Source organism: Marmota flaviventris, chromosome 10 (genome assembly GCF_047511675.1).
Source record: "Marmota flaviventris isolate mMarFla1 chromosome 10, mMarFla1.hap1, whole genome shotgun sequence".
Lineage (NCBI taxonomy): Eukaryota > Metazoa > Chordata > Mammalia > Rodentia > Sciuridae > Marmota > Marmota flaviventris.
In genome coordinates this window covers 21,139,660-21,283,838 of record NC_092507.1, presented here as the reverse complement: position 1 = coordinate 21,283,838, position 144,179 = coordinate 21,139,660, and the positions used below count along the sequence as shown (strand labels likewise).

The following is a 144,179-nucleotide window of genomic DNA, read 5'->3' as shown; positions in this document are numbered from 1 at the left end:
CCTCCCCTCCAGGGCTGCTCGGACCGCCTCTCCTGTGCTGGCCCATCTTTCCTGTGAACAAACTGACCCACACCCATTTCCTGGACCTTCCAGAGAAAGAAAACAAGAACAATGTCTACAAACAAAAGCCATTAACCTCACAGCTTCTCTCCCCAGAAAATTAGTCTTTGACTCCCTGTCACCCACCATATTTGCTCTGGGCTTGCTGTGCAAAAGCAGAAGGTCACACAGGTATGTGGTCCAAAAGAAGCCATGTCCCTACCATGAGTCAGCTTAGCATGGAAAACGCTGACAATATTTAATATTTAAAATTAAATTTGCTGGGCTGGGGATGTGGCTCAAGCGGTAGCATCCTTGCCTGGCATGCGTGCAGCCAGGGTTCGATCCTCAGCACCACATACAAACAAAGATGTTGTGTACACCGAAAACTAAAAAAATAAATATTAAAAGAAATTCTCTAAAAAATATATAAATAAAAATAAATAAATAAAATAAAATTTGCTTAACATACAAGTTACCATTTCAGGAGGGACTTTTGTTGTTGTTGTTTGGTGTTTGTTTGTTTGTTTGTTTGTTTTGGTACTGGGGATTGAACCCAGGGGCACTTAACCACTGAACCACATCCCCAACTCTTTTTTTATATTTTATTTTGAGGCAGGGTCTCACTAAATTGCTGAGGTTGGCCACAAACTTGTGATCCTCCTTCCTGAGCCTCCGGAGTAACTGAGATTAAAGGCATAGGGATTATAAGCATAGAGGGCTTGCCTAGCATGTGGGCGGAGCCCTGGGTTTAATCCTCAGCACCGCAAAAAAATTGAACAAATAAGTAGAACCAGCCATTGAATACGTAATGCAACCGAGTATACACACAATACAAGGTTGTGAAATGATCCCATGAAGGGCTCAGTCAGGGCCAGTTTTTCAGGAGAGATCTATCTATCCCAGGAAGAGCCCTGGATAAGACAGAGGAGATGAGGCTTTGAGATCAGCACTGTCTCCTCCTGGCTGTGTGACTTTGGCAAGTCCCTTCCCTGCACCAAGCCTCTGCTTTCACATCCAAGGTCTCTCCAGTTAAGATTCTTTGTCAGGCTATAGGACAGGCTGGAGGAGAGGGTTCCAGAAGCAAAACTCAGCTGTGAGGAGGGGGCTGTGACTGGGGCTGGGAAGCCCAGAAGGAGCTGAGGGCAGTACAGGCAGGAAAAGGTGGCAGAGAGTTGGCACTTGTCACCCTCGTCTCATCTGCCTGGAGCTCCACCCTCGTTGCCCACTCAGTCTCTAGCACTTTGCAAACAGGCCTCAGCCCTAGAGCACCCCAAAACTGCTCCCTCTCTGGCCTCCAATGACTCAGGCACTAAAGCCCCACCTTGGTCCTCCTCTCCCTCAGTCTGTCTTTCAGGAGCAGCTGACACTGCTGCTCACGTTGTCAGATGGCCCAGGTCCAAATTCTTGTTGCATCACCCAACATCTCATGGGTACCAGATTATTTGTCTAAAAGTGCAAATAGAAACCCTCATTCCCTTGTAGAAGCCTCCGCGGATCCTTGCTGCCTCTGGGCTCGAAAGTAAAGCTGTCACAGAAGCAGGCAGAGCCCCACAGTGGAGCCTCCACCCTCCTTCCCAGCGCTTCCCTGCGGCTCCCTGGCACAGGCGGCATACCCCTCCACACCCTCGCCTCCCCTGGCTACTTCCCTGACTTTGCTCATGCAGCCATTCCCTCCGGAAACCTTTTTCCTCTGCTGGTCAATCTACTTCCTGTCTTCCAGGTCCAGGTTCGCTCTTCCTTGCTAATTGGTCCTAAAATGGACGCAGTGGTACACACCTGTAATCCCAGCAGCTTGGAGGCTGTAGAGGAGGATCGTGAGTTTAAGGCCAGTCTCAGCCACTTAGCAAGGCCTTAAGCAACTCATCAAGAGCCTGTCTCAAAATAAAAAATAAAAAGGGCTGGGAAGGGGGCTGGGGTTGTGGCTCAGTGGCAGAGTGCTTGTCTAGCACGTGTGAGGCCCGTTCGATCCCCAGCACCACATAAAAAAAAAAAAAAAAAACCACTAAATAAACAAAATAAAGGTATTGTGTCCATCTACAACTATGGATATATATATAGAGAGAGAGAAGGCTGGAGATGTAGCTCAGTGGTTAATCGCCCCTGGGTTCAATACCTGGTACCAAAAACAAAAAGCAAACAACAAACAAATAGGTCTTGGTCATTCCCAAGCTGTAAAATAGTTATGCTCCAGAAACAAAGACCCAGCCAGGTGCAGTGATGCACACCTGTAATCCCAGCAGCAAGGGAAGCTGAGGCAGGAGGATCCTGAGTTCAAAGCCAGCCTCAGCAAATGCACACTTAGCAACTCAGTGAGACCCTGTCTCAAAATATAAAAAGGTCTGGGGATGTGGCTCAGTGGCTTAGCACTCCTGGGTTCAATCCCAGATATGAAAAAAAAAAAAAAGAAAGAAAAGAAAAGAAACACAGACCCTACAATATAGGGCTTTATATAAGTCTTCCTTGATTCCTGCCTTTTTCCTGCCCTAGGTCTCCAGTTCTCCTTCTGAATCTGTGAGCTATCTGACAACCTCCTGGCATAGTCCTTCTCTTTTTAAGTTACCCAGAATCAGTTTCTGTTGCTTGCAATCAGCACCGTGCCTAATACCCCTGCCTCCCTCCTGGGGGTACACAAGTGTCTTGTGAACAGGAAAGACCAGCAGAAATGTGATTTATCATTCCCCACTGCATCCCCCTCACCCACTGCCTCCCATCATCCAGCTGCCTCCAACAGAAGAGAGCTAGCAAAACAACTCCCAATCACATTAGCCAAAGAGAATGAAGGGCCAAAAGAGCTAGCAATAAGGCCCAAAATAGAACACTCATGTTACACTTGATAATTACCTCCCTGACCATGACTTTTGCAATTATATAATCCCAAACATTTTTTTTCCTTTTTCTTTTTTTTTCCTGTTTTGCATTGTAAACAGCAAATAATCTCCAAAACCACTTACTAATGATTCCTGACTCCATTAAGGGAACTTTAAATGCTTTGTTTAGATCCTCTGTCACTGAGCCACCAAGTGAGAGCCCATTTCCCCCCTGCAGTTCCTTCTCCCACCACGAGGCCTGCTCAGTTCTCTGAAGAAGAGGCCTGCTCAGTTCTCTGAAGGGAGAAACTGCTCCCTTCTGGAAACTCCTCTGGCGTTTGTTTTTTCCTAACACAATTTACATAAGGTATAAAAAGTTTAAGTATACTATTAGATGAATATTGGGGTGGGGGGTCCTGGGGATTGAACCCAAGGGTGCTGAGCCACATCCCCACCCTTTTTATTTTTTATTTTGAAACAAGATCTCATTAAGTTGCTTAGTGCCTTAATAAATTGCTGAGGCTGGTCTCAAACTTGTGATCCTCCAGCCTCAGCCTCCCCAATTGCTGGGATTACACGTGTGCACCACTGTGCAGCACCATGCCCAGTGTGTTGGATGAATTTTTGAAATATTTTGCACATACCCAGGTGTCCACTATCAGATCAAGGCAGAGAAGGTTTCCAACAAACCCAGCAGGAATCATTCTTGTTTTGCCAGTTCTAGAATTCGATAAAAGGCATCATGCAGTGTTTACTCTTTTTTGCTTTGGGCTTCTTTAATTCAACAAGTTTTTGAGTCCTTTGGCATTTTTTTTTTTTTTTTTTTTTTTTTTTGCGGGCGCAGTCGGGGGCGGAAGGTATCAGGAATTGAACTCAGGGGCACTCGACCCACATTCCCCAACCCTATTTTGTATTTTATTTAGAGACAGGGTCTCACTGAGTTGCTTAGCGCCTCAGTTTTTGCTGAGGCTGGCTTTGAACTCGAGATCTTCCTGTCTCAGCCTCCGGAGGCACTGGGATTACAGACCTGCACAGCTGCATCCAGTGCTTTCTTTTTTTTTTTTTAATGAAAGTTTTCTTAAGCCCTTTATCACTTTGCATGTGAAATCTTCTTTACTTGTATACAAGTCTTCTCTACTGGACTTGGCAACCTGGTTCACGTTGGACCCTTCATAAATTAGAAGCTCAATAAATAGTTCCATAAAAATGAATGCACCTTGGGGCTGGGGATGTGGCTCAAGCAGTAGTGCGCTTGCCTGGCATGCGCGGCGCTGGGTTCAATCCTCAGCACCACATATAAATAAAGATGTTGTGTCCTCTGGAAACTATAAAATAGATATTTCAAAAAAATTATCTCTCTCTCTCTTAAAAAAAATGAATTCTCTTAAAAAAAATGAATTCATCTTGGGGCTAGAGATATAGCTCAGTTGGTAGAGTGCTTGCCTCGAATGCACAAGGCCCCGGGTTCAATCCCCAGCACCAAAAAAAAGTTTACCAATGAGGGTTTAAACTGCTGATTGAACTTCTCTCTCTATCCCCCTCATCATCCTTGTCACATGCTGAACACATCTATTGAGCACTTATTAAAGAACCAGGCGCTCAGGGATGAGCTTTTTCTTTCTTTTTTTTTTTTTTTAATATTTATTCTTAAGTTTTAGGTGGACACAATATCTTTATTTTACATTTATGTGGTGCTGAGGATCGAACCCAGTGCCTCATGCATGCTAGGCGAGCACTCTACCACTGAGCCACAATCCCAGCCCCGAGCTTTTTTTTTTTATACACATAAATTCCACATACTGCTTACAACAGTCCCATGATGCACATATGGTTCTGTCCTTATTCTCTCTCTCTCTCTCTTCCTTCCCCCTCTCCCTCCCTCCCTCCCTCCCCCCCTCTGTTTTCTTTTTGTACTACTGGGAATCAAACCCAAGACTCATGCATGCTAAGCAAGCATTCTACCACTTGAACTACATACCCAGCCCTTTTAAAAATATTTTTAACTTTTTGAGACAGCATCTTGCTAAGTTCCTGAGGCTGTCCTCAAACTTGAGATTCTCCTGCCTCAGGCTCCCATATTGCTGGGACTATAAGCAAGCACCACATGAACCCAGTTTTGTCCTGTTTTCTACCTGAAGAATGAGAGACTGAGAGATATTATTTCCCCAGTCAGTTTACTAAGAAGTGACAGAATCAGACCATTTCTCTCAGAACCCAAACTCCTAACCACTGACCCATACTGCCTTGCAGTTAGAAAAGAAACTAATATGAATGGCCCAAGGGTTCTTTGTAACAGAGACAGCTTACGAACTCCTCAGTGGCCCAGCAATGCATGTATTATCATGCCTGACTTCACAGGTAGAAAGGGTGAGGGTCAGAAACATTGAATGACCTGGGCCCACAACTAGGAAGTAGAAGACTGGAAACAAGACTCTCTTTCAGCTTCAAGCCCATAGTCTTAGAGTGACATACTTGGGCTTCCTTTCTGTAGGAAGAACAGAGTTCTGAAAGGGCTTTATCAGCAGATCTTCATGCAGGCTGTCTTAAATCAGGAAGATGTCATGGGTCATCGGTCTCCTTTAAAGCATGGCAGTAGATTGTGCAAGATTTTGACTAGGGTAGCTATATGTGTGCTAGCATTTAAGATGTCATCCCCAGAGGGGTGCAGTGGTACACACCTGTAATCTCAGCGACTGGGGAGGTTAAGGCAGGAGGTTTACAAGTTTGAGGCCAATCTCAGCAACTCAGCAAGGCCATAAGCAACTTACCAAGACTCTGTCTCAAAATAAAATATAAAAAGGGTTGGGGGTGTGGTTCAGTGGTTAAGCACCCCTGGGCTCAATCCCCAGTACCAAGAAGAAGAAGGAGAAGGGAAAAAAATTATATATATATATATGAATGAAATCTTCAAATGTTCTAGAAAAGCAGATCCAAGTGAAAAGGTACATGCTTTCATTCCTCATTCCACAGTATGTATTAAGTTCATGATATGAGTTGAGCAACGTTCCAGGTACCAATGACCAGAGTAGACCTGGTTTTTGGTCTTATGGAAAACTCTGGTTCAGAAAGGGATTTAGACCTGATTCATGAAGGGAGGTTGAGGAGCATGGGAATTCATGACAGAACATCCTAACTGAGCTTGAGAGGTCTGGGGGACATTTCAGAGACATTCAATTTTGACTTGCATGAGGAGCAGGAGGAGTTAGTAGATGAGGGGCATAGTGTGTATGTGTTAGAGAAGGGAGTTCAGGCAGAGGGAGCAGCAAGAAGACCCTGAGCCAGGAAGAGAGACCACTGGGGGCTCCTGGAGGACAGAGGCATTCGCTTTATTCACACCCTAGCACCTCTTACCGCACCTGGCTCATGTGAGGCACTCCTAAATACCTTGATGCCTGCATGAGCGAATGAATGAGTGAATGAATGCTTTAATAAACTTCAAGTTGGCTGAAGCAGAGGGGGAATAAAAGAGCTTGAGATGGAACCTTGAGAGGTGGGCATCACCTAGATCATGCAGTCTTGAAGCTCATGGCTAACAGCTTGGGTTTTACATAAGTGCAATGAGAGGGTATTGAAACATTACATGTTCCTATTTGCATTTTAAGTCACTTTGGCTACTGAGGCGAGAATGGCCTGCAGAGGAAGTAGCTAGAGATCACAGAAGTAGAGATGGGAGCAGTACAGTTTCAGGAGAATTTGAGGGGGTGGGCTGATCAGGACTTGAATCAAGAATGACTCACACAGGCTTCTGGCTTAAGCAACCAATTGGATGATGCTGCCATTCTCCACAATTGGAACCCTGGGGGTGAACAGGTTCTGTAGGGAAGATGAAGAGTATTTGCATGTATTGAAATTAACATGCCTTGAAAAACATCCAAATGAAAAAGTCTGGTAGGCTGTTGGGTATGTATGTGGGTTGGAGCTCAGAAAGAGGGTTATGGGGAGAGCTCTGAACTCCAAGGACTGTTGACATCCAAACAGTAACTGAAACCATGGGGCAGAATGAGATGACCCAGAGACAAGGAAAGAGTGAGCGGACGCCAGAGGCTGGAACTCAACTTGAAGGGTTACAGAGAGGAGGAAGAGAAGCTAACAAAGGAAAACAAGAAAAGAAGAGATGTGGGGCAGATTGGAGAATACGAGGTCACATACAGAGAAAGGGGAATATTTCAGGACAGAAGCAGCCCTCTTAATTAAGTAAGAATGAGAATGTCAAAGTTTACAGTGAATTTGTCAACATAGAAATGATGAGTGACATCAGTTCTTATAAAAATACAAGTGGAGACTGGGGTTGTAACTCCGTGGCAGAGAGCTTGCCTAGTATGCATGAAGCACTGGGTTCAATCCTCAGTAAAATAAAATAAATATATAAATAAAAATATATACGACACACACATATATATGACACTGGATGTGGTGGCACATGCCCAGTGACTCAGGACACTGAAGCAGGAGGATCATAAATTCAAGATCAGCCTCAGAAATTTAGCAAGGCCTTAATCAACTTGGCAAAAAAAAAAAAAAATTCTAGGGACATTAGCTCATTGGTAAAATCCCCTGGGTTCCATCTCTGCTTAAAAAATTAAATTAAAAACAACAAATATACATATATATGTATATACATATATGTTTATATATGTATATACATACATATGGTTTATGTGTATATATATATATGGATACACATGTATATATGATTACTATTGTCTCAGCAGCCTTGAGGTAGGAGACTGTGTTCTAGCAACAGGACTTGTAATAAGGCTCTGGATGCCAGGGACCTTACAGGTCATTGCAATTCTTTTCCCTTTGGGATCAAGATTTCTCAACTTTTGTAAAAAGAAATGTTGTCTGAAAAAAGGTCTCACATAGGGGTAAGAATCCTGGAAAACAAACTCTTAAAACATCAGCCAGGGCCAGGATATAGGATTTAGCAAATAAACTATCCAGTTTCATGATTCATTCATTCAACAAGTTTATTCGCCTCTACTGTCTGCCTGACACATACATCTCAATCCACTGACTATTTTTGGGGTCCCTTCTTATGCACTGCATTAATTGAACCATAAGATTTTTATTATTTTATCAAAAACGTAAATTCTCAGACTGAGAATGTAGCTCAGTGGAAGAATATTTGTCTGGTGTGTTCCAGGCTCTGAATTAAATCCTTAACACTGCAAAAAAATAAAAATAAAAATAAAAAAGTAACTCTCAGAGTGGGGGTGTATCTCAGTGATACAGCACATGCTCGGCATGCACGAGGCCCTGACTTCAATTTCCCAACACCTTAAAAAAGAAAAAAAAAAAAAAGAAAGTAAACTCTCAGGGAGCAGAACTTTTTCTCTACCCTTATATCTCCCATTAATCCCAGGATAATCCAGCCATCCTTGGAAATTTATTATATTCCTCTAATCTCCCATGAGTCCGTTCTCTCTACCTTAAACCACATAAATGCTCCTCATTTTTAGACTCAGTTCCAATGTCATCTCTTCTGTAAATTTTCCCTAAATGCCTCAAACTTAGTCCTCCATTCCCAGGGTTCCTAAGGGAACAATAGCACTTGTCTACCTCCATAGCTTTTAATTCTGTGTGGGGCTGTAGCCTTCCTGGCCCAGCTGTGTCTCTTCTGAAAATTCCTTAATACATTTGTTAAAAATCACTCCAACTCCACCCTGTCTGTTGCCTAGTCAAGATAAGATTCTCCACCTCAGACTCAAAGGCTTGGGCTGAAATACTGTATCAGAAATGCTCTAGTGTCACCTCCTGGCCATATGGAGTATGACATCTCTTGGTTCTAGAGTTTCTCTGTTCTGAAGTCCTCTCAACTCCTGTGTTTGTTCATTCCTTCACCCATCCATGTCCCCATCCATTCTTTTGTTCATTCCATGCCAAGCTCTGAGTATACTAGTTCCTATTCACAAACCCTGTTCCTGACCTCAGGGAGTTTAGAATCTGGCGCAGTCAGTCTTGAAAACACACTGTTATAATTCTGAAAGTCTTGAAGCCACAGGGAAGAGAGCTTCTTTGCCTGCTTCTGAACTATCTTACCCCAAAGCCCTAAAAGGTATGGTCTAAAACAATTATTGTCCTCTTTTGGCTACACATGCTCTCACTCGGGGTAGGAGACTATGTTCTAGCAACAGGACATCTGTGATCAGGCCTGTCCTCTACATCTACCCATCAGAATCTCACTATGTTACCCAAGCTGGCCTTGAACTCCTGGGCTCAAATGATACTCTTTCCTCAGCCTCCCAAATAGGCTGGATTACAGACATGTGCCACTATGCCTGGCTTTCTTTCTTCCTTTTTCACACTGGGGATTGAACCCAGGGATGCTTTACAACTGAGCTACATTCCCAGTCCTTTTTTTGTTTGTTTTTTAGTTGTACATTGACACAATACCTTTATTTTATTTATTTTATATGGTGTTGAGGATCAAACCCAGTGCCTCACACATGCCAGGCGAGTGCTCTACCACTGAGCCACAACCCCAGCCTCCCTTTTTATTTTTTGAGACAGGGTCTCAGTAAACTGCTGAGGCTGGCTTCAAATTTGCAATCCCTCTGTCTCGCCTCCCAAGTCTTTGGGATTACAGACATGCTCCACTGTGCCCAGCTCTTTATTTCTTATATTCTCAAAGCCCTAAAATTGGAACCACAATGTTAGAGCTGGAAGAGATCTTCATTCATTCTTTAAGTACTTATTGAGCACTAGTTAGGTGCCAGATATTGTGTTAAATGCTAAGGAATAATAGTGAACAAGAAAGGACATGGTGTATGCTCTTATGAACTTAATCATTGTCTTTAAGGAAATAGGAAACAAAGCAAGTATGCAACTTTTAAATATTTATTTTTAATAGGTGATACATTATGATTCAAAACGCAAAAGGATGTACAGTGAAAAGCTCCCCATTCCTTCTCCTAGCCACCTAGTCCCCCCTATAGAGGCAAACAATGTTACCAGTTTTCTCTGTACCCATCCAGAGATAACATTCATATACAAGCAAATATACCCCCCATTATTCAAATGGTGGTATTCTATACACTCTGTATTGTACCTTGGGTTTATTTCACAACATATTGTAGAAATTGTTCTATATCAGTACATAGATTCCTATCTTTTACAGATGTAGAGTATTCCATTACATGAGTATTGCACAGTATAAAATAATGTTACATTGCTGGGCAAGGTGGTGCATGCCTATAATCCTAGCAACTCAGGAAGACAAAGCAAGAGAATCTCAAATTTGAGGCCAGCCTTAGCAATTTAGTGAGAACCTATCTCAAAATTAAACATTTTTTTTTAAAGGACTGGGAATGTAGGTCAGTGGTAGAGTACTCCTGGGTTCAATCCTCAGTAACCAACCCCCTCCCAAAAATACATTGTGATGAATGTTATGATGCAAACAGAAAATAAGAAGCTGATTTTTACTTCTAAAAATGTATTATTAATTTTGTGGTTAGGATCAAACCCAGGGTCTCACATATACTAGGCAAGTGCTCTACAAATGAGTCACATTCCCAGCCAGGGAGCTGAATTTTAAAATAACAAGTGGACCACTTTTTTTTTTTTTTAAGATTCGATTTTAGGTAAGGTGGTCAGGAAAAGAAGGTCAATTAAGAAATGGGCTGAAGTTGAGTCCTAAAAGGAAACAGTGGATGTGGATGGCCAATGCAAGAATGAGTGTCCTGGAAGGGCTGAGAGCCCCTCACTTCCCAAGCAGACCAAAACTCAAACCCAGGTGGCAAGGGGTGCCCTAGATCAGGCTAAGGAACACAAGGGGTATTCTAAATAAAACAGGAAGCCCCTGGAGGGTTCAAGAAGGAAAGGGATAGGTGCTGATTTATATTGTAAAAAAAAAAAAAAATTCAGGCAGTTATGTGGAAGGCAAATGAAAGGAAAAAGATCAATAAGGAAGATGATGCAGTCCCCCAGGCAGGAGATGACAACAACATGGGAAGGGTGGTTGGTGGTAGCAGGGATGGAGAAACATTGACAGCGTTGGGATTTATCCTGGAAGTGGAGCTGACAGGACATGCTGATGGACTGGAGGTAGGTTCACCTGAATGATTATTTTGTCCAGGCCCCTCACTTACCAAGCAGACCAAACTCAATGACTTGTTTGTCACAGGTTACAGAGCTCCACAGAGGTAGTCCAAGCCTAGTTCCTGATTCCCATGTCAGGGTTCTTTCACCCTAGTAAAGTAGAAGGAGCTGAGATTTGAGAATAGAAACTATTTTTGAAATTCTGTGAACTAGTAATTACTGATATACACATTTTAAAAATGACAGCTTTTTGTTGGCTTTCTTGACACCAGATCTCTGAGTAAAAGAAACAGACTTGGCTAGAGTGAACAGAATTAGGTCCATCACTACCTATTGTCAGTCTGCAGCAAGGGGGACAGGCAGCGTGGGAGATAGGGGTGGAGAATATAGACAGGGAAGACCTCCCTGACAAGGTGACAATCTCTGCTGAAAAACCTAAAGGAGGCTAAGGAATGAGTGGGCACTGCAGATCTATAAGAGCATTCTAGGGAGAAGATGCAGCTGTAAGACAGATCCTCCAGGTGATCTGGTGTATCTGAAGAGTAATAGGGAGAACATGATGAGCAGAGAAGGGAACAGTGAAAGTGTGACAAGAGCAGGAATGGGGTCAGATGGCTTAAGGTCTGTGGATCATTAAAGGCTTTGGCCTCTTCTGAGATATGAGCCAGGAGGTGTGAACTGAGAAATGCTTGATCTGACGTACATCTGCATAGGTTCACTCTGTTGCAATGTGGAGGGAGGAGAGTCCAGGAGGCATATGTGGAAGTAGAGACCAGCCAAGGGGCTACTGCAATCATCTAGGTGAGTGTGTGACTTGGCCAGGGTGACACATGGCCAACTAATAAGATGATCTGAGAAAATGGCTGAGTTTATTACTGATAAGAGCACACATGGAAGGGTTTTGAGTTCGGAAGCACTGGATTGGAGGTGAGACATCCAGTGGAGAGGCTTACAGTTGAATACATAAGTTCAGGAGCTCTGATCTGTCTACATGTGAGCTGTTGGTACGAAGATGCTGTTTGTAAAGTCCCAGGATTAGATGAAATCTATGCCACCAATAGGGCAAAGAGCAGAACTGCCAATCAAGGAGACTTGAGTAGGAACAATCAGTGAAATAGGAAAATCAAGAGGAATGCTGTGCTAGAATCCAAGTGAAGGACAGAAGCATAAACATCATATGCTGCTTATAGGTCAAACAAGATGAGGACAGAGAATTGGCAATGTGGAGTAACTAGTGACCTTGAAAAAAGTGATCCCACTGAAAGGAGATGAAAACCTGATAGGAGTGGGTCCAAAAGAATGGGAAGGAGAGAAATGGCATCAATGAATAATAGCTTCTATTTGGGATTTTGTTGCAAAGAGGAATAGAGAGGTAAGCTGGGTGTGTGGGAAGTCATTAACTGAATGTAGGGGTGGGAGAGGAGGTATTGGAAACTTAAGGAAAGGGAAAGGGTATGAAATGCTTTTCTTGACATTAGGATTCAGTTGACAGGAGAAATGACTTTCCTCCTGAGGTTGATGATTATCAGTTAACAATGAGACACTGGAAGCTAGGAGTGTAGCTCTGAGTGCTAAGCATGCTCAAGGCCCTGGGTTCAATCCCTAGTGCCACCCAAAAATAATTAGACACTGGTTAAATGATTTTCTTCAGCCACTCTGAACTGCATATATGTAGGTGGGTGGAGAATGAAATGTAATTAGGATTATGGCTCAGTAGCAGGGTGCTTGCCTAGCATGTGCAAGGTCCTGGGTTCAATCCTCAGCACTGAGAGGAGGGGAGATAAAATGGTCAAGCCAAGTGATTGAGCACTTGCTTTGCATGAGTGAGGCACTGGGTTCAATGCTCAGCATATTAAAAATATATAAATAAATATAGGAAAATTTTAAAAGGGTCAAGGAGTTGAGGGTAAAGTGGAATTATGATGGAACATGAAACTTCAGCTAGGTAAGGATATAGATACCAGTGAGGGAAAATGAAATATGCTTTTTCCAAAAATGGGTGCTTTCAAGACCTTACCCAACTTGTCTTCACCTCTCTGGGCTTCTGGTAACATGGCTTTCCCTTCCTCATATTTTGTGTTACTTTTCAATATAGTATTCATTCTCATGATAAATATTTTATCTGTTCACCAGAATTGAAGTCCCACTGAAGGCAAGTCCCATTGCCATAGTCTATGCATAGAACTGTGCCTGGCATGGACTAGCCCCCAACCCTATCCAATCCTGGTCAGCTTACTCCTCAACCACACACCCCCTGACATGCCCCATACTTCTGCATCAAAATGTCTCAAATCTCAAATAACATTCCTCTAATACCTAAGTGCCTAACTCTTTAGACTGAGAGGCTTCAGGGAAGCAAAAATCCTGAAAAGTTTGGATTCTAATGCTCCAGAGCAAGTTTGGAAGCAAGATTTAAAAGGATATGCATCTGCCAAAATGCTTTTGATGACTGAGGGAGCCCCAGGCCCTAGGGGCTCCATTTATCCCAGGATCCCAAAAGGCTATCTATATTACATTGTCAGGAAAGCTCTAGGTCCTTCAATGGTGGGCCAGAACAGAAAACTCATGGAATCATAACTAAAAAGTGTTGCAGGGGATGAGGGTTGTCCTGCATATAGCTTGGCGTTATTCCATTTTTGTAAAATAAAATTGTATGTATAAATTAAAAACATATACGTGCTGTGCACACTGATCTTATGTGTAATAAAGCAAAAGGTTTTTAACGTTTAAAAGGATAATGAAACTTACACCAAAGTATGTGCTTTTTACAAAAACCTGAACTTCTATTTAAAAAGCATTGCTAGTTAATTTAAACCCCTGTAAAAAACACAAGTGGCTTAAGAAGTCATTTCCTTTTTCCAATGAAGATATATATGCATAGATTTGCACAGCACCGTACACAGTTCCTTAAGGATGAAACAGTGCCTGTGAGTGGAAACTGAAGCTGTGAAGGAGGGTAGGGGTGGAGAGGAGCCATGAAGAAAAAGCCAATTAAAAAAAGGATAGTCTGGGTGGATGCCCCTCTTGGTCTTACAGTACTATGCATAACTCCCACAACTTCAAACTGTGTGTTCAAACTGGACTCTACAATCTTTTTCTTTCTTTCCCCCAGTGGCCATCATTAGCACAGGAGCTTAGAAAATTCAGACTGAATGGCCAAAGAGATGGAAAAAGAGAGATGTTAAACTGGACAGTGCAATAAAATAGCTTCCTCAGGATGCTGCCCCTTAAAGGGGAACTCAATTCTTGCCTCGTGCTGGACATAAACAACCTCTATGGCCAGCAGGTGGTGCTAACAGCTTTCCAATTTTTAGCCAAGTCTCATATGTGAGCATTATTGAAAGGGCTGAAGAAAGCCATGAACCGGAGTAACCTGCTGGCAGAGTGGTGCAAAATCCCAACAGCCAGTTTTTTTTGCGCAACTCACAGCTCACCTGAGGTGGTGAGAGGTGAGGGGGCGGGGAGGAGGCTTTTGCGCCTGAGAGAAAGCAGAGAGAGAGAATGCAGCGACGTCAGGGGAATATGGACCGAACCAGGAGAAAGCAGGGAGAGGTTTGTCCTCTTCTAACAGCGGTGTCGTGCACACGCCATCCAGCTGCCAAGCAAGGCCTCAGGCGGAGCTCCAGAGAGGATCCCGGACACCAGGACCCACTGGCCTCAAGAGCGTGGGACCTTCTCCAATTCACTTAGCCTCACTGAGGATGCTTAATTCTGCAGCCACAGGCTTCCCACCTGCAAACCCAGCAGTTTTGTAATGCAGATTACATTTCCAAATAAAAGGGTAAGTTTTACTAGCTGCTCAGAAACCACTAGTGACAAGCAATAGTGGCATTGCTTCCCAATGCAGAAAGACTGCTTTCTGACAGGAAAAGCCCTGCACTTCTAATGAGAGGACTTCCAACGTTTGGGACCTCAGGATAAAGGTGGAAGTCAGAGCAGGATGCAACCCATGTGCACTGAGCCCCGTTGTAGGTTAAGTATTAGGCCAAGTAAAAGACTTAACTCCAGATATTTTCATATATAGTGCTATTTAAGGGATAAAATGAAGTGATTAAGTATTTTTATTAAGCCAATCCTCCATTTACACACTTTAAAAACTTATAGGTCACAGTGGCACAAGCCTATAATTCTAGTAATCCCAGCTACTGGGGAAAATGAGGCAAAAGGATCATAAAATTTTAAGGCATTCTGGGGTACTTGGTGAGACCCTGTCTCAAAAGAAATCAGGGCAGGGGATGATCACATTCGGTGGAAGAGTACTTGCTTACATGCACGGGGCCCTGGGTTCAGCTCCCAGCACTGCAAACCACCACCCAAAACTCCACCTTAACAAGACACTGCAATTTGAAGATTAAAAAAAAAAAAAAAAAAAAAAAAAGCAATGGATGGATTTTAAATATTCTCCAATAAAAGGAACCAGAGTTGCTTGGGAAAATGGGGTTAGGCAGGGGAAATGCAAAACTAGCCTGAAACATCCTGTAGTACTACAAAGAAAGAGTTCCAAAAAATGTAATGCCCAAAGCCCTGTGCAAGGAAGAAAAGAAGCCACCATGGGTCAATTGAAAATGCTCTCATGGTTAAAGCTGGGATAATCTGAGCAACAAATGATAGCACTGACATAAATCCATAGTGATATCACTGAAAAAATTGATGAGTGACATCCTCCTTACAGAATTCTAATTGATAAATGCAAAAGGAATAGAACTATTGAATTAGGCAAACACTACAGTAATATTTGCTGCAGGCAGTAGCAATTCATAGATGCCAGAATTAGTTGGTCAAAGAATTGAGTTTCAAAGTATATCCCAAGTAACTTATTAATTACAAAGGGAAAATTAATAACTTTACAGCAGAGAAATCTGGCAGACATCACTTTAATGAAGTGATTGCAATTATCAGTAATAGTTCATATCAACATGTAATCTGATATAATTCACTGAAAAGGGCACAGTACTTTTGTAAAATAACCACCTCAATCTAATAACAAGAAATCATAAAGTAAATATAGTTTGGAGGGCATTTTATAAGATAACTAACTGGCTAGTATTCTCCAAGTATCTAGTCATGAAAGATGAAGACTAAAGAATTGTCATGGATTATACTAAAGACAACTAAATGCAATGTGGAATCCTAGATTGGACTGGATGCAGAACCAGGAAAGGGGGGTGGAGGTTAGTGTGACAACTGGCACAATTCAAGTAAGATCTGTAGATCATTTAGTAGTACTGGTTTTGATGATTTTACTATGGTTATAAGGATGTTGACACTTGGGAAGCTTAGTAAAGAACTTCCCATATTATTTTTCCCATGAGAACTTCCCATGTTTTTCCCAAAAAATCTATTTCAAAGTAAGTTTTTTTTTTTAAATGGAACATATTGCGAGAAGACAGAGCCAATCAAATATAGTTAAAATAAAATTGAGTACATATAAAATTTATGTATTTTGTTCATATTAGAAGTCTTAAAATCTTTGAATTTTTGACACTGATGGTATAAGATTCAATTTCCCCTCATCTTTAACAGCTATCTTCAACGTTACAAAATTCACAAACAGCAGCAAATTCTGAACAAAGCCTTGAGAATAGTCAAAAGTTAAAAATTCCCAGTGGCAAGTCTTCAGTAAACAACTAGGTTCAACTGCATTTCGGAGCCTTCACTAAACCAACTTTGAAATCAACCTCCCAAAAGTCAAGTCTAATTTTCTTACACTACAAAAATAGAAAAGAAAAAGCCAATGTGGCTTTTGGGTTCTTTTTAATACAGAAGTCCACGATCCTGAACCCCTCACACTCAGGAGGGTGAAATGAGTGATTTTGTTAGGAGGTATAGTTCCTTTTTGTCTATTCCCAAAGCCATGAGTATTTTCTATATGTAATATGAAAATAAAGACTGGGAAGCAACTACTGAACTTTTTAACATATCAAATTACAAAAAAAGAAAAAAGTCTTGAATGTATATATCCAACTTGAATTCAACATAGGAAAATCTAAGCAAAATTGCTTTTAAATTTGCTTTTCTCTGGATTATTTTCCTGCTTGAAAGCAAAATACTAAACAAGCCTAAGGGAATCCTGTAGAAGTTCCACAAGTTAAGGCTAAAAGTGGAAATAGTGAGTGTTGCTCTCCCCTCTGCCGCCCCATTCTGAGGATTCAACACACCCAGGGACTTGGTCAGGGGCTTACCACTAAGCTACACCCTCAGCCCTTTATTTCAAGATAGTGCCTTGCTGAGTTGCTGACACTGATATCAAATCTGTGATTCCCCCTGCCTCAGCCTCCTCCCCAGTCACTGGGATTATAAGCATGCAGCACACACCCAGCCCATTTCTTACTGGGAAATCTGGCAAATTCAAACTAATGAAAAATCACAAGGATTTCCGTAATTTGGGGGCGGGGAGAAATGTTACTTCAAAAAGCTTGACAGGAATATCCAGAATATTACACTGTATCCCTGATATAAAAAGTTGTTGCCTGCTAAGTGTTAACTACAATGTTAATTAAAAATCAGCAATGACTTACTTCATTTGCACCCTTGACTTAGCAGCCTGGGCTATGCAGAAGAGGGTAAGTGAGTCACTTAAGGGCAAAAGTGTCAACAAGTATTAAGACCCATTTTCAGAGTTCTCTTAGTACAGATGTTTTTAAACAAACTACCTCTCCAAAATTAAACGTGTGTGTGTGTGTGTGTGTGTGTGTTGGGGATCAAACCCAGGGTTCAGATATGCCAGCAAGTGCTCTCCTCTTGAGCCACATTCCCAACCCCTGAATTGGGACATATTAAGAGCTAAAAAATCTTTAAGGCACAGAAGCCCTTCAAATCTAGGTGAAAAAACAAGAATGAATTAAGTGTTGTATGGTTATAAGTCACTCCAAAGACTTGGGTTCACTGGAATTTCATTTTTTTAGGACACGAATCCATGTGGAATACTGTCTAAATAAAACATACTTTGGTTGTTTTGCCCCCAGAGATGCTCTACCACTGAGTTATATCCCCAGTCCTATTCATTCATTCATTTATTTAAGTACTGGGGATTGAACTCAGGGGCACTTTACCACTAAGCTACATCTCTAGCCCTTTCAAGAAATGTCTCCATAAGTCTCTAAGACTGACTCAAACTTGAACTTGTGACCCTCCTCCTCAGAATCCCAAGTTACTGCAATTACAGGCATGCACCACCAAGCAATAACCCATATTTTAGATTAAACACTTATATCCTTGGATACTGGGTGCTACCACCTCCCCTACTATCACTGGCCAGAGTTTTGTGGAGTTAGTAGTGCCTGGCACCTAATAAACACAGTTATCTGTTGAATGAATGATTTACCAGTGGCTCTATCTTCTCTGGAAAGTATCCAGAAATAAAGCATTATGAATATTGACCCACCTTGCTTTGCAGGGGTCATGGTTATACAGCCCTAGGTACAAAGCAAATCTGAACTATTTCCTCTCAACACAAACTTTCTAAATTAGTTGCTATCTTGCCTCTTAGAACTCTTTATACTCTAAATCTTTCACAACATATAGCAGATTCAAATAATACTAAATGGTACTAAAAGTGATGCTCAACAGGATCTCACGTTTATTGAGAAGTGATTAATGGTAAAAAGAAAGGCAATGCCCTTTCCTCATTGGCTGAACAAGAAACTGAAGAAACATTCACTACACGTTTTACAATATTTTTCTCTTCCAAAATGCATTTCTGAAAACGAGTTTTTACCACTGTTCTTAGCTTTGAAATCAAATTAATCCTGACTTAATCAGTATAATGTACAAGAACAGAACATTTCTTAGGACTCCTAGTACTTTACTTTGAGTAACAAAGGGTCAGAGAAAATGAACCACCCTTAAAGACACAACCTTGGGTAACACTGTTAAATTTCTCCTAGACAAAAATTCTTCATAAAAAATGTTCTTCCAGTTCGGAAGGGAAAAATCAAATTCCCACTTTCTGGGGTGGACACCCAACCTTTGCAACTCAAGTGTTCTCCAAGTGCAAATGTCAAAATGGGAGGAGGAAAGGGTTTAAAAATTAGAGAAAACTGTATGCACTTACGGACTTAAAAATCCGAAAAACATAGTAAAAGACAAAAAAACCAAAGCATTATGCTCTGAAATCACAACTGAAGCCAAAATAAAAGGGACATTTTTCACCTAAACTACCTAGAGGAATTTTTTGTTTACTTTTTTTCTTTTTTTTCTTTTTTTTTTTTCATTTTCCAGTTAAGTCCTATGTCTTTTGTGAAATTCCAATACTTAAACTGCAAGTCTGCAATCGTCTCTGAAGTCAATGAAATTAAGAAAAAAGTCCTAATTCTCTTGAAGGTCAATTTTCCTCTTAGGATATGCAGATGCAACCGTTGCTGCAGTCTGTTCAGAACTGCTTTCTATTTTCCACGACCTTGACGTTCCTATGAAAAAAAGAATGAAATGATTAGTTAAAACTTATCTGAACATACTTTAAAGTTTAAGTTATTTATGCTAAATAGAATATTTCCACAAATAAACTGGCTTTTATTTCTTTTCTGTACAAAGAATTGAACCCAGGGCACTTAAACCACTGAGCCACATCCCCAACCCTTTTTGAGACAGGGTCTCCCTAAGTTGCCTAGGCTGTCCTTGAATTTGTGATCCTCCTGCCTCAGCCTCCAGAGATGCTGGGATTACAGGCATGTGTTACCACATCCAGCAAACTGACTTATATTTCTTCGATTTTAAACAGCTAGCAACACCCAAGCATCCCAATTAATAAAAATTACTTTTCTTTGACTTTTAAAGTCCATTTTTAAAAAATTCTTTTGTTGTTGTTGGACACAATACCTTTATTTTACTTATTTATTTTTATGTGGTGCTGAGGATTGAACCCAGGGCCTCCAAATGCTAGGCGAGCGCTCTACCACTGAGCCAAAACCCCAGCCCGTTAAAGTCCTATTTTATGACTAAACAGATTCACTTTATTATTATACTTATTTTAGGCTAATTATTAGCCTAACTTCATTCTAATGTAACTTCATCCTAATGGAAGTAACTTCAAACATACATCAGTGGTCTGAAAGGGAAGCACAAAAATGACACACAAAATTCTATGCGTACTAGAGTCAGATCAACCTACATGGAAATCCTACACTAATCCCAGGGACCTGAACATATTCATGGACTACAAATTTCTTTTCTATAATGTAAAGATAAATACCTCATAGGGTTGTGAAACACTGATGAACAGACTATAGAAAGATCTAACTCCATGGTAGGACAAGAAAACCACCCACATTCCCCCAGGGAGAGCTTAAATAAATTCACTTAGGGATGGATTATTTGCATTTTCCTTGAAAAAAAAAACTAAAGGCTTATTTTATTACTCAGTCTTTATGAGTCCTTCATAAATTTAATCTAAAAGCCATCTATTGTACACATGAAATCATAATACACTTTTTAAAAAATGAATGGGGCTGGGATTGTAGTTCAGTGGTAGAGCACTTGCCTAGCATGTGTGAGGCACTGGGTTAAAAAATAAAGGTATTGGTGTTCATCTACAACAATAGCAACAACAAAAATGAATGGGGGAAAAAAGCCCAAAAGTGGAAAATAGGAGTTCACAGACCTTAATTTATACATTTGCTCCCATTTACCCACAGGTAACTATGATTTGACTGTCAGTTGCTATTCTTTTTTGGTAGAAATCATACTATCACTTAAGTTTCCAAGATCTAGGCACTGTACATATATATTACAGCAATCTTCATAATGACCCTACTTGGACTGTTATTTTTCCTGTTTATTTTTAGCGTGTGCAGGAGCAATGCTAGGGAATAAACCCAGGAGTACCTTACCGCTGAGCTATATCCCCAGTCCTTTCCTTTTTTTGTTGTTTTGGTACTAGGAATTTAACCCAGGGGTAATCAACCACTAAACCACAACGCCAGCTGTTTTTTACGTTTTATTTTGAGGGAGGATCTCACTAAATTGCTTAGGGCCTCACTAAGTCATTAAGGCTGGCCTTGAATTTGCAATCCTCCATCCTTAGTCTCCTGAGTTGCCGGGTGGTGTGTAGGCCAACAAACCTAACACTTTTACCTTTTTTTGGGGGGTGGGGGGGGGCACGGTTGTAGATGGACGCAATACCTTAGTGGTGCTGACGATCAAACCCAGTGCTTCACATATGCTAGGCAAGCGCTCTACCACTGAGCCACAACTGCAGCCCACTTTTCATTTTTTGAGAGAGGAAGGGTCTTGCTAAAATTGATGGGGCTGATTTCAATCTTGTAATCTTCCTGCCTCACTCTTCCAAACCCTTGGGATAATAGGCCTGTGCCACCACACCCTGCTTATTTTTTATTTCAGAGACAAGAAAATCTAAAACTCAAAGAAATTACTTGCCCAAGGACAAAAAGGAACCAAAATCCATAACCAGGACTACAAGGCTACCAAATCCATGATCTTTCTACATTGTTATTACAAATATTTACACAAAAATTAACAAAGAATGAGTCTGTAATGAACTGACTACTACTCTTATTCTATGAATGTTAAAAGGGGGGAAAAAGCAAATTGCTTATTCAGAAAAAAATGTTTTTGTGATGTCCCACACTTCACATATCCAGATTTCAGAGAAACCAAGATCAGGGATATTATTTTTAAAAGAAATTGCTTTGAAAATATTAATAATTCACTCATATACTCCAGTCTGTGGGAATCAATTATCATTCAAGTAAGAAAATTAATTCAGGGGCTAGGGATGTGGCTCAAGCGGAAGGCGCTCGCCTGGCATGCGTGCGGCCCGGGTTCGATCCTCAGCACCACATACAAACAAAGATGTTGTGTCCGCCAAATACTAAAAAATAAATATTAAAATTCTCTCTCTCTCTCTCTCTCTCTCTAAAAAAGAAAATTAATTCAGTCCAACCTAAAAGAATTGAAAAGTTTTGATGTTCCTGAGCAGGAGTATTCATTTTTTCCCCCTTTCCTTCCCATATATTTCCCCCAAGTTTCAATAAAGGATATATTATTTATAATAGGAAAATCTGTTATAAAACAATCTTTGGAATTGGTCAAACTTTCAACAGCACTTTACTTAAAACAATCAAATTCATCTACCTAGTTTTATCTTTCATAAACTACAAAGACCTACCACTTACCTAGCCTCTTCTATTACTGCCAACATCTATACACCTTAGGCTTCAAGTATGTTTCTTCATTAAGTCACATCATTATATTTTATTTTGGGGGACTGGGAATTGAACCCCGGGTACTCTTAACCACTGAGCCACATCCCCAGCCCTTTTTATTTTTTGAGACAGGGTCTCACTAAGCTTAGCTTAGGGCCTTACTAAATTGCTGAGGCTGGCTTTGAACTTGCAATCCTCCTGCCTCAGCCTCCTGGGTTTACTGGCATGTGCCATCACATCCAGCTCATTCCTATTGCTTTTTAAAAATGTGGTGATAATGGCCCCATAATGGTTATGGCTCAGCGGTAGAACACTCACCTAGCATGTGCAACATCCTGGGTTCAATCCTCAGAACCACAAAAAATAAAAATAAAGCTATTGTGTCCAACTACAACTAAAAAATAAATATTAAAAAAAAATGTGGTGATACTGCAGATTGACCCCAAGGCCTTGAACATGATAGGAAAGTGCCCTAGCCTTGAATTTGTGATTCTCCTGCCTCAGCTTCCAGAGTAGCTGAGATTGCAGGCATTGAACATCTGACAATTCCTCAATTCTTACTGCTTTTATTTTCTTTAAGCAAAGACTGTCTTGCTTCTCTCCTTATGTTCTTCAAGGTAAAGTTTCAATCTCTTTTCCCTTCTTTTGAGACTTCTTTAAACACTGCAGCTTTCAACATCCTCCTAAATCTGCACCCCCAACTGAAACTGAAATTGCACTGCCATGTTTCATGGGAGGTAGCAACAACTACATCAAAAGCTCCCAGGAAGGGGCAAAGGGTTTAGTTCAGTGGTACCACTTGCCTACCATGTATAAAGTCATAAATTCAATCCTTGGCACCACAAAAAAGCCTCCTAGAAAGCAAAAACCTGGTCTACAAGAAAACCTCACTAACTACTTTTAAGTTTAGCAGAAGATTTAACTGTTAAATAAAATTGTGCCTTGTGCTAGGGGTGTGGCTCAGTGGTAAAACATTTGCCTGGCATGCATGAGGCCCTGGGTTTGATCCCTAGAATAATGAAAAACAAAATTCAGAGCAGTAACTCAGTGGCAGAGCACTTACCTATAGCATGTAAGGCCAAGTTCAATTCTTAGCACTGGCCCCCCTACACACACACACACCTTGAAGTTGTGCCTTTTTTAAATTTTTTATTGGGGTCTTTCTTCTTTATTCTTTTTGGTACCTTTATTTTTTTTTTTAATGTGGTGCTGAGGTTTGAACTCAGTGCCTCACACATGCAAGGCAAGCACTCTACCACTGAGCCACAACCCCAGTCCCGAAACTGTGCCTTCTTAATTCAATCTCAAAAATACAGATTAAATTTGCCCCAAATTTTAATGCTAAATTAGAAAACATAAAACTTTATAATACTGTCTTACCAAGTCCTAAGAAATACATTAAGTTCACCAGTATGCTTTTAATAACAGCATTTAAAATACTTAGTCTCAAGACAGGCTTATTGGCACATGTCTATAATCCCAAACTACTCTGGAGGCTGAGGAAAGAGGATCACAAATTTGAGATCACGCTAGGCAACTTAGAAAGACCATCTCAAAATAAAAAATAAAAGGGGCTGGGAATGTAGCTCAGTGATAGTCCCCTAGGTTCAATCCCCAGTACTGCAAAAATATAAAAAGCAAAGTAATTAACATTCATCTCCTTGAAGAATGTAAGGATAGTTAAACATTCACATCAAATCATCTTGAAAAGTAAATGAATTTAGAATCAGTAAAATAACTGTAAACTTTTCACAAGATATTAAGAATGAAATAAGATTTTTTATTTTTTTTTAATATTTATTTTTTAGTTTTCGGTGGATATAACATTTTTGTTTGTATGTGGTGCTGAGGATCGAACCAGGGCCGCATGCATGCCAGGCGAGCACGCTATCGCTTGAGCCACATCTCCAGCCCCAAGATTTTTTTAAATATTGTTTTGATTTTTAAGAAAACCAGATTGAGGGGCTGGGATTGTAACTCAGCTGTACAATACTTGACTAGCATGTGCAAGGCACCACAAAAAATAAATAAAATATAAACATTGTGTTCATCTACAACTAAAAAAACAATATTAAAAAAAAGCAAACTGAAAAGAGCAAGAATCAATAGGATCCTATTCGAGGGGCCTTCCACTGGCTAAATCTATAATGTAAGTAAACACTTATCACAGTATTATCTGAATCAGTCAAGAATTATCAATAAATGCTAAAACAAAAGGGTGAAACTTTAAGGAGATACAAGTATTTATACAGTCTCAAAATATTTTCCCATCTATTAAAGGAAAAAATAGTAAAAACTACAGTGGAGAGTTCTATGGATGTACACAAATGATCAAAGTTAACATTAACAATAATGACATAAACAGACATTTTGTACTTCTTAACTGATCTAAGGACAACGTCTCTTGAAGTCACTGAAGATTAAAAGACTGAAGAGACATGAAATAAAATGATTCTAAACTAAAATGTATATTACAAAAAAAAAAAAAAAAAAGGGCTGGGATTGTGGCTCAGAGGTAGAGACCTTGCCCAACACACATGAGGCACTGGGTTCAATCCTCAGCACCACATAAAAATAAAGTTATTATGTCCACCTATTCCTAAAAATGTTATTAAAAAAAAAAAAAAAAGCCAGGAGTGGTGGCGCACGTCTGTGATCCCAGTGGCTCAGTAGGCTGAGACAGGAAGATTCAAGGCCAGGTTCAGCAACACTGAGGCACTAAGCAACTCAGTGAGACCCTCTCTCTAAATAAAAATAGAAAATAGGGCTGGGGATGTGGCTCAGTGGTTGAGTACTCCCAAGTTCAATTTCTGGTACAAAAAAAAAAAAACCCTCAATAAAACTGGAAGCCATATGCCATAGTGAATTAGCATTCCAGTGAATTAGCAATCCAGCTAGTAGTTCCAGCTACTCAGGAAGCAGAGGCAGAAGGGTTGCTTGAGACCATGAGCTCCAAGCAAGACCAGCTCAAAAGAACAAAACATGCACAAACACAACACCACAACTGGAAAAAGTGTTAAGAAGCCAGTCATGAGTGTGCACGCCTGTAATCCCAGCAATTTAGGAGGCTGAGACAGGAGGATCACCAGTTCAAAGCCAGCCCCTGCAACTTAGGGAGGCCCTAAGCAACCTCATATGGTTGTCCTTTTTTTTTTTCCCTAATTTTTTCTAGTTGTAGATGAGCACAATACCTTTATTTTGTTGCTTATTTTTATATGGTGCCAGGGATGGAATCCAGTGCCTCACTCATGCTAGGCAAGGGGCCTAGTTGTCCTTTTCATGGAGAGAACATATCATACACAAAATAAAAATATCATACAACGTATCATCATCAGTCACTATGCAGAAGAGCTGTGTTAAACTTATTCCTCCAGTCTATCTGTAATTATGTATCCTTTGATCAATTTCTCTATCCAATTTTTTGGGGGGATTACTGGAGACTGAATCTAGGGGTGCTTTACCACTGAACTATATCCCCAGCCAGTTTTTTTTTGATAGAGTCTCTCCAACTCTCCTAAGTCTCAAACTTTAAATTCTCCTGCCTCAGCTTCCTGTATTGCTGGGATTACAGGCATGTGCCACCATGCCCGCCCCAATCTTTAAATAAAGATAAATTTAAAGACATTGTAGAGCGCTTGCCTAACTTAATGTGTGGCCCTAGGTTCAATCCCCAGTATCCCTAAGAGGGAGGGGCGTTTAAACAAGGAAAATACATTTCTAACTCTCAACCTCTGTGCCTATGGCTTAAATAACAATTAATGCCTACTCCTCAAACTACTCACTCCACCTCAGCCCCTTCTTATTTTAAGCCTGATCATAGGGCTGGGGATATGGTTCAATGGTGCTTGCTTAGCATACACAAGGCCTTAGGTTCAATCTTCAGCATTCCCCTGCCTTCCTACCCCAAGAAAAACAAACTTGGTCTCTAGAGAAAATACCGTAAAAACCACAAAGTGGTAATGTTACTTCAAATTTATACATATAAAAAGCTGATGCCCTTCATTCTAAGTGCATACCTTCCAAGCCCTTCAGTGGATCCCTGAAATGATAGTACTGAGCCCTGTATATAATGTATTTTTCCCTACACATACAAACCTATGAGAAAGTTTAATTTCTAAATTAGGCACAGTAATAGGCATGAAAATAACTAAAAATAATCATAATAATTCAATATAACAGAAGCTATGTGAATGTGTTCTCTCTAGGATTTTCCTTTTAATGCTTTAAGAACACAGTTGATAATTAGACAAATTAAAAAATAAAGTTAAAAAAAAAAGAGCACAGGTAAATGAACTGCAGAAAGCAGATAAGTCACAGATAAGGGAGGAACACAAGAACCTCTTAGAAATCTGAAAGCTGCCCCACCACCACCACCAAAGTACTAGGGACTGAACCCAGGGGCACTCTATCATTGAGTTCCATCACAAGCTCTTTTTTCGGAGAGACAGGGTCTTGCTAAATTGCTCAGGGTGGCCTCAAATTTACAATCCTCCTGCAGTCTTCAGAATAGCTAGAATTACAGGAATTCACCAGTGCCTGACTGAAACTTGAAAGGTTTTAATGTCAATGTATTAAGTTTATATATTTGGTTTTCCTCTATTTAGTCTAATATCCTTTCTTATTTCTCCTACAATCCCTCTTCCTCCACTTTTTCCCTTTGCAGTGCTGGAACCCAGGGCATTGAGCATGCTAGGCAAGCACTCTACCAGTAAATTATACCCCCACTCTTCCTTCCACTTTTAAATGGACAGTAAAACTGAAGCATATTAATTTATTTCATTTTCTTTTGGGGAGTACTGGGGATTGAACCCAGGATTTCCCACATGTGAGGTAGTGGGAAAAGTGCTCTGCCAATGAATTACAGCTCTAATCCTATTTACCTGCCGATCTATTTATCTATTGGTACTAGGGATTGAACCCAGGGACGCTTAGCCACTGAGGCACATCCCCAGTCTTTTTTATTTTATGGCTGGGTCTAAGTTCCTTAGGGTCTCACTACATTGTTGAGGCTGGCCTTGAAATTGCAACCCTCCTGCCTCAGCCTCCCAAATCACTGGGATTACAAGCACATGTCACTGCACCCAGCTCCCTATTCCTTTTTAAAAATACTTTTGGTTACAAGGTCTATTTTTTCATCCCCTCAGTTTTTCTAGGTGCAGACCAGACATTCTGTTGGACTTAAGTTCTTGAAACTGAAGCAGAAGCAACAGGATGATGTATACACATTAATTAATAACGTTCCCTACCATCTAATTCTTTTCCAAGATTGTTCATTCGTAGCTCAAATCCAATATACATTTCACTGAAAGGGAAATAAAGGCTGAAAATATTCAGTACCTGAATAAACCTGGCAAGTAATTTCTAAAATGAGAATAAAGGACAAGTTAGGATTTTGTTTTGTTTTGTTTTAGTATAACTAAAAACTAAGATTTGAAAACACTTATTTCCAAACCAAATGAAATTGTCTGCTAGGCTCTCCACTAAGAGCTGCATTTGAACTGAAACTAATTTCACAACAAAATAATTTCTCAAAACAGTTTGGAAATACTGACTTTGACTTGTACTATGACTGTATTAGACAATTGTTTTTAATGGTATGTCAAACCCCAACCCACCCCCAGCCCAAGGATACTCTGTAGTTGATAGGTAAATTTACAAAGAATGAAGCAATCATTAGAATATACTTTCCACATACGTGAAAATGTTTTTCACTTCAACTCCACTTCTGAATTTTTTCAATCTCACCATCCACAATAATTTCATTAATTACTTCTCAGCTGAACATCGTGAACTTTGCCACATACACTCTCTGTGCACTCTCCAGTCCTAATATTCCCAGTAGCATTATTAATATCATGTAAAAGTTATTAAAGAAACTGATGACTGGGCTGGGGCTCAGAGGTAGAGTGCTCGCCTACCATGTGTGAAGCACTGAGTTCGATCCTCAGCACCACATCAAAATAAAGATATTGCATCCACCTATAACTTAAAAAAAAGAAAAGAAACTGATGATTAATCCAAAGATGTAGAAGGGCATGTGTATGCCCAAATCCTTCATAAAAAGACCTATGTGCAAATACATCTACATTTAACCCTCCTAACAATCCAATCCTACCCACTCCACACTTTTTTTTTTTTTTTGGCGGCAGGGGTGGTGGTGGTACTGAGGATTGAACCCGGGGCACTTAATCACTGAGATACATCCCTAGTACCCCTCCCCCTTTGGAGATAATGTCTAAATTGCCAAGGCTGACCTCGAATTTTACAATCCTCCTGTTTCATTGTCCAAATCACTGGTATTACATGTGTACCACAATGCCCAGGCTATAATCTTTTTTAAAAGGACCCATCATACATAATATACTTAAAGGGTCCTCTCACCACATTCCAAAATCGACCACCTTCTTAAAGCCCCCCCGACCTTTTTTTTTTTTTTAGTACGGGAGATTGAACTCAGGGGCACTCAACCACTGAGCTATACACATTCCCAGCCCTATTTTGTATTGTACTTAGAGAGAGGGTCTCACTGAGTACCTCGATTTCGCTGAGGCTGGCTTTGAACTCACAATCCTCTTGCCTTAGCCTCTCAAACCACTGGGATTACAGGCATGCGTCACAAGGCCCACCAGGCCCAGCTAAAAGCCTTTTCCCCCCTTTTTTTCTTTTTAAAAGTACTGGGAATTGAACCCAGGGGGGCTAAGTTGCTTTAGGCCTCACTAAATGGCTGAAGCTTGCCTTAAATTTAAGATTCTTCTTGCCTCAGCCTCCAAAATTCTTGGGATTACAGGTGTGCACCACCATGCCCAGCTTAAAAATCAGCTGTTAACATAACAGTTTGAGCAATTTCAGAATGGCTAGTGACTGTTAAATCTTCTAGTTTAAAATCATCTGACAACTCTAAAAATAATTAACATGTTTAGCTGAATATTCTAGCACATACCTGTAATCCCAGCTACTCAGGAGGTTAGGGCAGGAAGTCTGAAAGTTCTAGACCATGAAGTCTGAAAGTTCTAGACCAGCCTGAACAACTTAGTGAGACACTGCTTCAAAATAATAAATAAAAAGGGTCAAGGATATAGCTCTGTGGTAGAGAACCAAACGAGTTCAATCCCCAATACTGCAGGGAAAAAAAAAAAAAGATCCTCCTGCCTCAGCCTTCTGAGGAGCAAGGACTGTAGGTGACCAGCTTTAATAATAATTGCTAATCCTATAAGAAATATGTAGGATGCTTACTAGGTAAAATGTAAAATAGTAATTTATTAACTCTTAATGTAAGGCCTGTTTTGTTTTCTTTCCATGTCAGGAATGGAATGAAGACCTCAGACACACTAGGGAAGTGCTCTACTAGTGAGTTATACCCCCAGCCTGGTATCAGTATATTTTTTTCTTTTTTTTTTTAAAAATATTTATATTTTAGTTTTAGGTGGACACAATATTTTTTTTTTTTTTAGAGAGAGAGAATTTTTTTTCATATTTATTTTTTAGTTTTCGGCAGACACAACATCTTTGTATGTGGTGCTGAGGATCGAACCCAGGCCGCACGCATGCCAGGCAAGGGTGCTACCGCTTGAGCCACATCCCCAGCCCCAATATATTTTTTTCAAACTTTACATACAGCTCAAAAGTTATCTTGAATCTCTAATATTTTTTGAAGTTAGTACTCCAAAGCTCTCCTCCAGGTCCATCCTGCTCCCTTCCTCACCACTTTCTGAGGTCCACTGACCCCCAAACAAACTAACTTTTGCCATATATCACTTTGAATTACCCAAGAACTTGTCTGGACGTCAATGCTAGCTATGCCATTAAAGGGAAGGAACCTTGCAGCTTGTGTACAAAATTGAATAAACTTTCCAATTCGATTTTATAGCCTCTCAATGTACATTATCCAGACCATTTGAATTCTTTTTTTTTTTTTAAATATTTATTTTTTAGTTCTCAGCAGACACAACATCTTTGTTTGTATGTGGCGCTGAGGATCGAACCCGGGCCGCACGCATGCCAGGCGAGCGCGCTACTGCTTGAGCCACATCCCCAGCCCCATTTGAATTCTTGACGCCTGTAATTAACCACAACCTTTAAAACTTTCAGCAAATGGTCATGGAAGTTATAAACAGTAGATCCAATTTGCTCCATTTGGATTCTTGTGATGGGAGATTAAAGTGCTTCAATAAAGGTTCAAGTTTCAATTAATTATGTTCTCATATGACCACAAAGATCAGACTGGCTTTAGATACAGAAGAACCACTGTTTTGTTTTCTTTTTTTAACCCTATCCTTTGTGATACTAGGGACTGAACCCCAAAGACACTACCACCAGGCTGTATCACCAGTCCTTTATTATTTATTTAGAGACAGGGTCTCACTAAATTGCTCATATTGGCATCAAACTCGCCATCCTCCAGCTTTAGCCTCCCAAGTAGCTGGGATTACAGGCAAATATGGCCACCATGCCTGGTTCCATTAGCTATTTTAAGTGGTAAACGTAAAGGAGCATGATAAAAGAGCAAACAGCTTTGGAGCAAAAAATTTCAACCCTACTTGCTAGGAAAGAATCATGAGAAAGTTATTCTTTTTTTAATCTCAGTTTCCTAATTAGACAATTTTTTTTCTTTTTCTTTTTCTTTTTTTTTTTGATGACATCGCAATTGAACACATACTCCAGAGCATGCTGGGCAAACATTCTACCACTGAACTATAATTTGACCTGTTTTACAGGATAATTACAAGAAAATGAAGATATACGAAAAGGGCCTTTATACTGATACCCAACAAATATCTAAATAAGGGTAAATACTTCAAGTGTAAAGAGGGAAAAGGCAAGGTAAATACTACATAAAGTATTATATATTAAAAAGACTATATCATAATCAACTGTTTAGGTAAAGATGAGATTTAAAAAAATACCAAAACAATGAGTGGTTTATCAGAAGTGTTGTGCCTTTTAATTTTTTACTTTTTATAACTGGCAATATTTTATAATGACAAATAAAATTTACAATTAATATAATCTTTATATAATAAAAGTTCTAAGGGGCCAAGTGCAGTGGTGCACATCCAAAATCTCAGCTACTCTGGAGGCTGACAGGATTATAAGTTATTGAAGATCTGCCTCAATAACAGTGAAAACCTGTCTCAAACTTAAGAATTAAAAGGGCTCTGGATGTAGCTCATTGATAGGGCATCCCCAGCACTCCAAAACAAAAGTTCTATGTGCTATCCACACCTTACCAAAAAAATTCACATAGGGTCAAAATGTTGCATTAGCATATTTTTCCTGAATAACAGGGCTAAAATCTGCATTTGCAGATGGCCCACTACTATCTCTTCAAGAAGCACCAATAATTATCTTAAATACAGCTGGCACCAGTATCAATGGAGGATTGGTTGCAGAACTCTCCACATGTAACAAAATCCAAGGATGCTCAAGTCCTTTATAGAAAATGGTGCAGTATTTGTAAACAACCTATGCAATCCTCTCATATGGTCAAGTATTATGGTGCATGCCTAGTAATCCCAGCGACTAGGAAGGCTGAGGCATGAGGAGTTCAAGTTCAAGGAAAACTTTAGCAAATTAAATTACCAAGTTCCTATCTCAAAATTAAAAATAAAAATGGGGCTAGTTCAAAGCCAGCCTTGGCAATTTAATAAAGCCCTAAGCAATTTAGGGAGACCCTGTCTCAAGTTAAAAATAAAAAGGGCTAGAGATAAGGCTCAGGGGGTCAAGTGCCCCCACGTTCAACCCCTGGTACCAAAAAATAAAAAAAAAATGGTGCTGGGGATGTGGCTCAGTAGTTAAGCACCTCTGGGTTAAATCCCCTCCAACAACAACAAAAAAAACTCACATATGGTGCCCCTGACCACAAGGCCTGGCACATGCTAGGCAAGCACTACCATTGCCCAAGCCCCCCTCCATAATACTTATTGTTTAAGAAAATGACCAAAAAAAAAAAAAAAAAAATCTAGTACGTATTTAGTACAGAAGATTTCCTTCACCCCATCTCCATTACTGGGGACTGAAACAAAGGTGAACTCCATCCCTATGGTGTTTTTTTTTTTTTTTTTTTTTTTTGAGATAGGGTCTTGCTAAGTTGCCAAAGCTAGCCTTGAACTTGTAATCCTCCTGCTTCAGCCTCCCAAGTAACTGGAATTGCAGGTGTGTGCTGGTGGGCCCAGCTCCCATATATCTCTGATCCAGAGTTGGTTAAAATTACTGAAGCAGAATCCTCAGATACAGCAAGCTTGTAAGTGTAAGTGCAAATGAGTTGGAAAGATGAGCAACTGCCTGTATTTTCCTTCATCTTTCCACTCTTTCTCTACCCATTCTTCCAGACCCAATTCAATTAAGTCTTCCATAAAAAATTCCTAATGATTGTAGCCCTAACTGGTCTTGCTATTCTCTTCTGCTCTCGGTCTCATATTATAAATTAGCACTTTAATATACATGGTTTCATTTGGTATGTCATGATTCCTTGCTATCTTCTATAACTAACTCTACTTGAATCAGTTCAACTAGCAACTATTTATTTAACAAGAATGAAAAACATTAGAGTGCTATTTGAACTAGTTTTGCTTGCACTGGAATTGTGTCCAGTAGGTGGTGGCGGTATACAAATTTAAACCGCTACCTACTTCAAAGGAGAAAGCCGGAAAAGATTATCTGAGCTGCCACACTCAACCTTTCTCCTTGCTCATTTACAAACTTACAGAATTCAATAGTGAATTTACAAAAGCAGAAAAGAGATCACCTTTGTTTGCCCTAATTCAGGAACAGAACTTTTTCTTCTATACGTGAAATTTTTCAAGAGCTACAAGAAAGTAAATTTATCGCACTGTCCCTTACACTACAGCATTCAAACTGCTGAAGCCTTTCTCTTCTTCTCTTCTAGCAGTAAATCTTCACCCCTAACACATCCTTGCCCCAACTAAACATCACAACATACCTTGAAGAGATGCTGAACTTGCAGAATCCTCACTTGATTTCAAAACAAACTCCCCACCTCTCAGATCAACTTCCAGGCACCATTCCTCCCACCCCAAACTTCATGTCATCTAGTGTTTTTTTAAACTATGCTTCATGGAGGAGATGATTCAAGAATCAAGCTGTGCATGTAAAATTCGTCCTTGTAAGTACTGTTGGGGTGGGAGAAATCCATTACTAATCCAAGACTAGAAAGTTTTAAAACTGATATGAAAATAGGCCAGGCATGGTGAACAACACTTATAATCTCAATTGGGGAGGCTGAAGCAAAAGGACCTCAAGTTCAAGCAACTTAATGAGACCCTGTATCAAAATTTTAAAAAGGGCTGGGATATATATAGCTCAGTGAGTTCAAAACCCAGTACAACAAAAACAACGCAGTACCAAAAAAAAAAGCAAAACAAAAACTGCTAACAGGAATAAAGTTACTTTTGACAAAAGTAGAATGTCTCATATCTAAGTGGTTCTTAGTTCAATGTATTCTGAGTACAGGTTAAATTATTCTAGCATTGCCAATTAGCCCTTGCCCTACAAATGTTAAGTTTAGAAAAATAGTTCTTTCTGGATCAATCTTTAGCCTTTTCAAGCTTATAATTCAGTGGTAGAACACTTGCCTAGCATTCTAAAGGTCCTGGGTTTGATCCCCAGCATTGGAAAACAAAGCAAAGGAATATATATCAGTTGTACCTGAAACATTGTTACATAGACCAAATTATGCAAATTGTCCATACTAGTGAAACAAAAAGTAGTCTTACTTCTCTCATTAAGGTTTCAAACAGATAGGTGGAAAGATCCAGCACATAGGGAAGAGTTGGAAGGATACACAAACAACAAATGCTACTGAATGAAGTGTAGAGATCAAACCTTCACATCCCTAACAGCAAAACAATCTTACTTTGGCATCTGTAACCTCTGTGTAGTCTTCTGAATACGCTGAGTATACCTCCATGTTCTTTTTTAAGTTCAGACTACTCCCTCTCATTTCTTTCATTTGTTTCCTCTTTAACCTATCCTTTGAATTTTATTTCTGGGGATTCTCTCTATCGCCTCATGGTGACTCTGGAACCATTCTATATATTTAAAACACCAACTCTGCTTTCTTTCTTCTTTTTTTCTTTCTTTTCCTTCTAGTGCTGAAGTTCAAACCTAGAGCCTCCAAAATGCCAGGCAAGCATTCTACCACTGAGCCACATCCCAGCCCTAACAGCTCTGCTTTCTGAATTTGTGCGACTTTATATCTACATGAACTATTCAGTATTGTTACTCATCATTTTCATTATCAGTTTTCTTTTTTTAGAGAAAGAGAGAGAATTTAATATTTATTTTTTAGTTTTTCAGCAGACACAAGATCTTTGTTTGTATGTGGTGCTGAGGATTGAACCCGGGCCGCACACATGCCAGGTGATCATGCTACCGCTTGAGCCACATCCCCAGCCCCCATTATCAATATTCTTGAATCATCATGGAATAAAATGTTCTATGCCTTTTCCTACACAGCCAAAAACTCCCAAATTCCCATCAGCAGATCTCTCTCTTCCAAGCTCCAGATCCCCATCCTTAATATATATATCGTTACTGTTCCTGTCCCACAGGCAACCAATACTTCTTTCAAGAAGTCAATACAAAGGCTGGGAATGGTGGCACAGCCAATAATCCCAGCAACAGGTAGCTAAGAAAAGAATTCCCAAGTTTGAGGCCAGCCTCAGCAACTTAGTAAGACCCTGTCCAAAAATAAAAAATGCAATGATTCAATCCCAGGTACCAGTAATAAAAACAAGTAAACAAACAAGGCTGGAATGTAGGTCAGTAACAAAGCATTTGTCTAGCATGTGCAAGGCCCTGGGTTCAATCCCTACTGGGGGTGGGGGGTGCCACAATATTTCCAAATCCTAACCCTAAACTGCTGCTTCTCCCATATTAAAAAAAAAAAACTAGTCAGGAAATATGTCTAATCACATTCTTCAAATCTAACTTCTCATTCCCATTATCTTGCTTCAGGTTTTTGCCTTTTTTCCTCACAGAACATCATTAATGTGTCTTAGTTACTCTGAACCACCTATTTACCTCTCTTCATTTTATGTATTATAGTAAGTTTCAACAAGCTGCTAACTTGAATTTCAACTTCCTTATCTATAAGTAAGTGATACTGCCTCCAAGGGGTGGAGGATTAAACAAAAACAATGAAAGTGCCTAGCAGGATGCCAAAGTCAATGTACAAGAAGTATTTCAATCTTCCCAGCTTCCAAACTGTCACTCCCTAATTAACTATCTCCTTTACAATCCAATTAAAACAAAAGCATATGAAAAAAATCCAAACCTTTCATATACTGGGCCTAAGAAACCTCTCCCATTTTAAATTTTAACACTTATCATTCTACGTCATATTAAACTTATCATTCCAAACATGTCACAAGTATTCATAAGACTATCTATAAGCTATTTATAAGACTATTTTTTTTTTCTTTTTTGGGTACTGATGAAACCCAGAGGTACTCTACCACTGAGCAACATTCCAAGCCACCCCCCCACCCCCACCCCCGCTTTTCTTTTGGTACCAGAGATTGAACTCAGAAGCACTGAACCACTGAACTACACATATCCCCAGCCCTATTTTGTATTTTATTTAGAGACAGGGTCTCACTGAGTTGCTTAGCACCTCGCTTTTGCTGAGGCTGGCTTTGAACTCACAATCCTCCTGCTTCAGCCTCCCCAGCTGCTGGGATTACACCATGCGCACCACCACACTCGGCTCTTAATTCAATCTTTTGAGTACCTTCTATTAAAATGGAAAATGATTTCCCAAATGCTGTAAGAGTAGTTCCCCAAATTACTATTATCATATATATATTTTTAGTACCAGGGATTAAATCTGGGACGCTTAACCACAGTGCCACATCCCCAACCATTTTTTTAAAATATATTTTTCTTAGTTATAGTTTGACAAAATACCTTTTTATTTTATTTACTATTATGTGGTGCTGAGGATCAAACCTGGCACCTCACATGGGCTAGGCTGAGGACCAAACCCAGCACCTACATGGGCTAGGCGAGGTTTCTACCACTGAGCCACAACCCCAGCCACCACCCCCCCCCTTTTTTTTTAACACTTTAGAGACAGGGTCTAAATGGCTTAGGGCCTCGCTAATCTGCTGCTGGGTCTGACTTTAAACTCTCAATCCTCCTGTCTCAGCCTCCAAAGCCACTGTGATTACAGATACACTTACACCTGACCATTACACCTGACCATTACTTTTTTTTTTTTTTTTTTTAAAGACAGGCCTTCTCAGGTATTGTGTCACACACACCCCTATAATCCCAGAAGACTGAGGTAGGAAGATCACAAATTCAAAGCCAGCCTCAGCAATTTAGCAAGACCCTATCTCAAAATTGAGGGGGGGGGGGCAAGAAGACCATGGATATAACTCTAGCTCAGTAGTAAAGCACTTGCCTAGCAAATTTTTGTTCAGAAAAAAATGTAATAATTACAGACTTAAATAATCTGCATTAATATTTTCTCCATCATGCACTCCACCTTTTTTTGGGGGGAGGGGGGGAATGTGCAGTACTGGGGATTGAACTCAAGGCCTCATAGGTAAGCACTTTACAACTGAGTTACATCCCGATATTCCCAGTCCTTTTCATTTTATTTGAGACAGGGTCTTGCAAAGCTACCCAAACTGGTCTCCAACTTGCCCTTCTCCTGCCTAAGCCTGCCTTTACTGGGATCACCCCCCACCTTGGTGAATATTTTTTCCTTTCTAATGCAATGATACTTAATTTTATGTAATTTAACTGTAAACTGAATATTACAAACTTATAATGTAATTTAACATACAGAAATGTATTAAACTCCTTTCAATACAATGTACTTAATTACAACTTATTTACTTATGACTATACTTTGAACCAGCTCCTAAGTTTTTTTTTTTTTTAAAGAGAGAGAGAGAGAGAATTTTTTTTAATATTTTTTTTTTTTTAGTTTTCGGCGGACACAACATCTTTGTATGTGGTGCTGAGGATCGAACCCGGGCCGCACGCATGCCAGGTGAGCGCGCTACCACTTGAGCCACATCCCCAGCCCTCCTAAGATTCTTGAAAGCTAAACAGCTAGCTTGCAACCATCCAATTCTAAAACATCACTGAAAACTTAGTCTAGCTAGCTATGAGATATTAAATAAATAACTTCTGATTCTCCTTCATCAGAAATCAGAGAATGATAGTATTACATAAAAAAAAAAAAAAAAAAAACTAAATTTCTGGTTCTGGTTTACTTAGTGGCAGGAATTAAATCAAGTGCCTTGTGCCATGTACTCTACCAGAACTACACCCCTAGTCCCAAAATAACTTTTGTGTGCACAATGTGCCCAGCACTGTGCTACTACCTGAGTGCTTTTTACTCTTATTATTACTTATTCTGCATGACCTCCTCTGTAAATCTTAACTTCCCCCCAAATTTATCACTCTCCTCTACAAAGTCAAAAATCTCTTCATTCTATTACAGCTCTTATGTCATATTTTATCCATTTCATTGGTCTTAATATTTGCCTGCTCCTAAGGCAAAGAGGATGCCTTGTTTATCTCTTCTATCCTAGCAATTAATACAAACACTTGTGGAAAGATGGATACAAAGGGCATGGTTCTACAAGATTCAAATTCAACATCATCTATTGTCTTGTAGTCTTTATTTAAGGAGGCTGCAGAGAAAACCATTTTATCCATCAAAAAAGAAAGATGATGAGGAAATCAAAGAATTTCCTCAACCCTTTTATCAGGGACACAAGTTTATCTACAAACCAGCAGCAGAGAGCCTCAGAATTTTACAAAAAATGCTCAGTTTACCATTCTAATTAAAACAGAAGCCCCCATAAGTATGTATAATTGCTACATATCATTTAAAAACAAAAATACAGAGCTGGGGTATGGTTCAGTGGTAGGACTCATGCTCATGTTTGATCCCTAACAATGTAAAAAACAAAAACACCAAATGAACAAACTATAAACATATGAAAAGAACAGGATGCCTACTCAATTTCTCAAGAGGCAATTTAAAACAGTGCTGGGATGTAATTCAGTGATAAAGCATTCCTGGGTTAAATCCCCAAGCACATGAATGAATGAATTAATTAATTAATTAATTAATTAATAAGACAGTGGAGGGGCTAGGAGTGGTGGCACACACCTGCAATCCTAGAATAGTTGGGAGGCCGAGGCAGGAGGATTGCAAGCTCGAGGTCAGCCTAAGCACTTAGTGAGGCCCTGTTTCAATAAATAAATAAAGGCTAAGGCTGTAGCTTAGTGGAAGAATGCCACTGGGTTCATTCCCCAGTGTTTGCAGAGAAAAAGTTTCTAGTAGAGACTAAAAAAGTTTCAATAGTTATGCTACAGAGGGGATTCATACATGAGGCAGTCCAGATCAGAAACCAAGAATGAACAAAGCTTAGCTGACTCAAGATGACAGGAAATTCATGAAGAGGAAAGGACAGTATTAAAAAGGTCTTTTTAATCTTATTTTTTTTATACCAGAGCCTAAAAACCCTGGAGCACTTAACCACTGAGCTGTGTCCCCAGGCTTTTTTTTTTTTTTTTTTTTGGTATCAAAGATTAAACTCAGGGGGCACTCAACCACTAAGCCACATCCCCAGCCCCTTTTAATATTTTATGAGAGTCTCACTGAGTTGTTTATTGCCTCATCATTGCTGAGGCTGGCTTTGAACTCGTAATCCTCCTGTCACAGCTTCCTGAGCCACTGGGATTACAGTTATGCGCCAATAGCACCCCACTGTCCCCAGGCCTTTTTGAGACAGTGTCTGAGTCCCTAAGGACCTTGCTAAATTGCTGAGGATGGCTTCAAACTTGTTATCTTCCTGCCTCAGATTTTGAGGCCTCTGGGATTACAGGCATGCGCCACCACACCAAGCTAAACAGGTCTTTTAAGAAGTTATCATTTCCACTGGGTGCAATGGCACATGCCTGTAATCCCAGTGGCTGGGAGGCTGAGGCAGGACAATCGCTTTCAAAGTCAGCCTTATCAAAAGTGAGGCGCTAAGCAACTCAGTGAAATCCTGTCTCTAAATAAAATACAAAATAGGGCTGGGGATATGGCTCAGTAGTCAAGTACCCACACCCCCCCCCCAAAAAAGTTATTGGTTCCTTTCTATAATTTCTGACCTAAGTAGGTATATTAAATATAGTAAAGAAATAAGGGCCTGAGGATTTAGTTCAAAGTTAGAGTGCTTGCCTACCATGTGTGAGGGCCTAGGGTTCAATCCCCAGCAGAACATGATGAAAGAAAAGATCAGTTGATGTCCAGTGAATTCAACTACAGATTTGGCATGTGCGTAATTTTTTAAGGCGTTCACTGTACAATTATTAATGAAAAAATGGTCATCTAAATTGCACTAAAGACTTGCTTATTAGAAAAATTTAAAGAGTAGGGTGTGGTGACCCACATACCTTAGGAGTTTGAGCTCAGTCAGTCTCCAGTGCTAGGGTGTAGCTCAGTGGTAAGAGTACGTGCCTAGTATGCAGGGGGCCCTGGGTTCAATCCCCAATATTGCAAAAACAAGTATCTATCCTATTCCCATCCTATCTTTTTTAACCAAAAACCCTGCCCTTCATAAGACATATTATTATGAGAAACAGACATTTATAAAACAATGTGGTAAGAAGTGTGTTGTGTATTCACTGAAGTTATTATTATATATTTATATATTCATGTTGGTTCACCTCTACTTCTACAAGCTTTCCTTGCCTTCCTGTAAAGGTTACATCTAGAAATTCCTCCATCCTGACTCAAATTATACTTTACTCCTGTCCTTCCCCCTCTAGTTTTTTCGTTAATTTTTTTAAAAAATATTGTTTTAGTTGGTAGTTGGACCCAATATCTTTATTTTATTTTTATGTGGTGCTGAGGATCGAACCCAGCACCCCACACGTGCTAGGTTAGCGCTCTACTGCTGAGCCACAACCCCAGCCCCATAGTTTTTTAAAAACCAACTCTGTACCTATCGACAGATTTCTGTATCAAACTAGCTGCATGAATATTTCATTCACCATCTTTTTTTCCTAATCTGACCTCCAAACTTTCCTTTGGTATACCCATTCCACAATGCCACAATTAAACTTGTTCTTAAACTATAAACTATTTTCTGTTCCAAGTATCATCTGTACACTGTTACAGATGTGGGTTGTTCTGCACCCATATTCACTCTTTACAAAACACCTGTAGCTATCAATAGTTGACACATTCTGAGGCCACTTCTAAGATTGTTCTATGACTAATTTACCTATACTCCATTCTGGGTTAGGCAACCAACCTCCTTCAAGCTTCCATACTGGCACTTCAGGTAAAATCTTAAAAAAAACAACTTTACATTTTGTACTATTATCCACCACTAATAACATAAGGTTCCCTGACAATACATTCTTCATTTCTCTGCAGTATCTAGGTCCCAGCAAAGATGTTCAAAGAAAAGTTAAATAGCTCCATCTTGTGTTTTATTAGACTGTTTAAGAATTAAATATATTTGAAATCACTCCCAAATCACCATTTTTAGGTCTTGAAAATAGGAATAATTCTAGGTCTTAAGGAAATTCTTCCATTTCCATTTAATAAAACATGACATTTTAAATACTATAAACTTCAAGCTGTTGCTGTCATAACCAAATTGCTTTTTCAGTCATTCAGAAAATAACTTACTTATATACCTAAGTCTAACGTTATGCTAGGAGGCTTTAACAGAAGTAGTCTCTACTACCTCCCTCTACTAGAGTACTTCCCTTATTCTTAACCTGTAGAGGGCTAGAAATATAAAACATAAATTAAATCAACTTCTGATGTTTCTAAAAAGCCATCACTAATGGACAGAATAAGTCTCTCTTGCTGGCAGACTATCCCAAAATTAGTCAAAAGAGCAGAGTGCGGTGGTCCACACCTATAATCCCAATGGCTTGGGAGACTAAGGCAGGAGGATTGCAAGTTCAAAGCCAGCCTCAGCAACTTAGCGAGACCCTGTCTCTAATAAAATATTTTTAAAAAAGGTCCAGGGATGTGGCTCAGTAGTTAAGCACCTCTGGGTTCAATCTCCAGTACCCAAAAAAAAAAAAAAGAATAGTCAAAAGAGAAGGTTTTGTACCAGGGATTTAAGCCAGGGGTGCTTAATCACTGAGTGACATAACCAGCCCTTTTTATTTTAAGACAGGGTCTTAACTTAGAGGTTTGCTAAATTGCTGATTGGTCTCCAAATTGTAATCCTCCTCTCTCAGCCTCCCAAATCACTGCATGACACGCAAAACATTCTTACTATTGTCTTCTGGATAATAGCTTCCCACCAATTTCCTCAACAACAACAAATTTGGTAAGAACAAAAAGACCCATATACCAATATATGACAGCCAAGACCTCCAAAAAGCATACACCCTTGGACCTAGCCTAAAAAAAAAATAATTTTAACACAGAAAGATACTCACTGTATTATTTTATCTGGAAAAGGTTATAAAGAAAAGCCCTGCACAGTGTATACCTGCAACTCCGGAAGTTGAGACAGGAGGATCAGGAGTTGAAAGCCAGCCTCAGCAATTTAGCAAGGCTCTGAACAACTTAGTGAGACCACGTATCAAAACAAAAAAAGAGCTGGTGATGCGGCTAAAGGGTTAAGTGCACCAAGGTTCAACCCCTCGTACCAAAAAAAAGTTATAAAAATTACAAAATATGAATTACTGGCATTCAACTATAGGGACTGGTAAATTACAGCAAATCTATGACAGGACACTATGAGGTCATCAAAAGTGATGTCACAAAATCATATTTAACAATTAAGAGAGGCTAGCATTGCTTAAAGTATGAGGCACTGGGTTTATTCTCAGCACAGCATATAAATAAGAGAACAAAGGTCCATCAATAACGTAAGAAAAAAAATTAGGAAAATGTTCTTTAAAAATACAGAAAAGCAGGTTACAAAACAGTTTCTGTGGTATACAATACCAAATAAATAACTATCAAAAATGTCACTGAAATTCACTGGAAATATCAAGCCACACAGATCCAATGCTTGAAGCCTCTATACCACTGAATTAGATTATATGACAAAATAAGTCAGTAATAATAGATTAAAATGGCTGTGGTTCTGACTGCTTCAGTTTGTTTTGGCAAAACACCAGTCCAATCATAGAATTAGTCCAGCCTAAGCAACTCAATCACAGAATTTTAGACAACTGTGACATCATCATCAGGATCAAGTTTAATTTCTTCACTACTTATGGTTGAGCTACTGTTCCTATTTGACATGAATACCTTTTTTGCACACTTGTAAATAATACAAAGGTGTACATACAAACACCCTATCTATGAGTTTAATGCCTCATTAAGCTAAGTTCCATTCTTATGAAATTTGTTCTTAGAAGCCTAATTAAAGAATCTAAGAACAGTTATGTAAGAATGTTAAGGATACTAGTAACCAATAAGAGAAGTAAGGCAATACTGAATGAAATGGTAACTGGGCTTAGAAGCAATCATAAGCACCTTCCTGAAACCCCAGCAGCTCTTCTTACAGAAAGTAAACTAAAATATAATCTGACATGAGTATAAAAAATTTAATTTTTTGTTTGGTGGTTTATTTACCAGCCCAAGAGCAATTGAGATATTCACTGATCAACAGTCTTTATTAAATGTTTTTGAAGAACTATTAATAACAGACCCATAAAAAAAACACCCCCAACAGTTCTTTTTTCCCCCTTGAACCCAGGCAGGGCACATGCTAAGGCAAACACTACCCCTGAACTACATCCCCAGGTCTAAGAATTAGTTATCTTTTAATAAAGACCTTAAACTTTTATTATTACAACTCTTCCAGAAAAACATTAAAAAGCTGGTCAATTCTAACATATGTCTACTTTTTGGGGGGGGGGGGGGGAGAGTGGGAGGTAAATGAAGATTGGATCCAGGAGTACTCTACTACTGAGCTTCATTCCCAGCACTTATTTTTTGAGTCAGGGTCTCACCAAGTTGCCCAGGCTGGCTTTGAACTTAGGATCCTCCTGCTTCAGCCTCCCAAACAGATGGGAACACAGGCATGTAACACTGAACTTGGTTGGCCCCATGCCTGTTTACAAAGTTCAATTATCATTCACTGAATCACTCTAGAGAATGTAATCCAAACACATCCTTATATCAACTAAGTAGACCTGACATATAGTCGATGTTTTACACCAAGAAACTGGAAATAATGTAATTTCAAGTTGAAAACAGAACTGAAATGCCTAAATACCATGATAGAATCCTATAAAAAGTTATAGCTTCAGAAGAGAAACCTGAAAGGCTCTTTTAAATATGACACCATTTATTGAATCAGGTTCCAACTTTGTTTGCAGTTCTGAAAATGACAGTTAAATAAAGTAAAATGATATTAAAATATATATATATATATCAACTAAGTAGCAAGGTCCAGCTACTCAGAAAGCTGAGGCAACCGCAAGTTTGAGGCCAGCCTGGGCAACTTAGCTGAACCATTTCAAGATAAAAAAGTGCTGGGGATGCATCTCAGTGTAGGGTTCCCCCCCAAGTTCAATCTCCAGTACCACAAAGTTAAAAAAAAAAAATATGGATTGGGGTTGCAGTTCAGTGGTAGAGTACTTGTGGTCCCTAAATCCAATTCCTAGTGCTGCAAAATTTTTAAATAAGAGTCAACATTAATTAACAGTACCCAAGTTTGTTTTTGGTGCCCCCCAAACTTCATTTTGAAACCCAGGTTTCCCCTTTGGGTCATAACACACAGAACTTACCTTTAACATCTATACTATGCATTCCTTTAAAAACAAATAAATAACACTATCCTCTTTGCCTTCCTGCTTTTAATAAGAGGTAGGACAAACCAAGCACAGTGGCACACTCCTGCATCCAGCGACTTGGGAGGCTGAGGCAGGAGTAATCATAAGTTTGAGGCCAGCCTAAGCAACTCAAGGAGACCCTGTCTCAAAATAGAAAATAAAGAGAGCTAGGGATGTAACTCAGTGGTAAAGCACCCCTGGGTTTAATCCAAAGAAGAAAAAAAAAAAAAAATAGTAAGACAGAAGTCTGCCAACAAGAAGTAAAGATTCCTAATATGAAATGGTATAATTTTCTTTTTTTTTTAATTTAATTGTTTTTTTTTTTTTTTTAAGTTTTAAGTGGATACAACCTATTTTTTTTAATATGGTGCTGAGGATCAAACCCAGTGCCTCATGCATACTAGGTGTGCACTCTACCACTGAGCCACATCCCAAGCCCCTGAAATGGTATAATTTTCAAGTGGTTAAACCAAGCATCTAAAAGGCTCTCATAGATGTTCATAATAATCTGCTATGCCACTACATGATACCTATGAAAATCATGACCTTCTATCTTCTTACCCTGTAGAAACAGGAGCCTGAGAAGATATCTTTAAAATCCTTCAGAATCAGTAAACTATCATTTTCTACAAGATTATATTTTTTTATGAGCTTTATAGTTATACATAGCAGATTTATCCTAACAAACCCATACTCGCATGGAATTCAATTTCAGTTCATGATTCCCACCTTACATTAACTTCTAAACTATTAAAACTTTGGGGTAAGAGCCAGGCACAGTAGTGCACACCTATAATCCCAGCAATTCAGGAGGCTAAAGCAGAATCTTCCAAGTTCAAGGGCAGCCTCAGCAACTCAACAAGATACTTTTTAATACTTATAGTGAGACCCTGTCTCAAAATAAAAAAACCACTTTGGGGTAAGAGAGGACTTCAAAGGACTATCAGACAATGTTTTTGCTATCAACTTTTCAATAACCTGGCACTCCATTACCAATGCTTTTAGTGTCATAACAAGTGTATCTCCATTTCTTATTCATCTGTTTATACTAGAAAGCAAGATGGCAACTATCCTTACTTTAGTTGAAAATTATGCACCTCCAAATAATATCTACCAAAGAGCCCTTCACCCATTGCTCAAGGGAATTATAATCTTGAGGCATGAGGCCTCAGATCCTATACCTTATACAAGATCCGTATGAATTCATACAAATTTAAAGAAAATACTTTTACATGAGCTTAGTAAATTTTTTTTTTAATATCTAAAGTTAACCAACCCAGGACTCTCGAAGAAAAATGTTCTCTTTTGTCCATAATCTTTTCATCTTTTTTCTTCCATTTAAGAGTATCTATGTGGGGGCTGGGATTGTGGCTTAGTGGTAGAGCACTGAGCCTAGCATGTGCAAGGCCCTGGGTTCGATCCTCAGCACCACATAAAAATAAATAAATAAAATAAAGATACTGTTTCCAACTACAACCAAAAAATAAATATTAAAAAAAAAAAAGTAATCTATGTCGGTCATGGTGGCTCACAACTGTAATCCTAGGGAATAGTGAGTCTGAGGCAGGAGGATCACAAATTCAAGGACAGCCTCAGCAATTTAGTGAGATACTGTCTCAAAAATAAATGAGAAATGGCTGGGGATACGGCTCAGTGGTTAAGTGCCCCTGGGTTCAATCCCTGATTACCACCTCCTCCCCATGCAAAAAGGCTAAGTACTAGATAATATCCAATCTGCCCAACCAGTATTTGTTTGTTTAATCATGGTCCCAAAAGTTTACATGTACTCAGTAATACCCATAAAACAAGCATTACCAACTCTCTCAAATAAACACTTCAGTTTGGATTCATTCTCTATTCTGCCCAAGATTCCCACGTTACAGAGGAATCAGTAAAAAGTGATTCTTGGGATACAAAAAAAATGTCAGAAACAGGAGATGAGATTTTTCTGAATATCTATTTACCAAGTTTTATATAACAAAAAGTAGTTTCTATGGCTGCAGACGTGGCTCAGTGGTTGAGTACTTGCCTAGCACACGAAGCCCTGGGTTTGATCCCCAGCACTCTGGAGAGCAGAGATTACACTGAAGATCACAAAGAACAGAACAAGAAAGTTCTGAAAAACACTGCCAACTGTCACAGGAAAGCCAGAAGATTTCAGGGGTTGGTAACACACCAATTCTTAAAAATAACCACAAAACCCCACCAAGCCAAAAATTAATTCCAATGGAGAACTTCCATATTTTTCTCTCCCATATTACAACCTTAATATCTTTCTCCTTTAATTTCCATCATTCTATCACTTCAATTATTCCCTTTGCATTTCACCTTTCTGCATCAAACAAGTACAATTTCTTGGCAGTTTAAGTCCATATTTGTCTCCCATGAATGTTCTCACCTTCCTTCACACTAGGATTCAAATATTAAGACCAATTATACTTCCATAAAGCCTTGAACTGTTAAGTGATGTTATTTACAGAGCTTTTATTAGCATTCACTATAATACCTCTCCCGTTCTCTCTAGTCCCTCCTCCTTCCTTAAAAATCTTAAGAATGGTAAGCTGGTTACCTTTTTAACACTTTCTTCTTCCTCTTGGCGTTTCTCATAGTGTGAGAAGTCATCGAAAATGGAAGTGGTGTGCTTGTAGCTGGCTATGATTTTCAACACCTGCTTTGCCTTTTCCAGAGGCACTTCCTGAGTGTCTCTAGAGTTGGTCACTGGTTTATTCTCGTTGTTCTCTAGACGAATGTGTCGCAGTTGACTATTGGGAACGTCCTTCACAAAAATCCATCTGACATCAAAACGACCCTTCCATTTGTCCTGGGACCACACGCCTGCACATGTGTTGTAGTCCACAGCAGATTTCATTTCTGCAACGCCACAGAAGTGTCCACTGCCGTTGACACTGAAAAGTAAGTAAACGGGGCCTTTCCCGTTCATGGAACGATAAGCAGCATCCAGTCTCTTGTTACCATGCTCTGTGCTGCACCAGATATTATACTTAATGGAACGGTGGATATCGTCCTCAGAGTAGCTTTTAATGATGAAAACCCGGCCATGTTTCAGATTCCAGTCAAAATCCTTGGGGTTATAATTATTAATGGACCGCAGCTTCTCCAACACTGGGTGAGGTTCGGAAGGAGTAGATCCAGAGCCAGTCTGAGACTGTCCTACTCCATTACCATCCACCCCATTATGACCAAACCCTGTGCCACGGTTCCGAGGTGCTACCCAGCGGGTTGGCTGAGCTGCCTGTTGCTGGACTGAGATTTGGGCAGGCTGTGGTGGAGGTGGAGGCAATGGCTGTGTCTGTTGCCCTACTGATGCCTGAGCCACTGGTGGGCTATTGTTAGCCTGCTGACCTACAGGCTGGGGAGACCCCTGGGTTGGCTGACCTATATTCTGAACCAAAGCCTGTGAGGGGGCTTTTGCCACAGGACCCTTGTTATCCCAAGTTCCAATATCCATGTTATGCTTTATTGGGGGTGGTGGAAGACTTGACCCTGCAATACCATTCTTGGTCTTCAGCTTGGGTTGTTGTTTTGCAGGCTTGCTAGCAATATCAGCCCAAGATGCTGGTTTTGGAGGAGCAATGGTAGCCGGAGGCAAACTATTGGAAGCCACGATGTTACTAGTAATTGACCCACTACCAACAGCAGAACCTACAACTTTTGGAACACTGCTTGCAACTTCTGTGCTACCCAGCTTCAGAGCTGCCATCCCTTGGTCTATAGTATTCATGCCAGGAGCCTTATTGAGGGTCTCATTGGCAAAAGCTGACTGTCCATCAATCATGGCTCCACCTAAGGAGCTAGGTGCATAAGCATAATTGCTACTATATCCAGAGCTCTGAGTAGACTGTCCCTGAGAACTGTTATTTCCCCATGCTGAGAAGTCGATCCCACTAGGAAAAAAATTAAAACCATGCTGACCAAGAAATGGAGTGCTACCTAGGGCTCCTGGCTGCCCAAACATTGCATCTGGTAGGAAGTGGGGCTCTCCGTTGCTCAGCTGTCCATAAGAAGTTAGATAGGGCATGGCTGTGTCACCCCCCGTAGACCAAGCAGCTTCACCCAAAGAATAGGAGAAGCCAATGGAGGGGCTGTAGTAACTGGGTAAGTAGGAGTCTGACATAGCAGTATATGCATTATTCTGTGGAAGAAAGAAAGAGGCAAATCAATCAAAAAAATAACAGGACATTTTCTCCCCCATTAATCAAGTATTTCAGCCAAATCTACCATTAAAAAACAGGAGAACAGCACATTCAATAATCTCTTTCTGTAAACTCACTGGTGTCCTTGTATTCTAAGGAATTTTGGTACGTTAAGTGAAATGTTTAAGCATTATGATTAAGCTGATATGTAAAATAAATATGAACCTTAACTTTAATACATTCAGGAAAAAAACACCTAGTTCATCAAAAGTATGTCTTGCTCTATGTTAATTGATTTTAATAAAAGTTTCAGTCCAACACTTATCAATTTAGAAAGAGAAAAAAAACTATCAGAGGGAGGGGAGGAGAGGAACCACTGAGGAGTAAAATAAAACAAATTATATTCCATGCATATATGATTATGTCAAAACAAACTCCTCTATTCCGTATAACTATAATGCATTAATAAGACAATTAAAAAATAATAATTATCTTTGGATTTAAGGAGTGGGACTTTTGGAAAAGCAGGAGTATTTATGTTTCCTACCAAAACCAGATTAATAGGTCCATGTGCGGGGGGTGGGGGGACTGGGAATTTTAAGATCTAACACAAGCATCAATCATAAAATTTTGTGCTACCCTCTTGGAAAACCATCTAGGAATGTCAAAAAATGCCCTATTATTATAACCTGGAAAGAAAATGTTCAGCGGCTTCCAGAGGACTTAAAATGAGAAAACTTTTATTTCACCTATAAAATCAAAGATCTGTAACTTGAGATGCACAATTTTCTATTAGAAATAGGAAAAGTATAATTAAAGACAACATACATCCACACTCCTTTAAAAAAAAATAAGTAGTCAAAATATGAATTCATGTACAATTAATCTTCATATTAGGATATAAATTTTATTACAAAAACCTCAATCACTAGATCTTTAGTTTGTGCCTAACAGAATTTTTAAATAAATCTTAAGAGCTTACAGAATACCCCTTAAGTGAAAAGCCAGAAGTATGTATACCTTGACATAGATAAAAATCACCTAACTCCAATAGTTCTGATAATTTAAGGATTCATTAACTCGTCAATTGAATCTTATAAATAAGAGTCTAAGATAAACGTATCTACCTAAGCTTGTATTACCAAGGTCAATAATACTCTTTAGCCATAAAAAACGCATCTCTTCAATATTAAAAATTTTCAGGGCTAGGGTTGTGGCTCAGTGGCAGAGCACTTGCATCGCACATATGAGACACTGGGTTTGATCCTCAGCACCACATAAAAATAAACAAAATAGGGGCTGGGGATGTGGCTCAAGTAGTAGCCATTCGCCTAGCACGCATGAGACCCTGGGTTCGATTCTCAGCACCACATAAAAATATTGTGTCCACCTAAAACTAAAAAATAAATATTTAAATAAATAAATAAACAAAATAAAGATACTGTGTCCATGTATAACTAATGTTTTTTAAAAAATTCAACTAATGGGATATGATAAAATGGCTGCATTTTCCTTGGCCAATTAAATTTGTCATTAAAGACAAAGTTAGGGGCTGGGGATGTGGCTCAAGAGGTAGCGTGCTCGCCTGGCATGCTTGCGGCCCAGGTTCGATCCTCAGCACCACATACAAACAAAGATGTTGTGTCCGCCGAAAATTAAAAAATATTTAAAAAAAAAAAGACAAAGTTAAAACTTTCCACACATTTCCTCTCAAATTTAAAAATTCTCCAAGACAGTGTTAAAATTTTAACACAGACCCAAATCCATTACGTATAAGAAACCTATACTCAGGAGGCTGAGGCAAGAGAATTCCAAGTTCAAGGCCCACCTAGGCAATTTAGCAAGACTGTCTCAAAATAAAAAATAAAAGGGGCAGGACATAAAAAATAAATAAAGTTGTAAATGAATTAACATGTATGAAGCCCTGGGTTTCAGCCCCATGCCAAAAGAAGTACACAAAATTATTCTTGATAAACTACAAAAAAAAAAAAAATCTTTCTTCATCTATTCATTCAACATTTCTATTTCTCCCCCGTTTTTTAAAAAACGGGCATTTAAGCTTTGACTTAAAGAAAACTTAAATGCACTTAATATCAGAGATTATGCCAAACTATAGCTGAATGCCTACAACTGAATTGGCAGGTTCCTATGTGCCCCTGAGCTCCAAAAATCTGAATTATGCAATGTTTTACAAGAATTACCTCAAATTATGTTTCTAAATGTTCCCACTCTCCCTGTTATAATGATTATATAAGTAAACTACTTCAATATCAGGAATCTATTAGTTCATTCCTCTACTTCCTTCCCTATTTTTCCTGATTAACTGGATGCCTTTTCTGAAATTTTTTCCAATCACTTAGGTGGTTTTATTTTGTTGCAACACTAGGGATCAAACCCAAGGTCTCATGCATGCCAGCCACTGAACCAGTTTCCTAGCCCTACTTAGGTGACTTCTATACTTCCAATGCAAAAAATCTTCGAGGAAATCTAAAAGCTTTATGTATGTAAGTATCAGGTCCAAATATGGCTCCGTACTAACACATCAAATTATTGAACACTACCAATTGCATTTCATACAGCATATGTTCAGAATTTATACAAATGTTCCATGAACTTCTTGATCTTTTACAATCTTAGAAGAGATCTTGACTTTTCTCCTTTTGATCTATTAATCTGAAGTTATATTAGCTAAAATTTTCTGAGTCCCTCTGGGACCTGAAATAGTAATACAAAAGAACTATTGAATCAAACAAGTTTCTACATGCACAGGTCATATTAACAGTATGTGAATAGACATGCAACTAATCTTCGCATTACAAGGCTTTACACTGCAAAAACTTAAATCATTTTTGGGGAATGGGGGTTGTGGTGGTACAGAGGATAATACAGGCATAATTCTATTTTTTATTTTTTTCATAGTTGTAGATGGACAGCATGCCTTTATTTTACTTGTTTATTATGTGGTGTTAGGGATCGAACTTGAGCCTCACAAATGCTAAACAAGTGCTCTGCCACTGAGCTACAGCCCCAGCCCCAGGCACAACTCTTGCACAAGCCCTCTACAACTGAGCTAGCTCTTTACTCAATCATTCTTAGTCTGACGTTAGTTTATGCTAAGCAGCACTTTATTTCATAAATCCTACAGCTCCCTTCAGTGAGAAATGAAAGGTACACCAAGTCTGTCTCTGTAGATGTTAAGTATATCTCAAAATACCAAGAATCTGCAAATGCAGCTCAGTGGTAGAGCACTCGCTGAGCATATGCAAGGCCCTGAGTTCCTCAGTACCCCATGCCCACCCCCAAAAAATAAGTATTAAAATCCAAAATAGTTCTGATAAACTAAGAGCCCATTAACTAGAACTACAGAGAAAGAAAGCAGCCAGCTCTAAATGAAGTTGAGGTGATTTTGTTAGAATTATTCCCATGGGTAGAGGCAGTAGGTACCCAAGTTCAAGGCCAGCCTCAGAAACTTGGTGAGACCCTGTCTCAAAATAAAAAGGCCAGAGAAATGTACCTCAGTAGAAAAGGGCCCCTGGGTTCAATTCCTAGTACAAAAAAAAAAAAAAAATTCTAACACCATTATTAACCCAATTTTCCTAAAACAGTTTTCTGGAATTTTTCCAGAAAATTTAGCACTGACAAGTAGTCTCATGCTTTGCACTGGAAGACCAATTACTCTAACAGGTATTGCAGTTAGTATACAGTAAAATGTTACCAAAGTACTAGTCTCAGTACATTGTTTGCTGACAATACAGAGCTAGGAAACTTACAGACTAACATTTGTAACAACTGTTTTATAACACTAATAAGTATTAAGAAAGTGACTCTCCCCTCAAAATGATTGACAGGACAGAGAAAGACCAACATTATGCTACACCCTTTGATCAAATATGTAAATGGTCAATTACTCACGGGCCTTGCCTGTGGACTCAAGTAAGGTTCAAAATCATCATCATTTAATCCATCCTTTTGATGTACAGATCCATTTTGTACTAAAGAAAAAAACTGCAAATTAACAAGTGTAGCAATTCTACAATCTCCCTCCCAAGTCAGTCAAATATATCCTAGCCAGAGAAAAACATAACTAGTTCAGACAGCAAATAAGTTTGAACTTCAAAAGGATAAAGATGAGAGGGCCGAGGCAAGATTCCTGAGTGAAAACGCCTCCCTCCACCCAGCACAAGTTGATCTAAAAAGGTCATTTTATTGGCTCTTCTAGATTACAATTCCTTCCCGCTTCCCCTCCCCCATCACGTGTGAGTTACTTCCAGAAAGTGATCCACGAGGATGAAAAACAAAGGCCTTCTAAGACCTACAGGAAACTAAGGACCTGGGGCATTTCAAAACCAAATCCACCCCCACCCTGAATGAATTACTCCTTGTTAGCGAAAAAGCTGTTCGCCAGCTGCCAGAACCCTCAGAAAGGGTCAAACACTTAAGCGGGAGGCACCTGTGAACTAAGCGGCTTCCGAGAGGTCCCCTCCCCGGGGCGCTGTCCCGAGACCCCGCCCCCACCGCGGCGTCCCCCTCCCAGCCCGGGGCCACCGGCGGAGCGGGGCTTACCTTTGTTTCCTTGACCTTTGGGTCTCTGCGGACGAAGGGGACGTCGCGGAGCAGCAAGTTGTCCGGGAAAAAAAACGGAAAGGGAAAGACAAATGAAAGCAGGGCCCGAGAAGGGAATAAAGAAGCAGGCCTGAAGGGAGGCGTCAGGAATGGTGGTGAGGGGGAGGCTGAAAGCGGGAGGCGGGGAAAAGCGCTAGGCCGGCGCGGCCGCGGGAGAAAAAGCGGGGGACGCGCCAGCTGCGACGCGAGGGAGCCAGGGCTTCAAGGAAGGGGAAGGAAACGAGGAAGGAAAACCAGGCCCGATGAGGGGAGGGAGCGCGGAGCGGCCGGTGGGTTCCGAAGCCCGGGGAGAAGCGGGAAGAGCGGGCCAGGCGCGAGACGCTGGGCGCGGCCGGCCCGAGAGGCCCGAAACCCAGTCCGCGAGAAGCGCCGGCGCGGCTGGGCCAGACCGGGGGCGGCGGGCCCGGGCCTAGTCGGGCTCCGTCTCGCCTCACACAATGGCCGAGGCATGCGGGCTGGGCCTGTACCTGCTCCAAGAGGCTGCTGGCCGACATGGCTCTCGGATCCTCACGGGTGGCGACGGCAGCGGACTCTCCTCAGGGCGGCAGCGGCGGCGGATGAGCCCTGGCGGCGGGAGCAGGCGGCGCGGCGGCGGCTTTTGTCCCCGACACTCGGGAGCCTCGGCGGACGCAGCGGAGACACAGCGCGCGGCTCGGGCTCCGGCTCCGACTCGGCGACGCTCTAGCCCGAGAATTCAACGCCCGTCTCTATGCTTTTACGCGCGCGCCCGCCCCTCACAGCCGGAATAAGGGCGCCGAGCGGCGCGAGCGCTGACTCTCACATTCACTCACCCACGCGGAAGGGCCCGGCGCGAAGCACCCCGGGAAGGAAGAGGCTGGGCCGCAGCGCCCTCTGGTGGACTGGAGGAGCGGAAGCGGCCTCCCCACCCCCACCACCTCGGGACTGGGCCTAGGAGGATGCGGGCAACCAGGGTAGTGCCACGAGGTTTTGACTAACACCTGAAGAGAGGACCTTTAGCTTGAGGAAACCCACAATGGCCGGTTTCTCAATAAAAGAGCGGCAGTTGAAGCCCTCGAGACCTTAAATAAACCCGCTTCCCAACTACAAATGAAACCCCGCCCCCATTTTGGAGGGAACCTGAGAGCCCTCCTCATTGAACGCGCCCCCCCCCCCGCCGCCGCCCCAGGGAAACTTAATGGAACCTGGCTTGGAGGGACATCAAGCACCCATCTCTCTCAGGAATATGTCATCCCCTGTTAGACTGCAAAAAAAGTACCCAAGAGAGCGATACAGCCCCCCCACACACACACACACACAAAAAGCCCTGCTCCCTCACCCCCCCCACAAAATAGAGTAGTCACATCTTGGCATTAGGGGATTCCCTTTTCAGAGAAATCGCTGACCCCAAAATCTGTTAAGTTTATTTCCAGGAAAAAATACACCTCACACATCACATTTTATAAGTACTTCCAATAAGTCCAGAGAACCTATAAATCCATGGACCTTGAGAAGGAACTCAAAGCCAGGCGAGGTGGTGCACGCCTGTAATCCCAACGGACTCAGCGGCTCGGGAGGTGGAGGCAGGAGGATCGCGAGTTCAAAGCCAACTTCAGCAATTTAGCGAGGCCCTAAGCAACTCGGAAAGACCTTGTCGCTAAATGAAATATTTAAAAGGGCTGGGGATGTGGCTCAGTGGTTAAGCACCCTTGAGTTCAATTCCCAGTTCCCCAGTACCAAAAAAAAAAAAAAAAAGAACATTCCCCCGGGTGGAGTGGGCACCGCCTGTGAATCCCAGCAACTCAACTGGCTAAGGCAGGAGGGTCCCAAGTTCCAGGCCAGCTTCAACACTTCAAGCCCAAGAAAATTTATTGAAGGGCTGGAGCGCCCCGGTGCACACCTCTCCCGCCCCCCCCCCCCCGCCCCTTTCAAAGCAAAGAACGCCTTTGACCTGGGGCAGGAAGAAAATTAACACCATGCGAACCCTACTATGGACCACACTTTGTCAGTAAAGGCTCTCAGAAACACATTAAAGCCTTTCAACAACAAAATAGCTATCAGTCTCTCCATTTTACAACTGGGAAAACAGATTAATCTGCCCAAGGTTACAAAGCTATTTAATAGACAGTGCATTTGATAAAGAAATCTTGTAATCAGGACCCAGAATCCAGAGGAGATTCGAAGAATCTAAGAAGAATCGGCAGAAGCATTTTTAGTCAGGGGAAACCCCACCTCATGCAGGGATAGTTGTTACTAGGAAGACTCAATACCTGCTTTTGTTACTGTAAATAGTAGTAAACATATAAGTAATGCACTGTTAGTTGTCAACCTAACATAATTCTCTCGCTCAATATGGAAAACTGGTGGACTAAGGAATAAAATAAATGGCATCTTGGATTTTACATTATTATTTTGCTCAAAGTGCTCAATGCATTTTCCTTCCCACAATCACACTTATGGTTGGAATGATGAGGTCAAGCACTAAAGGAGGAAGACTTTTAGTGGAGATGGTAAAATGTCAAGTCTCCAAGGTTAGATCCCACCAAGGGAATAAAATGAACCTACTAAGACTTTTTATTAAAGATAATCAGCCAGTTAACCCCATGGCCCAGATTTATATATGAACTGTGTAAGCTGTTGCCTACACTTACCCTTGGAAGCAACATGGGGTTATAAAAAGAGGATTAGACTGGGAGTCATATACTACATAGGAAGAGTCTAAACACTGGCTTCCCCACCAGATGTTCAACATTAGGAAAATTACTAAACCCTTCTCAGACTCTCACAATTAAAAAAAAAAAAAAAGAGTTAATAATACCTACCTAACAGGTTTGTTGCAAAGATAATTTTTTTTAAAAAGGCAACTGTTCATATTTTTCCTATGATCTCATTAAGAGAGAGAAGTAAAAACTCCTTACTTCCAATAACATCTTCATGATACAAGAAATTTTGATTAGTTCCTTAGGGATTGCCTTTTCTCCAGTAGTCCCCAGTTAAAATGCAAATATCCTTGGGGAAAGGGCAATCTCTAAACCTGAATTAGTTTACCACATTGGCTTTAACAGGCTCCTGTAGAAACAGAATACACAAGACTGATACATTTAATGATTAGGAAGAAGGAAGGGAAGTATGGAATGTGTGATATCATGTTATGGCTAGGAAAATATAATACTGTACTGGGAATTGGTTTATTTTCTAGTTTTGGCTTTGCCACTGGGTGGATGAAGCATTCCATATCTTTTATCCCCCCCTTGGTTCTAGGGATTGAATAAGTGTGCAAACACTAAGCATACTGCAAACATTGCTATGGAAACACTGAGCCCCAGCAACTTTGGAGGCTGAGGCAGGAGGATCACAGGTTCAAAGCCAGCCTCAGCAATATAGCGAGGCCCTAAACAATTTAGCAAGACCCTGTCTCAAAATAAAAAATAAAAAGGGCTGGGGTGTAGCCCAGAGGCTAAGCACCCTTGGTGTAACAGGGGTTCACTTGATGCTTTGATAATATCCCTTGTGACTATGCAATTTACATGTTTTTTTTTCTTTTTCCCCAATTTTCTTTCCTCTAGCCTTCTCCTTCCTGATCTCCTCCTTGATCTTCTCTCATATTCTTTTCCCTAAACTTCTCCTCCTTGATCTTCTCCTTCCTGATCTCTCCCCAATCTCATTTTCTCTGAATCACCTCTATAAAATCCCCCTGTTCCTGCTGAGGAGCAGAGTCACAGCCTTTGGGACAGGAATCCCTTGTGTACCTCCTTTGCTAGCAAAGCAATAAACCTTCCTTTTCCTTTTTCTCAAAACTGTGTCCTTCTTATTGGATTGGCATCAGGGATAAGGACCAAGCCTTCAGCAACACTGGGTTCAATATTAGTACGAAAAATATATATAAATTTAAAAAAATAAGAATTTCTGTTGGTTCTCTGTACTCCACACCATATACAAACCAAGCCACCCTTGTATATTTCTCAAGTTCAACTGCCACATCTCCCCCATTCTATGTCCCACTGAACTTGTTGCCAAATATGCATTTTTTTCTAGAGCCTATGAGTTTGTACATGCAGTTCTTTTATTTATTTATGCATTGACTTACCCATTTTGGTGCTAGAGATGGAACCCAGGGTCCCACGTATGATAGGCAGGGCTCTACCATTAAGATATACCCCCAGGCACCCCCAGCCTCTTCATACCATACACTGTTCTTTCTGCCTGGAGTGACCTTGTCATCTTTCCTACCCATCTGCTACCGGTCCTTCAATATCATGATGGACGAAGCCCATTTCTTCCTCCAAGCAAAAAGAAGATGCTCTGTTCTATTGAACCCACAAGTACTCTACCACTGAGCTACATGGAGCTTGAGGTGTAGATTGGCATATGTGAGGAGGCTCTGGGTTCCATCTTCTGCACCATCAAAAAGTGAAAACAAAGCATCTCTGTTCAGAATGAATATGTTAATTTCTTCATTGTAAAATGAAGCCAATAATACCATCTATCACATAGGATAGCTGTGAGGATCAAACATATGTTGAGATAAAAAAAAATTTTAAAACAACAACAAACACGTTGGGCCTGGGAGAATAGACCAGTGGCAGAACACTTGGCTAGCATGTGTGAAGTTCTGAGTTCCAACCATGGCACAGCACAAAAAAAAAAAGAAAGAAAGAAAGGTGTTACAGTTTAAATATGAGGTGTCTCCCAAGAGCTCATGTGTGAGGCAATGCAAAAAAAAAAGTTTAGAGGTGAAATGATTGGGTTTTGAGAGTCTTAACCTAATCAATGCATTAATCCACTTGAATGAATTAACTGATGGTGACTGTAGGCAGGTAGGACATGCCTTTAGGATTTATATTTTGTCCCTGGTAAGCGAAAGCTCTCTCTCTGCTTCCTGATTGACATGTTCTGAGCTGCTTTCCACCATGATGTTCTGCCTCGCCTTAGGCCCAGAGCAAGGGAGTTGGCAATGGAGTTGGGTCCTCTGAAACTATGAGCCCCAAATAAACTTTTCCTTCTCTACATTGTTCTTATCAGGTCTTTTGGTCACAGCAGAGAAAAAGCTCACTAAGAAAAAGCATGTGTAAAGTGCTTAGAACAATTCGTGGTACATAGTCACCTTCAATGAATACTGTCTATAATTATTATTATTTGTTTACTTTTTGCAGTGCTGGGGATCGGAACCCAGGGGCTCATGTATCCCAGGTAAGCACTCTATCATTGAACCCCATCTCTAGCCCTTAATATAATTATTCATGCATCAAATATTTATCAGGCTTCCACTACATGTCTGGCACTGTTCCAGTTGTGGAAACTACATATTTAGACAAGAAAGTTTCTTGCTCAAGGAGCTTCTATTCTAGAGGGGAGAAAATAAATGTGTCAGATAAGTAAAATAAAGAAAAAGAAAGGAGAGTAGAAGAATATAGGAAGCATAGCACAGGGGGAAATTGCCATTTTTTTATAGGGTGTATAGTTAGGAAAGTCCTCCCTGATAAGGTGGCATGTGAACAGAGGCTAGAAGGAAGTGAGGAAATAAGTTTTGTAGTTATCTGGGGGAAGGATATTCTAAGCAGCTGGGTGGGGTGTGGTGGTGCATGCCAATAATCTCAGCACCTTGGGAGGCTGAGGCAGGAGGCTTGTAAATTCAGAGCTGGCCTCAGCATCTTAGTGGTGAGGCTGTCTCAAAACTAAAAAACACAAAAGGGGCTGAGGATGTTGCTCAGTGGTTAAGCCCACCCAAGGGATTTAAATCTCTGGTACCAAAAAAAAAGACAACAACAACAACAAACACAACTATTTAAGTCAGTCAGTCAATCTGGGATTGTCATAGGGAGTTTGTGGGGTTGATGAAGAAGCCATACTGAAGATATGCCTCAGTTCCAGTCAAGAGTTATTATAAGGAAATGTGAACCAACTTTTGTAAGAAAACTACTGATGTTGTTGGGTTTGTTTTGGTTTAATAAAAACTGTATCTTGGGGCTGGGGTTGTGGCTCAATGTTAGAGCACCTAGCATGTGTAAGGCACTGGGTTCTATTCTCAGCACCGCATATAAATAAGTAAAATAAAGGCCCATTAATGACTAAAAAATATTTTAAAAGAAAAACTGTATCTTGTCTTTTTTTCATATGAACCATCCTAATGTTTGAAACTCGACATATATATGTACCTGATGTACTAGGGATTTGAACCCAGGGATGTTCTGCCACCACTGAACTATATCTCCAACCCTTTTTATTTTCATTAAGATACACTCTCCCTAAATTGCCCAGGATGGCCTTGAACTTGCAATTCTCCTGCCTCAGCCTGTAACAGGGGTTCACTTGATGCTTTGACTATATCCCTGTGGCTTTGTTCTTTTTCTCAATCTTTTTTCCCTAAATCTTCTCCTCTCTGATTTTCTTTTGCCTAAACTTCTTCCTGATCTCTCCTCTCTAATCTCATTTTCTTTGAATCACCTCTATAAAAGCCCCCTGTTCCTGCTGATGAGCAGAATCATACAGCCTTTGGGACAGGAATCCCCTGCATTTCTCCTTTGCTAGCAAAGCAATAAACCTTCTTTTTCCTTTTTCTCAAAACAGTTTCCTGATTATTGGATTGACATCCAGACAAGGACTGAGCTTTTGGCAACAAGCCTGCTGAGTTGCTGGGATTATAGGTATATGCCTCCATGACCGACTGCATATTTATATTTCTCAAAAGACACGTATAAAAAGGTTGGGGCTGGGGATATAGTCAGTAACAGAACATTTTCCCAGCATACTTAAGGCCTGGGTTCCATTCCCAGCACTGAGGGGGAAAAAAAAAAAAAAGTTCACAGAGGAATGATTTATAATCATTCCAAGGTGGAAGTTACCCAAGTGCTCATTATTGGTCAAATGCTTCAGTTCTGGCATAGCTAGTTTCTATAGAGCAATGAGAAAAAACTAACAACTTCATATAATATTATGGATGAGTGGCATAAACACAATGTTGAGTGAAAAATCCACTCACAAAAAGGTTCAAAAAGAAGCAAAAATAAACTGTGTTAGAGAACTGGAGAATAGTTACCCTTGCAGGGTGAGGTGTTGGTAATGTTTGCTTTCCTCGATCTGCATGCTGGTTTCATGGGTGTGTTCAGCTTGTCAAATTTATCAAGTTATACATCTATGATTTCCCATATGCAAATTCAATAAAACAGAAATGTGAATTGAAATAAATTTGCAGGCTGAAACATTGCTGTGAGTCTCCGGTTTGCTCTATAGTTTATAGACTTTGTTAGAGAAAACAAGTTAGAGAGAGAGAGAGAGAGAGAGAAAAGCAAATAAATACATCTACATTTTGAAATGCAAGTAAACCCTTCTAGAGAAGCCCATGGGGAACCTGTGTTTGTGAGTCCTCACCAAGCCTCACATTTTCTCTTCTTTCTTTTTTCCTGTGGTGCTGGGGATGGAACCTAGGGCTTACCATATACTAGGCAAACATCTCTATCACGGGGCTATATCCTCACTCACCATACTTTTTTTTTTTTTTTGAGGTACTGAGGATTTAAGCCAGGGGCACTTTACCACTGAGCTACATCTCCAGCCCTTTTTATTTTGAGACAGAGTCTCACTAAATTGCTCAGGCTGCCCTTGAACTTTCAATCCTCTTGCCTCATCCTCTGGAGTGGCTGGGATTACAGACATGTGCCAACATGCCCAGTCCCACATTTACTCTATTGTAAACCAAACCGACTATTTATTCATGTTCTCAAACTACAAAGGTAGATCCATATATACCAAATTCCAAGACATGACTACCAGTAGTGGTACAGAAATGGAAACCAGAGATAACATGAGGAAAGCCCAGAGCAATTTCACAATGCAGAATGCAGGGTGTGGGTTCTGTTATGTTGAAAGGCTCAGAAGACATAATACAAACTTCAGGTACTACCTAGGCAAGGTGATAGAGGCCTGTAGTCTTACTGCCTAGGAAGCATGATGCAGGAGGATCACAAGTTGGAGGGTAGCCTCAGCAACTTAATGAAACCCTGTCTTAAAATTATAATAATAATAATAATAATAATAATAAAGACCAGTAATTTGGCTCAGTGATAGAATGCCCCTGAATTCAATCCCTACTCCCAAAACCCTCCAGAAAAAAGTTGAAAATTGCAGGGTAAATTGGTGCACACCTGTAATCCAAACAACACTCAGGAGGCTGAGGCAGGAGGATTGCAAGTTCAAGCAACTTAGAGCCTGTCAAAAATAAGAATGGCTGAGAATGTAGCTCAATGGTAAAGCATCCTGGTTTAACTCCAGTATTGGGGAAAAAAAAAAAAGAGTTGAAAGTTACTGCACTGACCTGGCAGAAAGGCAGAATTAATGAAACAGAAAAAGACAAGGATGAAGGAGTGTATACAGAGGGGATTAAAAATAGAGTAAGTCAAACTGCATAACTAAGGGCAAAGGTGTTCTAGTCTTGGGAAGGAAACCTGGAAAGAACTCAAATGGTACTAAAATAGAAATTCAAGGGACAGAGTCTAAATCTGGCAGAACCAATTCCTTGGGGTCCCTGACAACCATGGATCTTATGAAAGTACATTATAGACTACCCAATAATTTCCCATGGAGAGACTGGGGATGTAGCTCAATGTTGGAGCACTTGGTTAGCTTGTGCAAACCCTTGGGTTTAATTCCCAGCACTACCAAAAAAAAAAAAAAAATTCCAGGGAGGGATCATCCTAAGTGAAAGGGATCTGTCCTACCTTCAGGGAAGTGATCAGTTGTATTAGGAAAGTTGTCTGAAATGCAGGAGCTAGGCTGGTGTCCCTTTTTTGACTGAGAGAACTATTTCCTAAGTAGTATTGTCCAAGGTGAATCATAACCTTATGTCTATTTTCAGGATTCAACCTTTTTTTTTTCCTTTCTAACTCTTGAGAGTTTTAAAACCTGGGTCAGTTAGAACTCAGTCAACTAGTAATTCCATATTTCATGCTTGAATCTTGCTATGGTTATAACTCTGTACTCACCACCATATACTCACCTCTACTGCCTTTTGACACAGGGTAAATGGCCACCATTAAAGAATATCAAAGACACCTTAACTGTTAATTTCTAACACTGAATTTACTCTGACCCTCCTTTCCTAATGTGAACATAGGTGTGTAAAAAATGCACTCTGAAGTGATTTTGAATCTTCAATATTCATGTCTATGGTCCATTTTTACTTCAGAATCACTATTTTGGGGGGCAGGTTAGATATGGAAATTAAGAAGGATATGGGAATAAGGCACGGACCAAACAGGGACATGGCCAAGACAAGACAGTTGTACAGTTGACTCAGGCCTTTGGAGAAACCACATGGCAGGGTCTGGAGCATTTCCCCTTTACCAGCTAGACTCCAGTCCTACACCAGATTCAGCCCTGGTTTCATTTGATGGAAACCTGGAGAAGCCCAGGTATACTCGTTTTTCTCCAGTGAGGCACTCTCAGGAGATTGCCCATCTACTGACTCTGCCTGCCTCTGCAGGCAGAAGCAGCAAGAGATTAAAGATTTTTTCTCTTTTATGAACCCCGCCGTGAGTTAGGAGCTTGACCCTTTGCTTTCTTATCTCCAGGCCAACAACCCTGTAGCTGCACTCACCTCCATGTTTCAGAATCTCATTGGAGGTGGCTTCTCACCTTTTTGTTTCTTTGGCACAATCCTGAAATCTATGGACCAATTCTCAGAATAATGTTTTTCAATGCATAAAATAAGATACATAGGATTACAAAAGAAACCAAACATATTGGAAGATTGTCCACAACTCCAGAGGTTTGGAGAAGTAACTCCTTGAATGTAGGCACTGTCTTCATCTTTGCACTTCTGGTGCCTAGCACAAAGCCTGGCACATAAGTGGTATTCATAAATGTTTATTTAATGAATGAATAGAAAGATAGATGGCTCCTGTCAAATCAGCCTGAGGAGATTCATTGCAGCTGCTTATGCACGTGTCAGGGGCTTGCTGATGTCTCACCCCAGTTAAAATCACCTAGACCAGGGAGTCAGGGAACTCACACAGAGCAATGGCTACCACAGCAGCTAATAATGACAGGTCATTGGAAGACCAGCAAAACAGTAAAGCTCATGTATTTCACCAGCTGGAATATTCAGAAAGTCAACAGGTTGTGTCTTCAGGAGATCTCTTGACATTGGAAGCATGATGTTCATGCTACCTTATACACTACCAACAGCTCTGATGGGGAAAAGAAAGAAACTTGAGCTAGCTCACCAAAATCTTTAGGTTCCTCTGCTATTCTGAATTGGTCCTCTCATTTCTGGGAAAGAGAAAAGTATCCCTAAAGATCACAATAGGGATGAGATGTGCCTTTCTAGATTCAAGTAGTAGCTTCAGTCTTTAGACAGAGATTTTGTTTATGTACCAGGAGAAAAACTAAAGAAGCAGATAACAGAAGCCACTTCCCTCACTAAAGATATGTAAAAGGCCAAAGATTTTTTTCTAAACTGAATGCTAAGTCTACTAAATATTTTGAAAAGAAAAATCAAACCCTAATTTTAAAGCTGAAACCACTACTTGTACAGAGTTCAGAAGTCTCACTCTTACAACTTTTAAGATTGACCCTCCCCAGTTAGAGGGCTTCTCTGGCTATATGCAGCCATCCAAGGGATGGCAGAACACAATTTTCACTGGCTTTGATACAGTTTCCAACATCTGTTGGGAAAAAACACACCTTCAGAGAAAAGCCTTCTTTAAAAAAAAAGAAGAAAGAAAAAAAGAAAGAAACTACAGGTCAAAGATTTGCTTTTAATTAAAAAAAAAAAATCCTCCCATTCCTAAAGTGTGTGCTTTTTTTTTTTTTTTTTAACCTATTTTTTCATTAAAGTTGCCTGTAGTTTCCCTATATTATCCTGGTGCAGTAAACAATGAAGTCAAAGAAACAACAAAAAAACAGGGTCTACTCTTATCCCAAACACTGAAGAGGACCAGTCAAAGAGAAGGAATCATAGCACAAAAAAAAAAAAAAAAAAAATTGCCAGCTCTAAATATACAAACAACATTTAGGAAAACAAAAACAAAACACAACATTACTATTGACATTCCTGGTACATTTCCTATAATATAATGTCACAGATAATGTTTCTTTCCCAGGGAGTCCAGCTCACTCAAGAGGAGACATTTAGTTGGTGCCTCAGGAAAGGCTGGGGGTGTTACCAGTTTTCCCTGCCAAGCCTAAGGCTTTTTTATGAGCTCAGTATCTCACAGAAACATCTGTGGTATAAATGAATCTAAAAGGAGATGAAGGCAGGCAGGCACCTGTCACTGATCTCCAAATCAGCCAAAAAGCTGAAGAGCGTGGGATCCAGAAGACAGATGCCATTAAGAATTGAGGGTAGAGGGGAGAACAAGAGGAAGCACCAGATGAGTGACTGCTTTTGGTTCCAAAGCCAAGGAGGAGGAGGGGGAAAGGCCCCATCAAAGATGGAAGCTGGTCTGAATGAGGAACTCCCCCTGTTCCTGGAGTCATGCAATAAAAATGATGGCCTTGGAGTCCCACCCACAGGCAGCCACACTCTAAAGACCAGAGCAATTTACACCACATCACACAGTTTGCAAATGAAAGAACTGATCCTAGGTTAGGAGGGTAAGTGCTTCTACAAAGTGGGGGGCAAGGAAGCTATCACCTTGAACTTTAAAGCACAGCTGTAGTGTCCCTTGATTTCTATTTCAGCAAAGCCACAGGCCACTGTTATCACTTACTCTGTGAAAATGTACACTTCCACTTATTACTGGCCTCTTTTCAAATGGTACCCCTAGTAACAACCCTCAGAGATCTTAAGTGATATCAGTTGCACCTTTGTAGGTAAGATAATTCCCTTGCCCCATCCTTGTGAAAGCATTTCCCTTTTTAAGCTGCAGCTAGCATGCTACCTTCCCCTCCAAGCAGAGTTCAACTTCTTTTTGTTTCAGAGTTTTGCACTGCCCTCTGAGAATCCTTTCCAAGATACAAATAAAAAAAAAGCATACTTCTGCATCCACATGTGAATGGGTTGCCTTCCAGTGTCAGATCTGTGTTCCAGAGTTTGGTCAATCATCTTTACAAGAATAAAACCACATGCGTACACAGATAGACTAGACTGGAAAGGGTTTCTGGTTATTTTGATGCCTCCCCTAAAAAAATAACTTTCATGGAGTAAGATGATTAAGACATTGAACGACCTACTCTCAACTGTGGAAGGGCAGTTTGTTTTGTCCATTTTTCAATGAGAGAGTGGGAGGAATCCAACATTTTCAGTTATAACAATGAAATTTTGTTCTAAAAAAAAAAAAAAAAAGGAAGGATCCTATGTGGAAATGAGTGGGACAATGATAAAAATAAACAAATAATTAAAATTCCAAACCAAAACATATCTCCTGGCCCCGAGATCCCCAGTCAATCCTCTAAGACCACAATCTCCACATTGTGGACTTGGTGCTGGTGTTCTTCCATCTCAGCCACTACTTTCTCCTCAGTCCTCAACTCTGTCTCCAAGATGACTGCTTTGCCCTCAGTGTCTTCAGCTTCAGGGTCTGGGGCTGGATCAATTTCAATGATGGTCTGCCCATCCTCTGCGGTGCTTTCAACTGCCTGGAGTGCTGAGGTCAGGCCAGACTCCATGGCTACCAGCTCCACAGGGCTCACCATGGTGGTCATGTTGCCCAGGGTGCTTCCATCCTGCATGGTAGTAGAGCTTAGCAGTGCCAAGCTAGATGAAGGGTGGATGGTCACTGTTTCTGGTGAGCTGCTCTTGGCAGAGGAGACCACTGTGGCGTATCGGAAGAGCTGAGGGCCAGAAGGCAGTGTGTGGACAGTCACAGGACTGGAGCCCTGGCTGAGGGTGGCCACTGGAATATTGCCCATGGAAAATGACTGACCCACTGGGGTGATGGTGATGGGTGAGATGACTGTGAATTGAGGTTGCTGCACAGGAGGAGAAGGGCTCAGTACGGTGGTGGAGGCTGGCCGCTGGAGCCGAGGCCTTTTTGGAGGCTTAGGAGTGCTCACAGGCATCAGTACCACATTTTGAACTGTCTGGGATTTCAGCCTATGATCCTGGGCTTGCTTCTTTTGCTCTTCCAACTGGCGTTCCAAGTCTATGGTTAAAAAACAAAAACAAAAAACTGTGTGGTGGGAAGTATAATCTTCGGAACATTAAACTGGGAATCAAGAGACATGGAATCCTGCCCTGGTTTATCCACTATGTAGCCTCAGAGAAGAGACTCCACTGTTTTCAAAATGACTAGAATGGATGATTTTAAAACCCCTCCAGTAATTACATTTCTTTGTGTAATTATAGGCAGGGTAACAGTTCAGAATTTTTTCAAGCTGTGATCCTACTTTCAATTCTAAAAGCTCCTCCAGCATTTTGTCAGCTATCACCAAAATGGAAACCAAAGAAGCCTCCAGCTGGTCTTTTTTTTCTCTTTTCCTTTTCACAAGTACAAGTTTTAAATCCAAGGCTTTAGCTGGGCATAGTAATGTATACCTGTGATCCCAACAATTTGGAAGGCTAAGACAGGAAGATTGCCAAATTTGAGGCCAGCCTGGGTAATTTAGTAAGACCATATCTCAAAATTTAAAAACAAAAATGACTGGGGATGTAGCTCAAGCTTAAAGCAGCCCTGGGTTCAATGCCCAGTGCCAATAAGATAAACCCAAGGGCTCAAGCATGCTAAGCACATGCTCTAAAACTGACCTATTTCTCCAGTCTTTTTTATTGATATGTACTAATTGTACATATTTATAGGGTCCTGGTGGTATTTCAATACATGTATATAATATGCAATGATCAGATTAAATAATTGGCATATCTATCACTTCAGAGAGATATCATTTCTTTGTGTTCGAAATATTCAAAATCCTCTCTTCAATTGGGCATGGTGGGTCACACCTGTAATCCCAGCTGCTCAGGAGGTTGAGGCAGGAGGATTGCAAGTTTAAAGGCAACCTCAGCAACTTAGTAAAGTGCTAAGCAACTTAGTGAGAACCTGTCTCTAAATAAAAATAAAGGGTTGGGGATATAGCTCAGTGGTTAAGTGCCCCCATATTCAATCCTTGGTACCTCCTGCCCCCCAAAAAATTCGTCTCTTCACTATTTTGAAATTTCAATTAATGGATTTCAACCATAATGATCCTCTGTGCCAAAGAACATTAGAAGTTATTTTCCTATCCAAGTGCACCCCTGCACCCATTAACCATGTTTTCTCCAACCCTCCTTCCCTCACACCCTTCCCAGACTCTGGCAACCACTATTCTATTCTCTACTTCTCTAAGATCATCCAATTGGTGTTCTGGCTTAAATATTCCTGCCTAGGTCTATAGATGAAATAAGAAGTATCTGCACAATACATTTGGAATCATTCTAAAAACACAATGGCTCTCAAACTGTCCTTCAAATCAAGATTACCTTGATGGAAAACTACTTTGACTGGAAAACTCCTTTGGTGGTGACCCAAATTGCCAGTCTACCATGAACCCAGAGATGTCTCAAGTGAGTTACAGAATAACTCTCTAAGAATTATAGAACTGAAAGAATTCTTATGGTGCTGGGGATTGAACCCAGGGCCTTGTGCAAGCACTCTACCAACTGAGCTATATCCCCAGTCTGAAAGAAGTCTTAACGGTTCTATCCTCCTGCCTCAGCCTCCCAAATTGCTGGGATTACAGGTGTGCACTACCATGCCCAGAAAAAGCCCACATTTCTAACAAAAACCATTCCGCTGCTGGGCATGGTGGCACACCCCTGTAAACATGGCAGCTTGGGAGGCTAAGGCAGGAGGATTGTGAGTTTAAAGCCAGTCTAAGCAACAGTGAGGTGCTAAGCAACTCAGTGAGATCCTGCCTCTAAATAAAAAAATACAAAAAAAGGGCTGGGATGTGGCTCAGTGATTGAGTGCCCCTGAGTTCAATTCCTGGTACCCAAAAAAATAAAAACCCATTCTGCTGATAGATTAAAGTTTCAAGGTAAGAGAAAGTGCCAGGCTAGTAGTAAAATGACAAGAGATCTATCTACTCTAGGCTTTTCTGTCAGATCATTTATCCTCTCAATTATCTATACAGAGTCAAGAGGGAGAATGATCATCCTAGCATTCTCAGGGGGACCAAAACTCAGTGAACTGAAGTTAAAATACAAACTAGATCTGGGTGTGGCAGCACACACTTGTAATCCCAGCAATTTTGGAGATGGAGGCAGGAGAACTGCAAGTTTGAGAACAGCCTGGGCAACTTAGTGAAAAAGGACTAGGAATGTGACTCAGTGGTAAAGGACCTCTGAGTTCTATCCCCAGTACCAAACAACAACAATGACAAATATATAAACTAGATGTAAAAAAAAAGCTTGAAACAATGTTTTGTTTTTTTTAATTTTTTTGTAGTTGTAGATGGACAGAATGCCTTTATTTTATTTGTTTATTTTCATGTGGTGCTGAGGATTGAACCCAGTGCCTCACGCATACCAGGCAAGTTCTCTGCCACTGAGCTATAGCCCCAGCTCCATTAAAACAATGTTTTTAAAACAACAGTATTTTAACATGTCAATGTTAAAATATTTTAAGCCCCAGTACCATAAAACAAAAACAAGATCTAATTTGAAAATGATCACAAAGTCTTGATTGTAAAAAGAGTTAAATTACCTAGGTGCTTGTAATTTCTGACTACCATAAATAATGGTGAAGGTGCAAAATTTATATCTACCAAAAGAAGCAGTATCAATAATGTAAAAATGAGCTTGCTTCAATAGCACATATACTAAAATTGGAATGATATAGAGATTAGCGATTAGCATGGCCCCTGCATAAGGACCACACGCAACTTTGTAAAGCATTCCATATTTTTATGAAGTTTTATTTTTATGAATGCAGTTTATTCTAAAAAAAATAATAATGTAAAATGACGAAGATTTGGGCTGGGTTGAGGCTCAGTGGTTGAACTCTTGCCTCACCTGTGTGAGGCACTGTATTCGATTCTCAGCACCACATAAAAAAATAAATTAATACTTTTGTGGTAGTTCAGCAGTAGTCTTATTTCTGGGAAAGCTTACAAACATACAAAGTTGGAAGCATAACTTAAATGGTGGTAAGACTCAAATGAGAAAAAGTAAAGAAAAAAAGAGAGGGGCGGGGGAGAGAGAGAAAGACAAAACAAAAAACAAAAAACAAACCTGTGGGAACAGCCAGGAGAGTGTAGAGGAACCATGAGAATGCCAACAATACTTAAACTCCCTTTTTTAAAAAAGGGATTTTTTTTTGGCTTAAAATATTTTACTCTAAATGAATTTATGTCAGCGGTCAATAAAAGAATGTCACTAATACACTGTGGACACCTTTTGCAATGTAAATTCATGCCCCCTCTTTTTTTTTTACATGGTGAACTTCAACCTAGCAATTATTAAAATGAAGGAAGGATCCTTCAGTTAATCTAAAATTTTGTTTTATAAAATGTCACAGATCCATTCATATTTTTGTCTTGTTCTTCCAATTGCTATATACAACTTTCAGAGCTCTTGTATTTGGAAGGCTAGAAGAGCCCAGACTTTGAAAATATTGTCTTGGTTTCACTATTTTTGTTTCCTCTCTCTTTTTTTTTTTTTTAAACTAAAGCTATATAAAGCTTATGGATTAAGCAGAATAAATTTCTAAATTTATAAATAAATAAATAGGGTTGTGGCTCAGCAGTGGCGTGCTCGCCTAGCACATGTAAGGCCCTGGATTTGATCTTTAGTACCACATAAAAATAAATAAATAAAATAAAAATATGTGTCCAACTACAACTAAAAAAATAAATATTTAAAAAAACCCAAGGGCTGGGATGGTGGCTCAGCGGTAGAGTGCTCCCCTAGCATGGACAGGACCCGGGTTCGATCCTCAGCACCACATAAAAAAATAAAGGCATTGTGTTGTGTCCATTTACACCTAAAAATAAATATTAAAAAAATAAATAAATAAAATAAAATAAAAAACCCCAAAGATATTGTGTCCATCTACAACTAGAAAAATGTTTCAAAAAATGACAAAGATTAATTTGTGTCTTCTGTCACCAACATTATTTGATTAATGAAGCAATCTAGCAGACATCTTACTCCTCCAAAAGATACAGAAGGATCATGATGTTGGCTTCCCTCTTTTTTCCTTTGTTTTAATCCACCTTCCCTCAGGTGGATTGTTTGTTTTTCAAAAAGCAAAAAGCAAAATCTGATATATAAAATTAAAAAAAAAAAAAAGTCAGTCTCAACAAACATTAACAAGGAAATGGCAAGATTCAAGGACATTAGTATATGTACTAAGGAGAGAAATACACACCTGTCAGAGTATAGAGAAATTGCTCTTCTCCTTGCTCTACTTGGTTCCTTCTGTTGTCCAAAACCTTCTTAACTGTGTCCATTAGGCCAAAGGTATGTGCCACATTGTTGAGAACAGCAGCATCTATTTAAAACAAAATACATGCCTGTAGAGTAAAAAACAAATGTTCTACCAGCTTCCTGTTGTGCTATTGATAAATATGAAACAATCCAGACATTATGAAATTTTCCTCATTGCATTTTAATAATTTCTATACAAAGATTTATCACATGTATAAATGCTTTTTGATTTAATTGTTACACCTATGTCTTTCCATATAAAGAAAGAAAGAAATCAGAAAAAAATATCCTCTGTCTGGTTATAAGTTTTTACTTTCAGTATAGAAAACACCGTGGCTTGCCAGGCATGGTGGCACATGCCTATAATCCCAGCAGCTTGGGAAGCCGAGGCAGGAGGATTGCAAATTCAAACCCAGCCTTAGCAACTTAGACCCTATCTCAAAATAAAATACAAAAAAAGGTCTGGAGATACGGCTCAGTGGCTAAGTGCCCTGTGGTTCAATCCAAAGAAAGAAAAGAGAAGAGAAAACAAAAGAAAAGAAAAAAAAAAAAAAGAAAGAAAGAAAATGTTGTGGCTAGACTAGATAAGACCTAAATTTGTTTGTTTTGTTTTTTTGGTTCTGGGGATCGAACCCAGGGCCTTGTGCATGCAAGGCAAGCATTCTACCAACTGAACTATATCCCCAGCCCCCAAGACCTAAGTTTGAAAACTAGTTTTGCTAGTTTTATGGTTGTTCTTTTGGTACTGGGAATTGAACCTAGGGCCTCACCCCTGCTAAGCACTGACTCTAGTTTTGCTACTATCTATGTGACCTACGGTAGGTCATTTCACTCCCTCAGTTTTCCCATCTGAAACAAATAGAACTGATAATACTTATTCTGTAAATACTTACTCTGTAAAATAGATATGAGGATTAGAAATATATTTTAAGTGTCACATGTGAGGACTGGTATGCAATATTATTATTATTATTTTTTTTTTTTTCGATACTAGGGATTGAACCCAGGGGCACTCAACCACTGAGTCACATTTCCAGCATTTTTGCAGGGGTGCTGGGGATCAAACCCAGGGCCTTGTGTCTGCAAGGCAAGCACTCTACCAATTGAGCTATATCCTCAGCTCCCCAGCCGCTTTTTTAATATTTTATTTTGAGCCGGTCTCGCTAAGTTGCTGAGGCTGGCCTTGAACCTGTGATCCTCCTGCTTCAGCTCCCCAAGCCACTGGGATTACAGGCATGCACCACTACCTCTGGCAGGTATGCAATATTATTTTTTAAATATTTATTTATTTTTAGTTGTAGTTGGACACAATACCTTTATTTTATTTATTTATTTTTATGCGGTGCTAAGGATCAAACCCAGGGCCTCGCATGTGTTAGGTGAGCACTCTACCGCTGAGCCACAACCCCAGCCCCCAATATTATTATTAATAGTATTACTTCTGGGGCTGGGGATATGGTTCTGTGGTAGAGTGCTTGCCTGGCATGCTTGAGGCCCTGGGTTCATTCCCCAGAACCACCACCACCACCACCCCCCCACACACACACAAAGTATTATCTCTATTCCCTTTTAGAAAACTTTTCTTTTCTTTGAAACGGGAAATTGAACCCATGGGTATTTTACCACTGAGATATATCACCAGTCCTTTTTGAGACAGGATCTCCCTAAGATGCTGAGGCTAGTATCAAACTTGCAATCCCCCTGTCTTAGCCTTCCGAGTCACTGTGCCTACATGTTCCATAAAAGTTCTTGAAAATTTTGTCAGTAGCTGGGTGTGGTGGCACATGCTTGCAATCCTAGCTACTTGGGAGGTTGGGGAAGGAGGACTATAAGTCCAAGGCCAGTCCAGGCAACTTATCGAGACTCTCTCAAAACAAAAAAGTAAAATGGGCTGGAAACATAGCTTATACATGTGGCCCTGGGTTCAATCCCTAGTACTGCAGGGGGTAAAAAGAGTTGTTAGGCTGGGTGTGATGGTACACCTATAATCCCAGGGGCTCAGGAGGCTGAGGCAGGAGGACCACAAGTTCAAACCGGCCTCAGCAATTTGGTCAGGTCCTAAAGCAACTCAGCAAGATCCTGTGTCTGAATAAAATATAAAAAAAAAATGGCTGGGGAAGTAGCTCAGTGATTAAGCAGCACTGGGTTCAATCCCTGGTACCAAAATTTTAAAAATAAATAAATAAATAAATATAAATTTAAAAATAGATCAAAATAAATACATAAAAAATATTTGATTTTTTTTTTTTTTTTCAATGCTGGGGATGAACTCTGGGCCTTGCACATGCTAGGCTAGTTCTCTACCACTAAACCACATCCCCAGTCCCCCAAATTTTAAAATTTTGACAGTGTCTCCCCTAAGTTGCCAAGGTTGGCCTAGAACTTGTGATCCTCCTGCTTCAGTTTCCTGAGTTGCTAGGATTACAGTTGTGTACCACCATGCCTGGCTTCATTTCTTTTTTTAAATCCCACTGGAATTTTATTGAGATTGCACTGAATCCATAGAATTCCTCTATTCTTTTTTCTCCTCTTTTTATTATCTGGTGCTGGGGATTGGACCCAGGACCTTGTGCATGCTAGGCAAATACTCCACCACTGAGATATAGCCCCAGTCCTCAGCTTCATTTTTTTTTAATATTTATTTTTTAGTTGTAGTTGGACACAATGGCTTTATTTTTTTTATTTATATGTGGTGCCAAAGATCGAACCCAGGACCTTGCACATGCTAGGCGAGTGCTCTATTGCTGAGCCACAACCCCAGCCCCTCAGCTTCATTTTTTTGCTTGGACTAATGTTTTAAACTCTCCCAGTTCATCTTCTTATTTCCACTTATGACCCATAAACTCTCCAGAGAGCAACCAGAGTGATCTTTTAAAAATATAAATCCTACTACTCATACTCTGACTACTTCTATTGAAGCTAAAGGATCACAAGTTGGAACTCAGTGAAACCTAGTTTAAAAAGAATTGGGGATGTAGCTCAGTGGTAAAGTACCTTTTGTTCAATACCCAGTACCAAAACTAATCATCATCATCATCATCTAAAACCAGATAGATTTTTCTAATTTTCAGACTTACACACCTTACACACACACACACACACACACGTATATACACACATTGCTTCTCAGCCTTTTGGCTAAGATCAAGCATACATACACACACACATTCATATATATACAATAGAGAGAGAGCGCGTGAGTTAGAGAGTGAACATGGGGCAGGGGTATGGAGAAAGTGCTTCTTTCTGGCACTATTTATAAAGGAAAAACTACATGTAGAAAAAACAGCCAGACCTGAGTTTAAAACCCAGTTATGAACTTTAAACAAGTGACTTAATTTTTATGAGCCTTATTTTCCTTTATCGGTAAAATGGAGATAATGATATTTGTACTTCAGAGTTGCTGTGAGACTAAAAGGACCTGCCCACAGTTGTTGAGTATTTGATAAATGACCACTGTTGTTAGGATCAGTGCACTCACCTGTGACCTGGAAGGGAGTCTGGATGAGCCGCTGCTGAACTCCCCTTAGGAGCTCCTCTATTTCCTTCTGTATGTTGCAGACAACCTCTTCCATCAGGCCTACATCAGCTATTCCTTTCCAAAACATCAATGTGTCCTCTGGCACAAGAGGATAAGATAGAGGGTAAACAAAGAAAGCTACCTAGGCACATCTCTACAATATTTAATTCAAAATTATTTCAATTCAAAAGGATTTCTTGTTGGGTTGTTACTGGAAAAAGGGAAAGAACTTTGGGACATTAGCTGCCTTCCTGAGTTGTTACTTAATTATTTGGCCCCTTCAGTCACTTAGGAGCTTGCCTCAATTTGTCATACCCTTATTTTGTTATGGCTCTGTCTATAAAAACAGATAATTAAATAAATTAAAAAATTAAAAAACAAAAAAGAAAAAGATATTTTCTTCTAATAGATAGCAAGCGAAATATTAAACATTAAATATTTATTATTAAGTATTAATTACATTCAAATTTAATTTTAAGTTGGATAATATTTAATATTATTAAGTTAAAATAATAAAGATATTAAACTAAATATTAATTAAAAGATATACTCTCCCTTATTGGATAGATATCACTATAAGCTCCCCGGGGGGCCTGGGGTTGTGGGCTCAGTGGTAGAGCACTTGCCTAGCACGTGTGAGGCACTGGGTTCGATTCTCAGCACCACATAAAATAAAGGTATTGAGTTCATCTACAAGTAAAAACATATTTAAAAAAAAAAAAAGTTCCCTGGGGGAGGTTGCCATGTCTTTTCATTTATGCACCTAGAATCTTGCAACATAATTACCAATTAAATGTTTATTAGATGAATTAATAAATGAAGAACGATATTAAGCCTCTCTGATCCCCTCTAAGTAAATCATTAATCCCCATCCTCTGCACCACCCGCTATCTAATTTTGCCTTCAGACATCCTTTTTTTTTTTTGTATCGGAGATTGAACCAGGGGCACTTAACCATTGAGCAATATCCCCAGCCCCACCCCACCCCATTTTTAAATTTTATTTTATTTGGAGAAAGGGTCTCAGTGAGTTACTTAGGGCCTCGCTAAATTGCTGAGGCTGGCTTTGAACTTGCAATCCTCCTGCCTCAGCCTCCCAAACTGCTGGGATTACAGGCATGTGCCACTGATTCCTCTGGACATCCTGAAGTTTGAAGAAATGTGCCAAAGTTGGGGGCAATTTGATAGGAAGGAAAATATAGAACACAGAGTCAAACAGCTGATTTCAGCTCTGACACCTATTGGTTGTGTGGCTCATCTTAGGCAAGCTGCTGAACCTTTCCAAATCTTCATGTGTAAAATGTGACTCTGAAGGGCAACTTCATGGATTAAAATAAGATGTTTAACTATGGTTAGTATTATTCATATTAACAAGCCTTCTTTGTCCATAATCATAGTGATGGTAAGGGTCACAAAAACCTACAGGATACTAGCATGGTGGTGCATGCCTATAATCCTAACAACTTGGGAGGCTGAGGCAGGATGATCACAAGTTCAAGACCAGCCTCAGTAATTTAGTGAGGCCCTAAGCAATTGAGTGAGATATAGTCTCAAAATAAAAAATAAAAGGTGCTGGAGTGTAGCTCAGTGATTAAGCTCCCTTGGGTTTAATTCCCAGTAGCAAATAAAATAAAATAAAATAAAAAACAAACAAACAAAAACCCCATACAAGAATTGGAAAAGTACCTGAAATTTCCTCAGAGTCTTTTTTCACACCCTCCTCTGTGGCCATGGTGACAGCAGCGGTGAGAGCCGAGTTCCATTCCAGTCCTGCCTCTTCCATGCTCTCTTCTGAGATGGCAATCTGTGTGATGCTACCTAAAAGAAGTCCATTACATGTGAGGCCAGTGAATTTTATGCAAAAGCTATAGCTACCTTCTATCTTATACAGACACACAGCCCATGTTATTTTAACATGCTCGCTTTGTCAGGTGCGGTGGTATATGCCGAATCAGGAGCCTGAGGCAGGGGGATAGCAGGTTCAAAGCCAATCTCAGCAATTTAGCAAGAACCTAAGCAACTGAGCGAGGCCCTGTCTCAAAATAAAACATAAGGCCGGGCACAGTGGCACACACCTATAAACCCAGTGGCTTGGGAGGCTAAGGCAAGAGGATCACAAGTTCCTCAACACAATTGCCTCAACAATTTAGCAAGGCGCTAAGCAACTCAGTGAGATCCTGTCTCTAAATAAAATACACAATTAGGGCTGGGGATGTGGCTCAGTGGTCGAGTGCCCCCGAGTTCAATCACCAGTACAAAAAAAAAAAAAAGGGCTGGGGATGTGGCTTATTGGTTAAACACCCAAGGGTTCAATCCCTGGTATTAAATAAACAAACAAACAAACAAACATGCTCACTTCTTGCCTGCAGGTCCATGCTTTACGAACTAGACTCCTAGCTGAGCATAGTGGTGTATGCCTGTAATCCCAGCAGCTGGGGAAGCTGAGGCAGCCTCAGCAAAAAAGTGGGGCACTGGGCTGGGGTTGTGGCTCAGAGGTAGAGCATTCGCCTAGCATGCGTGAGGCACTGGGTTCGATCCTCAGCACCACATAAAAATAAAATGAAGATATTGTGTCTACCTAAAACTAAAGTAAATAAATAAATATTTAAAAAAAAAAAAAAGTGAGGCACTAAGCAATCCAGTGAGACCCTGTCTCTACATAAAATAACAAAATTTGGCTAGAGATGTGGTTCAGTAGCCAAATGCCCCCAAGTTCAACTCCCAGTACTAAAAAAAAAGAACTAGACTCTTAAGCAAGCTAGGATGATTATTGGATTTTCTAAATAAAACCTGCCCTGCAAAAGAAAGGCTTTTTTACTCTGAATACAAAGGGAAAGATTGCTAGGAATGTAGCTCAATTGCAGAGCACTTGCCTAGCACTAGCAGGTGTGAAGCCCTAGGTTCATTCCCCAGCACAGAAAAAGAAAAGAAAAAAGAATGGGGTAGGAGGGAAAGATAGGCAGATAACTTACAAAATCATGAAAGGAAGCTGGGAACAGTGGTGCACACCTGTAATCACAGTGGCTCAGGAGAATTATAAATTCAAATCCAGCCTCAGCAACTTAGTGAGGCCCTAAGTAACTTAGCAAGACCCTACCTCTAAACAAAATATAAAAAAGGGCTGGGTATGTGGTTCAGTGGTTAAGTGCCCCTGGGTTCAATCCCCGGTATCAAAATAATAACAATAATAGTAATAAAATGAAAAAATAAAATCACGAAAGGGCAATCTGCTTTTGAAAGAGACTGAATATAAGCATGATCACCAGGCTACCCACTTAATTGGATGAGGAGAACCTTAAATTATGTAAAAGTAGGAAGCTTTGCCTACAAACACATTTGATACTAAGCATTTAGAATATCTAAGTTTATTATTGCTTACCTATATCAGCCTGTGAAAAAGAGGCAAGAGAAATGGAGACTCAAGAAATCAGGTAAGAGATCCACTGGGTGCAGTGGTACATGCCTGTAATTTTAGTGACTTGGGAAGTTAAAGCAAGATTGCCAAATTTGAGGCCATCCTCTGCAATTAAGTGAGGCCCTAAGAATTTAAGAGAGATTCTGTCTCAAAAAATAAAAAGGGCTAAGGAATCTAACTCAGTGGTAAAATATCCCTGGGTTCAACTTCCAGTACCAATAAAAAAATAAAGAGAGAGAGAGAGAGATCCATGAACAACAGATTGATAGAGAAGAACAAAATCCCCACTATAAATTGCTTTAAAACAAAGAGAATGGAGAAAAATCAAATTAATCTAGCAAGCAATATAGACAAGTGTGGACTATACACACTGGAGGATATCAATAATCAAACAAAATAATAATGTTAATATGGATAAAGAAGTAAAGGAGTTTGGGCCAAATAAAAGGAAAACATTTCAAAGCATTTTTTGCTTTTCAAGTGAGTCATGTGTGCAAAAATACAAACTGCTAGATATTTTATATGTTTTTGAAGGGAATTTAGGTTTCAAGAGATTTGTCTTCTACTTTCCCAGTGTTTACTCATAGAATATTAGGGCTGGCCAAAACTAAAAGTAAAGAGATCATTTTTCTTTTTTCTTTTAAATACATAAAAGGAATGGTAAATGTGAACCAATCCAAATATATATATATATATATATATATATATATATATATTTTTTTTTTTTTTTTTTTTTTTTTTTTTTAAGAGAGAGAATTTTTTTAGTTTTTAGTTTTCGGTGGACACAACATCTTTGTTTGTATGTGGTGCTGAGGATCGAACCCTGGCCGCACACATGCCAGGCGAGCACGCTACCGCTTGAGCCACATCCCCAGCCCAAGAGATCATTTTTCAAAAACAGTACTTCCCTAACCTTTTAGATCCTTGAGCATTCTTGTGATTATTATCAGGCATATCTATAAGTTTATGATAGTAGTTGAGACAGATTTTATTCAACTATGGCTAAGTCTCCAGTTGGGTTGATTAAATCCTTTTGAATAATCTTTCCCATAAAGTTATATCTTGGCTGCATGGCGAGGAGCCTTAAGTCCAAATTCGAAAAGACTGAAGTGTGTACCCATCCCATTCATCTGTGAGGAAGCCTCATGTTGGTAATCTGGAGCCCACCCAGGCAGAGCTCTCTGAGACTTATGGCAGGCTCTTCATAGTCCAGCCTAGTCAATGACACACTGATAAATCTCAGTTCAACAGTTGAAAACTATTCATCATTCTAATCTACCCTGCTGTCTTCACCTCTAATAGTGCAAAGGATTTTCAGAACAGTCTAATTTCATCCTTGATATGCCCAGAGGCACCAAAGTGAAACCACTGCATAAGTGTTAACTATTGAACCATCTTTCTAATGCTTACCATGCATTCTAAGAAGAAACAAGGAAGAAGATCTGGCCAATAAGAATTATTTAGAGGGAAAAAAAGAGATCTGTTTCCAAGACATAGAATCCCATCCAAGATTACCATACCTTAGCACAAAGCATATCAATGCTCACAAGAATTGAAATTAAGAAACACAAAGGAGAAAAGAGGGGGAAAGTACTGCTGAAAAACACAGCGGGTTTTCAGGTGGTTTCCTACCCCCTACCATCGGCCGAAGTGGGTGTCTGCACCACACTTGTCTGCTGTCCTGGCACTGGAGCTCTTGCACTGCTAATCAGAAGATCAAATTTGGTGCTTCTGCAGGTATTGGAGCAAACTTTATCATGTTGGTAAAAATCAATCTGTCCAGAGTCCATCATTTTCCTGTGGAAAGAGAAATAAGTACCAGTTTAGCCTGCACTTCATTTAAAAGAGAAAAACTGGCCAGGTATGGTGGCGCATGCCTTTAATCCCAGCAGCTCAGAGGGATAAGGCAGGAGGATCACGAGTTCAAAGCCAGCCTCAGCAATGGCAAGGCACTAAGCAACTCAGGGAGACCCTGTCTGTGGCTCTGTGGCTCTGTAGCTCTGTGGCTGTGGGGCTCAGTGGCTCTGGGGCTCAGTGGCTCTGGGGCTCTGGGGCTCAGTGGTCAAGGGCCCCAAGTGCCCCTGAGTTTAATCCCCAGTATCAAAAAAACAAAAACAAAACAAAAACCTGGGCCTTAGGGACAAATAGAGACAACATTGCTTAGCCCACTAAGTAAATTAACAAAACCTAACAGTATTAGAAATCATTAGGTTGCAAAAATTCTAATTGGGACTACAAATTTTTCATTGAGCCTGCCCATATTTATCAGCACCTTTCTTCTGAGTTTACTCATTTTGAATACTCTCTTCTATTTGCTATAATCACTAAGCTCAGGTATATACTAAGAATGTCACTGAAACCAAATCTGAAAAGGGAAAATACTATTTCAAATCTCAGCACAACTGAGAAATGCCTCAGGGATATCTGAATTTTTGGATGAGATTCTGACGTATTAGTAATCCTAGACTAGAAAAATGTGTTACTACTTTTAGAGATATAAAGTTTCGGTAAACTTCTTTCATTAAAAAAAGGGAAAAAGAACTGCGGGGAGTGGCACAATCCTGTAATCCAAGTGGCTTGGGAGGCTGAGGCAGGAGGATGGGGAGTTCAAAGCCTGTCTTAGCAATGGTGAGGTGCTAAGTGACTCAATGAGACTCTGTCTCTAAATAAAACACAAAATAGGGCTGGGGATATGGCTCAGTGGTCAAGTGCCCTTGAGTTTAATACCCAGTACCAAAAAGAAAAAAATAGGGGCTGGAGATGTAGCTCAGTGGTAGAATGCTTGCCTACTACGTGTGAAGCCCTGGGTTTGGTCCTCAGCACTGTGAAAAGAAAAATAAATCAAATCAAAAAAAAATTGACAACAACTCTCCTAGAAATAAATAAAGAGTAAAGTTGATTATGCTAAACACTCTCTGGAGAATGTCCTTATAACTGTATCCACAGACATTGTTATTATAGGCCATGAGCAAAAACCATAGGGTATTTTAATTATAGTAAACTCTATGGTAGAATGTCACTTGGCTTTCTCTTTTTCTTCTTCTTTTTTTTTCTTTTTTTTTTTTTGTGTGTGTGTGTGGGGTGGGGGTTACTCGGGATTAAATCCAGGGGGGATTTACCACTGAGCTATATCCCCAGACCTTTTTTTTATTGGGTACCAGGGATTGAGCTCAGGGGCACTCAGCCACTGAGCCACATCCCCAGCCCTATTTTGTATTTAGAAACAGGGTCTCACTGAGTTGCACAGTGCCTCGCTTTTTGGCTGAGGCTGGCTTTGAACTTGCGATCAAAGTTGGCCTCCTGAACCGCTGGAATTACAGGCTCTTTCAACATTTTTTTATTGGTATATTATAGTTTTACATAAAGGCAGAATTTATTGTTACATATTCATACATGCACACAATATAAAAATATAATTTGGCCAATATCACTTCCTGGTACTTCACTCCTTCCTCCCCTTCTTTCATCCTCTGAATCCTTTCCTTACTGATCTCTTTGATTTTTTTTTAAATATTTTTATTTTTTAGTTGTAGTTGGACACAATACCTTTATTTATTTATTTATTTACTTTTATGTGGTGCTAAAGATCGAACCCAGGGCCTCACCATGTGCTAGGCACACGCTTTACTGCTGAGCCACAACCCCAGCCCTCTTTGATTTTTTTTTTTTTTTAGTTGTAGATGGACACAAAATCTTTATTTATTTATTTTTATGTGGTGCCAAGGATCAAACCCAGTGCCTCACATGTGCTAGGCAAGCGCTCTGCCACTGAGCTACAGCCCCAGCCCTCTCTTTGATTTCTTGAGAACCCTGCCTTCCACCTTTCTTTTCCTTTTTCCTCTTTAGCCTCCACACGAGAGAAAACATATGACCCTTGACCTTCTGAGTTTGGCTTATGCCTGGAATTAACTTTTTTTTTTTTTAATATTTATTTTTTAGTTGTAGTTGGACACAATAGCTTTATTTTATTTATTTATTTTTGTGTGGTGCTAAGGATCGAACCCAGGGCCTCAGACATGCTAGGTGAGTACTCTACTGCTGAGCCACAACTCCAGCTCCCTGGAATTAATTTTTTAAAAATGATTATGTATTTCTGAATATAAAAATAATATATGAAGAACATATATGAGCTGGGAGTGTAGCTCTGAAATAGAGCAGTTGCCTAGCATGCACATAGCCCTGGGTTTAATCCCCAGCAACACAAAGGAAAAAAAATTAATATTTTCCATGGAAAATATAGAAAACTATAAAGAAAATGACTTGCCTTTTTTTAAAAAAATACTACACAGGAAGATTGCAAGTTCGAAGCCAGCTTCAGTAATTTAGTAAGGCTCCAAGCAACTTAGTAAGATCCTGTCTCAAAAATAATAAGTAATCCAAGAGGATCAGGAGACTGAGGCAGGAGGATCATGAGTTCAAAGCCAGACTCAGCAAAAGCGAGGCACTAAGCAACTCTGTGAGTCTCTAAATAAAATACAAAGTAGGGCTGGGGATATGGCTCAGTGGCTGAGTGCCCCTGAGTTCAATCCCCAATACCAAAAAATAAATAAATAAATAAAATTAAATAAAAGGGGGAGGGATGTGGCTCAGTGATAATGTACCCCTGGGTTAAATTCATAAACAGACAATGTCAACATTTTTAGCATATTTTCTTCTTTTCTTTTGGTTGGTCCTGGGAATTGAACCCAGGGGTACTTTATGACTGAGCTACATCATAGGTCCTTTTTATTTATTTGGAGACAGGGATTTGCTAACTTGCTGAGGCTGGCCTTGAGCTGGTAATTCTCCTGCCTCAGGCTCCTGAGTTGGTGAGATAACAGGCATATGCCACAGTACCTGGCCAATTTCACTCCCCAGTATTTCCACATATTTTCTGCCACTAAGTTTTACTTATTTGTATGTAAATATGTGGGGGTATTATTATTATTATTATTATTATTATTATTAGCTTTTGTTTTTGCAGTGCTGGGGATTGAATCCAAGCCCTTGTGCATGCCAGGCAAGCACTCTACCACTTAACTCCACAGCTCAGTGTATGTTTCTTTTTTTTTAATAACACCTTTATTGATTGATTGATTGATTGATTGATTTTTAATGTGGTGCTGGATATTGAACCCAGTGCCTCACACATGCTAGGCAAGCGCTCTACCACTGAGCAACAGCCTCAGCCCCCGTGTATGTGTTTTAACATTGATAAGTCACATATTTAATCTTTTCTCTTTTTTTTGGGGGGGAGGGGTACTGGAGATTGAACTCAGGGGCACTTGACCACTGAGCCACATCCCCAGCCCTATTTTTTTTAAATATTTATTTTTTAGTTGTATTTGGACACAATACCTTTATTTTATTTATTTTTATGTGATATTGAGGATAGAACCCAGGGCTTTGCACATGCGAGGTGAGTGCTCTAGTGCTGATCCACAACTCCAGCACCCCCAGCCCTATTTTTGTATTTTATTTAGAGAAAGGGTCTCACTGAGTTGCTTAGCAATTCACTTTTGCTGAGGCTGACTTTGAACTCAAAATCCACCTGTCTTAGCCTCCTGAGCTGCTGGGATTAGAGGCGTACACCACCGTGCCTGGCAATTTTCCCTATCCTTAATTAAAAAAAAGTATTTGCAATGCTGGGTATAGAACCTAGGACCTCATGTATGCTAGGCAAGTGCTCTACCACTGGGCTACACCCCATATCCTATTTAGTCAGTTTTATATTTGTCTTTTTCACATTACTTCATAAGCATTTTTCCACGTGAAACTCTTCAAATATATTTTAATGACTGAAAAACAATCCATAATATACACTCATACAGATTTCTGACAAGTCATAATTTACTTTAGAAGTCCCTTGACTATATATTAAAGCAGACTATAATTTTTACCATAAAAATGTTACAATAAAAACATTTATGCTTAAATCTCTACAAAGATTACAGATTTTCCTTAGGATAGATTTCTCTAAAAATAATTAAAAAGACAAAGGATAAGATATTTTCAAGGCTCTTGATACATGTTCTATAGATAACTTGTAATTCTTGACATTTAAAATTTTTCTATCAGCAGATTAATGTTCCAGGAATACCAACTAATGCTAATATTCAAGAGGGAAAAACTACAATGGTAAACTTTTTACAAAAAAAGGGGTGAAAGTGCAGAATATTACACATTCTGATGTTTATTTCTGGGGTACAGCGATGGTGAGGATTGCATTTGTTGTGTGTAACTGTTAATGCTCAAGCACCCTTCTACTTCACCATATTATCCCAGGATTTGTCGAACAGCCTACACTGCTGCATGGTTGTTTCACTTGCTCTTTGACTTCTCTGTTTGGTGGATTCAAACAGGACTGTCATCTACTCAGAGCTTCTCTGCCAAGAGAGTATCTGATCTATCCAACTTTTTTTTTCTTTTTTTGGTAACACTGAGGATTGAACTCAGGGACACTCTACCACTGAAATACATTCCTACCCCTTTTTATTTTATTTTGAGATAGGGTCTCACTAAGTTGCCCAGGCTGGCCTCAAACTTGTGATCCTTCTGCCTCAGCCTCCTAAAACTCTAGGATTACAGGTGTATGCCACTATGCCTGACTCTCTCAGAGATTTTAAGAACAAGTTGGGGGCTGAGAGAGTAGGTCAGTGATAGAGGGCTTGCCTGGCAAGCATGAGGATCTGGTTTGAGCCCAGCACTTCAAAAAAAAAAAAAAAAAAAGAAGAAGAAGAAAAGAAAAAAAGAAAGAAAAAGGATTAAGAACAACTTGATAGCCAGGCATAGTTGCACGCCTATAATCCCAACAGTCTGGGAGGCTGATACAGGAGGATTGATAGTTAAAAGCTTGTCTCAGCAACTTAGTGAGGCTTTAAGCAACTCAGCAAGATCCTGTCTCTAAATAAAATTTTAAAAAGGGCTGGAGATGTAACTCAGTGGTTAAGTGCTCCTGGGTTCAACAGCAAAAAAAAAAAAAAAGAACAACTTGATGAGCTGGACATGGTATCCAATGCCCGTAATCCCAGTGACTCAGGAGGCTGAGGCAGAAGTATCACAAGTTCAAGGCCAGTGTTATCAATTTAGTGAGGCCCTAAGCAACTTAGCAAGACCCTGTCTCAAGGGCTGGGGATGTGGCTCAAGCGGTAAAGCGCTTGCCTGGCATGCGCGGGGCGCTGGGTTCGATCCTTAACACCACATAAAAATAAAATAAAAAGATGTGTGTCCACTGAAAACTAAAAAATTAAAAAAAAAAAAAAAGACCCTGTCTCAAAATAAAAAATAAGAAGGTGTTGGGAGTGAGTTGTAGCTCAGTGGTAGAACCCTTGCCTAACACATGTGGGTTCTATTCTCAGCACTGCATATAAATAAATAAAATAAAGGTCCACCAACAACTAAAAAAATATTAAAAAGAAGGCCTGAAAATGTAGTTCAGTAGTAAAGTGCCCCTGAGTTCAATCCTCAGCACCCCCAAAAACACAACAAATTGACAAAGAACAAATAATGCATGGAATGTTCAAGCCAATCCTTCAGACAGAATACAAACCTCAAAGTAAAGAGAAAAAGACCTACCACAATTAAGTGCCCCAAAGTTTGTTGAAAGGTGTGTGCTAGACCTTACCTAAGCATGATTCCACCCAGACGAATGGCTCTCTTCCAGTCCTTCAAAGTGGACTTGCCAGCCAGATGAACAAAATGCTTGGGGCTGATCAACTGATCATTGAACTAAAGTTAAAAAAAAAAAAAAAAGTCCAAAGCAGTTCAATGTCAACTTAGGTAAGTCAAGAGGGAAAAGAATGAAATGATAACTCTATTTGTTACGTACAAAACAATGCCCAGATAGAAAATGAATTGATTAGTATCTACTATCGACTTATACTTTGAATTCAGAAGTTTGTTCTAGTGTTGGAAAGGCTGAGGAAATTAACTGAAATAATCTATCCAGCCTAAAGGTCAAGATTCAGGATGGTGGAAAGAACAAGTGTGGTAGAAAACAACAGCACTGCAGAGCCTTGAAATTCTGTAATCCTAATTAATCTAGGATGATGCCATTGTGATACTGATGTAGCCACCAATCAAGAGCATAATGTGAACAGAATTGTTCATTCTGTCTTTATTGGTGGCAGACAGAATGAACAATTCTGTTCACATTATGCTCTTGTAAAGATTATTTTTATAAATAATAATTTTGAATAAACTCTTCCACAATACATACTAGTACAAGGCATTTACATATATTATCTGATTTAATCTAGCAGTTTTGCATTATAGATATTGATATGTGTAAAAATACATATATACGTGTGTGTATATATACATACATACACACACACACACACACACACATATGATTATTTTGATTTTAGGATGAGGCTCTGAAATATTAAAAAACTTGGTCAAAGGCTGGGGTTGTGGCTCAGAGGTAGAGCACTTGCCTATTATGTGTGAGGTACTAGGTTCGATTCTCAGCACTACATACAAATAAATGAATAAAATAAAGGTCAATCAATAATTAAAAAAAAAACTTGGTCAAGGTCATCCAGTTAGTCATTCATTGAACAAATATTTATTGATTATTTATTATACATCATGGACCATTCAAGCTAGGCATATAGCTTAGTGGTAGTTGTATGCTTATCATGTATAAGGCCCTAGGTTTGATCCCCAGATCCAAAAAGGAAGGAAAAAAAAAAAAAAAAAAAGGAACATTTTAAAGGTTGGATTTATAGTAGTGAACAAAACAGGTAAGTCTTCTACTCTCATAGGACTTATATTCCAATAGGACTTAAATACAGGTCAACCCTTATTTTTTCTACTGTGAAATGATAGAACAACAGCTATAAAATCAAAAACACTGATTAGGAGCTGGGAGTGTAGCTTAGTGGTAGAGCTTGCCTAGCATGTTCAAGGCCATGGGTTGCATCCTCAAAACTGCAGAAAAAGTAAAAAAAGAAAAAAGATTTGGTGGAAGAGAGGAGGCACTGAAACAACACCCTTTGAAAAGGAAAAGTCCTGAAACATCTCAGCAAGAAGACAATTACCTTAACACATTTCACATTTATTCCTGGACATACAAACTTCTTCCAGAGGAGAATGGCTTTGCTCTCTCCACAAGTTATGGGGTAAGCAATTTCCATATCCTCATTTGCTTCTATAGTGCTTGCATCTGAAAATGGAAAAAAAGTCAGTTATTTAATAAACAAGTCTTTTTTTTTTTTTTTTAATTTATTTTTTAGTTTTCGGCGGACACAACATCTTTGTTTGTATGTGGTGCTGAGGATCGAACCCGGGCCGCACGCATGCCAGGCGAGCGCGCTACCGCTTGAGCCACATCCCCAGCCCTAATAAACAAGTCTTTACCAAATTTTATTTTATTTTATTTTATTGTGGTGCTGGGGATTGAACCCAGGCCTTGTACATGGCAAGGCAAGCACTTTACTAACTGAGCTGTATCTCCAGTCCTTCACCAAATTTTAAATTCCAAATTACTAGTTTCCTACTTTCCCTAAGGAACTAATACTTCATTCTTGCTAGTATTGTTTAGGAATCCTCCAGAAGAAGTTTGGCATAATAGCTATCTTCTACTATGTGCTAGACACTCTAACATATATGTGTATTGTTTGTTGGTTGGTTTGTTTTGTTTTGCAGTACTAGGGATTAAATACATGGATAATCTATCACTGAGCTATATCCTCAATCCTTTTATTTAAATTTTTAAATAGGGTCACACTAAGTTGCTTGCTGAGATGCTGAAGCTGGCCTCTAACTTGTGATCCTCTTGCCTCAGCCTCCCAAACTGCTGGGACTATAGGCATGTGCCACAATACCCTGTATTTGCTTTACATGCTTAGTATTATTTAGCTCTTATAAAATCATGTGAAGCAGTAATTGTTTGCTATGTTTTTCATATAAGTTTATGGGCCTCAGAAAAATCAGTGACTTTCTAAGGACACACAGATAAAAAGTGACAAAGTAGTACTAGACAGTGGCTCTTTGTAATCCTAGTTACTCAGGAGACTGAGACAGGAGAATCACAAATTCAAGGCCAGCCTGGCCAACTTAGTGAGACCCTGCCTCAAAATAAAATAAGAAAGGCTGCTGGAGCCAGGCATGGCGGCTCAAGCCTGTAATCCCAGCACCTCGGGAGGCTGAGGCAGGAGGATCATAAGTTGAAAGCCAGCCTTAGCAAATGCAAGGCACTAAGCAACTCAGTGAGACCCTGTTTCTAAATAAAATACAAAATAAGGCTGGGACATGGATCAGTGGTCAAGTGCCCTTGAGTTCAATCCCGAATACCAAAAAAAAAAAAAAAAAAAAAAGGCTTGCAGCATAGATGAGTAGTAGAGGTAGAACACTTGTCTAACATGTGCAAGGCCCTGGGTTTAATCCCTGATACCACAAAAAAAAAAAAAGTGAGAAAATAGGATTCAAACTTAAGTTTGCTTAATTTCAAAATTTCTTTCCAGTTTCTTTCTCCTGACAGCCTTTGAGTCAACACCTCATCAATCCTTATCCGCAATTTCTCTAATGACATGTATCAACTTGAGACTCTGTTCCTTTGTGGGAATTTTTTTTTTTTTTTTTTTTGGATGGTAGTAGGAATTGAACCAGGGCCTGGGGTTTGCTAGACAAGCTTCTATCTTTGTGGGATTTTTATAGATGAATAATCTTTCATCTTCCCTAGCATACTGATATTAAATAATCATCTGCCAGCCCTGACATCTTAGTCAGTAGGTCTTAGTCTCTAAATATGCTTCCATCAAATTGATGGCTGCAGTATTGGTAGGCACACTAGGTGTAAGGAAAACATAAGGCATGGTAGGCAAGGTATCTCAGGCTGGCAATGTAGCTTAATGAGTATCTGCCTAGCACAGGTGAAGCTATCTCTGGGTTTGACCCCCAACACACACACACACACAAAGGCAAAACAGCTCAACCAAGGAAGCAAAGGTCAAAAGTACTAGAAAAACAAAGACTTACCAATTCCTTCTTCAATTTTGTGTATTGTGTGAGTTTCTACTGCTACAACTGCCGTGTTGTTCTCCGACCCAGCTTCATAAATCCTGTTGTAAAAGTGTCCATCGATAAACAAACTACATAAATCATGAAAAAATTAATATTCACAGCATGGGGTTAAGAAATTTGTTTTTACTCTATCTCAAAAGGAATAAAATAAATATACTTAACAATTCTATGTTAGTACTTTGACTAGTTTCCCATTGTATTTAAACTTCAAGCTGCGCAGGAGTGCTTAGCTACTACCATGGAAATAAGTCAGCAACAACTTTCCTCACTTCAAAGGAAAGTAATTCTTGCTAGTATACTCCACTTGCTATTTTATTTCACCAGCCTTTTCCCTGTATCACATCACTGTAAATGCTCATGACATAGTTTTTTTTTTTAATTAAAAAAATTTTTTTTTTTAAGTTTTGCTTCAAATACAGGACAAAATCATAGAATTAACCTGAGAAGAATATAAATAATTCAAGACAGGAAGAACCATGTTGACCACAGAAATTGATGTATTTTGTTGAAATCTAGATATTTTAGCTTTTTTTTTTTTTTTTTTTAGTAATTTAGCATTGTGTGTGTATTAGGGGTGCTGGGATTGAACCCAGGACTTCACATGTTAGGCAAGTGCTCTACCACTGAGCTACATTCCCATTCCTGCACTTTAGCATCTTTTAAGGCATCATAACCAAATTATTAACATGAACAAACAAAATGAAAAAAAGTAAGATTTAAAAAAAAAAAAAACTATGCCCAGGCTGGGATTGTGGCTCAGCGATAGAGCATTCACCTAGCACGTGTGAGGCCTTAGGTTCGATTCTCAGCACCACATAAAAATAAAATAAAGATACTGTGTCCAACTATAACAACAATAACAAAATAAATATTAAAAAAAAAAAACTATGCCCAAATTAACTACTAGTAACTAGAGGCACCACTTAATGGACGGTTATGTAATACAGACCAACCTAAAATGTCTCCACATTCATGGGCTCAGATAATCTAACATGATTTACTGTCATGTGTTTGCTTAATTTCTATAATAAACCTGATGCATTGATTCTTACACTTTGTTATTTGAAAGCACTGCCTGAGTAATCTTTATTTATTTATTTATTTTTAAAATATTTATTTAGTTGTAGATAGACATAATATCTCTATTTTATTTATTTATTTTTATGTGGTGCTAAGGATTCCCAGTGCCTCATGCATAAGCCATGTGCTTTATTACTGAGCTACAACCCCAGCCCTGCCTGAGCAATCTTTACAAAAATGACTATCCAACTCCATGGTGACACCTATAGTACAGACTTCCCTTTTGAATTTCAAGCCAGGAAACAGATAACTGCTAAGTAAACACATACATTTGGATCTCCCACAGGATTTTGTTGAATTTATTATGTCTAAAATAACTTCCAAGCTGGGCATGGTGGCACATGCCTATAATCCCAGAAACTCGGGAGGTTGAGGCAGGAGGATCTAAAGTTTGAGGCCAGCCTCAGCAACTTAATGAGGCCACAAGCAACTTAGGGAAACCCTATCTCAAAACGAAAAATAAAAAAGGCTAGGGATGTAGTTCAATGGTAGAATATCCCTGAGTTAAATCCCCAGTATCAAAAAAGAAAAGAAAACAAACAAAAACAATTCTCTGCACTATTAAAACAAAGCCTCAGCCAGGTGCAATGGCGCATGACTGTAATTCCAGTGGCTTGGGAGGCTGAGACAGGAGGATTGGGAGTTCAAGCCAGCCTCAGCAAGGGCAAGGCACAAAGCAACTCAGTGAGACCCTGCTTCTAAATAAAAAATACAAAATAGGGCTGGGGATGTGGCTCAGTGGTCGAGTGCCCCTGAGTTCAATCCCCAGCGCCAAAAATAAATAAATAAATAAATAAAAATAAAGTCTCAAATCCTTGGTATGAGGAAGAAAACAAAGAGAAAAAGAAAAAGAACTTTACTTTTTTAAGTTAGAAAACTCTTAAACACCCATCTCAATATGGGATGGGTATGCAGATCAGACATAGACCATTTGCCTAGCATGTTTGAGGCCCTAGTCTTGATCCCCAACACTGAAAAAATAAATAAAAACAAACAAATAAATAGGCCAGATGCAGTGGCCCAAGCCTATAATCTCAGCAACTTGGAAGGCTGAGGCAGGAGGAACACAAGTTGAAGGCCAGCCTCAGCAATTTATGAGACCCTCAACAACTTAGTGAGGTCCTATCTCAAAAACTAAGGAGTACCCTATTGTTCTGATAGAATTAATACATCTTCTTTGACTTTAAACTTTTAAAAATGTTTATTTATTTGCTTTTATTTATTTGCTTGTTTGTTTATGGTGCTAGGGATTACACCTAGGGTCCTGCACATGCTAGGCAAGTGCTCTTCCACTGAGCTACCCACTCAGTCTATGACCCTAAACTTCCTATTAGAAAGAGATACAGCATGAAAGGAAAAACAGGGCTGCTCCTCCTCAAATTGAACTATCCTACCACATTGGACTGAATTTCTTCTATAGAAAAAATTAAAGTCAGTCAGTACATTGAATAAATTTATGGACTATTAAAACTCTGATTACCTGGGGCATGGTAGCTCATGCCTATAATCCCAGGGACTCAGGAGATGGAGGCAGGAAGATCAAAAGTTCAAGGTCAGCCTGGGGAACTTAGTGAAACCCTCAGCAATTTAGTGAGATCCAGTCTCAAAATAAAAAGGACTGGGAATGTAGTTTAGTGGTAAAGCACTTCTAGATTTAATCCCTAGTTCCACAAAAAAAACAAAACTCTAATCACACAATGTTAAAACTCGATAATCAATCCAAAGTGAACTGGAAATTCAAAAATGGTGATAAAATCCTGGTACCTTAACTTCCCCTGGAAACTTTGAGTATGTTATAAAAGAGATTTTAGTTGAAAAAGTTAACTACCACTAGGTGGTGGCGCCCACTTGTGATCCCAGCAGCTAGGGAGGCTTAGGCAGGAGGAAGGAGAGTTCAAAGCCAGCCTCGAAATTTAGGGAGGCACTAAGCAACTCAGTGAGATCCTGTCTCTAAATAAAACACAAAATAGGGCTGGGGATGTGGCCCAGTGGTAAAGTGCCCCTGACTTCAATCTCCAGTACCAAAAAAATTAAATTAAATTTAAAAAGTGTATATACTTTAAAGCCAACCTACTGTTAATATGAAAATATCATCTTATACAATGTGTCAGGTTCTATGCATATATGGAGACTGCTACGAAATAGTCTACTTTTGCTAATTAATGCATTTCTGCAAATATGTATACAATGAATACCTGAAAAAGTTTAAAATGTCATATATTTAAAATCTAAATAGAGGGCTGGGGCTGTAGCTCAGTGGAGGAGCACTTGCCTAGCATGTATGAAGCACTGGGTTCGATCCTCAGCACCATATAAAAATAATAAAGTAAATGTATTGTGTCCATCTACAACTAATATATATACATATATATACATAAATATATGTGTATACATATATACATATTTTTTAAAAAGCTAAATTAACATAAGGGGAGTTCTATATATTGAAATCTAAAAATAATTATATAAAATCTGTTATTATTTTGTCTTTACACATAATCTTCACCAATATATTCTCAGAGTCTTATACACATTCTTGAGTATTTCTTTCCTTCCTACATAAACCCATGGCCAATCAGGTTAAGTGTGATTGTGGCTTAACACTGGTTCCTGATGCTATCCATCTTTATCTCATGTCATATGAGTTCTTTACATCTCACTACTGGTATCAATATTTTTAAACCACCCCCCCCCCTTTTTTTTTTTTGCCGTACTAGGGATTAAACTCCATGGGTGCTCTACAACTCAGTCCTTTTTGGGGAGGGGTTACTGGGGATTGAACTGAGGGGTATTTGACCACTGAGTCACATCCCCAGTCCTATTTTGTATTTTATTTAGAGACAGGGTCTCACTGAGTTGCTTAGCGCCTCACTTTTGCTGGGGCTGGCTTTGAAATCTCCATCCTCCTGCCTCAGCCTCCCGAGCCACTGGGATTACAGGTGTGTAGCATGGCACCCAGCCCTTAATCATTTTTATTTTTTATTTTGAGACAGGTCTCACTAAGTTGCTGAGGTCAGTCTTGAACGTACAATCCTCCTGCCTCAGACTCCTGAGTTGCTAGGATTAGAGGCATGCACTACTGCCCAGCTCCCCTTTCATTTCTTAAAAATAAGATTAAAATGCAATAAAATATTCAAATAATTAGAAAACACAAGTAGAGAAATCAACTGAATATCATCAGTTGTAGGCATGTCAAAATGTAGTATCTCAAAATGTTTACTCGCTAGTCCATATACTAAGCTCAATGTAAACAGTGGCTTAAGGAGTAAATATATGTTGTACAAAGATGACTATATCTAAAACCAGTAAGGTGAAAAAATAAATAATGAAAAAAAGAAACAACAAAAAATGCCAAGAAAAAAGATGCCCAGGGGCTGGGGATATAGCTCAGTTGGTAGAGTACTTGTCTTGCATGCACAAGGTCCTGGGTTCAATTCCCAGCACCAGTACCAAAAAAAAAAAAAAAAAAAAGCCCATATCTAGAAACACGGAATTTCCAGAAAAGGTAATATCATTAGGAAAATAAAAAGTAGAATTCAACTAAATTAAAAAAAAAAAAAAAATGAGCCAGGCACCATGGTGCATTGCCTATAATCCTCGCAATTTAGGAGGCGCTAAGGCAGGAGGATCACAAGTTCCAAGCCAGCCTGGGCAATTTAGCAAAAGCCTCTCAAAATAAAAACATGAAAATGGTAGGGGATGCAGTTCAATGGTATAGTGCTTGCCTATCATAAGCAAGGCCCTAAGTTTAATTCCCAGTACCAAAGAAAAAAGAAGAAGAAAAGAAAAAGGAAAAACTAAGACTAATAGCATAGATTTTTTTTTTTTTCTGTCTCTAATAAGGATAGGACAAGTGACTACTGGAACACTTTCTAAGAAAGATAGAAGAAATGAGGACTGCATGAGACAATAAAGCTGCCAAGAAGTGGGTACGGTGGTGCAAGTCTGTAATTGAGGCAGGAGAATCACAAATTAAAGGCTGGCCTAGGTAACTCAGCAAGACCCTGTGGCAAAATTAAAAATAGAAAGGACTGGGGGTGTAGCTTATGGGTAATGCACCCCTGGGTTCAATACCCAGTACTGCCAAAGTAAAAAAAAAAAAAAAAAAAGAATCCTTATTTTTTTAAGATACATTCAAATATCTAGATTTACTTAAAAAAAAATAAAAAAGCCGGACACAGTGGCACATGCCTATAATCCCAGCTCAGGAAGCTGAGGCAGGAGGATCATGAGTTCAAAGCCACCCCCAGCAACTTAGAAAGACCCCGTCTCTAAATAAAATATAAAAAAGGGATAGGAATGTGGCTCACTGGGTACAGTCCCTTGTACCAAAAAAAAAAAAAAGTGGGATGATAAAGACATGAAATAGTCAACCATGTATTGATGAAGCTGGGGGTTCCTTATAATGTTTTCTTTATTTGTATATATATTTGAACTTTTTTTGTTTTGCAGTACCAGGGATTAAACCCAAGAGCACTCTACCACTGAGCTATAACCCTATCCCTTTTTATCTGTTTTATTTTGGGATAGTCATGCTAAATTGCCCAGGCTGGCCTTGAACTTGACCTCTTTCTACCTCAGCCTCCTTCATCACTGGGATCACAAAGGTATACCAATGAACCTATACATTTGAAATTTGAAATATTTAAGACAAGGTACATTACTTAGATTAGAACAGGATTGGCAGAAACCTGTATGATGCAGGAGGGGCAATTAAAAAAAAAAAAAAAAGATTAGGACTGGATTATTTGCCCAGGAACACTGCTAATCCCATGAAGGATCTTCTATACATTCTCCAAGACAGAAGAATTACCCCTCCTTCTCTGTGCAGTACTAATTCTTATTTTCCTTTAAGACCTCTTTTGAGGTGGGCATGATGGCACACGCCTATAATCCCACCAGGTTGGGAGGCTGAGACAGGAGGATCACAAATTCAAAGCCAACCTCAGCAACAGCAAGGTGCTAAGCAACTCAGTGAGACCCTGTCTCTAAATAACATACACAATAGGGCTGGGGATGCGGCTCAGTCATTGAGTGCCCTTGAGTTCAATCCCCAGTACCAAAAAAAAAAAAAAAAAAAAAAAAGTTGTGTAGACATAGTGCAAAGCGCAGTGGCACATGCCTGTAATCCAGTGACTCGGAAGGCTGAGGCAGGAGGATCTCAAATTTAAGGCATCCTAGTAAGACCCTGTCTGGGGGCAGGGTGGGAGTGCTTGGAATAAATATAGCTCAGTGATAGAGCACTTGCCTAGTATGCATGAGGCCCTAGGTTCAATCCCTAGTACAAAAAAAAAACTATTACTATATAAGATGAGGGATCCCTATAACTTATCCTTATAAATCTCTCAGCAGAGAGGAAAGAGGGATACAAGGAAATAGATAACTGTTATAATAATATTAAAATGACAAATACAGGGACTAGGGAAATAGCTCAGTCAAATGCAAGGTACTAGGTTCAATATCCAGCAGCAACAACAAAAGACAAATATAGGGCCTAGGAATATAGATCAGCGGGTAGAGTGCTTGCCTTGCATGTAGGTTCAATCCCTAGCACACACACACAAAAAAAACACAATACATATCACTATGAAAACTCAGCCAGCTGACTGATGTTGAATGTTCCATTGGGCTAAACAACCATAAAGTTACAATTTTCCCACCCTTTAAACCTCCCCAAAATTTTCAGAATATCAAATTTCTAGCCACTTACCCTTGTTGCACAGGTTGTAACTGCAAGATCACTTGGGTCTTAGTGTCTTCAGGGTTCTCCCCTTCATTTCCTTCAGTGGGTACCACAACCACATCTCCCACTGGGACACTCACTTCTGCATTAGCCATCTTTCACATGAAGTCTGATAGCTGGGGCTTCTATTAGGAAACAAGAAGCACAAATTACTTCATCTGGTTTGAAAGATGGCAACCATAGGAGAGAAATGCCAAAATAATGACTACCAATTCCAAGAGCACCCTGGAGATCATTGTCCTCTGAAAAGGATGGGAATTATAGGAGGGAGCTGACAGGACTCTGATCTTTCCAGAAATGCCTCAGCACTAGCTATTGTAGATTTCCTTCCTTCCTTCCTCACACCCTTTTTTCTTCCTTCCTTTCCCTTTTTTCCTTCCCTCCCATCATTCCATCCTTTTGGTGCCCAGGACCAAATCCAGGACCTCATGAATGACAGGCCAAGTTCTCTACCACTGAGTTATATTCCCAGCCCTGTACGGTTTTTTTTCTTTTCTTTATATTTTTTAGTTGTAGGTAGACACAATACCTTTATTTTTCTTAATATACTTTTTAGTTGTAGGTGACACAATTCCTTTATTTTACTTTTATGTGGTGCTGAGGACTGAACCCAGTGCCTCACGTGTGCTAGGCAAGTGCTCTACCACTGAGCCACAACCCCAGCCCCCTTTATTTTTATGTGGTGCTGAGGATGGAACCCAGTGCCTCTCACATGCTAGGAAAGCACTCTGCCTCTGAGCCACAACCCCAGCCCTTCTTTCTTTCTTTCATACTGGTGATTGAATCCAAAGGGCACTGAGCTACATTCCCAGTCCTTTTTTGTTTTTACTTTTTATTTTGAGACAAGGTCTTGCTAAGTTGCTGAGGTTCTCACTAAGTTGTTAAACTTTCATTCTCCTGCCTCAAGTCTACCAAATCAATGAATGGAATTATAGATGTGTTCCACCATACTCCGCTTGCAGGTTTTCTTAATATGTGTTATTCACTGATTGATGTGCTACAACCAGCTCTACCAGCTCCTGAGAACCAACTATGTGTTTCTCGTCTCAACTCTGAGTAGTGACATCTCAAGTTGGCAGTAGTTTGAGATCAGCAATGTTGGGAATACAAACACCACAGAAGCTCACAAGCACTACAATTCAAGGTTTTTGGTTTTTATTCTGAAGAGCTGGTTTATTGCATACTAGTTCCATCTTAAACAGTAAGCTCCTGGAAAGTAGGTGTCCTATCTATTCTCTGTGCGACTAGCCATTACACCTCATCAAATTCTCCATCTTTTGTAAATACTTTGTACCTGCTGACTGACTGAACTGAGTTGTATGGGAAGGGGAAGATGACTTGCATTGAGTACTTGTTTAATAAATGTTGAATTTCAATAAATAATCTCTATAAACTTAAAAAAAAAGTTAACTTCTCTAAGAACTTCTGTTTTTTTGTTGTTGTTGTTTTAATTTTTTTTAATGTTTTTTTTTTAAACTTGTTTATAGACATTTATTTATTTATTTATATGTGGTGCTGAGAATCAAACCCAGTACCTCACACATGCCAGGCAAGTGTGCTACCGCTGAGCCCCAGCCCTTGTTTTGTTTTGAGCGGGGGCAGGTAACCAGGGATTGAACTCAAGGGCACTCAACTACTGAACCACATTCCCAGTTCTATTTTGTATTTTATTTAGAGACAGGATCTGAGTTGCTTAGTGCCTTGCTTTTGCTGAGGATGGCTTTGAACTCGCGATACTCCTGCCTCAGCCTCACTAGTCACTGGGATTACAGGCATACACCAACACACCCACCTTCTAGGAACTTCTAGAAAATCTATCTATCTATCCATCTAACCATCTATCTATCTACTTACCTATCTATCTAACTATTGTGGTGCTGGGGTTTGAACCCAGGTCCTTGTGCATGGAAGGCAAGCACTCTACCAACTGATCTATATCCCCAGCCCCTAGGAACTTCTTAATACCTCTTTGCCTCAAAAAGAATGGAGCTGATCTCAGCTGATATCACCCTTACAGAGCTACTGAAGAAACCAACATGCAGCATCATGTGCTCTTTAATTCTAAAATAACTCAAAGTACTGTTCCATTCTTAACAAAAACACAGACACCTGGACATTCTGCAGTTGTTAGTCTTCACAGTTGAAAAGAGAGATTCACTTACAAGAACACAAGTAAGAGCTGTGTATTTACTTAAACATATGGCTATGTGAAAATGACCAGGACAGCCAGGCACAGGGGCTCATTCCTATAATTTCAGAGGCTCAGGAGGCTGAGGTAGGAGGACTGCAAGTTCAAACCTAGCCTCAGCAGTTTAGCAAGGTGCTAAGCAACTCAGTGAGACCTGTCTCTAATAAAATACAAAATAGGGCTAGGGATGTGGCTCAGTGGTCGAGTGCCTAGTAACTCATCCCCCACCAAAAAAAGTTTACTTCATTGATCTCAAAATACTTCTCCAGTTTTATTTGTGTCTATCACACCCCTAGAACTTCAGCTTCACCCATACCAACCACTTACAATACTCTGAACATATTAATGCATTTTCACATTTCTGTGTCCTTGTTATGCTTTAAGCCCTTTGTCCCTCATTTCCTTTTCTATTCAAGGCCCAAATCAAAGCCTATCCTCCATGAATTAATTGTCAAACCATTTTTCTTTTCTGTATTCCCCTACCATCTGGTTTGTACACACTGTACCACTCACTGTCTTATCACCCCCACCTTTATTTATTTATTTGTTTGTTTGTTTTGCAGTACTGGAGATTGAACCCCAGAGCTCATGCATGCTAGCTAGGCAAATGTTTTACCACTGAAGTATGTGCCCAGCCCTTTCTTCTTAATTTTGAGAGTCTTGCTAAATTGCCCTGCTCATCTTAGGCAATGATATATGATGGGTCAATCAATTTCACTTGTATATGACCTAGTTAAAATTCCTCATTTTTTTTTCATGAATTCTATATTCCTGTATTCAACAGCCTCTACAATATTTTATAGGCACATTAAACTGAACTGATACTCTTTCTCAAACCTGCTTTTGTATTTTCTGCCTTGGTATGTGGTGCTTCCCTTCACCCATTTTCATAAGCCAGAAAATAAGAAGTTATTTTTGACTCCTCTCTTTCTTCTCTAAATCCAATCAACCACCAAATCCTATCCATTCTACCTCCCTCTTTTAATCATCCTCCCATTCTCCATCTGTGCTGCCACCACCATATCTGGGGCACCACACTCTTGTTACCTGGGTTTTTCCAGCTGCTTCTTCTCTCTATCCTAATTTCTATCTTGGTCTCCTCCAATTCATTCTCCACACAGCAGTCAAAGTAATCCTACTAAAGGCCAGAGGCCACTTTCCCACTTAAAAATCCTTCAGTGCATTCCTGTTGCTGTTAGAATAAAGCACAACACCTTAATTTGGCTTACAAAATTCTCTAAATTTGTCCTCTGCCCACCTTGCTAACATTTCTCATAGTTCTCAGAGTAGGTTCCTAAGATCAAATTTTTCCAGTTTGTCAGTTATGCCTTTTTCTTTTTCTTCATCTGAAGCTTCCCACTTATTTCCTCTACCTAGAATTCCCTTTTCTTTCCTTTTGGCTAGTCCCTGCTAGCATTTTTGTGACTTATTTAAAATACCATTTTCTTGGGGAGGTCTTCTGTGACCTCCTTGTCTAGGTTTAAACTTGTGTTCCTGCCAGGCATGGTGACACAAACCTGTAATCTTCGTGACCTGGGAGGCTGAGACAAGAGGATCACAGGTTCAAAGCCAGCCTCAGCAACTTAGTGAGGTTGTAAGCAAACTAGTGAGACCCTGTTTCAAAATAAAAAATAAAAAGGCTGGGATGTGGCTCAGTGGTTAAGTGCTTTAGGGTACAATCCCTGGTACCAAAAAAAAAAAAAAAAAAAAACCCACAAAAAAAAAAAAAAACGGGCTGGGGATATATCTCAGTTGGTAGAGAGCTTGCCTTATATGAACAAGGCCCTGGGTTCAATCCCCAACACCATAAAAAAAATTTAAAAAAAAAAAAGCAAAAAACCTTGTTCTTGCTCCCTCATCACCTCACTTTGTCAGCTTCTCCCCATCAAATTGTACCTCATAGGAAAGGACTGCTTTTCTTTGCTTCTCTTTTATTCTCTTTTCTTTTTGGGGGGCTGGGGTGTAGCTTAATGCTAGAGCACTTGTCTAGCATATACAAAGCCCTGTGTCAAATCCTCAGTCACACACACACACACACACACAGAGTCAGTCTGTTTCTTCTTTCTACTACTGAGTTACATCCCCCAGCTCTGTATTTTTATTTTGAGAAAGGGTATAGCTAAGTTGCTGAGGCTGGCTCGACCTTGCAATTCTCCTGTTTCAGACTCTCAAAATCGCTAGGATTGAAGGCTCGCGCCACCTCACCAAATGTTTTGTTTGTTCCTTCCTTTTTCTTCTCTTGAGATGGGGCCTCATGTTCTATGTTGCTCAGGCTGGTCTCAAATTCCTCCTGAGTAGCTGGGACTACAGGTGTACACTGCTGTACCCAGCTAAATATTCCTTTTACTTATTCAGTGGCTCCCCTAGGCCCATCACAACACCCAAGGCACAGAAGAGTAATAAATGGTTTCCAAATGTTAAACCTACAGAAGTGCAAAAACCTGAGCCTTTCTAAAGAAACCCAGCACATAGCAAGTATACATTTTTTGTTCAATGAATGACATCTTACCCTAAAAGACTTCTAGAATTTTCTAGAAGTCTTAAGGGGATAGAAATTTGCTTAAGCAGCTAGGCTAAGTTGAATAGCTTATGGCCCATCATTATGACCAGTTCAACAAATATTTACTGAGTCTATTCCATATCATGCACAGATTTTAGCTCCCTGATATAAAAGGAGCAATACTTGCTCTTCAGGGACAAGAAAAGGAAAAGAGGTGTATGACACTGTTATATCTTAGAGGAAGAAAGGAATTTATGGGATATTATAGCACACAATCTGAACTTCTGAAAATTTACAATTCAAAACTAGAAGAAGGGGCTGGGGTTGTGGCTCAGTAGTAGAGCACTTGCCTAGCATGGTGAGGCACTAGGTTCCATCCCCAGTATCACATGAAAAATAAATAAAAACCAATCAAATAAACAAACAAACAAACAAAACAAAAAACTAGGAAGATAAAAGCAAGAATCAAAAACTAGTTTAGCTGGATGTCTGCAACAGAACTAAACCAATTAATTCTTAAGTCTAGAAAAGGTTAAAAAGGGCTATGATGAGGCATACTGATCCTAGAATAACTGAACTTATAGATATTTTCAAAACTTGAGTCACAAAAATGTAGAACAAATTAAAACAACAGCAGGTAACATTTATAGGCCATTCATTAACTGTCAAACACTGTCATGTTATTATTATATATTTAGTTTAAATTATCTTCTCTGATAAAATCTTAGGTTAAAGAAGCAGCCAGAATATTCTTTTTGCATTATAAGGTGTAAAAGGGCTCAGGAGTAAAATATGAGTTCTTAATTGAGGAAAGTTTATTAGATCAAGACCTTAAGCTGGACCCAGTGGCTGAGAAGAGGATCATGAGTTTGAGGCCAGACTTGGTAATTTAGCAAGACTCTGTTTCAACAAAAAGAGAATTTTGTAGAAGGGACTCAATCTTAGGGTAAAAGGTTGAAATCAGAAGCATCAATTTACCTAAGCTATTATTTAAATGTAAGTGTATTTTTAGAGAAATAATTCCCATAAGCTTGCTACATGCTAAATACTAGTGGGTTTTTAAAAATCAAGTGGTAGATGGACACAAGATCTTTATTTTATTTATTTTTATGTGGTGCTTAGGATCAAACCCAGTGCCTCACACATGATAGGCAAGCGCTCTACCACTGAGCCACAACCCCAGCTCAATACTGGTGTTTTTAAAAATTAAAATTAAAATATATATGAAATTTAAATCCTGGAGATGGTCTTATAACTCAGTGGTTCAGTGCTTGCCTAATCTGTGCCAGGTCTTGAGTTTGATACCCAACACCACACACACAAAAATAAATAAAAAATAAATTCCAGGGCCGGGGATATAGCTCAGATGATAAAGTGTTTGTGTTGTTATGACCAAAACCCTGGGTTCAATCCCCAACACCACAAAATAAAAAAACATAAAAATAAAAATAAATTCCAGGTGAAATTTATCACCAGAAAAAGGTGTTTAAAACTTTAAAAAATATGGGGCTGGGGATGTGGCTCAAGCAGTAGTGCACTCGCCTGGCATGCGCGGGCGCTGGGTTCGATCCTCAGCACCACATAAAAATGAAATAAAAATGTTGTGTCCACTGAAAACTAAATTTAAAAAAAAAAAGAACTTTAGGGCTGGGGATGTGGCTCAAGCGGCAGCACGCTCGCCTGGCATGCGTGCGGCCAGGGATCGATCCTCAGCACCACATACAAACAAAGATGTTGTGTCGGCCGAAAACTAAAAAATAAATATTAAAATTCTCTCTCTCTTAAAAAAAAAAAAAACTTTAAAAAAATAAATAAAATTAATACTTTAGGTAAATTGATGGGTTACAGAAGCAGAACTAGAAGGAATCTTCTAATTTCAACCTTCTACCTGAAGGTTGAGTCCCCTCACAACATTCTGAATAAGTAGTTAACTAAGTTCTTGATTAATACCTTCCTCAACAGAACTCACATTTTACTCTACTTTTGACCCCTCCACATCCTGGAACCCAAAAGGAATGTTCTGATTCCTTCTCTAAACTTTCTGAGACTTTATCAGAGAAGATAATTATAGTCATCTACATGTTTTCAGTGTCAGTCAGACTTGGGTCTGATTCAACATACAATTCATACAGACCCATTTTTTTCTTTCTTTTTTTTTTTTTTTCAGTATGCAGTACTAGGGATCGGACCCAAGGGCACCAACAAGATACAATCTCAGCCCTTTTTTTGAGACAGTCTCACTAAATTGCAGAGGCTGTCCTTGAACTTGCATGAACTACTATGCCAGGTCATACATTCTTTTTTTTTTTTTTTCATTTTTTTTTAGTTGCAAATGGACACAATACCTTTACTTTTATTTATTTGTATGTGGTGCTGAGAATCGAACCCAGTGCCTCACATGGGCTAGGCGAGCCCTCTACCACTAAGCCACAACCCCAGCTCCAGTTATACATTCTTTAGAGAAGCAAGTTTGGGATAAATATCTCTCATTACTCTAAATACCATATTTCTAGTGAGTAAACTGAAACCAGCCTACAGACTATACTGATTAAATGCAAAGTCTTCTCTTTGAGGTAAAGGTAAATGGAAAAGTATCTCTTGTTTACAGCATCAAAAACTTATAGCAAGATGAGTGTGTTGATCCTTTGTGTATTTCATGGAAAGGGCCTTAGAGTATTCCTTGTGAAAATATACACTTTCATTCTAGGGACGTGTATAGAAAACAAACATGAAATTTCCAGATTTCAGGGGTTGGGGGTGTAACTCAGGGGTAGAGTGCAGGCCTAGCATATGTGAGGCCTTGGGTTTCATTTCCAGTACCAAAAAAAAAAAAAAGTATATTTCTTGGCAAGGATGGAGAAAAGGTAGTTATTTTCAAAGACAAAAAAGACACTTTGTAAGTAAGCACATGACTGCATATACTGTCACAAAATTTACTCTGGATTAAATTTATTTTAAATTAAATTTATTTTGTTACTGGGGATTGAACCCAGGGGTATGCTACCACTGAGCAATACCCCCAGTAGTTCTTACTTTTTCATACAGGGTCTTGCTAAGTTGCTGAGAGGCCTCGAACTTACAGTCCTCCTGCCTCAGCCTCCTGAGTAGCTAGGATTGTAGGTGGGTGCCACCACAACAGGCTACTGAATTAAATTCATTTTTGTGTGTCCTGAAAACCAATGTCTAAAATATGGCATGATGTAATGGTTAAAATAAGCACAAGTGTTGTTGCATCACTGTAGAAAGATTGGAATTGGTGGTTGAAAAATAATAATACTCTGAAAATTTCTAACCCCAGAATATAATTTATTCCACACTTTATTGCAACTTTTAGACCATACAGTGTACTCTAAAGAAATGTCCAAGTTGAGCCAGGCTCAGTGGCATACATCTGTACCCACTGACTCAGGAGGCTGAGGCAGGAGACACAAATTTAAGGCTAGCCAGGGTAATTTAGGAGACCTTGTCTCAAAATAAAAGGGCTGGGGCATACTCAGGGCTGGGTTCAGTCCGCAGTACCACACACCAAAAATAAATAAACAAATAAGAAGAAAATTTTAAAAGAGATTTCTAAATTGAAACTTTATTATTACTTAAGGAGGAAATCCTTTAATCCCCGCCCCCTTCATTCTTTATTCCTTTTCCAGCCTGTAGTAGATGATTTAGAGTGCAGAGTGCTACCAGATGTAATGAAGCCAACAGGCATATCACACAGAACTGTTATGAGGGAATTATCCAGAGTAAATTAAGTTCTGGATATGTCATAGATTGGAGACCATAGGTATTTAGGGAAGCAATGGAGTAAGAGTTCTTTGGCAAGTCATTCCACTACAGTCCAGGGGTTAGGGCTCAAACTAAACCAATGAAGTTGAGAAGTTAGCCATTCAATGCATTTGCTGAGGTAAAATATAAGTCATCATTTAAACCAGTAAACAGTAAATATACATAATTGGAATAAGGCTAACAGACTAATAAATACAGTCTAACCACTTAATTAAAAAGTCCCATAGGCTGGCACAGGAGCACATGCTTGTAATCACAGCAACTCAGGAGGTTGAGGCAGAAGGATCCCAAGTTCGAGGGCAGCCTCAGCAATTTAGCAAGACCCTGTGTAAAAATAAAGCGGGGGGGGGGGGGGGGGGGGGGGCGGGCAGGGCCTGGTGGAGCACGCCTGTAATCCCAGCAACTCCAGAGGCTGAGACAGGAGAATCTTGAGTTCCAAGCCAGCCTCAGGAAGGGCGAGGCGCTAAGCAACTCAGTAAGACCCTGTTTTTAAATAAAATACAAAAAAAGCCTGGGGATGTGGCTCAGCAGTTGAGTACCCCTGAGCTCAATCCCTGGTACCCAAAAAAAATTTAAAAATAAAACAAAAAAAGGGCTGGGGAGGTATCCCTGGTTTCAACCAGTACATAAAGAAAGAATTCCACAAATGCACTTTGGTAATTACTAGCAGAGGCGAGGAGAGGAGGACAGGAAGAAAACTCAATTTCTTGGTTCTCCTAAAGACACCATTGGAAGCCTGCTCCGTGTTTGCTATTTCTCTTATTCTGAGATAATTCGGGGCTTCTCCTGCTTCTTGGACTACCAAGCCTTCTTCAGATCCCTAGTTCAAGTCTGGTGGATCCCTCTCCCAAGTCCTTCACATAGCCTCCTCTGCCCTCATCTATCTGGCACCTCAAGTAGATGACACTTGGTCAATTCCCAGGTCATTTCAGAAAGCAGGGGTACCCTGTTTTCCTCAATTATCTTCTCCCCAGCCCTCAAACCATACATTTCCCTCTTTCCTGACAGAAGACCACCCTATTCTCTGCCTGTGCATCCGGAGACACTCCATTTCGACCCTCAGAGATGGACGCCCCTCGTTCCTACTTCAGCAGGTTTCAGGTGTCTTCCCACCGACTCTATCTGTGGGCCTGCTCTCTCCCTTGTCTCTTGCCCTTGGAAAAGGACCTGCCTCCTGTCCCTTTGGCTACATCGCCGAGGCCTCAAACGCGCCCCTCGGATGAAGTTTGGACCCTCCTTTCCTCAGCAGGACCCCTTCTCGGCTCTCGCTGCCACCGACGCTCCGAGGGTCTCCCGCGAGCGGCATCGGGGCTTCCCTCCCCTCTGCCTCCTCCCGGGCGAGCGCCAGGCCCCTCCCAGCTACTCATCGAAGGGCCGGAGCTCACGGACCCCGCCCGTGGGGGTACCCCGGGCACCCCCGACCCCTCGCCCGGGTTCCGGGCGCCCGGACGTCTCGGTCTGGAGTAGCTCTGGCCCTCCAGGCCCCTCGGCCGAGGACTTCCGGGCCCCTCGGTCCGGGGGCGCGGGACCCCCCACCCCGTGTCGGGCTCGCCGGCCCCGCCGGCCTGGTCCCCGGGACCCGAGCACACGCGGCGCGGCCGGCCGCGCTGGGGGCGGCCCGGCTGCTCGGGCGGACCCAGCGGCAGCGTCCCCCCACCCCCCCGCGGCGCCGCGACGTCCGCTCGCTCCCCGGCGGCGGCGGCGGCACGCACAGGGCGTGGGGAGGCGCCCGCGGAGGCAGCAGCCCCCCGCCCCCTGCGCGCCCGCCCGCCCTCGCCGGCCGCCGCGCGGCCCCCGCGCCCGCCCCCCCGCCCCCACCCCACCCCGCGCCCGCGCCCGCGCGCCCACCCCTCCCCCTCCTCACCGTCTCCGTCGGGCGGGCGGGCGGCGAGCGGCCAGGGCGGGCGGGCGACGGAGCATGCGCAGAGGCCGCCACGGCTGCTACCGCCACCGCCGCCGCCAGGCCGGGCTTCAACACTTCCGGCCGCCGCCGCCGGCGAGCTGGCGCCTTAAAGGGGACGCGTCCCTATTTGCCAGCCCCGCCGAGGATAAACCTCAGCGGTGGGATATGGGCTTTTCGTGAGCAGGGGGTCTTCAGCCCTTGAAAGGCAGTATTGGAAAGGTCGCTAGTGACCCCAGGAACTCTTCTCCCCCCACACACTTTGTAAGGCCTAAGTTAAAGAATAACCTCATCCACAATCAGGGACCAGCCAGGTTTCTCTACTCCTCTGGAGGACTCTATCCCGTTTACCTACCCAAATCCTATTTGATGCAGTATATAGCTTATCAGATCTTCAAGTTATCATCCAATTATCAATTTGAATCAAAAGATCCGGTGGAGGAGGGGAGAAGCATGCCTGTAATCCCCGTGACTCGAGGCTGAGACAGGAAAAGTGCAAATTCCAGGCCATTCTGGGTAGTTTAAGACCCAAAATGAAAAGGGCTGGGATGTACCTCAGTGGCAGGGCACTTGCTCAGTGTGCGCGAGGTCTTGGGTTCAATCCCCAGCACGGCGCGGGGCGGGAATCTGGCTGAGCAAGCCCCTTACGTGTGACTCAGGCTTGTGCGCTAGGGCTTTCCTACTTGTGAGGTTCTGGTTTCAACTCCTGACTTATCTGTTGGAACTTTAACGACTCCGGAGGAGTGACTTGGCAGCTCTAAACCTGTTTTCCAAAAGGCATAATGTGTATGTAACAAATAAATGATACAACAGAAGTGCTCAGGAAAGTTTCTGGGATCAGTAATAATAACTAACAAGTATTAAAACCCCATTACCAGGCTTTGGGGGAGATGCCTTTGTTTAGTATAAGCCTCACAAAAACTGTGTTAAATAGATGAAGTTCTTTTCACTACCATTTAACAGATTAAAACGAAAGAAAAGAAAACATGAGAAGCTAAATGGGATAGCCAGGATGTAAACTTCTTTCATCAGAGTACAGGGTTATAACTACGAAGGTGGTTGCTATTGTTATTAAGAGTAATGAGTAGGAAATCTTCGTGGTGCTCTCTTGTAATCCCAGCAATTTGGGAGGTTGATGCAAGATGATCACAAATTCAAGGTCAGCTCCTCAGTGTTTAAGCAAAACCCTGTCTCAAAACAAAAATAGAGGAGGTGGCTCAGTGGTAAAGTGCCCCTGAGTTCAATTAATTAAAATTAATTAATTAATTAATAATGTGTGCAAAGACAAAGAAATGGGAAATGAAGCTGAAGAGGGAAGCAATAGGGATTGAACCCAGAGTTTCCAACATAGTAAGCACACACACTGCCACAGAGCTACATCTCCAGCCCCTTGATTATTTATTTTTATTGTTGACAGGGTATTTCATTGTGTTGCCTATGCTGTCCAGGCTGGCCTCAAACTTGCCATCCTCCTGCCTCAGCCTTCCAAGTAACTGGAATTACAGGCATCTGCCACCATGCCTGGCTCATGGAATTTTGAAATCCTTTCCACCTGCACAGCCAACACCCAGCTCCAGCCCACAGAACTTTAGAAATTTTCTAGTGGTTAGCACCCCACCCACCCCATCCCCAAATGTTATTGTCCTAGGGCAAGTAATCTGTGAAGGAGATAAAAAGTCAAATTATGTTTCCTCCCAGTTAAAAACCCCTCAGGGCCTTATCACTTGCTGTTCCCTCTTCAAGGAGAGTTCCTCCCTCGGGTCTTCAGAGCTGGTTCTCATCTTTCATTCCTCTCATGCCTTCCCTGGTTCCCAGCACAGGTCAGGTCCCACCCAAATAGTTCTCTATTATTGCCATCTCTGGTTCCATCAGGACCTACTATTTCAGGGCAAAGACAGCATCTGAGAGAATTCCTTCCCCAGGTCCTAGTTATTTTCTCTCACATTTCCCTGCTTACCTATATAACAACCTTCACAATTTCTCCCCCCCCCCTTTTTTTTTTTTGTTTGTTTCTGGTGTTGAGGATTGAACCCAGGACTTTGAACATGCTAGGCAAGGGCTCTACCATTGAGCCACATCCCCAGATCTCCCAGGTTTTATTTTGTTTGTTTTTTTTCAAATGGGGTCTTGCTATATTATCCAGGGTAGTTTACAGCTCCTGGCCTCAAGCTATTTTCCCACCTGAGCCTCCTGAATAGCTGGAATTACAGGCCTGTGACATGGCACCTGGCTAATCCTCACAATTTCAAATCCCCTAGATTATACATTTATCTATTGTACATCAATCTCTATCACCTATCCACACAATGTTTGAAACAGAGTTCATTGCATGCAGAAAAATTAAGAAAGAAAATATGAGACCTCAGGTGTGGTGGTGCATGCCTAATTCCAGCTACATGGGAAACTGTGGCAGGAGGATCACAAGTTCTAGGCCAGCCTAGGCAACTTAGTAAGACCCTGTCTCAAAATTAAATATACACTGGGCACGGTGGCACACGCCTGTAATCCCAAGTCTCAGGAGGCTGAGGCAGGAGAATCTCAAGTTCAAAGCCAGCCTCAGCAACTTAGCAAGGCCCTAAGCAACTCAGTAAGATCCTGTCTCTAAATAAAATTTAACAAGGGCTGGGGATGTGACTCAGTGATTAAGTGCCCCTGGGTTCAATCCCTGGTACCAAAAACGTAAGTAAATAAATATTAAAAGGAGTGGGGATGTAACTCGGTGACATGATGTCCCTGGTTCAATCCCCAGTACTGAAAAAAGAAAAAGGGGGAAAATTATATTATCTGGATGGGGTGCTGGAGGTGTAGAGTTCATGCTTAGCATGCATGGATTAAGTTCAATCCTCAGCAACAAAACAAACAAACAAACCAAACAAACTGCAAAGAGGAAAGACCAGGAAAAGGAATCTGTGGGAAGACTGCTATGATCATCCAGGCAAGAAAGAGCAAGGGCCTTATGCAACACAAGGTGAGAAAGCACATCAGCAGTAAAATATCTTAAGCTAGAGTGGCAATGACAGAGGGTCCTTCATATTTGGTGCAGACATGGTTCCAAAGTTCTCCACAAGCATGATTTGGAGCTTATTACAAATCCAAACGTGGCAGTGTCAAAATGACACTGATGATTTTACCTGCTTTGCAGTAATACCCCTTGGAGATGTTACTGTCTCATGGTATTCAGCTTCCTTTTCTCTGCAGGCTTTAAAACCTGAGAAGAGCCTGGTGTGGAGGTGTACACCTACAATCCTTCCGACTCAGGAGGCTGAGGCAGGAGGTTCTCAAATTCAAAGATAGCCTCAGCAACTTAGCAGGGCCCTAAGAAACTTAGCAAGACCCTGTCTTAAAAGAAAAAAAATAAATAAACAAAACATGGGTGGCTGGGCGTGTGGCTCAGTGTTTAAGCACCCTTGGGTTCAATCCCTGGGGAAGGAAGGAAGGGAGGAAGGGAAGAAAGGAGGGTAGGAAGGGAAAAGAGGGAGGGTAGGATGGGAAGGGAGGGAAGGGAGGGAGGAAGGGAAAAAGAAAAGGAAGGAGGGATGGAGAGGGGGAGGGAAGAAAGAAAGTCTAAGAAGGGGCTGGGGATGTGGCTCAAGCGGTAACGTGCTCGCCTGGCATGCATGGGGCGCTGGGTTTGATCCTCAGCACCACATAAAAATAAAATAAAGATGTTGTGTCCACCGAAAACTAAAAAATAAATATTAAAAAAAAAGAAAGCCTAAGAAGAACATATCAGCAATGAGCCCATGTGCTTCAGACTTTGTTCAAAATTAGAACCATAGGCATTAGTAACAGACCAGATATGAGGGGCAGAGGTGAGAAAGGGTCAAGAAAGACCCTAAATGAAGGAACAAAGCACAAAGAGTTGGTTTGGTGAGTTGGGAATTGAGGAAAGGTAGAAATGTGAGTCATTTCAAACTGTGGAGCCTGGGGTGCTGTTGAGACATCCAGATGAAGGTGTCCAGAGGAATTGGATTGACTGGTCTCAGGCAAGAGGCCAAGGCTGGAATTTGGGACCTGTTGTGTAGATGAGACAACCAACCCCAAGAGTGGATGAGGTCACTGAGGAGGGTGTGCAGAGAGGGTGAGGACCAGAGGCTCAAACCTAGGCAGCACCAAGACTTAGGGAACCTGCAGGACACACCCAAAAGTTGTATCCCTAGACAGAGAGGAGACAGGAAGCCCACTGGGCAGCCAGGGAGTTTCCAGAAGGAGGAGAGAACACCAATATTAGAAACTGCAGAGTGCCCTGGCAAGGAAAAGGAGTAGCCATTGGATTTGACAAATGAGAGGTCATTGCTGATCCTTCAGAGGCAGGGTCCCCTGGGGCTGGGGATATAACTTAGTTGGTAGAGTGTATGCCTTGCATGCACTAAGGCCCTGGGTTCAATCCCCAGCACCAAAAAAACAAACCAAACAGAAGTGGGGTCCCCTCTGAGGTTGAAGAGGATGCCAGAGTATAAAGGATCAGGTAGGAAATAGAAAAAGTGCAGAGTGAGTGGATATAACTCTTTAATTTTTTTTTTTTTTTTTTTTTTTTTTGCTACAGTTGGGATGGTAGTGCAAGTGCAAGACTATAATCCCAGTGACACAGGAGGGTGAGGCAGGAGGATCACAAGTTCCGGGCCAGCCTTAGCAACTTAGTGAGACCCTGCATCAAAATAAAAAAGGGCTAGGGATGTGGCTCAGTGGTAAATTGCCCCTAAGTTAAATCCCCAGCACCAAGAAAATTGCAAAATACATGAAAGGATGCTATTTCATTTTAATCTTTTTTCCGTGATTCTTTTTTTGTATCGGGGATTGGACTCAGGGGTGTTCAACCACTAAGCCACTTTTGGTTTGTTTTTGGTGCTGGGGATTGAACCCAGGGCCTTGTGCATGCAAGGCAAGCACTCTGCCAACTGAGCTATATCCCCAGCCCTTTTTGTGTGTGTGTTTATTATTTAGAGACAGGGTCTCACTGAGTTGCTTAGTGCCTACCTATTGCTGAGGCTGGCTTTGAACTTGTGATCCTTCTGTCTCAGCCTCCTGAGTCACTGGGATCAGAGACATGTGCCACCAGGGCTGGCCCCATTTTCCATGCAATTATTCCTTTTACCTTGATGAATTATCATAAATACACAATTTCACATTACACTTTTTTTTCCCCTCACTAAACGCTGTTCTCTAAACATTGAACTTTCTTCTCCTTCTCTTTTTTGTTTCTTCCTTTTTCTTTTCTTTTTTTTCCCTAGTGTTGGGGATAAAATCCAGAAGCTCAAAACTCAGGGCCTCAAGCATGCTGGGCAAGTGCCATACCACTGAGATACTCCCAGCCCTCTTCTTTTTCAATATGAAAGATGCTTGGATACTTGGGCCACCAGTCTGCTTCCTGTCCTTCAGCATTCTAGGGATAGGTCTGATCAAAGACTAATTTTGTTTAGGAGATGATTCTGTTCATTTGGGTGAATATAAAAGCCAAACAGTGGAAATACCTGTGGGGGAAGTCATCAGTGTTAGAAGAGCTCTGTGTGGGATATTGAAAGACACCCAGTTTCCTTTAGAGAGCCTGTGGGTGTAAGCTGAACATGGTCCCCCAGTGGCTGCAAGCCAGTGTGTCAACAGCAAAGAGACTGAGGGGGGTAATGCCCAGGCTTGCTGAGAGCTTGCTAGCCTCCATATACTGCCCTAAAGGCTTAGATGTCCAACCTCACAGGTCCTGTTATTAATCTGTCTTGGAGAAGTTAAGCTACATTCCCATGTTTGCACATCTAGGTAGTGGCTAGATGGGAGCTGAGCATGCCCTCCAGAGCCCATGCTCCTAATTACTCCTCAATTGGAAGTGCCTGTCCCTAGCAGTACGTAGAATCGTTTGGGAATATTGTAAAAAATACTCATATCAGGGCCCACCCTAGATGAACTCAGGTAAGATTTCTGTGGATGGGGCACAGTCGTGAAGTAAGTTATTTATTTATTTATTTTTGAGACAGGTCTCACTGTTGTCTAGGCTGGCCTTGAACTCTTGGATTCAATCTTCCTGCCTCAGCCTCCCAGATAGCTGGGACTACAGGTATGGACTACCATGCCTAGCTTATGATTTTTTTTTTTTTTTTCAGTACCAGGGATGGAACCCAGGAGCACTTACGACTAAGTTGCTGAGGGTGGCCACAAATTTGTGATGCTCTTGCCTCAGCCTCCCAAGTCACTGGGGTTATAGGCAAGAGCCACCACTTTTTTTTTTTTTTTTTGGTGGTGGTACTGGTGTAGGAACACAGGTCCTTGCATAAATTAGGTAAGTACTCTACACTGAGCTACATTCCTATTGCCCTTCTGAGACAGGGTCTTGCTAAGTTGCCCAAGCTGGCCTTATACTTGTGATCCTGGTGCCTCAGCTTCCTGAGAAGCTGGGAGTATAGGTTTGTGCTACCACACCTGGTACAGCTTATGAATATTTTTAAAATGCCCTAAGATGACTGCCATGGCCAACTAAGTTGAGAACCACAGCTCTTAAGTATGTTAATTACATGCCAAGTAATAATGAGAGCAGCAGCAATAATAATAGCCAATCCTGAGCACCAGGCCCTATTTTAAATGTTATGTGTGTGTGTGTGTGTGTGTGTGTGTGTGTGTATATATATATATATATATATATATATAATTATCTCCAGAAAGTAGGTACTAGTAGTGTCCCCACTTCACAGTCAGAAAAACTGAGTTTGCACAGTTGCTAAGTAGTAGTAAAGCCAAAATTTGGGCTCCTTGCTATAGTTCATGCTATGGCCTGACCATTCAATTTCCTGAGATCAGCTGCTCAGAGAGTTAGGAGTAAAATTAGCCAACATCACTTGAGTCATTTCTCTATGCTGGTACAATGCTAGGAAATTTCCCAGAGGTGGAATTCCAAACAGGGAATTTCCCTTCTAGGTGATTTCGAGATTGGAAATCAGCAGAGCTGCCATTCTTGCTGAGTCTATCTGGTGTCCAACTTTGGTTCTAGGTCAGCTTTTCCTCTTCTGTGGTGTTAACTCCTTCTTGCCCAGGCCAGAGGTTAAAACTCCAGCATGTCCAGGTTGGGGCCTGTGGGAGACCAATCTTGCACGTGACTGGGTCACACTCTCTGGCTGGGTGCTGAGGCTCTCAGTCACAGAAATGTGGCAGAGCTTTCCCTACCCTTCTTGGGTTTGAGGGTCGGTGTCTGGTGCATGGGTGTGTCTTGCTACAGCCCCATGGGTGAAGCTATGCTCACCTGTTCCTTTGTAATATAATCCCTTGCCCTGTTTAGGATAGAATCTTCCATGGAAGTGCCTTGCGTGTGTCCCCTTCTCTTACTGTGCCCTTGGGTGTGGCCTACCCAGGTGTCAGTCAACCTGCTGACAGTGGACGTCATGAAGATACTCAGCCCCCTGAATCCTGACCCCTTGCCTCATTTGAATAGCTTCTCCTCAATAAAAGGGGTCAGTGCGTGCTCTCACTCTCTCTCTTCCTGAGGACCCTTAAGGTCAGAGGAACCCTCTCAGCGACCCCAAAGAAAAAGGTATTTGTGTCTCTTGTGTGTTATTTTGCGCAGCCCAGTTAGCCCAGTTCAACTGGAGTGACCCCTGAGCCTTTTAGTCCTGAGAACAGAAATCTGGCAGGGGCCTTGAGTGGGATCTGTAGCAATTCTGTTGGAGTTGGGGACCAGCCAAAGTTTGGGTCATCTGGAGAGGAAGCAGCTCCTTTGCTGAATTGCTGTGTCTTTCCCATTTCTGTGCCGTTGTGGCCAGAGTATCTTTGGAAGAGGAGGTGGAAATCTTGGATGTTATTTGGTATCTCTGAATTTATAAATGTTGATGTCCAGTTAAGACAAACAGAACAGGGGCTGGAGTTTGGCTCAGTGGTGGAGTGCTAGCCTAGCATGCATGAGGCACTGGGTTTGATCATCAGCACCACATAAAAATAAAATAAAGATTATGGTGTTCACCTAAAACTAAAAAAACAGAAAAAAAAAAAAAAAAACAGAACAAACATCAAGAGTCAGCTGGTGCATTGGCCTATCCCTGTAATCTCAGAGACCCTTTAGACTGAGGCAGGAGGATCATAAATTCAAGGCCAGACTCAGCAATTTAAGCAAGGCTCTAAACAACTTAGCAAGACCCTGTCTCAAAATTAAAAATTAAAAAAGATCTCAGAGTATAGTTCAGTGATAGAGTATCCCTGGGTTCAATCCTTAATACTGCAAAAAAAAAAAAAAAAAAAAAAGTCATCGGGTTCTCCATTACTCATCTACAAAGAGAAATGACCTGGTGTGCCCAGGTGGCAGCTTCTCTTCCCAGGTATTCACCTCCGGCCTGGAACAGTTTCCAACTGCCTGAGCTGCTGCTGACTCTCCCAACTCAACATTCCCACAGCATAATTCATCTTTCTCTTTCCCATTCTCCTTGGATGGCCCCCCAAAACCTGCTTTTCCTCCCATGTCCCCTACGTCAGAGAATAGTGCTTCCATCTCAATTACTTCTCACAGACCCCCATAATACCTCTTTTCTGAACCCCACTTAGTCTGGACCTTCCTTACCTGCCTTGGTTTCAGCCAGAGCCTCCGAATTGGTCGCCCTACTTCCTGTTCTGCGGCCTTGAATCTTCAGTGTTTAACCTTCCACTAGCCTCCTGTCCCCTTAGAATAAAATCTGAACTCATCAGTCTACATGTCCCTACCTGACCCGGCATTGGGATATTCTCTTGACTGTGTCCCTCTGCTGTGTCCCAATTGCCTCCTCAATGTTCCTTCAACATGTGGATTCTGTGGTCCTTGCTGGAACTGTGCCTGGCATACTCTTCCTCCAGACTCCAGCTGCCTCCTCCTGTCTCCCAGAGCCTCCCTGTTCTCACAGTCTCAAGTTTTGCCCAGTTTCTTTCTGCATCTCTTGTAAGGCCCTCACCCATTCCTTAGCTGGCTCATTCCTGTCTGAACCAGTTCCCCCACCACCACAATGTATATTCTAACATGGAATATCCATTAGAGCAAGGACAAAGTCATATTAGTCACAGGATAACACCCAGATCCTAGAACATTGCCTGGTACACAGAGAACACTAAAAAAAAAAAAATGTTTATTTAGGACTTCCTGAGCTTTTGTGTCTGTCTCTCCACCCCCCACAGTTTACCCTTCCCTAATGCATCATCCACATTCCCAGAAGCCAGAAACCACTAACAGATGGGGAGTGAATCAGAAAAGAAGGCAGAGGGATAAAGGGAGGAAGTTTTGGCAGTTGGTGAAAACAAAACAAAACAAAACAAAAAAACAAAAAACCCAGGTGGATCACCTCCTTCCCCATCCCAGCCCCAGCCCTACCCTGACACCCAGTCCACTACCAGGACCCAAAGCAAAAAGCCAATTTCTGGTTTGGGAGTCCTGGAGTACAAGACTCAAGTCCTGCTGGCCCTATGACCTTGAACTAGTCTCTGCTTCTGCCTGTTTTCTTTGTTTCTTGTACTGGGGATTGACCTCAAGATCCTTTATCATTTAGCTACATTGCCAGCCCTTTCTATTTTTTGAGACAGGGTCTTGTTGAGTTGCATAAGGCCTTGCTAAGTTAAAGCTGCCCTCAAACTTGTGATCTTCCTGCTCAGCCTCCCAAATTGCTGGGATTACAGCCACCACACGTGGCTTTCAGCTTGCTTACTTTCTTTCTTTTTTCCCCCTAGTACCAGAGAATGAACCTAGAGGTACTTAATCACTGAACCACATCTCTAGCCCTTTTTATTTTCTTATTTTGAGACAGGTCTCACTAAGTTTCTTAGGACCTCACTAAATTGCTGAGGCTGGCTTTAAACTTGCAATCCTCCTCTCAGCCTTCTGAGCTCTTGGATTACAGGCATGGGCCACCGAACCCAGCCATTTAGCCATTTTTATTTATATATTTTGCAGTGCTCAGGATCCAATCCAGGATCTTCCACATGTGGGGAAAGCACCTCGTGTATGCTAAGCAAGTACTCTACCAGTAAGATACAACCCAGCCCCTATTAGCAAATTATTATTGTTTTTTAACCTATGTATGTATATAGTAGTACTGGAAATGGAACTCTGGAGCAAATTCCACCACAGCCCTTTTCATTTTTTTTTTTTTTTAGTCATTTAAAAATATAAAATTCAAAGAAGATAAAAACAGAAAAAAAAATTATATATATACGTGTGTGTATGTATGTGTGTGTATATATATATATATATATATATATATATATATATTTTTTTTTTTTTTTTTTTTTTTCCCCATTCAGTGGCATTAAGGACATTCATATTGTTGTGCAAAAATTATCCATCTCCATCTCCGGAACTTTTGCATCATCCCAAACAGAAATTCTGTGTATCCATTGAAGGTAGCTTCCACTCCACCTCCTCTCTCCTTTTCCCTAGAAACCATTATTATTTCTTTGAATTTGACTTTTCTATTTACCTCATGTAAGTGGTATCATATACACTTGCCCTTCTGCGTCTGACTTGTCTCATTAAACAAGTCTTCAAGGTTCATCCAAGTTGTACCAAGTTATAAGGTGTCCGTGCTTTTATTACTTCCAGGGAAGCACTTCTACCACTAAGCTTCATCGAAAAGCCCCTTCCTGTCTCCCCCTCCTCTTTTCCCTCCCGCTTCCCCCTCCCCTCCCTTCCCTTGACGGAAGGGAACTATATATACACTTCCCTCCCCTCCCTATATTCTCCTTTTTGGACAAGGTCTCAATAAATTGGTTAGGGAACTTCCTAAATTGAATGAACTCAGAATCCTCCAGCTTCAGCCTTCGAATCCCTGGGATTAAAGGCCAGCCTTGTATATTTTTTAAAAATAGTACTTCGCTAAAATGTTGAGACTACTCTCAAGTTTGGAATCCTCTCACAGGAGTTGCGCAAAAATAATGCACCTCCGGAACTCGCCAATACGCCTGACCCAACTACTTATTTTTAATTGCTGAAATCTTGTCTAGCCAAGTGCTGAGGATGACTTTGAACTCTCCGGCTTGAACGTCCAAGAGCACTTCCAAAGCACAGTAACCGCAGAGAGCAGAACAGGACTCCACTAAAGTACTGTAACTGGCTTCAACTTCTACATCTTTCTTAGCTATCCTTACGCTAATCTCCTTAACTTTTTACCGTACTGCATATCCCAGACAGACTAAAACACAAAAAACTTGCCCCCACTCTCTTTCGTTAGCACAACAAACTCAAGGGCGCCGGGACCAACGATCACCAGCTGCCCAAATACCAAAAAATTATGCTTCCGAAATCTCTTGATGTCGATTCCGCACGAAGAGCAATCGAGTTGCCCTACGTGTGCCACTCACGACAGAAGCCCTTTTTGCCTTAGGATGGTTAAACCAGAGAGCCGATGTCGTTCGATTCATCTTTTGGTAAAGGTGAAAAAAACAAGAGCGCAAATAACTTCCAATTCTACACTCCCAAAGCTAAGGAGGAAGTTCCAAAATCTTTTGAGGTGGAGGGAAATGTTCACATACAGAATCAATACTGTCCTTTCGATTTTTATTTAGAAGGAAAGGCAAGGACTTGAGTTAATATGCAAATATGAGCAGTGCTTGCTGGGAAGGTTTTGGAGGAAAACCTTTCAGAAGCGAACCTGAGCTGCTGCAGGAGCAAGCGGGTTAGCGGTACCAGCAGCAATGCGCAGTGGAGTTCCTCCCTGTGGTTTTTTGCTTCTCACCCGAAGGGTCTCCCGTAGGAGGAGACGAATATCGGTGGTTATGGTTACCTAATGGGAACATACGAATCCCGACTTATCAAAATAGCAAACACGCAAACTTGGGTCACTAGTAGCCATTCACCCTAGATCTGCTTCTGCGGGAGTGCAGAGGAGGCATCACATGACTTAAGAGGGGAAAACTGGGAGCACTCTAAACTCCCAGGTGCCATCAAGTGATAAGCATAATGTCACAGTGTGCTCATATGATGGAAAGCTATATGCAGCACTTCGATGGAGTGAATTAGACATCAAAATAAGTTTTTTTTTTTTTTTGGTTTTCTTTTTTGGTACCGAGGATTGAACTCAGAGGCACTCGACCACTGAGCCACATCCCCAGCCCCAGTTTGTATTTTATTTAGAGACAGGGTCTCACTGAGTTGCTTAGCACCTCATTTTTGCTGAGTTTGGCTTTGAACTTGTGATCCTCCTGCTCAGTCTCCCCGGCCGCTGGGATTACAGGCACACCGGTTCCAAGCGGTAAGTTTTAATAAGGTAGAACGTGATACCGTTAATACAAAAAAATGAAGCAATATTGTACATGGAATGACTTAAGTAGATCAATGGCTAATTTTTTTAAAGTATGTAAAAATGATGTTGAAAGAGCACACAGGCTCACTAGCCCAAGCGACCCAGAAGGCTTACAGGATTTCAAGTTTGAGGTCAGCCTCAGCAACTGAGAACCTGTCTCAAAATAAAAAGGGTTGGGGATACAGCTCAGTGGTAAAGCAACCCTCCCCAGTACCAAAATATAATAAAGAACACCCCCAGTGCAAAATCCAGTCCTAATATATTTTCTACAGCTGTATTTATATGTACAAATTTTTAAAAAAGATATGGAAGAACATAGACTGTTAGACATTTTTTTTCTTTTTTGTGGTGCTGGGGATTGAACCCAAGGCCTTGTGCAATTGAGGCAAGCATTCTACCAACTAGGTATATCCCCAGCCCTAGATATTTTACTTTTTAAAATCTATTTTAGGGGCTGGGCTATAGCTCAGTGGTAGAGCACTTGCCTAGCATGTGTGAGGCACTGGGTTCAATCCTTAGAACCACATAAAAATAAGTAAATAAAATAAAAGTATTATGTCTATCTACAACTAAAAAAATTTTTTTAAAAATCTATTTTAATAATGTATGGAGATTTCTATTCCTTAGAGTAGAAATTACAAGAGGCGACACAGAAATAGTTCTTACATTGTAATAGGAAGGAGAAGTATAGAAACTGGTGGGAAGTATACAGATGGGTGCTGTCGATTATTGGGGGTTCCTCCTATAATCTACCAGTGTTATTTTATTTTTTGGTACTGGGGATTGAACCAAAGGTTGCTTTACCACTAACTACATCTCCCTTCTTTATTATTTGAGACAGGGTCTTGGTAAGTTGCTTAGGGCCTCACTAAGTTATTGAGACTGGCCACAAACTTGCCATCCTCCTGCTTCAGCCTGCTGAATTGCTGGTATTACAAGTGTTCACCACTGCACCTGGCTACATTACTTTTTAAATGCAAATCATCACTGGGGTGTGGTGGTGCACGCCTGTAATTCTAGAGGGGGGTGCTTGAGAAAGGAAGATTGTGATTCAAAGCCAGCCTCCCCAATTTGGCCAGGCCCTAGGCAATTTAGCAAGACCTTGTCTCAAAACAAACAAATAAATAATAATAATAATAATAAAAATTACAAATTCCCACTATAGTATACAGTCTGGCCTGAAATGAATTCCTGCTTACCTATTCAACCTCACTGTTTCTCCCTGTTACCTACTAGGATTTGGTCCTTGACTAAGTTATTTCCTAACCTAGAGCTTTCACTCAAGTTCCTTCATCACTAAGATAGATAAGCCTAACTTATTGTGGTTCTTTTTTACCCTTTCGTGCATTTGGCCTAGATTGTGAACTCTCCAAGGACAAGGATGTCTGTCTTAGCCACTAGTATGTATCCAGCAAAAAGTTTGGCACCCAATAAGACAATAAACATTTGTAGAATGGATGCATATACATTCAAGTAAGGTATTAAAAAGACAAACAGGAGTTGACAACAAAAGCTGACATGCCAAGAGAACAAAGAGAACAGTGGCAGGAAAATAAGGCTAGGCAAGACAGCAGGTTGGCACCTAATGGTGATGAGGCCTTGAATCTGAGAATCTGGTTCTAGTATCAGGGTAGAGGGTGGTTTGGGAACATTGTGGGGTCAAGGATGGGAAGATATAAAGACAGGGCAAGTTGCTGCACCCATTTTTTTCCCAATTCCTGCTGGCAGCTACTGTTTCAAGCTCTGGGCTGTCACAGACCTTTATACATTGTTTGTCAGTTGTTTTCCATTTTACCGAGGATCCCGCAAATGCTGAAACCGGGTCTTGCTTACACGTCTAGAGACTAGGGCAAAAAAGAAGGAAAAAAAAAAGCAATAATTGCCACCAAGCATTTGCTGGATGAAATAACTCAAAAAGACCAGAGCTTAATGATTACAGGCCAGGCTCAGGTTTGGGGTGAGAGTTCTCTATTCTAGGCTCTATACTTAACCTGGATAAATTTTTCACAGGTTTCCTTGAAAAGATTAAATGACACATCGGAAGTAAGGGATTAACAGTTCTGGACAGTACGCGCTCAATTGTTATTAAATGTTATTAGCTACAAATTCACAACCGGTTTCTCCCGTCATCGGGCTTTTGTGCTGCCAACTCCCCTGTTTCGGCCAAACAGGATACCATGGGGTACTGCAGTCCCAGGTGATATTCCCGTCCAGATATCACGACAAAAGCACCGACCAAAAATGGCGACTTCAAAATCATCCGAGGGCGTCATTTACCGGTCATGCTAGCGAAAGATAAGAGTCGGAAAGAAACTGCTAGGGCAGGATTCGAAACGCCGAGGTAGAAAACACAAAGTCGCCCACACCACCAGTCAGTCACAATCTGGAGAAGGGACAACCCGAAGAGGTGAGCTGCAACCCAGTACAGCAACCACGTGTCGGAGGGCGGTCTGCGTCTGCGCAAGCGAGGCGCGCGCCCGCCAGCCGGAAGAGCCGCGCGTTTCCGGGTTGGAGGCGGGGAGCGGTGCCGGAAGTACTCGGGGAGGGCCGCGCAGTCGGACCGGCTGCTGAGACGAAAGCTTCACTGGGGCAGTCTCCGCATATCATGGGGAGATAGACGCTGCTGCCTGTGAGTCTTGGGCCCTGGCAGTTGAGGAAGAAGAGTGGGAGGAGGGAGTCAGGACCCAGACCCACAGTGGGTCAGCGTTTGAAGAACCAGGTTGTGGAGAAGACTGGGCTGTGAGCAATCAGGCTCTTGGGATGGGACTTGTGGGGATCTGGCTCGGAGAAGACGCGGCTGTGGGGACCCGGGCTCCGAAGGAGACTTAGGGAACCGGGACGAATGTGAGTTCTCCGGCACATGAGGGAACGCGGTCTGAGAGGGTCAGGATTATGAGGTCCGGTACTTTTAGGAGGAGAGGGTCGGAACGAAACCGGGCGTGAAGACACGGCTCCAGAGAGGTAAAAGTGGAGTAGTGAGGACTTGGGCTCCTAAGAGGCAGACGCGGGACAGCGAAGACCCCGGCTCCTAAGGATTTAGAAACAGGGCAGCGAAGACTTAGGTTCCTGAAGGGCAGAAGCAGGCGGAGAAGACTTTAGTTTGGGAGGGAACAGAAGCGTGCAGTGAAGATTAGGGCTTCTATGGGGACGGGATCGGGGCTTAGAGAGTCCCGAGTTCCTGAGGAAACGGGGCGGTGAGAACACGGCTCCTAAAATACGGAAAATCTAAGGGGTCGGGACTGTGAGATCAGCCTCCACTGGAAGGGGAAAGGGAAAGGATTTGGAAAAGATATAGCGATCAGTTTTGTTTTTTTTTTTTTTTCCCCTCTTAGTCTCTATGCCCAGAGTAATAAAAGATGTATTCAGGGGAAGACGACTCCTTCGCGCTTGCCTACTTGGTTTTTGGCAGGCAGGTTTTTCTTGTGTCAGATACTTAACCTAGGAAGTTCACATGCAAGAATCTTCGTTTTTTCTTCTCATTCTTGCGAATTGGATGTGAAGTTGGAAGCAGTTTGAACTCAGATATATACTTGCTAAGTGCTTTGAATCCCATTCCAATCAACCACAACTGAGCATAGATCTCCAAAGCCCAAATTTCAGAGATGGAAGGGCCCGAAAAGATCATCCATCTATTTAAAATTCCTGTTTTACATGTAAGGAGAAGAAGGACCAAAAGGGGTTTAGGATCACAGTGAGTCAAGAAGTGGTTGGATCATAAATTTGGTACAGTATCCTACTGTGTAGCATATAAGATGCGTGGTTAACATTCCTTGAATAAATGCTTCTGGAATCTTTACCTTCAAACTTAATAAGGAAATTATTTTAGAGTCTAATACTTTGAGTCTCATTACTATATTAACATAGATGATAGTGAATGTCACCAGTAAAGAAACCTTTAAGTGAAGCCAAATATAATTTTTTAAAATACACTAGAAAGTCGCAAATAGCAGGTGTGGTGGTGCACACCTGTAATCCCAGACACTCTGGAGACTGAGGCAAGAGGATTGCAAGTTCGGGCCAGCCTCTGCAGTTTAGTGAGACACTATCTCAAAATGAAAAGGGCTGGAAGGCTGGGGTTGGAGCTCAGGGGTAGAACACTGGCCTAACAAGTGCAAGGCCCTGGGCCTGGGTTAGATCCTCAGCACCACATAATAAACAAATAAATAAATAAATAAATGGTATTGTGTCTAAATACAATTAAAAAATAAATATTAAAAAAAAAGGGGGCTGGAGATGTAGCTCAGTGGTAGAGTACCCTGGGTTCAATCTCTAGTACCCACCTCCCAAAAAAGTTGCAAATAAGTTGTATCCTATATTTTTGACACAAGTATTTCTATGGATGGCTGTTTTTAGATAAGGATGGAGAGACTTGGACCAGACACTTCAGACACTTCTTCACTAGTATTTTTTATTGAAAGCTACTGAGGTTAACTAGGCACAATTTAAGCACTTTTTTTCCTTCCCGCCCCTGCCTCCTTTCTGTGCACTGGGGATCCAACCCTGGGCTTTATGCATGTTAAACAAGCGCTCCACACTAAACTACACCCCTAATCTTATTTGTTTATTTATACAAGAGTCTTGCTAAGTTAATCAGACTGGTCTTGAATTTGTGATCCTCCTGCCTCAGTCTCCTGAGAGGGATTACAGGCATTCACTACCGGGCCTGGTTTAAGTACTTTGAAGTATTGTGTGGCTTAATAATTATAACAGCCCCAGGAGTTAGGTATTTTAGGTCCATTGTACAGATAAAGAAATAGGTTTAGAGAGGTTAAGTACTTTCCCTGAAATCAAGTGACCTAGCCCAGTCATTTGTGTCTCCAAAACTTTTTTTTTTCTACTTTTCTAAGTAGATTCCCTCTCCATGTCTGTCTTGTCCATCAGCAAAATATAAGTAATAGTTATACAAAGCATGTCATTGAATGAAAGCACTCCCTTCTTTATAAGATTTCTCTTAATGTCAAAGACAATAACTTGTTAGTATATTTAATGTGGTATTTGAGGAGAACTAAATTTCTATGTTTTCACAGAGCATAATTCAAGATAGACAAGAAGAAACATTTATAGTTTTCCTTACAATAGAGCCCAGCAGAGTTAGGTATATTTAATTTTAAATTTAGGAGGCCAAAGCCAGGTGTAGTGATGCATGCCTGTAATCCCAGCTGCTCGAGAGACTGAGGCAAGAGGGTCACAAGTTCAAAGCTGGCCTCAACAACCTAGTGAGACTGTCTCAAAATAAAAAATAAAAAGGCCTGGGGATGTTGCTAAGTGGTTAAGTACCCCTGGGTTCAATTCCCAGTACAAAAAATTAAGAGGTCAAGCAAGTGCAACTTGGTCCTGCCTGGGACATTTAGCAACACCCTGTCTCAAAATTTAAAAGGGTGGACATATACTTTAGTGGTAAAGCACTTGCCTAGCATGGCAGTCCTCAGAACCACAAAAGAAAATAAAAATTGGATTAACTTGTCAATTAATTGTTAACATAAACTGTATGGTTGGGGCAATTGGGCTAATTTGTTGGAAACTGCTATTGTTCTCCCATGGCTTACCCTATACTATTTGCAAGTACCTATATACAAATAGTTAGAATTTATACACAGCAAATTATGAGAGAAAGCATGCTTGTGTCACAATTTCATTGATGATTTAGTGATAATTTATTCCTGAGTTATCATCTTTATCTACATTTGCAAAATATACTCAGTTTTACTCATTTGTAGCTGTAGCATTGGGGTGTTTAGCCCCCTCCCCACACCCTTGGCACTGGGAATTGAACCCAGGGGTGCTTTACCGTGGAGTATATCCTTAGTCCTTTTTATTTCTTATTTTGAGACAGGATTTTGCAATGCCCAAAATACCAGTACCATAAATTAATAAATATTTTTAAAAAATAAAATCTTCCTGGTCTGGCTCCTAATTATAAATGCAAAAACTCTAGTCAAAGATGGTGCCTACTTCTCTTATTTTTACTGGAGATTGAAATTAGGGCTTCACCCATCTCTGAGCTAGATTCCTCAGCTGTGCCCACTGTTTTTTTTTAATTTTGAGACAGGGTCCTTGTGGATCCTCCTGTCTCATCTTCCCGGGTAATTGGGATTACAGGTATGTACCACCACATCTGGTTGACACTTACTCCTCTTGACTTTGGTTTTTCACAATTTTCCATCTACTGTTCCATTTATTTGTTTTTATTTTTTGCTGTATTGGGGATTTAACCTAGGGCCACACATGTGCTAGACAAACATGCTACCACTAAGCTACATCCCCAGCCCTTTTAAATTTTCTTTTGAAACATGGTCTCATCAAAGCTGCCCTTGAACTTGGGATCCTCCTGGCTTAGTCTCCTGAGTAGCTGGCATTGCCAGCATGTGCTAACTTGATTTATCTATGTAATTAATTAATTAATTAATTTTGGTGGTGCTCAAGATTGAACCCAGGACCTTGCACATGCTAGGCAAGCACTTCGCCAACTAAACTACATGCCCAGCCCCTTATTTATTCTTTAAAATGAGGGTCTTATAATGGCATCCAAGATGACCTTGAACTCTTGGGCTCAAGAGATCCTCTTGCCTCAGCCTGCCACGTAGCTGTGATTAGCTGAGCATGGTGATGCATGCCTGTGCTCCTAGTGACTTTGGAAGCTGAGGCAGGAAGATCACAGGTCTGAGACTAGTCTGGGCAAAAGACTGTCTCAAAATTAAAAATAATTAATTTCCAGAAAGGATCCCAAACTCAAGGCCAACATCAGCAATTTAGTGAGGCCCTGAGGGCTGCTGGGGATGTAGCTCAGTAGTAGAGGGCCACTGGCTTCAATCCCTAGTACTGCCCCCCCCCAAAAAAAAAAAAAAAAAGACTCATACAACAGATTAGGTAACTGCTTAAGTACATATAGGTAAGGGGCAGCATTTGTACTTGACCTCAGAGATTCTCACCAGAGTCTATATCCTTTCCCACTGCACTGTATTGCCTTTCTCTTAAGTCAAAGTCACCTACATGGGCTCACACTAGCCAAAACAAGCATTAGCTTCAGACAGGAAAAAATTCCTTGTTTCTTTTGCTTTCAAGTCTCATAGATAACAAATCATTGATTCTTTTTGGTTGATTTAGGCTGGGAAATATGAGCTGTTTTAGATAGAATTGGAAGCCAAGGAGAGAAATAGGTAGGTAAAAAATCCAGTCATGTACTACAGTCATTTTGTTTAAATAAATAAATTCCTGCCAGGCACTGTGATATGAGCCTGTAATCCCAGCAGTTCTGGAGGCTGAAGCAGGAGGATCATGAGTTCAAAGCCAGCCTCAACAACTTATTGAGGCCTCAAGCAACTTAGACCCTGTCTCAAAATGAAAAATAGAAAGACTGGGGATGTGGCTCAGTGGTTAAGTGCCTCTGGGTTCAATCCCTGGCACCATAAATAAATAAGTAAATCCTAAACATTTTAAAGGTAAACAAGTTGCAAAAACAATATGGTATTCTATTCCTCCCTCCCTCCCCCCCCCCTCCTCTCTCTCTCTTTTTTGGTTCTTTATATTGAACCTAGGGCACTTTACCTCCAAGTTACATCCCCAGCAGCCCTCAGGGCCTCAGTAAATTACTGATATTGACCTTGAATTTGGTCAATATCCTGCCTTAATTTCCCAAGTAACTGGGATTACAGGCTTGCACCCACCATATCTGGCTTCCCAGCCCTGAATATTTTCATTTGTAGCCCACTGAGGAATGGAATTTCTGAAGTTACATGTGAATCTCATAGCACTTAAAATTCACATAGCAGGTACCAAAAGGGGTTAGCTATTGTAATTATTTTCTCAAATATCCCACAGTTAATGCTTCTGTTTTTACCTCTTTTGGGGGGAGATAACAGGGACAATCCCTGTTTAACAACTGAGCCACATTGCCTCAGCCTTTTTATTTTTGGGGGAAAGGATCTTTTTTTTTTTTTTTTTTTTGTCTAGCCTGAGCACACCAGACTGGAGTAACCCCACACCCCTATTTTAATGTGTATGTTCAGGAGCAGAGAGGAGGGAGGTCAGTGGATGCATCAGGGAAAGGATCTTGCTAAGTTGCTGAATGCCTCGCTGAATTACTAAAGGTGACCTCAAACTTGGAGTCCTTCTTCAGCCTCCCGAGTTGCTGGGTTTACAGATGTGTGCTTCCACACCTGGCTACCTATTTTTTTGGCATTTTGAGGAAGCAAGAGTTAGAAATTTGAGTAGCTGAAAAGCAATTGTTGTATATTACATAATGGCATTCTAGTTATTTACAGTCAATTCATTCCATTGGGCTTCATCAGTGTCTTCCACAATTGGGGTTGATGAAAATTATCCGTAAACAGGTAATTTGGACATGGAGTCATTGACCATACTAATCAGGTTGCGATGTTTGATTTTTAAAAAATATTTATTTATTAGTTTTAGGTGGACACAATATCTTTATTTCACATTTATGTGGTGCTGAGGATCGAACCCAGTGCCTCGTGCATGCTAGGCGAACACTCTACCACTGAGCCACAACCCCAGCCCAACGATGTTTGATTTTTTAAATTTATTTTCAAATTTACATACAAATAAAATTCTTTTGGAGTACAGTCACAACTGGGAATAAGACATACATATTGTCATATAAGTACATTAACATTGAAGATTCAGAATATTTCCACCTGTCCCCAAATTTAATCATTTTCTCCATTTGTAGTCAAACGTTACCCCACACCAGACCCCTTGGCAACCACATCTCTGTTCTCCATCCCTATAACTTTGCCTTTTTCAGAGTATCATATAAATTTATCAATTAGCCTTTCAGGTCTTGCCTTTTTCACTTGGAGAGTCATCCATTTGTTGCATGTATCAGTATTTTTTTAAAATTATTTTTTAGTTGTAGTTGGACACAATACCTTTATTTTATTTATTTTTATGTGGTGCTGAGTAACGAACCCAGGGCCTTGCAGGTGCTAGGCAAGCGCTCTACTGCTGAGCCACAACCCCAGCCCTATATCATATATAGAAGTTGCCAAACTATTTTTTCAGAAGAGTGCATCATTTTTACATTCATACCAGCAGTGTATGAGGGTTTCAGTTGCTTTGTATCCTCTCCAGCACTTGTATGTGTATGTAATTTTAGCTATTCTAAAAGGTATATCCCATTGTTTTAATTTGCATTTTCCTAATGGTTAATGATATTGAGCATCTTTTCACAGGTTTATTTGCCATCTGTTTATCTTTGGATCTATTCAGATCCTTTGCCTATTTTGTTGTGCAGCTTTTATTGCCCTTTTTCCTTTGCCTATTTTGTTGTGCAGCTTTTATTGCCCTTTTTTTCCGTGATGCTGGGGAATCAACCTAGAGCCTCAAACATGTTAAGCAACCACTGTCCTGCTTAGTTAGATCCTCAGCCCCCTTTTTATTTATTTGTTTATTTTTGGTACTGGGGATTGAATATAGGGATGACTACTAAAATACATCCCCAACCCAGCCCTTTTTGTTGTTGTTGTGCTGGGGATTGAACCCAGGGCCTTGTGCTTGCGATCGAAGTACTCTACCAACTGAGCTATATCCCCAGCCCTAGCCCAGACCTTTTATTTTATTTTTTAAATTTTTTTTTTTAGTTGTCAATGGACTTTTATTTATTTATTTACTTATATGTGGTGCTGAGAATCAAACCCAGTGCCTCACACATACTAGGCAAGTGCTTTACCTTGAGCTTCAACTCCAGCCTGAGCCCAGCCCTTTTTATTTATTTACTTTATTTTGAGATGGTCTTACTGAGTTGCTTTTATCCTCACTAAGTTGCTGAGGCTGGCTTTGAATTTGTGATCCTCCTGCCTCAGCCTCCCAAGCCACTGGTATTACAGGCTGTGCCACCTTGCCTGGCTTCCCAGCTCCTTTTTTAAAAGTTGGGTTGTTAGTTTTCTTCCTTTTCTTTTCTTTTTCTTTCTTTCTTTTTTTTTTTCAGTACTGGGGATTGAACCCAGGGCCTTGAGCATGCTAGGCAAGTACTCTACCATTGCTCTAAACTCCCAGCCCCTATGTGGAATTTTAATAAATGATACTAAAGTATTCTTAGTATTCTGTACCTAGTACTCCACTGAATGGTGTATCTTGGAGATGATTTTATGATTGTCCTTGTTTGTTTTTTTTAACAGCTTTATTTATATATAATTCACATATCGTACAGTTCACCAATTGAAAAGTGTACAATTTAGGGCTTTTTTGGTACATTCAGTGGTGTACAAATGTTGTCATGATCTAATTCTGGATTATTTTTATCTTCTCCAAAAGAAACCCCTATGCCCAGTAGCAGTCATTTCCTATTACTCTCCCATACCTCCTAGCCATAGGTAGCCACTAGTCTACTTTACTTCACTATAGATTTGCCTGTTTTTGACATTTCTTGTAAATGGAATTGCATAATATATGGTCTTTTTTAATATTTATTTATTTATTTATTTTTATTTTTTTTTTTTTTTAAATTTTAATATTTATTTTTTAGTATTTGGCGGACACAACATCTTTGTCTGTATGTGGTGCTGAGGATCGAACCCGGGCCGCACGCATGCCAGGCGAGCGCGGTACCGCTTGAGCCACATCCCCAGCCCTTAATATTTATTTTTTAGTTGTCATTGGACACAATACCTTTATTTATTTATTTCTTTGTGGTGCTGAGGATCGAACTCAGGGCTTTGAACGTGCTAGGTGAGCACTCTGTCGCTGAGCCACACCACAGCCCATATGGTCTTTTTAAAATGGTTTCTTGGGGCTGGGGATGTGACTCAAGCGGTAGCGCGCTCGCCTGGCATGCGTGCGGCCGGGATTCGATCCTCAGCCCACATACAAACAAAGATGTTGTGTCTGCCGGAAACTAAAAAAAAAAAAATGGTTTCTTTCATGTAGCATTATACTTTCATTTGCCTTATTCTCCATCCTTAGGTCCCCCCAGTACTGAGGTGCTCTATCACTGAGCTACACCCTGAACCCTTTTTAAATTTAATTTTTTAAAATATTTATTCTTAAGTTTTAGGTGGACACAATATCTTTATTTTACATTTATATGGTGCTGAGGATCGAACCCAGCGCCTCCTGCGTGCTAGGCAAGCGCTCTACCACTGAGCCACAACCCCAGCCCATTTTTTTGGTTTTTGTTTATTTTTTGTTTGGTTTGGTTTGGTAATGGGGATTGAACCCAGGTCTTGGTGCATGCTAGGTAAGTGCTCCACCATAGAGCAACATGCCCAGCCTTTCCTTTATTTTTTAAAAAAATTTATTTTTTGAGACAGGATCTGACTAAATCACCAGGGCTGGCCTTGAACTTGTGATATTTCCACCTCAGCCTCCCAGGTAGCTGTGATTACAGGTATACACCATATCTGACTATCTCATTCTTCCATTATATAGTTATACCCTAATTTATTTAACTATATCACTTTTTTTTTTTTTTTTTTTTGGTGGGATTGAATCCAGGGCCATGTGCATGCAAAGCAAGCACTCCACCATCTGAGTTATATCCCCAACCTTAACTATATCTATCACTTTGATAGATATTTTTTTTCTTTAAAAAAATTTTTGTTTGTTTGTTTATTTTTATGTGGTGCTGAGGTTTGAACCCAGTGCCTCACACATGCTAGGCAAGCGCTCTACCACTGAGCCACAACCCCAGCCCTCTCTTTCTCTCTTTAATGGTCCTAGAGATTGAACCCAGTGGCTAAACATGTGCTCTGCCACTGAGCTACAGTCCCAGCCAGCTGCATCATTTATTCAATTATATATATATATATATATATATATATATATGTACATATATGTATATACACACCCTCACACATATGTATATATATACATATTCCCCCTCCCCACTGAGACAAAGTCTTGCTATGTTGTCCAGGCGGGTTTTGAACTCCAGACAAGTGATTCTTCCACCTCAGCTTCTAGAATGTTGGGACTACAGGTGTGTCCTACCATGCCTGTCACCATCATTAATTTTTGTTTTTATTTTACGGTATTGGGGATTAAACTCGGGTACTCTACCACTATGCTACATCCCTCGCCTTTTTATTATTTATTATTTGTTTAATGGCATTAGAGATTAAACCCAGGGCCTCCTACATGCTAGACAAGCATGCTACCAACTGAGATACATCCCTAGCCCCTGTTTTATTTTATTTAGTACTGGGAAGTTGAACCCAGGGGTGCTTTACTACTAATTTCCTCTCCAGCCCTTTTTCAAATTTTCTGTTTTGAGACAGGGTCTATCTAAGTTGCTCAGACTGGCCTTGAATTTGCAATTTTCCTGCCACAGCCTCCTGAGTCCCAGATTACAGGCATGTACTCTCATTAGTTTTCAAAATATTCATTATTAATTAATTTTTAAAGTTGTTTTTGAAGGAGAGGGGGATTTTTTTCTTGCCACATAATAGGGACAAGGAGATAGTTTGCCTGGATCCTGATTGCTGAAGATGTACCAGGTCATGCTACAGTAGTGCTTCTGTGGCAAGGGTGGTGCTTGATGCTAGTTGTTCATTTACAGGTAGCTTTTGAAAATGGCTGCCTCTCATTTCACCGGGCTCACAGCTGTTGCTGATGTAATTAAAGATCTAGACACTCAGATAGCTGTAAGTAAGCTCCTTGAGGCCACTATGGGCAGAACTTGATGAATGTGCTTCTGATCCTGATGACACTAAAGCTGATGTCCACAGAGTCAACGCTATGGCTCTAAGATTTAGGAATTTCGGCTGCTTCGGGCTAGGATTTCTGCATGTACTTAGCATTGCTAACACTGAGAAAATTTGCTTTTTATGATAAAGAAGAATTTACTTTGAAAAGTTCTAAAAATTGTGTTTATTTGACATAGCCCTGAATGGGCTCAAGCATGTTTTGAAATGCCAAAAAAAACTAATCTGTTTTCTTGAACTTGGTGACTAAGTTTTAAAAAGTATGTGATTGTGACATGACTTGTTTGAATTTAACATTATTTGATACTTAAATAATAATGCATGTAGTACTTCATCAAGTATTTTATTTGTTCAAAGTCCTCAAATGTCTTGCTTAATCTAATGTGTTTTTATATAAGATTCCTCATTTCATTTACTTTCTTCCTTATTTCAATTTTGTGGACTATTTCATTTAGCTTTTGGAGAAGAGATGGTTTCTAAATATCAGGTGAGAGCAATGAACATTCTTAATTTTCTCCATTTTAATGTGTAGGTATCAAATGGTCACCATCCCAGATATACTGAAGAGTCCTCAAAGCTTGACGGATTTCACATAATTTTACTTTCAAAACTTATTCTTTATTATAGGTGTTTCTAGCACTAATTCTCATGTTTTTCTTCTTCAGTTGATTGGCCTTGGTCCTCACAGCTCCAAAAAGAAACAGGATCTTGATAAGCTCTATGAGCTGAAGTCCAAAGCTCGGCAGATTATGAACCAGTTTGGCCCCTCAGCACTAATCAACCTCTCCAATTTCTCATCCATAAAACCGGAACCAGCCAGTACCCCTCCACAAGGCTCCATGGCTAATAGCACTACAGTGGTAAAAATTCCAGGCACTCCTGGGACAGGAGGTCGTCTTAGCCCTGAAAACAATCAGGTATCATCCCCTTACTTTTTCCTTTCTATAGTCACCTCTTTTTATTATTTGAACCAGGAATTCTTTGAGAAATGGCCATCTCAGGAGCTGCCTCTTCTTAGTTGAAAAAGAAGGTCTGTTCCTGCCTTTGGAATTCTAACATTCTATTTTTTTTTTTTTTTTAATAGTTGTAGATGGACAGAATGCCTTTTTGTTTTTATTGTTTATTTTTATGTGGTGCTAAGGATCGAACCCAGTGCCTCACACATGCTAGGCAGGTGCTCTGCCACTGAGCTACAGCTTCAGCCCCTCTAAGATTCTTTATCAAATTATCATGTTCAAGATCATTTTTTACTGCCTCTTATATATGCTTGTGTGTATGCATATGTACATACATACATACTCATGCATATACTAACATGACACCTTGCATATGACAGATGCTTTATATGTGTTAGTTATATAGTTGTTAAATAAAATAATAAATGTGTTTTTTACTTCTAAAATAAAAGTATTCTGTCTCCAGTCTTCCTTTTAGTTCATCCAACTGCTGCCTTTGTTAATTTCTGCAGTGATTTCAAAATCTGTTTCCCTTTCTAGCTGTGATCCTGATTCTACTATGTAGAGCCACAAGAAATAAGTATAATGCCTTGGCTTGGATCTTATAGGCTGAGCAGAATGGATGAGGAGACATTTCAAGGGAATGGGTGGAGGGACTAGTAAGGTAAATGGGGGAGAGTTAGGTAGACAATAAGGAGATAAACATGTGTTTTTGGTACTGGGGATTGAACCCAAGGTGTTTTACCACTGAGCACTTATCCCCAGTCCTTTTATTTTTTTCATTTTGAGACAAAGTCTCTCTTAAGTTTTAAGGGCCTTGCTTAGTTGCTAAGACTGGCTTCAACTTGGGATCCTCCTGGGTCAGCCTCCTGAGTTGCTTGGATTATAGGCATGTCCCTGTTGGAGTGGTGGCTCAGTGGTAGAATGCTTGCCTAGCATGCGTGAGGCACTGTGTTCGATCCTCGGCACCATATAAAAAATAAACTAATGTATCTACCTAAAACAAACAAAAAAAACCCCAAAAAACTAAAGATACAGGCATGTCCCACCATGCCTGGTGCAACAAATATGTTTTTTAAGTATATGGTCTGTTGGAAAGAGCAAGAAATAAAACTATAAAGTAGGACTACAGCAGAACATAGTAGGCCTTTTAGGTAATAGACAATCTTTGCAGATATTTAATATTTAATAGAGAGTAACATTAACATAATAGAAGTAGTATACCTTAGGAAGGATTAACTTGGCAGTAAGGAAATAAAGGGGTAGGAAAGAGGGATAAAGTGGAAAGAAGATCAATTCTAAGACTTGAAATAAATTAAGACGTGATAAAGACTTGAATTAGGGGCTGGGGTTATGGCTCAGCGGTAGAGCACTCACCTCGCGTGTGAGAGGCCCTGGGTTTGATTTTCAGCACCACATAAATAAATAAAATTAGAGATATTGTGTTCAATTACAACTAAAAAATAAATATTAAAAAAAGACTTGGGGCTGGGGATGTGGCTCAAGCGCTGACGTGCTCGCCTGGCATGCACAGGCCATTGGGTTCGATCCTCAGCACCACATAAAATAAAATAAAGGTGTCCACTGAAAACTGAAAAATAAATATTAAAAAAAGTCTTTAAAAAAAAGACTTGAATTAAGTAATAATGGTAAAATGGAGAAGAATGGATAAATCTGAGACAACATTAACCAGTATTTATGTATTGTTGCTGCTTCTATTATTATTATTATTACTACAGTGCTGGGGATTAAACCCACGGGCCTCACACATGCTAGTCATACATTGTACCACTGAGAGACATCCCCAGCTTCCACCTTGATCACTTTTTAATGGTGTATATATGTAATATAACACTATTTATGAAAAAGGGATGGTAGCTATACATATTTAATATATTTAGTTATAGATAATACAAGTTCTCTCCCCTCATAGAATTTTTAACCTGTTAAGTCAGATTACAGGCAAATTTATAAATATACATAAGATAGAAGGGTACACAGAGGATAGAAAAGACTACAAGTGGTTGTGCTTACCCGTGTTGTCTAGGAAAGGCATCAGAAAAGAGTCTCATTGAACTGGTGCAGTGGCTCATTCCAGTAATTCCAGTGACTCAGGAAGCTTGAGTCAGGAGGATGGAAAGCAAGGCCAGCCTTGGAAACTTGATGAGCTCCTGTCTCAAAATAAAAAATTGAAAAGAGCTGGATGTGTAGCTAAGTGGTAAAGTGCTTCTGGGTTTGATCCCACTACCAAAAAGAGAAAAAATAGAGTGCCGTGAGCTGAGCATATAGGAAAAAGGGAGGAAGAGCATGTCTAAAGGTAATGGTATAAGGGGTGCAATTTGTGGTGTTCAGAGAACTAGAAATTGCTTAATATAGAGAGAGGTGAGGCATAATGGGAAAAGAAAAAGAGTTAAGGTTGAAATAAACTGCCTGACAATTGGATGCTGACCTCTTTTCCAAACTACTCTTTCTGTCTTTCCCTGGACTACCTCTGTCTTGGAAGTGTAGTTTGGTAGCAGTGCCACCAGTGGGCCATACTGAACTCATTGGAAAGGAAACTAAACCCAACAAACTGACAGCCTTTCTTCAGTATGGGATTACAAGTTATTTTGCTTCCTTACTCACTGAAGAATCTCCTCACAATTAACTTTAGGTATTGACCAAGAAGAAATTACAGGACTTAGTAAGAGAAGTGGATCCAAATGAGCAGTTGGATGAAGATGTGGAGGAGGTAAGGTGGGTTTGGGTTCTCCAGAGACTGTGCCCCTGAGGGCTGATATGACATAGTGATTAGAGAAACTTTAGGGTCAGATGAATCTGAATTTGAATCTTGGCTCCGTCTCTTACCAGCTGTGCAGTTATGGACAAGTTGCTTAAGCTTTTTGAGACTCAGCCCTGCTGGGAGGAGTAACACATGCTTATAATTCCAGTGATTCAGGAGGCTGAGGCAGGAGGATCACAAGTCCAAGGCCAGTCTCAGCAATTTAGCAAGACCCTGTCTCAAAAATGAAAAGGAATAGGGATGTAGCTCAGTGGTAAAGCACCACTGGGTTCAAGCTCTAGTATCAAAAAGAGAATTGAGACTCAGGGACTCCTCTTATGTTGATTGAGTGTGACAGTATTTACTTACAGGGTTATTGTTAATATCTCGCCCGGGCTTGGTGGCACACACATATAATCCCAGCGGCACAGGAAGCTGAGACAGGAGGATTTCAAGTTCAAAGCCAGCCTCAGCAAAAGCGAGGCACTAAGCAACTCAGTGAGACCCTGTTTCTAAATAAAATATGAAATAGGGCTGGGGATATGGATCAATGGTTGAGCGCCCCTGAGTTCAGTTCCTGGTACCCGCCCCTTCCCCTCCCAAAAAAAAAAAAAAGAAATCTTAGGCTATTTTTATTGATTGATTGATTGTGGTGCTGGGGATTGAACTCAGGGCCTTGTGCATGCAAGGCAAGCACTCTACCAATTGAGCATTTTGATTCCAACTAGGATTTTATTTTTCTCCTGTTCTTTTTTTTGCAGGGGAGGTGTAGGTGCTGGGGATTGAACTCAGGGCCTTCCATATGCTAGGCAAGCACTCTACCACTGAACTCTACCTCCAACCTGTATTTTCACATAATGTGCCTTAGTATATACCTTCTTTCATGCACTGTGTAATATGCTGGGTTCTTAGAGCCTTCTTTTTTGTTTGTTTATTTGTTTTTTGGTGCTAGGGATTGAACCCAGGGCCTTGTGCATGTGCATGTGAGGCAAGCACTCTATCAACTGAGCTATATCCCCAGCCCCCTTAGAGCCTTCTTTTTTATTTTTTTGTACTGGGGATTAGACCCAGAGCACATTAGCACTGAATTATATTCCCAGCCCTTTTTTTTTTTTTTTTGGTTGTTGTTGTTGTGGTTTTTTGGGGGGTATCAGGGATTGAACTCAGGGGCACTCAATCACTGAGCCAAATCCCCAGCCCTATTTTGTATTTTATTTAGAGACAGGGTCTCACTGAGTTGCTTAGTGTCTGGCCTTTGCTGAGGCTAGCTTTGAATTCGTGATCCTCCTGCCTCAGCCTTCTGAGCTGCTGAGATTACAGGCATATGCCACCAGTCCTGGAGATTGAACCCAGGGGCACTTGACCACTGAGCCATATCCCCAGCCCTATTTTATATTTTATTTAGAGGGTCACTGAGTTGCTTAGTGCCTCGCTAAATTGCTGAGTCTGGCTTTGAACTGGTGATCTTCCAGCCCCAGCCTCCCAAGCCACTGGGATTACAGGTGTGCACCACTGCACCTGGCCTTATTTATTATTTTGAGACAAGATTTTGCTAATATGCTATGGCTGGACTTGAACTTGTGATCTTCCTTCCTTAACCTCCTGAATTGCTGGAATTACAGGTGTACGCCATCATACGCAGCTTTCTTGGAGGCTTCTTTTATTTCTATTTATTTATTTCTTGATTCTGGAATGAAATTCCATTGTTGTTTTTATTTTTTTAAGCAGAGGCATAATATTTGCCCTGTGTGTGTGTGTGTGTGTGTGTGTGTGTGTGTGTGTGTGATGTAACAGCTTTATAGCTATATGTTTTGTTTGTTTGCTTGTTTGTTTGGTGGTTCTGGGAATAGAACCCAGGGCTCTTGCATGTTAAAAAATAATTCTACCACTGGGCTACATCCAGTCCTTGTAATGGCTTTATTGAGAAATAATCACATGGGCTGGGGTTGTGGCTCAGCGGTAGAGTGCTTGCCTGGCACATGCGAGGCACTGGGTTTGATCCTCAGCACCACATAAAAATAAGCAAATAAAATAAAGGTATTGTGCCCAACTATAACATATATATATATGTGAGATATAATTACATACTGAGGCTGGCTTTGAACTCGATATCCTCCTGTGTCAGCCTCCCAAGCTGCTGGGATTACAGGTGTGTGCCACCATGCCTGGCAATTTTAGAATATTTTCATCACCCCAAAAAAGATCCCATACCCATTAGTGCTCATTCCCCATAAGCAACAATTGATCTTTTCTACCTCCATGAATTTGCTTATTCTGAATATTGCAAATACATGGAAACATGATATTTGGTCTTTTATAATTTTTTTTTCATTTACTTTAATGTTTTCAAAATTTATGTGATAGCAGTACTTCGATCCCTGTTATTCCACACATATTGGTACATCCATATTATTATGGCTCAGTAATATTTCAATGTGTGTCTATATCACATTCACAAAAGATCGGCCTCTGCAATTTGTAAGACCCTGTCTCAAAAAAAAAAAAAAGAAAAAGTAGCTGGGGATTTAGCTCAGTGGTAAAGTGTCCCTAGGTTCAATCCCCAGTACTAAAAAAAAAAAAAAAACCTACATGAAATAAATGAAAAATTTATGTCTATATCAATGCCTATATCATTTTGTTAATATAATATAGACATACAATGAAATATTATTGTATAAATATTATTCAATAGTTAATGAATTTTGGATTACTTCTACTTTTTGGCTGCTATGAATAATGTTGCTGTGTACCTTCTTTTTTTAGTTGTAGATAGACACAACAATATATTTATTCTTTTTATGTGGTGCTGAGGATCCAACCCAAGACCTCACACATGCTAGGCAAGTGCTCTACAACTGAGCCACAACCTCAGCCCCTGTGTACATTTTTGTACAAGTTTTTCCCCCCTTTTTTTTTAAAAAAATATATGTACAAGTTTTTGTGTAGATACATGTTTTCATTTCTCTTGAAAATAGCAGTAAAATAATTGGATCATGTGGTAACTCTGTGTTTAACCTTCCAGAGACTGCCACTTATTTTCCAAGTAGTACATAATTCTACATTCCCATCGCCAGGGTAGGAAGATTACAGTTTCTTATACTACTGTTGATAATTTCCTATCTATTTTTTTTATCTTTCTTCTGAAATAATAAGTGGTTGGATTGATCCTCTTTGGGCTTTTTTTTTTTTTTTTCTAATTTTTCATCCCTTTATAGTTGTACTTCTACTTGCTAAGGTTTTCCTTAGATTGTGTTCTAAACCTTTTAACCTCACCAAGTTACTGAGGCTGACCATGAATTTGCGATCTTCTTAGCTTCCTGAGTTGCCCGGCTTCATGTAGATTTTTTTTTTTTTTTTTGGTACAGGAATTGAACGCTGGGGCACTTAACCACTGAGCCACATCTCCAGCCCTTTTTAATATTTTATTTAGAGACAGGGTCTTGCTGAGTTGCCTAGGTTCTCACTGACTTGCTTAGGGCCTCTCTAAGTTGCTTCATGTAGATTTTGTGTGTGTGTGTGTGTATGTGTGTGTGTGTGTTAATGGTTGATGGGCCATTATTTATTTGTTTGTTGATATACAGTACTGAGAATTAAACCCAGTACCTCACACATGCTAGGCACCACTGAGCACCCCAGCCCCTTCGTGTAAATTTTTATCTTCAGACTTCTGATTTTTCTTCCCCCATGGTCTAGGAATAATTAACAGTGAAGTAAAGTAAAAAGATCTTAGAATTTGGACTCAGAATAATGAAGTGAAATTCTGTTTCCACTGCTTTCTAGTTACATAGCCATAAGCAAGTTGGTTCTCCTGAGTCTTAACATTTTCATCTATCTTCATTTTGTCCTAACTTTTTTTTTTTTAATATTTATTTTTCAGTTTTCGGTGGACACAACATCTTTATTTTATTTTATTTTATTTTATGTGGTGCTGAGGATCGAACCCAGTGCCCCGTGCATGCCAGGCGAGCGCGTTACCGCTTGAGCCACATCCCCAGCACTTGTCCTAACTTTTGATCTGGGTAATGTTTCTGTTGTCCTCCTCATTTCTTATCCCCACCTTAGCCCATATGCTGATTCCAGGCCTACTAATAGAAAGTCTATTGAAATATGTAATTCAGACTAGACACATTGGCTCATATCTGTAATCCCAGCAACTTGGGAGGCAGAGGCAGGAAGATCATAAGTTCAAGGCTACCCTTAGCACTTAGTGAGACCCTGCCTCAAAATAAAAAAGGATTGGGGATATTATTCAGTGGTAATGTGCCCCAAATTCAACTTCTAGTACCAAAAGCAAAAAAAGAAAAAGAAATATATACACATACACAAACACACGCACACATATTACGTATTTATTTATTCATTTATTTATTAGTTGTAATTGGACACAATACCTTTATTTTACTTATTTATTTTTATGGGGTACTGAGAATTGAACCCAGCACCTCATACATGCTAGGTGAACAATCTACCGCTGAGCCACAATCCCGGCCCCCATATTACGTATTATATAGGCAGATGGCTGGGGTTGTGGCTCAGTGGTAGAGCGCGAGGAACTGGGTTCAATTCTCAGCACCACATATAAATAACTGAATAAAATAAAAGTCCATCAACATCTAAAAATAATATTAGCCGGACACGTTGGCGCATGCCTGTAATCCCAGTAGCTTGGGAGGCTGAGACAGGAGGATCGAGAGTTCGAAGCCAGCCTCAACAACAGCAAGGTGCTATTCAACTCAGTGAGACCCTATCTCTAAATAAAATAGAAAATCGGGCTGGGGATGTGGCTCAGTGGATGAATCTTCCTGAATTCAATCCCCAGTACCCCTCCCAACAACAACAAAAAATTTGGGGCTGGGGATGTGGCTCAAGTGGTAGCACGCTCGCCTGGGCATGCATGCAGCCCGGGTTTGATCCTCAGCACCACATACAAAGAAAGATGTTGTGTCCGCCAAAAACTAAAAAATAAAGATTAAAAAAATTCTCTCTCTCTCTCTCTAAAATAAAATAAAAAAATAAAACAAAAGCAACATCTTTAAAAAAAAAATTTTTTTTTAAATGCAGGCAGAAAACTATTGTCTCAGCAACAGGAGCCTATCCTGCCAATATCACCATTACTGTCACTCACTTTGCCTTCTCCAGATGCTGCTGCAGATTGCTGATGATTTTATTGAGAGTGTGGTGACAGCAGCCTGCCAGCTTGCCCGGCATCGTAAGTCCAGCACTCTGGAGGTGAAAGATGTCCAGCTGCATCTAGGTATGTGGTCTTATTTCTCTCTGAAGTATCCACATAACTATACCTTCAGGACTGTCAGGGAAAGCGTAGTCAGAGAAACCTTTGTGCCAAGACCAGACTTTTGGGTCCTGGGACTTATATATTCATTTAATAGTAGCACTAAATAGAAAAAAGAAATCTATCCATAGGAAGGGGGTAGACATTTGATCTGAAACCAGATTTTGCCACTTCTAGCTAAATCATCTTATCATTCCTACTTGATTTCTCTTAGATAAGCCCGTTTCCTTATTTGTAAAGTAGGGATCCTAATATCTTCTTTACAGGATGATTGTGAAATTATAGATTATATATATGAAGTATCTGGTATAGGATCTGGCACAAAATAAGTGCTTAGCAATTATAGTTGCCATTATATTTCTGCTATTCAAATAAACTTTACCTAAGGCTAGCATCAACAACTCAGCAAGTCCCTATCTCAAAATAAAAATAAAAAAAGGACTGAGGATATAGCTTATTAAGAAAGCATCCAGCTTCAATCTTTAGTACCAAAAAAAGACAAGTCAAAAAAAGAATATCCTTGCGGCTGCGTGCACTGGTGCATGCTTGTAATCTCAGTGGCTCAGGAGGGTGAGGTAGGAGGATCACGAGTTCAAAGCTAGCCTCAACAAAGCAAGGGGCTAAGTAACTCAGTGAGACCCTGTCTCTAAATAAAACACAAAATAGGGCTGGGGATGTGGCTCAGTGGTCAAGTGCCCCTGAGTTCAATCCCTGATACCCTTGCCCCATCCCCCCCCAAAAAAAAGAAACTATTGCTTGGCCTGGCACAGTGGAGCATGCATATCATCCCAGTGGCTCAGGAGGCTGAAGCAGGAGGATCACAAGTTCAAAGCCAGCTTAAGCAACTTAGGGAGGCCCTAAGCAATTCAGTGAGACCCTGTCTCAAAATAAAAAAGGTTGGGGATGTAGCTCAGTGGTAGAGTGCCCCTGGGTTCAATTCCCAGGACCACAGGAAAAAAAAAAAGCTCTTGAAGGAGCCAGGTGTGATTTCCCATTTGTATTCCATAGAATAGCCTAATAGGGTTAGTGTTAGTATAGTTGATGCCAAGAGTTATCCTCCCTGATACTGGGAGGGGCATATTGCACTCCTGATGCTGCCTTCCTGGTACCCTTAACTCTGTTGCTTCTTCTTTTCAGAACGCCAGTGGAACATGTGGATCCCAGGATTTGGTTCTGAAGAAATACGGCCCTACAAAAAAGCTTGCACCACAGAAGCTCATAAACAGGTGAGGAGCCGGGCATGGTGTCGGGCTACCTTCTAGGGGTCTCACTTCCCCCACAAAGCAGGTTTCATTCTTTTTTTTTTTTTTTTTTTTTTTTAAAGAGAGAGCGTGAGAGAGGGAGAAGAGAGAGAGAGAGAATTTTTCAATATTTATTTTCTAGTTTTCAGCGGACACAACATCTTTGTTTGTATGTGGTGCTGAGGATCGAACCCGGGCCGCACGCATGCCAAGCGAGCGTGCTACCGCTTGAGCCACATCCCCAGCCCAGGTTTCATTCTTTGGACCAAAGGTCAGAGAGGCCCAGAGGCAGCAACAGTCAGATATTTCCTTAGCGCTGTGCTATTCCTATATGGAATCTCAATTTTTTCTCTCAACTCTGATGGGCTTCACTTCAAGCTTTTTTTTTTTTTTCCTCTTGGTACTGGGGAGTGAATAATCTAGGGCCACTCTACATCCCCAGCCCTTTCTTATTTTGAGACAGGATTTCACTAAGTTGGAGAGATTAGATTCGAATTTGTACTCTTCCTGTCTTAGTCTTCCAAGTAGCTGGGGTTACAGGCAGGTACCACTGTGCCTGGTTCAAGCTCACCCCCTCCAAATCTCCTTAATGAAATCTTCCTTTTCTTGCTGGTTTGAACATGCCCTTGAATAAAGAAAGGTCAGAGGAGCCAGAAGTATCCTATGCTCATGCTAAGATGGAGTATTCAGGCTGCTCTGCCAAGCATTCTGGCCCATATCCCCAGCTTAACCTTTGTTCTCTACCCCTCTTAACAAGGAACCTAGATGTTGGTGTAAGAATTAGTCGGGTCAGTCCAGTAGCAGTATTGGCCTCCCTTTGAAAGGCTGTTATCCTTTCTGCTTTAACTGGCTACTCTGATTTGAAAAATGAGATGTTTAATGCATTCTGCTGTCATATATAACATGTTAGAATTTAAAAAAAAAAAAAGAAAAGAAAGAAAGAAATGAAGAGTGAGATGTTTCCAAGTTTGATAGGCACTGGGCAGTCCTGGGTGAATGTCCCTTGCTTTTTCATCATTGGGGTCTCTGGAGTAGTTGTTTACAGAGTTCATGGAGGGAGCCCTCCCAGGAAGCCACCAATAGCCTGAATCAAAGGTCCATACATCAAAGGTCTGAAGGGAGTTCTCCAGATGGTCTCTCTGGCTCTAGATCTCTGTTTAGTTAAAAAATGACATAATAAAGGAGTAACGTCTTGGTCAAAAAGAGTGAGCAAAAGCAAGTTACTAAAAATGGAAACCCATGATCTGACTGGGTCCACAGTGGGTTGTGGTAGAAGTTGTTAGTCTTCAGTTGCCCTTCACTGCACATCATCACGGGTGAAATTTTGACTCTCTTTGTGTGGCAACAGGTTTGAAACTGAGGCCCTTTTCCTATTTTCTCCATCATTAGAGAAAGAAGACATTGGGGTGAGGGAATCCTAGAAAATATGTTTTGCTGACCTATCCCTTATGTCCCCAAAAGGCAAGAGCTGTCTCTTCTACTTTTAACCTTTTTGCCATCCTGATACCCCGAGCAGTTTGAGTCTTTTGGTGGGTAAATGGACCTGCTGGCCTATCTCAGTCCCTGTACTCTGCTGTCTGGTTAAAAGAAGGCTGCTGAGCTTCTCTGTGACTGCAAGTCCCCAAGGGCTCTAGCCTATACTGTAGACCATACTGCCTACTAACTGCATATACATATTCCTAAAGCTCCTGACTCTAATCTATTATATAATAATATATAATTGCTTATTTCTCTCTCCTTTCAGAGAATGGCATTGATCCGGAAAACAACCAAGAAATAACACACGGAAAGGTCAGGGAATGGACAACAATGTATTTGGAGATACTTGAGCTGAGATTTCAGCCATCTCATCCTTGGAATTTTTTTTTTTAAATGCTTTACAGAGAAGCATATATTTTTTATTAACAGTGCAGCAATATCTATAATGACTGAGAGGATCTGCCAAAAGAATAAAGCCTCCTACCCTTACTTCCGGTCCCTTTTCCCTGACATCTCAAAGAGGAGCAGTGTATCTTCCAGAGAAGATTTTATTTGTGGTTTATTATATAAGTGATTGAATATGGGACAAAGCATTATGGTCTTGTTGGGTGAGACAGTATTAGCAGGATTTGTAGAGAGTTTTGTTTCCTCCTCCCTTCCCCCTTTCCCTGTACTTTGTAATGTCAGTGTTTATATGAATATGAATTTGATTTGCTTTTCCAGAATAAAGAAGTTATTAATCGAAAGCCACAAGGTTGTGTGGCTTACAAACCTTTGAAATGCCAGAGGAAGTCAGGGGGAAGAGCAGGACTGGACCAGGCTCTTAACAGCAGAGGGCAGCACTGGTGTCAGTTTCTGCATTGGAGAAATGCTCAGGGATTTTCCATTGTTTTACTCTAAGGGAGGATAGATGCCATCAGTAGTGGTTTGAATCCACTTTCTCTGCCATCAGGCATGATGAATTCTAGCAAGCCATACAATGAATAGGCATCCTGGTTTTGGCAGTGTGAATGTGCTTAAGAGCCCTTTTTGACCTGTTCTGGAACTTCTAGAGAATTATGTTCACTTGTGCCATGAGAAAGGATGGCAATAGCCTTGGGAAAATCCTGTCTGTCCTTAATTACTGGTATCCAATCTTGGGATTTTCACCATGTTGTAGAGGAAACTAGGCTCCTTCCAGACCTCAGAGTCATGTCCTCCAATGGCATCATCCTGTCCTGTGTGCCCAGTATTGCCCTTGTGGATTGTGAGAGTTCTTTGGGCTTCAGGGAAAGTGGCCATTCTGCCCAGGGTCCACCACCTTGCCCTGCTTTGGTCCTCTGTCTAGGAGACTCAACCTAAGATGGGACCCTACTCTTTACTCCTCCACACTCTGAGTTTGACCCCAGAACCCCTCTCTTCACAGCTCCTAGGTCTTTTGGGTGAGCAACTCAAAGTCCCTGCTGATATTTCTATTGCTCTTGGCGGAGGTCAAGGGGGCAGCCAGCTTTCCATCCTCCTCCAGCATTACCTAAGCTACCAGGTTACTCTTGAGGCCAGCCACCAGGATGATGTTAAAGGGTCTTAACTTTCTCCTGAAGCTACTGGGCGACACTCTCAAAGGATGTTCTGTTGGTAATATCAAACAGCAAGAGGCCTCCAGCAAAAGTTCTGACAATAGGAGCAGCTCACTGACCTCAGCACCCAAGAAGAATCCAGCTTTAGTTTTTTAAGTCCTGTGTTGAGGACAGAAGGGGACAAGGGAATTGGGGGAGTTTAATTTGAAAGAACTGAGGTAGTCAAAAGACCTCTTTTCCTAAGTCAGCTGTGTTACAGATGAGTGGCTTCCTCTACCTCAATCTCATTGTCCTATCTGCACATCGAGGAGTTTTTTCATTCATTCAGCAAGTTTTTTTCCCTATATTTTTATTGGTGCATTATAATTTTACATAATAGTGGGATTCATTGATATGTATTTGTACATGCACATGATATAACAGTATAATTTGGTCAGTATCATTCCCCAATATTTTCCCTTTCCCTCCCCGTCTCCCTCCACCTGGCCACTTTCTCAGCAAGTGTTTATAAGCTGTGCTCATGCCTGACCTAGACAGGAGGCTACAATGATGAATAAAATACCCAGTGAACATTCCTGCCATTGGAGACAGACAAAAGCAGCAAAAGAAAGGTCTACAGGACTGGGGGAGGGGGCTGAGCAATTGGAGAGAAATATTTGAGCTGAGATTTGAGGGATCCAGGTGAAAGGGCTGGAATCTCTTCCAGGGAAATATATAAGCCCTGAGGCAGTGTAGTGAGGTAGGTTGAGCCCAGTCATGCAGTGCCTTGGAGGCCCCAGCAGGATGATATTTATACCCATGTCATAGAAGTGCATCCTTGCTGGCTGCACATGCCTCAATGGTTCAGGAGGCTGAGGCAGGAAGATCACAGGTTCAAAGCCAGCCTCAGCAACTTAGTGAGACCCTGTCTCAAAATAAAGAGGGCTGGGGATATGGTTCAGTGG

At 40.6% G+C, this 144,179-nt stretch overlaps 4 protein-coding genes, 1 long non-coding RNA gene and 2 other non-coding genes across 14 annotated transcripts; 3 read left to right on the top strand and 4 right to left on the bottom strand.

Annotated features, from left to right (window-relative positions):
• Nucleotides 1–18,445: 18,445 nt before the first annotated feature.
• Ythdf2 (YTH N6-methyladenosine RNA binding protein F2) lies at nt 18,446–53,330 on the bottom strand. The gene is made up of 5 exons (XM_027937387.2): nt 53,097–53,330; nt 52,570–52,594; nt 51,919–51,998; nt 46,422–48,005; nt 18,446–19,297 (listed from the first exon to the last, which is right to left on the bottom strand). Exons 1-5 carry the CDS (start codon nt 53,121–53,123, stop codon nt 19,274–19,276), a joined length of 1,740 nt encoding a protein of 579 aa, XP_027793188.1. The 5' UTR covers nt 53,124–53,330; the 3' UTR covers nt 18,446–19,273.
• Nucleotides 53,331–62,432: 9,102 nt separating this feature from the next.
• Nucleotides 62,433–105,113, bottom strand: Gmeb1 (glucocorticoid modulatory element binding protein 1). Of its 4 annotated transcripts, none has more exons than XM_027937458.2 (10): nt 105,031–105,113; nt 94,663–94,820; nt 87,828–87,940; nt 85,889–86,013; nt 84,469–84,572; nt 78,505–78,662; nt 75,137–75,268; nt 73,413–73,550; nt 69,873–69,995; nt 62,433–65,669 (listed from the first exon to the last, which is right to left on the bottom strand). In XM_027937458.2, exons 2-10 carry the CDS (start codon nt 94,788–94,790, stop codon nt 64,969–64,971), a joined length of 1,722 nt encoding a protein of 573 aa, XP_027793259.1. In that variant the 5' UTR covers nt 94,791–94,820; nt 105,031–105,113; the 3' UTR covers nt 62,433–64,968. The 4 variants fall into 4 exon arrangements, with proteins under 4 accessions (XP_027793259.1, XP_027793260.1, XP_071473644.1 ...); XM_027937459.2 differs by having other exon boundaries at nt 87,828–87,910; XM_071617543.1 differs by lacking the exon at nt 105,031–105,113 and adding an exon at nt 103,371–103,534.
• On the top strand, nt 68,299–68,409 carry LOC114094553 (U6 spliceosomal RNA). Its single transcript, XR_003583063.1, has one exon. It is a non-coding gene; the product is annotated as a U6 spliceosomal RNA (small nuclear RNA).
• Nucleotides 104,386–105,249, top strand: LOC139707368 (uncharacterized). The gene has a single exon (XM_071618587.1). The coding sequence runs from the start codon at nt 104,386–104,388 to the stop codon at nt 105,247–105,249; it is 864 nt and encodes a 287-aa protein (XP_071474688.1).
• A 922-nt stretch (nt 105,250–106,171) lies between these two features.
• Nucleotides 106,172–119,756, bottom strand: LOC139707441 (uncharacterized). Its single transcript, XR_011709007.1, has 3 exons — nt 119,571–119,756; nt 119,053–119,137; nt 106,172–106,253 (listed from the first exon to the last, which is right to left on the bottom strand). It is a non-coding gene; the product is annotated as an uncharacterized lncRNA (long non-coding RNA).
• LOC114094580 (U11 spliceosomal RNA) lies at nt 116,235–116,368 on the bottom strand. Its single transcript, XR_003583085.1, has one exon. It is a non-coding gene; the product is annotated as a U11 spliceosomal RNA (small nuclear RNA).
• A 65-nt stretch (nt 119,757–119,821) lies between the features above and the next one.
• Nucleotides 119,822–142,432, top strand: Taf12 (TATA-box binding protein associated factor 12). Of its 5 annotated transcripts, none has more exons than XM_027937646.2 (6): nt 119,822–119,922; nt 130,618–130,869; nt 133,562–133,639; nt 138,809–138,923; nt 140,097–140,185; nt 141,945–142,432. In XM_027937646.2, the coding sequence occupies exons 2-6, from the start codon at nt 130,702–130,704 to the stop codon at nt 141,978–141,980; spliced, it is 486 nt and encodes a 161-aa protein (XP_027793447.1). In that variant the 5' UTR covers nt 119,822–119,922; nt 130,618–130,701; the 3' UTR covers nt 141,981–142,432. The 5 variants fall into 5 exon arrangements, with proteins under 5 accessions (XP_027793447.1, XP_027793445.1, XP_027793446.1 ...); XM_027937644.2 differs by having other exon boundaries at nt 138,731–138,923; XM_027937645.2 differs by lacking the exon at nt 119,822–119,922 and adding an exon at nt 119,929–120,137 and having other exon boundaries at nt 138,731–138,923.
• Nucleotides 142,433–144,179: the final 1,747 nt, after the last annotated feature.

Excerpts from the sequence above, each read along its gene's own strand:
- Ythdf2 (XM_027937387.2), bottom strand. The coding sequence starts at position 53,123 with ATGTCGGCCAGCAGCCTCTTGGAGCAG. Across the intron at positions 51,999-52,569 it reads CAAAGGTCAAGGAAACAAAG|TACAAAATGGATCTGTACAT; the intron begins GTAAGCCCCGCT and ends TTTTTTCTTTAG. Across the intron at positions 48,006-51,918 it reads TGAGTCCACAGGCAAGGCCC|AATAATGCATATACTGCTAT; the intron begins GTGAGTAATTGA and ends TTTCTTCCACAG.
- Gmeb1 (XM_027937458.2), bottom strand. The coding sequence starts at position 94,790 with ATGGCTAATGCAGAAGTGAGTGTCCCAGTGGGAGATGTGGTTGTGGTA. Across the intron at positions 87,941-94,662 it reads TTACAACCTGTGCAACAAGG|TTTGTTTATCGATGGACACT; the intron begins GTAAGTGGCTAG and ends TGATTTATGTAG. Across the intron at positions 86,014-87,827 it reads CAAAATTGAAGAAGGAATTG|ATGCAAGCACTATAGAAGCA; the intron begins GTAAGTCTTTGT and ends TTCCATTTTCAG.
- LOC139707368 (XM_071618587.1), top strand. The coding sequence starts at position 104,386 with ATGAAGTTTGGACCCTCCTTTCCTCAGCAGGACCCCTTCTCGGCTCTC.
- Taf12 (XM_027937644.2), top strand. The coding sequence starts at position 130,702 with ATGAACCAGTTTGGCCCCTCAGCACTAATCAACCTCTCCAATTTCTCA. Across the intron at positions 133,640-138,730 it reads TGGATGAAGATGTGGAGGAG|GCAGAAAACTATTGTCTCAG; the intron begins GTAAGGTGGGTT and ends TTTTAAATGCAG. Across the intron at positions 138,924-140,096 it reads AGATGTCCAGCTGCATCTAG|AACGCCAGTGGAACATGTGG; the intron begins GTATGTGGTCTT and ends TCTTCTTTTCAG.